This window comes from Phyllobates terribilis, unplaced genomic scaffold (genome assembly GCF_046119375.1).
Source record: "Phyllobates terribilis strain yellow unplaced genomic scaffold, ASM4611937v1 Scaffold_2__4_contigs__length_985480577, whole genome shotgun sequence".
NCBI classification, from domain to species: domain Eukaryota; kingdom Metazoa; phylum Chordata; class Amphibia; order Anura; family Dendrobatidae; genus Phyllobates; species Phyllobates terribilis.
In genome coordinates this window covers 749248701-749369824 of record NW_027362762.1, presented here as the reverse complement: position 1 = coordinate 749369824, position 121124 = coordinate 749248701, and the positions used below count along the sequence as shown (strand labels likewise).

General features: G+C 44.8%; 1 protein-coding gene across 1 annotated transcript; it reads left to right on the top strand.

Moving 5' to 3' along the window:
- Positions 1-45889: 45889 nt before the first annotated feature.
- Positions 45890-108509, top strand: NYX (nyctalopin). Its single transcript, XM_073669254.1, has 3 exons — positions 45890-46012; positions 48486-48648; positions 106259-108509. The coding sequence occupies exons 1-3, from the start codon at positions 45890-45892 to the stop codon at positions 107629-107631; spliced, it is 1659 nt and encodes a 552-aa protein (XP_073525355.1). The 3' UTR covers positions 107632-108509.
- Positions 108510-121124: the final 12615 nt, after the last annotated feature.

Below are 121124 nucleotides of genomic sequence, written 5' to 3'. Positions count from 1 at the left end.
CAGATTACCTCCAGTAAAATCAGTTCTAAATACAAGCTGCCTCTGTCATCTCTGGGGAAATATCTACATACCGGCTCATTTCATTTTTTTTTTTTTGCTTGTCACCACCATTGAACTGAACTTACTCTACTGTTTGATCTGATTTAAAGGAGAAAAACGCCCCGACAGTGTATCAATCATCCAGACAGATTCTGCTGTGTGTGTGGTTCTTTTACACCAAAAGGCCAAGTACATTCAATCATTCATGATATTAAAATGATGTACCAGATGTCCACTTGGTGACCAAGAAAAAAGCTGGGCCCCTCATGTGATATGCTCAAGTTGTTCAAATGGTCTTCGTGACTGGTTGAATATGAGGAAAGTGGCTATGCCATTTGCTGTTCCATTGATTTGGGGAGAACCCAAAAATCATAGTGATGACTGCTACTTTTTTTTTGTCAAACTGAAGGGCTTTTCTACAAAGAACAAACATAAGATTAATTCCCCTGAACTTGAATCTGCGATTAGGCCAGTTCCACATGATGATACCTTGCCAGTTCCTGTACCACCGTTGTCTGGATTGGATGAAATTGAAGTAGAATATGGAGCTGAAGCTACTAGCGAAGGCATGGAGACCTCAAGTCAAGATGAGTAAGTACCTGATGGAGCAGCCGAGCAGCTATAACGCTTTACTCAACATGAATTAAATGATCTCATCAGAGACCTGTCATTGTCAAAAGATAAAGCCGAACTTCTTGCATCTAGGTTGAAACAAGAATCTTCTTCATGATGATGTCAGTGTGTTATTACCAAAACAGAAATAACAGTGTAAAACAATTTTTCACAGTTGTTGGACCAATGTAACAATGTGAATGGCCTCTTTGAAGAACTGAATCAAGAGTATTTTGTTGCAGATTGGCAATTGTTTATTGACTCATCCCACAGAAGTTTAACCCCTTAACCCCCGAGGGTGGTTTGCACGTTAATGACCAGGACAATTTTTACAATTCTGACCACTGTCACTTTATGAGGTAATTACTAGTGTTGAGCCACCCCCGTAGTGTTCGAGTTCGGTTCGGTTCGTCGAACACCCGTGTGTTCGCCGAACTGTTCGTCGAACACCTTCGAACACCGTTAAAACCAATGGCAGGCAAACAAAAACACATAGAAACACATAGAAAACACCTTCAAAGGTGTCCAAAAGCTGACAAACTGCTCAGAAGACACAACTAACACATGGAAAAGTGACAAGTACATATAGTCATGCGAAAAGAAAAGAGGTGGAGGAGTAAAAGGAGGGGGAGACACAGATATAGGCATGTCATGCCCTTCTAAAATCCAAAAAGTGAGAAGCCGAGACGGCCAGTCCGCTCCTGCCCGTGCCACCTCCGTGTCGCCGGGTTTGTGCCAGAGCCGCGGTGAACCCTGACGGCCAGCCCCCCTCTCCCAATACTGGTGCCTGTCCGCTGGTGGGTCGAGAGAGCCCCCCTGTGGTGGAGGCAGCTCTAAGCTTTTTAATTTAAATTGTCCCTCTAATTTGAATGAATACACTTTAAATCCATTTACAAGGATCTATTGGAGGGCAAGTCTCATGCCAGCAGCCGCGTAATTCCAGCTCCAGTAGCGTCCACTAAAGCTGCTGCAGTTAAAAAGCTTTTATAAGGATCGAGCTCGGCTGTCCACCGCAAGGCATCCTAGTGCCAGTCCCAGCCCCTATGCCTTGGGGTGCCTCCTGATGCTCTTCACTAAGTATCCCGTGGTCCCGAAGCATTTCCTTTGAAAAAATTAAGTGTCCAAACTACAGGTGGTGTAGCTTGCTTAACAGCCAGGATAATCCGCTGACTAGCAGACACTGCTACTAGGCACAAAGTATTTCCTGGGCTAGATGCAGTTAAAAATTTGTAAGTAGATACTCTCGTTGGATGCTGAGAAAGCATTCCATAGAGTCTCCTGGCACGCCATATATGATTCTCTTAAAAAGCTTGGGGTAGGGGTCTAGGGGACCCTTTTATAGCCAAAATCACGGCCCTGTATCACAATACGTCACCTAGGCTGAAGATAAATGGAACTGTAGCACCGAGGGCTCGGTTGCTACAGACGTATTGCACCTCACCCAGAGGTGTGATATCTCACTCTCAGATAAGGATGGAGTGTGGATCAGGACCCGACACCTGCATGCATTACACCACATTGCCGTGGGGCAGGGCGACCAATATGCCCCTGAGATGGGCACGACAGTCCCTGTCCCTGGCTGGAGTGGGGGGAGGGAACACTGAGGAAGGGGAACCCTGCAGTGCAGGAGCAGGGAGGAAGCAGTTCCTGGGTGCATTGAGAAGGGAGTATAAAAGGTGGGCACCATCTTAGTTCAGTGCAGAGAAGTCTGAGCAGAAGTGGCAGGGAGCAGGGGCTCTGCATGAGCTCTGCTCCGGAGGCGGGCCTAGTAACAGAGGCCCAGGCCTGCAAGAGGGAGAAGGAAGGAAGAGGAGCGGAGAAGGCTCCAGGAACGAGGAATGAAGGGATCCCAGGGGTGCGGACGGGCGAGTCGCCACCGCACGCCCGAATCCACCTGCGTGGAGGGGTCAGGCCAAAGGGGGAGACCGGTCCCCGAACTAGTGGAGGCAGGAAACGACCCTCAGCTAGAAACCGGAGGCTCTGACATTTTATGTGGCGCAGCCCCTTGCTCCACCCGCTAGGAAGGCACCACATAGGGTCAGGGAAACTGGCGCCAAGTTTACCAAGAGGAGGCCCGAGGCAGCCGGACAGAAGTGTTGGTAAGAAAGGCCAGACAAAGGACACACAAAGGGGGTCCTGTGAAGCGCTCCAAAGTTATCTGGGAGTTGTCTGAGCCCCTCACCTGGTGAGCACAGTACGACGTGGGCAGCCGTTACCTGCAGACGTGGTCTGGATAATAAGAACTGTGAGTAAAGGCCCTGAACTGCATCACTGACTCCGTGTCGTTACTGCTGCTGCCCTGCACCATCACCCCCATCCTCCGCATACACTGCCCTGAGGCTATACTCCTCCCGTGGGGAGTTATGCTACGCTCTGCTGCACCCACAACACCAGCCTTAGCGGTCTGCCCTGTAGCGGCGGTTCACTCTGACCGCAATCCACGGGTGGCGTAGTCGGACATTTAAACATCAAAACCACATAAATAGTTCCGCCACTGGTTTGACCGCCCTGAGCCACGGAACCGGATCGCCGCCACGAAGACTACAACCACCAGCATCCACCAAAAAGGGTCCGGCTCCGGGTGTCCCAAGGCCCAGGGGGTGCGTCAGAACATTTTCATCACCTTTCACAATCACCAATGGGACAAGGCAGGGATGTCCTCTGTCCCCTCTCTTATACATCCTAGTGACGGAGCACCTGCTCTCATCAATTCGCCATAACCCCAATATTAGGTGGATTGAGGTGGGAGGCACCGAGTACAAGTGCTCTCTATTTGCTGATGATGTCCTAGTATATATCACTCAATCACATATATCCATCCCTGCTGTTATGGCTGAAATAGATCACTTTGTTACATGGTAAAATTTTAAAATCAATGCAGCGAAGTCTGAGGCCCTCGATGTCTCCCTCCCTAAATCCATATAGGATTCCATCCAGTCCAACTTTCCCTTTGCCTGGCCCTCACAGGGTATCAAATACTTAGGAATTCCTATTCATAGAGACCTCTCCCATCTATGTTATCTTAATTTTGGGCCCTTTATTGAACAATTCCATACAGACCACGGTTGGCAAGTTAGAACTGTAAGATTCACTACGTGAACCACTGGTGTTTTGTGGAAAAGCACATGTACACCGCGTTCCAAATTATTATGCAAAAAGTGTTTAGGAGTGATAAGGGAAGAATTTGTTTGTTTGTCAGTTAAACTCATTGATGGTGATGTGTGTCAGGGCTCTTTATATCACTGTAAGCAATTGCAGACACCTGTGCTAATTAGTTTGGCAGGTGTGTCCAATGAAAGGCAAGACTACTTAAGAAGGCTCTCTCACATTATTAAGCAGCCTACATTTTCTGCCAAAATGGGAAAGAAAAAGGATGTGTCGGCTGCTGAGAAGCAACAAATTGTGGAGTGTTTAGGTCAAGGCATGACTACAATCAACATTGTGCGATGATCAGGATGAAGTGTCTTGGCAATCAAGAAGTATGTAGCTGATTCACAGTACACACGTGTGCGTGCTGATAAGGGCAAATTGAGGACTCTTTCCTACAGGCAATTACGTCAGGTTGAAAGAGCAGCGGCAAAAAAGCCTTGTCATAGCAGCAGACAAGTTTTTGAAGCTGCTTGTGCCTCCAACGTCCCCCGAACAACAAGATGCAGGGTCCTTCAGAGGTTTGCAGCTGTGCATACGCCATCCTGTCGACCTCCTCTATCCACTTCACACAAGCAGAAACGGCTCCAGTGGGCCAAACATTACATGAAGACTGATTTCAAAACTGTTTTGTTCACGGATGAGTGCCATGCAGCGCTCGATGGTCCAGATGAATGGAGTGGAGGATGGCTGGTTGATGGACACCCCACGCAAACACGGCTACAGCGCCAACAAGGAGGAGGTGGAGTAATGTTTTGGGCTGGAATCATGGGGAGAGAGATTGTCGGCCCTTTTAGGATCCCTGAAGGCGCTAAAGATGAACTCCATAATGTATGTGGATTTTCTCAAACAGCACTTCCTGCCATGGTTCAAGAAGAAGAACCGTGTATTTCACAGCAAGATCATTTTTCTGCATGATAATGCACCATCTCATGCTGCACATAAAACATCTGCATCTCTGGCTGATATGGGCATAAAAGGGGACAAACTTATGGTGTGACCCCCATGCTCCCCTGACCTCTACCCCATTCAGAACCTTTGGAGCATCATTAAAAGGAGTGTCTATGATGGCGGGAGGCAGTTCACATCTAAGCAACAGCTCTGGGAGGGTATTCTGTCCTCATGCAAAACAATTGAAGCAGAAACCATCCAAAACCTGACAAATTCAATGGACGAGAGAGTTCAGAAGCTCCTTTCGAACAAGGGGTCCTATGTGAAAATGTAACATCACCTAGAATAAAGTTTTGAGTTGAAAACTGTTTGATTTCAGTTTCTAACAACCTGCTAATGCTTATAATTTCAAAAATGACCATTTTTTTGGTCTTTATTAAAATGAAAAGGTTGATCGAAAAGTTTGGGGGATCTAAGAGTGTGGCAACCCAGTAGTCATGATTACTTCGAATTCTGACAATATGAGGGTCATGCTGCAGGTAGTGCAGCAAGAAGGCACTTATGTGTCTTGCGCATCTCGGAGCCCCAAAATTATTTTCCGGGCTAGATGCAGCTAAAAATTATTTTTAATTTTAAATCTGGTGAAGCTTATTATAGATGGCCTAATAGGATCAGTGCTGCACACTACTACAAAGCCCAAATTATTTTCCAGTCAAGATACAGATAAACATGATTAGTAATTTGAAAGCTTAAAACGGTTGGTAGGGTGATTTTAACCAATCATCAAGCTTTTACTCTCCCCAGGATGACACAGGGGTAGAAAAGTCGTTTCGGATCCATGATTTGTTCATCTTTATGAACGTGAGTCTGTCTACATTATCAGTGGAGAGCCGCGTGCGCTTATCTGTCAGCACACCACCAGCAGCTCTGAACACACGTTCAGACAGAACGCTGGCTGCGGGGCATGACAAGATCTCCAAGGCGTAAGTGGCTAGCTCCGGCCATTTATCCAGATTGGAAGCCCAAAAAGAGCAAGGGTCCAGTGACACAGTCGTGGCTTCAATGTTTACTTGGAGATACTCCTGTACCATCGTCTCTAGGCGTTGACTATGTGTCAGACTTCTTGTCTCCTGTGGCCTGGCAAAGGATGGGCTAAAAAAGTGGTGAAATGATTCCGCAAAATTGATGTTACCAGCAGATACTGTGGTTCTGTTACGGTTTGAGTGCTGAACACTTGACGGTCCCACGGTTGGCAAGTTGGAACTGTGAGATTCACTACGTGCACCACTGGTATTTTGTGGAAAAGCACATGTAAGATTCTGCAACAGTCTCTGCTGATACTCCTGCATGCGTGCATCCCTTTCTATGGCAGGAATAATTTCTGCAAATTTACTTTTGTACCGGGGATCTAACAGTGTGGCAACCCAGTAGTCAGGATTATTTCTAATTCTCACAATTCGAGGGTCATGTTGCAGGTAGTGCAGCAAGAAGGCACTCATGTGTGTTGCGCATCCAGGAGCACCAAGTCCCTGTTGTGTTGGTGGCGAGGTAACAATCATGCTTCCTTCCTCTGTCCTCTCCCCCCAACCTCGCACAACAGAAATGTGATCAAGGTCTCCCTCATCTGGTGAGTCTTCCATCAGTTCGTCCTCCACTTCTTCCTGTGCTCCTGCACCTTCCTCACTAGTTTGGCTGCTACCATGCGCCCTGGTAAAATCATCTCCCCCACCCTCACATGCCTGCCGCCCTGGTGCTGCCGACCGTCTGGACCTTGCAGATGTTAGCCCTTCCGCATACAACTCCTCCTCCTCTACTTCCTCCACCTCCTCTGCTGACCTCATCTCTTGGCTGACTGTGGGTTGACAGTAAGTGGGATCTCCGACCTCATCATCATCACCCTGTGCGTTATCACACCCGTCGTCCTCAGAGCCAACCTGTTCCTGCCCTGACAAAAAACTAAAGTTGTCGCTCCAATCAGGTATTTGAGTCTTATCATCGTCTTCCTCATTGTCTCCACCAACAGGAGTTACAGTTTGGGAATGAGGGTCTACATTATGGTCAGAACCTTCTGCGTCTGGTCCTGGATCCGACTCATAAAGATTCTGGGCATCAGTGCAGATCATTTCCTCGTCTGGATTCACAGAAGCGCTGGAGTCGACCTCTGATTCCCAGGCTATAGTATGAGTAAACAGCTCTGCAGACTCAACCATCTGTTCTACCTCATACTCAGACGGGCAGCTGGAGATTTGGGAGCTGTGAGGAAGCAAGTGCGATTTGGGTGACACCTTTGAGGACTGGAGTATTTGTGATGTTGAAGTTGATGTGGAGGAGAGCCCACTTAAAGGAGCACTTGATATCCGTTGAAGCACCTGCTGTTTTTGTGCCTCATCTGGAATTTGTAGCGATTGGCGTGGCCGTAAGAAAGGGATCTTATCACATTGTCCGCTAAAAGAAGTAGACATTTTAGTTTGGCTGGAAGATGGTCTTTCTTCTGCACCTACCCCACGGACACAACCTTTTTTCCCCTTCCCAACACGCCTATTCCCCTTTCCACCAGCAGCAGGCCTTTTTCCACTCATTTTGGTGGTTAACTAATTCACAACTCTGGAGTTGTTTGCACAAAAAAACAATGGATGGTAACCGAGCAGAGCTGAGTGGCCAAACTGTGGTATTAGGCCAAAACTATTGGCTGGGTTAGATGCAGAAAAAAATTATTTTTAATTTGCAACCTGATGGAGGTCAGTATAGATGGACTAATAGACCAAGTCCCACACACCGCTAGAAGCCCAAATATTTTTTCAGAGCTAGATGCAGAAAAAAATTATATTCAATTTGCAACCTGCTGGAGGTCAGTATAGAAGGACTAATAGAACAAGTCCCACACACTGCTAGAAGCCCAAATATTTTTTCAGAGCTAAATGAAGAAAAAAAATATTTTTAATTTGCAACCTGATGGAGGTCAGTATAGATGGACTAATAGACCAAGTCCCACACACTGCTAGAAGCCCAAATATTTTTTCAGAGCTAGATGCAGAAAAAAATTATTTTTAATTTGCAACCTGATGGAGGTCAGTATAGATGGACTAATAGACCAAGTCCCACACACTGCTAGAAGCCCAAATATTTTTTCAGAGCTAGATGCAGAAAAAAATTATATTCAGTTTGCAACCTGATGGAGGTCAGTATAGATGGACTAATAGAATGATGCTATGCCCAAAAGATTTTACTTCACTAGGTGCAGTAAAAAAATTGGTATTCTATACACAGGTGGTATATCTTGCAACACAGATAGGCTACTCCACTGACTAACACACTCTGCAATAGGCCAAAAAGGATTAGCTTTGCTAGATTCAGCCAAATGCTGTGAAAAAAACTTGCACAGCACTGGCACAGACCTGCCTGGCAAAAACTGATAGGAACTGATGTAACCTAGTCCTGAAAAGGACTCCAATTACAATTAGTCTTTACTCCCACAATCTATCTATTTAAGAGCACAGACCTGCCTGATAAAAGTCGTAGGAAATGCTGTAACCTAGTCCTTAAAAGGACTGCAATCACAACTATTCCCTACTCCCAAGCTATCTGTATATTTGTGCGAAAATTGGCTTGAAATTAACAAGGTATAGCGCACACAGCAACAGCGGTGCCGTCTAACACGCAGCTGCAGCAGTGAGAAAATGGTGGCGACGGGGAAAATGGCTTGGTCTTATAGGGCAAGGACATGTGACATACACTGCCAATCACACATGCCCTTGCTTGTGTGAAAAAAAGCACTTCGCTCCGTGTGTGCGCTGCTGATAGGCTGATAGATTGCACCTCCCCACTGCAAATGCGGGAAAGAGAAAAAAAAATGGAGATCTTCATTGTTCCTGCAGAGATCCATCCCCTGCCCCTCCCCCCGCCCCGCTGTACACTCAAACTGCGTATTAACATTAATTTTCATCATTACTGAGAAAAAATCCAGTTATGATTTTGGTGCATGAACAGTTATCGAACATAACCTCGAACAGCCGAATTTTTCTCAAATTGTTCGTGTTCGCCGACCGGCTCGAACACCGCCCAAAACAGCTCGAATTTGAGATTGGCGAACAGTTCGAGTAGAACAACGCTCATCTCTAGTAATTACTCTGGAACGCTTCAACGGATCCCCCTGATTCTGAGATTGTTTTTTCGTGACATATTGTACTTCATGATTGTGGTAAAATTTCTTCGATATCACTTGCGTTTATTTGTGAAAAAAAACGGAAATTTGGCGAAAATTTTGAAAATTTTGCAATTTTCCAAATTTTAATTTTTATGCCCTTAAATCAGAGAGATATGTCACACAAAAGAGTTAATAAATAACATTTCCCACATGTCTACTTTACATCAGCACAATTTTGGAACCAAATTTTTTTTTTGTTCGGGAGCTATAAGGGTTAAAAGTTGACCAGCGATTTCTCATTTTTCCAACAAAATTTACAAAACCATTTTTTTAGGGACCACATCACATTTGAAGTCACTTTGAGAGGTTTTTATGACAGAAAATACCCAAAAGTGACACCATTCTAAAAACTGCACCCCTCAACGTGCTCAAAACCACATACAGAAACTTTATTAACCCTTCAGGTGCTTCACAGGAATTTTTGGAATGTGGAAGAAAAAAATTAACATTTAACTTTTTTCACAAAAATGTTACTTTAGACCCAATTTTTTTATTTTCACAGGGGTAACAAGAAAAAATGGACCCCAAAATTTGTTGTGAAATTTCCCCTCGGCACGCAGATACCCAATATGTGGGGAAAAAGCACTGTTTGGGCGCACGGCAGGGCTCGGAAGGGAAGGAGCGCCATTTGACTTTTTGATTGTAAAATTTGCTTGAATAATTAGCGGACGCCATGTTGCGTTTGGAGAGCCCCTGTGTGCCCAAACATTGGAGCTCCCCCACAAGTGACCCCATTTTGGAAACTAGACCCCCAAAGGCACCTATCTAGATGCATAGTGAGCACTTGGAACCCACAGGTGCTTCACAAATTGATTCGTAAAAATGAAAAAGTGTTTTTTTTTTCACTTTTGCATTTTTACGAATAAATTTGTGAAGCACCTAGGGGTTCCAAGTGCTCACTATGCATCTAGATAGGTGCCTTGGGGGGTCTAGTTTCCAAAATGGGGTCACTTGTGGGGGAGCTCCAATGTTTGGGCACACAGGTACTCTCCAAATGCAACATGGTATCCGCTAACAAATTGAATGGAAAATCGGCTCAAATTGTTAGCGGACATCATGTTGCGTTTGGAGAGCCCCTGTGTGCCCAAACATTGGAGCTCCCCCACAAGTGACCCCATTTTGGAAACTAGACCCCCCCAAGGCACCTATCTAGATGCATAGTGAGCACTTGGAACCCCTAGGTGCTTCACAAATTGATTCGTAAAAATGAAAAAGTGTTTTTTTTTTTTTTCATTTTTTAATTTTTATGAATCAATTTGTGAAGCACCTAGGGGTTCCAAGTGCTCACTATGCATCTAGATAGGTGCCTTGGGGGGTCTAGTTTCCAAAATGGGGTCGATTGTGGGGGAGCTCCAATGTTTGGGCTCACCGGGACTCTCCAAACGCAACATGGCGTCCGCTAACAATTTGAGCCGATTTTCCATTCAATTTGTTAGCGGACACCATGTCGCGTTTGGAGAGCCCGTGATGTGCCTAAACAGTGGAGCTCCCCCACAAGTGACCCCATTTTGGAAACTATACCCCTCAAGGATTTTATTAAGGTGTATAGTGAACATTTTGAACCAGAGGTACGACACAGAATTTGATAACATTAGGTCATCATATTGAATAAGTTGTCATTAGTCTTTAGCGCAAGTGCTCGCTACTTGAGTTTGCATCGGGTACTCAGGTATGCACCATGTACTGCGTGTGCTCGAGTGACATGCTCGAGTCCCTGCCCCGCATGTTTCACAGTTATTAGACACCCAAAAAAAACATGCGGGGATCGCTCGTGCATGGCAGGCAATCCCCGTAAAGTTTTTTTGGCCGCGAAGCATATGGGGCGGAGACTCGAGCATGTCACTCAAATACCCACGATACTCAATGCATACCAGAGCACCCAATGCAAACTCAAGAAGCGAGCACTTGCGCTCAACACTAGTCGCCATATCGTCATCTTTTTTTCTTACTTTTGAGAAAAATCCCAACCCCATCACAACCCTAACCCCAAACCCAGCCCTAACCCTAGCCCTAACCCTAGCCCAACCCTAACCTAAGAATTTATTTTTTACGCCGTTCCTCATGCGGTATAAGTGATTAGACGACCTTATTCTTCGGGTCGGTGAGACTACAGCGATACCAGAATCATATGAGGTTTTTATGACTGACAGCTGTCACACACTAAAAGACGCATTTTTTGTAAAATCTAGTTTTTGCATCGCCATATTTTGAGAGCTATAATTTTTCCAGATTTTGGCAGACAGTCATGTGATGGCTCGTTTTTTGCGTGATGAGTTGACGTTGTTATTGGTGCCATTTTCAGGCACGTGACATTTTTTGATCGCTTTCTATTCCAATTTTTTGGAGGCAAAATAAACAAAAACCAACAATTCAGGAATTGTTTTTTTTTGTTTTTTTTTTATTCTGTTCCGCGTGTGGTAAAATTGATAAGGTAGCTTTATTCTTCTGGTCAGTGCGTTTACAGCGGTACCACATTTATATCTTTTTTCTATGTCTTGCACTTTTACATAATAAAAGCAATTTTATAGAAAAAATTATTTTTTAGCATAGCTTTATTCTGAGAGCTATAACTTTTTTATTTTTCGGCTGATGGAGCTGTATGTCGGCTTGTTTTTTGCAGGACGAGATGACGTTTTCAGCGGTACCATTTTTATTTATAGTTGTCTTTTTGATCGCGTGTTAATCCATTTTTTGTTTGGCGGTATGGTGATAAAGCATTGTTTTTTGCTTCGTTTTTTTTTTTTTACCGTGTTCACTGAAGGGGTTAACTAGTGGGACAGTTTTATAGGTCAGGTTGTTCCGGACGCGGCGATACCAAATATGTGTACTTTTATTGTTTTTTTTTAATTTTTTTTATAATAATATTTATTGATGGGTACATTATATTTTTATTTTTGGTGGATTATTTTTTTTATTTTTTTTTAAATATTTTTGCAATTTTTTTTTTTTTTTTTTTTCACTTTCTGAAAGTTTATATACTTTATTACTTTGTCCCACTATGAGACTTTCACTTTTTTTTCTCTGATCGCCTGCATGGCACAGGAATGCAGCACCATCCCTGTGCCATGCAGGCTGTCAGCGCTGGACAGGGAGAGGATTGTTTGGAGATGCACTGCGCATGTCCAAATAATCTTCCTGCTGTCTGGTGACCCGGATGTTGTCATGACGACATCGGGTCGTCATGGCAACACCCGGGAAGCCGCTTCAGACAGCGCTGGAAGTCGGAAGAGGAGGTGAGTATCTGCGATCACCTCCCCTTGCCCCCGCAATGCTGCGATCGCAGCATCGCGGGGGTTAATGTGCTGGGAGCGGTGCAGGACCGCTCCCTGCACATAGTATCGGGTGTCAGCTGTGACAATCAGCTGACACCCGGCGGCGATCGCACCCTCACAGCCTGTGTGCGCGCGCGATCGCCATGACGTACTAATACGGGTCTGGCTCTTAAGTCCCAGGGCACAGACGCCTATTAGTACGTCAAATGTTGTTAAGGGGTTAAATCAGTGTTGCTTCACAATGGAAATATGAAACCATCACTCCCTATTGCTCACTCATGTCATCTAAAGGAAAGTTATGAAAATCTATCAGTTGTTTCGGATGCTATGCAATATAAGCATCATCAATGGAATATCAGTGGAGATTTGAATGTGATTGGTCTGCTAATGGGACTGCAAGGAGGTTTCTGTTTATGAGACAGTAGAAATACAGTAGAGCAGAGGTCCCCAACCGCCGGTCCGCAGACCAGGACCGGGCCGTTGGGTTTTTTCAGCCGGTCCGCGGGGAGAGGGGAGAGGGGGCCCCTCCAGCCTCCAGCAGGGCCGCCATCAGGGCATTACTGCCCTGACTCCAGTATGGGGCCCGGCCGGTAGGAGCCCCCTCGGAGCCCCCCTCTTGTGCGTCTCTCTCCTCATGGGGCCCCCGGCCCCATGCTAAGCGCCGGGTCCGGGACATCCTAGCGCTGCGCTGCTGCGGCAGCACCTTCATGATTCCCCTGACTTCCGGTCATGTGACGGCGCCGTCACATGGCCGGAAGTCAGGAGAACCTGGTGTCAGCGATTTGGACGAGCGCCAGGATTCTGCAGGGATCGCATGGGGGTAAGTATAACAAGTTTTATTTTTTTTTAAATACAATTAACTAGGAGTGGGGGGAATGGGAGATGCACATGGGGGGAGGGGAGAGATGAGAGATGCACATGGGGGAGGGGAGAGATGAGAGATCCACATGGGGGGAGGGGAGAGATGAGAGATGCACATGGGGGAGGGGAGAGATGAGAGATCCACATGGGGGGGAGGGGAGAGATGAGAGATGCACATGGGGGAGGGGAGAGATGAGAGATCCACATGGGGGGAGGGGAGAGATGAGAGATGCACATGGGGGAGGGGAGAGATGAGAGATGCACATGGGGGCAGGGGAGAGATGCACATGGGAGGGAGGGGAGAGATGAGAGATGCACGGGGGGGTGAGAGATGCACGGGGGGGTGAGAGATGCACGGGGGGGATGAGAGATGCACGGGGGGTGGATGAGAGATGCACGGGGGGGTGAGAGATGCACGGGGGGATGAGAGATGCACGGGGGGTGGATGAGAGATGCACGGGGGGGTGAGAGATGCACGGGGGGGATGAGAGATGCACGGAGGGGATGAGAGATGCACGGGGGGTGGATGAGAGATGCACGGAGGGGGATGAGAGATGCACGGAGGGGGATGAGAGATGCACGGGGGTGAGCTGCACATGGGGGGGTGAGAGATGCACATGGGGGGGTTATGTTTACATAACTTTGTTGCCTTATGAAGGGCGGGGGGGGGCCCCCAAAAATTTCTTGCACAGGGGCCCACTACAGTCTGTGTCCGCCCCTGGGATGAAGTAAATGCAGCTGAACAGCAGCTGTCAGGACAGCTGCCCTGTCCTGCTGCAGGGCGTGATGGGGCCTCAGTGATGCGGCTCCTGGCACAGCACATTATGTGGGGCTCCTGGCATAGCTCCTGGCGGGGACCTGGTCTACACTATATGATAAGTATGCACTAAACTCCAAATCCCTCCATTACCCCGCCCCCATATGACCAAAGCCCCGCCCACCCCACCCCCTCCTTGCTGGGCCATGGAAAAATGATCTTGCTTCAAGCCGGTCCCTGGTGCAAAAAAGGTTGGGGACCACTGCAGTAGAGCATTATGTTTGACGTGATTGGGGACAGAGAAACATCTATGCTCCAGGTAGACACAATGTACAGCATAATCCTTTAGTTGCTCCAACAAAAATCTTTCTTCCTCCACTACATATAAAGTTGGGATTGATTAAAAACTTTGTGAAAGCCATAGCAAAGACAAATTCACAAGGGTTCCAGTACATTTCACAGAAATTCTCCAGCATTTCACCAGCAAAACTGAAGGAAGGGGTATTTGTTGGTCCTCACATCAGAGAGCTTATGAGAGATGATGTGTTTGAAGGAACTCAAAGTGATAAGGAATTGAGAGCTTGGAAAAGCTTCAAGTGGATCTGTGAAAACGTCTTAGGAAAAAATAAATCTCCAGAATATGTTAAAGGTGTTGAGGAACTGCAAAATGCATACCAGTGTCTTGGATGTCACATGTCTCTGAAAATGCACTTTTTGCATTCACATTTAGATTTCTTCCCTCCAAATCTTGGGGATGTAAGTGATGAACAAGGCGAGCAGTTTCACCAGGAGATTAAAGTAATGGAACACCGCGACCAGGGTTTTTGGAATGACTTAATGATGGCAGATTACTGTTGGATGTTATATAGGGGCAACACTGAAAAATCGTATCAACGACAGTCTGTCAAACACTTTTTAATTTTTGCTCATATTTTGGTTTCTATTTTGCATGTGAAATTATTTTGGTTCAATAAAAACTGGTTTGTAAGGTCAAGCATTTTTCTCTGATATGTAGATTACTGTTTTCTTAATGTCGCCAGTATATTTCCTATACCTTATAATAATGATGCTGCTCTGTGGAAACTATACCTGCTACAGAAAAACTATATACATTTTTGAAATCAGAACAAAAAAAATATTCAGAAAGTACAAGGTCAACTGCGATGATTACAAAAAATTATTTTTTTTGTAGACCTGTGTAATCGGACCAAGATCGGGCATGTCTCTATGATCTTGTGCCGAGCAGTTGGTCCACAAAAATACATGAACACGCAAGCAGTCCCATAGACTATAATAGGTTCAAGTTTTATAGAACTCTTAAGAAAATCTGATGTTTGAATAAACCCTTACACATATAGTGGATATAAAGTCTACACATCACTTTTAAAATGCCATGTTTTTGTCATTGTATACCAAGAAGGACCATTTCAGAACTTTTTCCTCTTTAATGTCACATATCTGTACAGTTCAATTAAAAAAAACAAACTGAAATCTTTTCAGGTGGAAAAAGAAAAAATCTAAAATAAAATAATGTGATTGCATAAATATGTACACCCTTAAACTAATACTTCGTTGAAGAATCTTTTGAATTTATGACAGCATTCATTCTTTTTGGGTAGGGGGTCTACCATCATGGCACATCTGGAATTGGCTATCTTTCCCTACACTTCCTTGCAGTACCCTCACAATCTGACAGATTGGGAGTGCGATTTCCTGTGTACAGCGCCCTTTTCAGGTCAGCCCACAGATTTTCAGTAGGATTCAGGTCTGGGCTCTGGCTGGGTCATTCCAAAATCTTGATTTTCTACTGGCAGAGCCGTTTTTCTGGCAATACAAGGTATGCTTAGGGACGTTGTTGTGCAGAAAGGGGAAATTCCTCTCCATATTAAGTTTTTCAATGGAGGTCTGAAGATTTTGATGCAAATGGAATGATAATTGGAACTGTTCTTAATTCCCTCCACCTTAAATAAAGCCCCAGGTCCCAAAAACTGCTGCCTCCACCATGCTTCACTATTGGTATGGTGTTCTTTTGATGATGCGCAGTGTTGTCTTTGCACCAAGCATACCTTTTGGAATCATGGTCAAAAAGTTCAACCATGGTGTCATCAGACCATAACACTTTTTCCCACATGCCACATACTTTGGGCAGATTCGACTTAGGTTTTAGCAAAGCTTAGCCGGGCTTTGATTTTTTTTTTTTTTTTTACTTTGTAAGAAAAGGCTTTTGATTTGTCACCTTTCCCCACAGGCCAGATATATAAAGAATATAGAAGTGTTGTCATATGCAGTACACAACCAGTATTTTTCAGAAATTCCTGCAGCCCCCTGCTAATCAGTGGTGGGGGCAGGCTTACACAGATTTGCTGGACTGCCTGGCACATCTCACCTAGTCCTGAAGTGATGATCTCCTGCTGATAAAACACTGATTTTACTGAAACTACAACAAGCTGTTGAGCAAATGACCTATACCTGAACTTAGGCTCTGTGCCACTACGTTATGCTGCTCTCAGATTACATAAGAAAAACTTACTGACAGATTCCCTTTAACTCTTTGTCTTTTTCGGCAAAATGCAACTATGTCTGAAAACAGCCATTTTCTGTAATTTTATATACAGCCATGATTTGGCTTCCCTATAGGTGTATGCTTCCAGTTTGATTACATTTTTCTACACAGAAAAAAAAATATATCCTCCATTGTGTATGGGGGTATTCTACCCTCAAAGCATTGCTTCTAGCAAAGCACATCTCAGTACACACAGAGTGTACATTAGAAACTTTGTGATATTTTCTTAGAGATATAAGCTTCTTTCCCCACTTATCAGACACTTTTTTTTATCTCCTGCACCAATCATTCACTTTCAAAAACTGCTCAAATCTGTCTGCAGGAAGGGATCAAATTCCACCTGCTGCTATAAAACTATGGAGAGGGGAGGGGGAATGAAACAACAGCAGAATGGCTAAAGGAGAAACCACTGAATCTTCTAGTGCTTGTGGGAAACTGTTAAAATGTGGGTAAAAAATTCAAAATGGCCAGAAATAGTGCGATTTCTCAAGTACACATTGCACATTTAGGTGACTTGTCAGAATAGGCTGTTACACTTTAAAGGGATTATATGACGCCTCTTTATTTCATACAATCTAACATCAGGCGTGAAGAGATGTTACTGTAAACTTTCAGGATAGTTACTGCGGCAGCTATCTGATGCTCAGCTGGTCTCATCTACCTGGATGTTCTATTAATTAGAGAAGACCAGATGGGCATCAGATAGTTGCCTTCACAAATGTCTCACTCGCATACAGCAGCACCCATGCCTGATGTCAGATTTGCATAAGAGGAAGGCACAGGAACAACCTCTTGTGTATAATATATATATATATACAGTACAGACTAAAAGTTTGGACACACCTCATTTAAAGATTTTTCAGTATTTTCATGACTATGAAAATTGTACATTCACATTGAAGGCATCAAAACTATGAATTAACACATGTGGAATTATATACTTAACAAAAAAGTGTGAAACAACTTAAAATATGTCTTATATTCTAGGTTCTTCAAAGTAGCCACCTTTTGCTTTGATGACTGTTTTGCACACTCTTGGCATTTTCTTGATGAGCTTCAAGAGGTAGTCACCGGAAATGGTCTTCCAACAATCTTGAAGGGTTTCCCAGAGATGCTTAGCACTCGTTGACCCTTTTGCCTTCACTCTGCGGTCCAGCTCACCCCAAACCATCTCGATTGGGTTCAGGTCTGGTGACTGTGGAGGCCAGGTCATCTGGAGTAGCACCCCATCACTCTCACTCTTGGTCAAATAGCCCTTACACAGCCTGGAGGTATGTTTGGGGTCATTGGCCTGTTGAAAAATAAATGATGGTCCAACTAAACGCAAACCAGATGGAATAGCATGCCGCTGCAAGATGCTGTGGTAGCCATGCTGGTTCAGTATGCCTTCAGTTTTGAATAAATCCCCAACAGTGTCACCACGATGGCTTTATGTTATCGACAAAAATGTTGTGAAAGGAAATTTACGTTACTACATGGAGCATGCGGACATCTAGTATGATAGAGTGTTGTGAGCTCTATATTATGTCAATTTAAATTTGATGTATTATTGTGATAACTATATATATTATTCTCAATATTATGTCCTCATTGTTGGCTTCATTTGAATATGTACACTGAACTTTGGGGTTGTGGCCATATATGTGGTGGGTGTGGTACGGTGGATATGCCCGTTGTAAGACGATGCCCTGATGGGTGTGGATCCTGCAGATGGCCCGTGACGGCTTTGGGCCTGCGGTCTGTGGCTGGATCCGGGGCAATGCTTCATGTTGCCGGGATCCGGTCGTGGACTGTGGGTCCGTGGTGGCAGTGGGGGGTCTGTTGGGCCCATTCCCTTGGGAGCAACCATATTTGGTGTCCATGGCTCACCCGACTGGAAACAATATATGTTACTAGTGGATTGAGTTATCATATACTATATATTGTATTAGTAACCGTCACTGATAATTGATTCAGTGGCTAATAGCTATTACTAAAATTCTATCTATACTCTTTTCCATATGTGATTGCTCTTTTTTTGAGCAATGATTATTTTATTATTTTGAAAGACATAAATTAGCATTAATGCATTATGATTGTGTTATTATACCTTGACTTGATATAATATCATTGTATTAGGTCTACATAGCATAATTGATGTACTGATTGACACCTTTAGTTATCTATCTGATGTGACTGTCTTCCAGAAATCACACTCTACTATGTGAATTGAGAACATTATATGTATGGTGGTCTGGTTTATTTCCCCCTTATTGCCACACATGATTATTATATACTATACCAGTTGATGAGTATGCCAGCATTAAGTGTTAATATTGTGTTTAAATTATTAAAAAACGGAGCATGCTTGAATCATTGGTGTGTTGTGAGGCATGTAGGACCTGTATGCATGCGCACCACGGCCCTGAAGTGCGTCCTGTGACTTTCGGCGTCTCCCTGCAAGGACCTGCGTGGTTACATGGGCCCATGTGACCGTCACGTGATCCTTGCTTGACGCCGACGTCACGGGTCGACCCGGCAACCGTGACGCGACATACGTCATCACTGGCCCTCCCCCACATCTTGATTGGATGACACAACATTTAAAGAGACACACCTTTCTACATGATTCACGCCCACTGAAGAAGGCAGTTCCGAAACGCGCGTTGGGGTGGACGCATGACCTGTCTGTGAGCCCTGATATCCTGCGGTCCTGTGCTTAGGTATTTATATATACATAATCATGCATTGTTACTTGAGGATAAATAACTTATACCTTGTACTAGCATTTTTAGCCATACGGCTGACATATATGTCTTTTACTAATGATCGCAGGGCACACCTGTTGTTGTATACTTTGTGTCTAATATATATGGCTATATAGCCTTACTTGGGACTAATGATCGCAGGGCACACCTGTTGCTGTACACTTAGTATCCAATATATATATGACTATTTAGCCTTACTTGGGCTCTATAGCATGGGTCTTGCATGTCCCATATCGTGATGCATTTTTTATACATTGTATGTTGTCCGCACCATTTGTGCACCAATTATCTGTGTTTGAAACTTTTAATGGATTTAATAAAAATATTTTTATATTATGAAACGCGGGCTTTGGATCGTGGTTGTTTCGTTTGAATATGTAAATTTAGCGATTATGCCTCTATATTATCCATAGGTGCTACTAATTGTGTGCCACTACTTAAATATTATGGATTGGCACCAGTTGAAAACTGTAATGTTAACTATTGACACCAAGCTTACAAAACTTGGTGGTGTACTACCCCCCCCCCCCCCTCTCAGTCTTGTTTCTTGTTAGGAATGTCTTTGTTTAAAGACACAGAAATTAAACCTTATCTGATCACAGGCTTCTCTTTGTGAGCAAAGTACATAGACAAAACACACATACAGGCTCAAACTCCAGTCTGGTAAGCAAGAGATACACGTACAAAAATCAAAATGAAATCAGGATAGATAAAAATAACTCCTGCTCTCACAATTCCCTTCTCTTGTGGCAGTGGGTGGCTGTTCCAGCCGAAGTGCACATCTATGGAAGTACACCTCTACAGACTCCCCCAGATATGTTCTCCTCACCTAATAGAAGAAGCCGGCCTTCTTACACTGCTTCACCAGATTCTCTGCATCGGTCTGTCAGTCACACCATCGGATGGACACACACAAGCCACAACAAGCAAGGAAATTATACATGTGCCACATTCATGTTCTGGTCAGAGTTGGCATCCAACAGTTGGTCATAGTAAATATAATTTATCCAGTCCACATTATAATTCGCTGTAACAATGAGGAATAGCGATTCAAGTCCCGCTTCTACTTGATCTCTGGCTTTGAACTCTTCTGGTACTCCTCTTGGGACTCCAATGGCGTCGATGTACACGTGAGGGTTCAAAGAAGTAGGAATGCTGGTGTCACGCTTGTCCGTATTCGGAGTCACAATCTGGAGTGATATCAGGAATTTAACAATATCACATTTACCCTCCCATCCCACTGGCAGTACTGGATAAAAGTCACCATTTCCACACATATGCCACAAGTCAGCCCTATCTACCGTCTGATTCATGAGGGCATTGCCTCATACCAAGTTAGTGGTCGTGTTGGGACTGCAGTATGAGGAACCTAAAAGCTTTAGGTCAGTGGTTCATGTTAAACTCTGGAATCAAGTTTAATTCCCGGACCCTTTGACCTTTACGTTTTTAGAGTTTATAAGGGGATACAACTGCCGAAGCAGATTACAGTCTGAAGTATTTTCTCCTTCTGTAGGAGAAAATAGCTGAATTAGGAAGGAGAAAGCAATGGGGTTTGTCTGGCTGCTTATTGGGAAGGGCACCAGGAAAGAGTCTTTGGAAGTATTAGGTTGCGGGGTCTCAGTCTTATTTAGAATAGGTCGGTCCCTGATATCCTTAACATAAGTGTCCTAATCGGTCAGTGTGCCCTGGGATATTGATGCCTTTCACATTTAGTCATGCGTTTGTAACAGAGGGTTTCTCTATCGTCAAGTATAGGGGAAGACAGTTGTCAGACTTACATGTAAGACAGGACCCTATTGTACAACATATTGTTGGACACATATTCTGGTTGTAACAGAGTCATTCTGGTAAGGAGGCTTCTACCCTTACAGTCTATCTTTTCTCGGGCTACAGAAGGGTTGTAGACCCAGTCTTCCACCCCACCATACTCCAGGACTTACAATCAAACCCATAGTCAGTACTGTCAGTGGTGACACATGTATACTTTTTGGTGAGTCTATAGGTGTCACACACTGCCACTCCACCCTAGGGCAGGAGACCATGTTACACAGGTCAAATTTGTAACTTATTACTAGAGATGAGCGTTGTTCTACTCGAACTGTTCGCCAATCTCAAATTCGAGCTGTTTTGGGCGGTGTTCGAGCCGTTCGGCGAACACGAACAATTTGAGAAAAATTCGGCTGTTCGAGGTTATGTTCGATAACTGTTCGTGCACCAAAATCATAACTGGATTTTTTCTCAGTAATGATGAAAATTAATGTTAATACGCAGTTTGAGTGTACAGCGGGGCGGTGGGGGGAGGGGCAGGGGATGGATCTCTGCAGGAACAATGAAGATCTCCATTTTTTTTTCTCTTTCCCGCATTTGCAGTGGGGAGGTGCAATCTGTCAGCCTATCAGCAGCGCACACACGGAGCGAAGTGCTTTTTTTCACACAAGCAAGGGAATGTGTCATTGGCAGTGTATGTCACATGTCCTTGCCCTATAAGACCAAGCCATTTTCCCCGTCGCCACCATTTTCTCACTGCTGCAGCTGCGTGTTAGACGGCACCGCTGTTGCTGTGTGCGCTATACCTTGTTAATTTCAAGCCAATTTTCGCACAAATATACAGATAGCTTGGGAGTAGGGAATAGTTGTGATTGCAGTCCTTTTAAGGACTAGGTTACAGCATTTCCTACGACTTTTATCAGGGAGGTCTGTGCTCTTAAATAGATCGGTTGTGGGAGTAAAGACTAATTGTAATTGCAGTCCTTTTCAGGACTAGGTTACATGAGTTCCTATCAGTTTTTGCCAGGCAGGTCTGTGCCAGTGCTGTGCAAGTTTTTTTCACAGCATTTGGCTGAATCTAGCAAAGCTAATCCTTTTTGGCCTATTGCAGAGTGTGTTAGTCAGTGGAGTAGCCTATCTGTGTTGCAAGATATACCACCTGTGTATAGAATACCAATTTTTTTACTGCACCTAGTGAAGTAAGATCTTTTGGGCATAGCATCATTCTATTAGTCCATCTATACTGACCTCCATCAGGTTGCAAATTAAAACTAATTTTTATCTGCATCTACAGTACCTCTGAAAAAATATTTGGGCTTCTAGCAGTGTGTGGGACTTGTTCTATTAGTCCATCTATACTGACCTCCATCAGGTTGCAAACTGAATATATTTTTTTCTGCATCTACCTCTGAAAAAATATTGGGCTTCTAGCTGTGTGTGGGTCTTGTTCTATTAATCCATCTATACTGACCTCCATCAGGTTGCAAACTGAATATATTTTTTTCTGCATCTACCTCTGAAAAAATATTTGGCCTTCTAGTAGTGTGTCGGACTTTCTCTATTAGTCCATCTATACTGACCTCCATCAGGTTGCAAATTAAAACTAATTTTTATCTGCATCTACAGTACCTCTGAAAAAATATTTGGGCTTCTAGCAGTGTGTGGGACTTGTTCTATTAGTCCATCTATACTGACCTCCATCAGGTTGCAAACTGAATATAGTTTTTTCTGCATCTACCTCTGAAAAAATATTGGGCTTCTAGCTGTGTGTGGGTCTTGTTCTATTAATCCATCTATACTGACCTCCATCAGGTTGCAAACTGAATATATTTTTTTCTGCATCTACCTCTGAAAAAATATTTGGCCTTCTAGTAGTGTGTCGGACTTTCTCTATTAGTCCATCTATACTGACCTCCATCAGGTTGCAAACTGAATATAATTTTTTTCTGCATCTAACCCAGCCAATAGTTTTGGCCTAATACCACAGTTTGGCCACTCAGCTCTGCTCGGTTACCATCCATTGTTTTTTTGTGCAAACAACTCCAGAGTTGTGAATTAGTTAACCACCAAAATGAGTGGAAAAAGGCCTGCTGCTGGTGGAAAGGGGAATAGGCGTGTTGGGAAGGGGAAAAAAGGTTGTGTCCGTGGGGTAGGTGTTAAAGCAACAGTAACATCTGCAGAAGAAAGACCATCTTCCAGCCAAACTAAAATGTCTACTTCTTTTAGCGGACAATGTGATAAGATCCCTTTCTTACGGCCACGCCAATCGCTACAAATTCCAGATGAGGCACAAAAACAGCAGGTGCTTCAACGGATATCAAGTGCTCCTTTAAGTGGGCTCTCCTCCACATCAACTTCAACATCACAAATACTCCAGTCCTCAAAGGTGTCACCCAAATCGCACTTGCTTCCTCACAGCTCCCAAATCTCCAGCTGCCCGTCTGAGTATGAGGTAGAACAGATGGTTGAGTCTGCAGAGCTGTTTACTCATACTATAGCCTGGGAATCAGAGGTCGACTCCAGCGCTTCTGTGAATCCAGACGAGGAAATGATCTGCACTGATGCCCAGAATCTTTATGAGTCGGATCCAGGACCAGACGCAGAAGGTTCTGACCATAATGTAGACCCTCATTCCCAAACTGTAACTCCTGTTGGTGGAGACAATGAGGAAGACGATGATAAGACTCAAATACCTGATTGGAGCGACAACTTTAGTTTTTTGTCAGGGCAGGAACAGATTGGCTCTGAGGACGACGGGTGTGATAACGCACAGGGTGATGATGATGAGGTCGGAGATCCCACTTACTGTCAACCCACAGTCAGCCAAGAGATGAGGTCAGCAGAGGAGGTGGAGGAAGATGCTAGTGACGACGAGGTCAGGTTGCGCCTTCCTGGACAGAGACGTAGTACTGGAAGCACGTCAACAACTGCATCCTCAAACACAACTCTGCCTCTCACCACAAGTCGTGGTGGCTCTTCAGGTCGCATGGGTGCTAAGCCTTGCATAGCCTGGGCATTTTTTCAGATCGATAAAGATGACCCAACTCGTGTTATCTGTAACATTTGTCAGCAAAAGCTAAGTAGAGGCCAAAAAATACATAGTTTGAGTACTTCATGCATGAACCGGTACATGGACATGAAGCATAAGTTGCATTGGGAAGCTCAGTGTGCTACAATGCGGCCTAGCCGGCCGGGCCAACCACCGTCTGCCATATCTTGTGCATCCGTGGCCTCTTCATCCTCTGTGACTGGGGGGACAGCAGTCACACCTGTTTTGGGGCGCAGACCTGCCACCTCTTTACCCACAACAGCCAGCGTGATTGGCAGGTCATCATTTTCTTTGGAGGTGGTAACACCAGCTGGTGTTGAGCGCTGTCCGACATCGATAGCACCACCTTTGGATCAAGGCAACCTAACATGTCCGCCTGCATCTTCCTCACAGACCGGCAGTTTGCCGGGGACACCCTTATCAACCCCGTCTAAGCACAATAGCCAGCCCTCGGTCCCTCAGATGTGGACAAGTAAAAGACCATTTCCTCCTAGCCATGAGAAAGCTAAGAGGTTGAATTTCACCATCTGCAAGCTCTTGGCTACAGAAATGCTGCCTTTCCGCCTGGTGGACACTGAGGATTTTCGAGACCTTATGTCCGTCGCAGTGCCCCAGTACCAGATGCCCAGTCGGCACTACTTCTCAAAGAAAGGTGTGCCTGCGCTCCACCAGCATGTCGCACACAACATCACCGCTTCTTTGAGAAACTCTGTGTGTGACAGGGTGCATTTCACCACAGACACTTGGACGAGTAGGCATGGACAGGGGCGTTACATGTCGCTGACTGGGCACTGGGTAACTATGGTGACAGCAGGACAAGGGGCTGCTGTCCAAGTCTTGCCGTCCCGAGTTGTGCGTCAATCCTCTTTATGTCAAAGTTCCTCCACTGCTTCTGCCTCCTCAACCTCCTCTCGGTCTTCCACCTGCACCCAAAGCCTGTCTGGTCATGCCACAAGCTTTCTAACTGCGCAGAAGGGATCCTGCACACCTCCTTACTATGCTGGCAGTAGGGCTCAACGTCATCAGGCGGTTTTTACATTGAAATGTCTGGGAAATGTGAGTCACACAGCTGAGGAGTTGTGGTCAGCTCTGGAGAACCAATTTCATGAATGGTTGTCTCCACTGGACCTGAAACCAGGGAAGGCCGTGTGCGACAATGCTGCAAACCTGGGTGCGGCCCTTCGCCGGGGCAATGTCACACACGTGCCTTGTATGGCTCACGTGTTGAACCTGGTTGTCCAGCAATTTTTAGCCCACTATCCCAGACTAGATGGCCTTCTGCAGAGGGCACGGTCGCTGTGTGCTCACTTCCGCCGTTCGCATCCCGCAGCTCAGCGACTTACATCTCTACAGAAGTCGTTGGGCCTGCCACTTCACCGGCTAAAATGCGATGTGCCTACCCGGTGGAATTCAACTCTGCACATGTTGCAGCGACTGTGGCAGCACCGACAAGCCCTGGTGCAATACGTTCTGACGTATAGCCTGGGCCAACGAGATTCAGAGGTGGGGCAAATCACGCTGGAGGAGTGGTCTCAGATCAGGGACCTATGCACCCTTCTGCACAGTTTTGAAATGGCGACGAAGATGTTTAGTGCTGACGATGCCATTATCAGCATGACTATTCCGGTGATTTACATGCTGGAGCACATGTTAAACAGAATTCGGAGTCAGGTGGTGGCACAAGAGGAGGTGGAGGAAGTAGAGGAGGAGGAGTTGTATGCGGAAGGGCTAACATCTGCAAGGTCCAGAAGGTCGGCAGCACCAAGGCGGCAGGCATGTGAGGGTGGGGGAGATGGTTTTACCAGGGCGCATGGTAGCAGCCAAACTAGTGAGGAAGGTGCAGGAGCCCAGGAAGAAGTGGAGGACGAACTGATGGAAGACTCATCAGATGAGGGAGACCTTGATCACATTTCTGTTGTGCGAGGTTGGGGGGAGAGGACAGAGGAAGGATGCATGATTGTTACCTCGCCACCAACACAACAGGGACTTGGTGCTCCTGGATGCGCAACACACATGAGTGCCTTCTTGCTGCACTACCTGCAACATGACCCTCGAATTGTGAGAATTAGAAATAATCCTGACTACTGGGTTGCCACACTGTTAGATCCCCAGTACAAAAGTAAATTTGCAGAAATTATTCCTGCCATAGAAAGGGATGCACGCATGCAGGAGTATCAGCAGAGACTGTTGCAGAATCTTACATGTGCTTTTCCACAAAATACCAGTGGTGCATGTAGTGAATCTCACAGTTCCAACTTGCCAACCGTGGGACCGTCAAGTGTTCAGCACTCAAACCGTAACAGAACCACAGTATCTGCTGGTAACATCAATTTTGCGGAATCATTTCACCACTTTTTTAGCCCATCCTTTGCAAGGCCACAGGAGACAAGAAGTCTGACACATAGTCAACGCCTAGAGACGATGGTACAGGAGTATCTCCAAGTAAACATTGAAGCCACGACTGTGTCACTGGACCCTTGCTCTTTTTGGGCTTCCAATCTGGATAAATGGCCGGAGCTAGCCACTTACGCCTTGGAGATCTTGTCATGCCCCGCAGCCAGCGTTCTGTCTGAACGTGTGTTCAGCGCTGCTGGTGGTGTGCTGACAGATAAGCGCACGCGGCTCTCCACTGATAATGTAGACAGACTCACGTTCATAAAGATGAACAAATCATGGATCCGAAACGACTTTTCTACCCCTGTGTCATCCTGGGGAGAGTAAAAGCTTGATGATTGGTTAAAATCACCCTACCAAACGTTTTAAGCTTTCAAATTACTAATCATGTTTATCTGTATCTTGACTGGAAAATAATTTGGGCTTTGTAGCAGTGTGCAGCACTGATCCTATTAGGCCATCTATAATAAGCTCCACCAGATTTAAAATTAAAAATAATTTTTAGCTGCATCTAGCCCGGAAAATAATTTTGGGGCTCCGAGATGCGCAAGACACATAAGTGCCTTCTTGCTGCACTACCTGCAGCATGACCCTCATATTGTCAGAATTCGAAGTAATCATGACTACTGGGTTGCCACACTCTTAGATCCCCCAAACTTTTCGATCAACCTTTTCATTTTTATAAAGACCAAAAAAATGGTCATTTTTGAAATTATAAGCATTAGCAGGTTGTTAGAAACTGAAATCAAACAGTTTTCAACTCAAAACTTTATTCTAGGTGATGTTACATTTTCACATAGGACCCCTTGTTCGAAAGGAGCTTCTGAACTCTCTCGTCCATTGAATTTGTCAGGTTTTGGATGGTTTCTGCTTCAATTGTTTTGCATGAGGACAGAATACCCTCCCAGAGCTGTTGCTTAGATGTGAACTGCCTCCCGCCATCATAGACACTCCTTTTAATGATGCTCCAAAGGTTCTGAATGGGGTAGAGGTCAGGGGAGCATGGGGGTCACACCATAAGTTTGTCCCCTTTTATGCCCATATCAGCCAGAGATGCAGATGTTTTATGTGCAGCATGAGATGGTGCATTATCATGCAGAAAAATGATCTTGCTGTGAAATACACGGTTCTTCTTCTTGAACCATGGCAGGAAGTGCTGTTTGAGAAAATCCACATACATTATGGAGTTCATCTTTAGCGCCTTCAGGGATCCTAAAGGGGCCGACAATCTCTCTCCCCATGATTCCAGCCCAAAACATTACTCCACCTCCTCCTTGTTGGCGCTGTAGCCGTGTTTGCGTGGGGTGTCCATCAACCAGCCATCCTCCACTCCATCCATCTGGACCATCGAGCGCTGCACGGCACTCATCCGTGAACAAAACAGTTTTGAAATCAGTCTTCATGTAATGTATGGCCCACTGGAGCCGTTTCTGCTTGTGTGAAGTGGATAGAGGAGGTCGACAGGATGGCGTATGCACAGCTGCAAACCTCTGAAGGACCCTGCATCTTGTTGTTCGGGGGACGTTGGAGGCACAAGCAGCTTCAAAAACTTGTCTGCTGCTATGACAAGGCTTTTTTGCCGCTGCTCTTTCAACCTGACGTAATTGCCTGTAGGAAAGAGTCCTCAATTTGCCCTTATCAGCACGCACACGTGTGTACTGTGAATCAGTTCTTGATTGCCAAGACACTTCATCCTGATCATCGCACAATGTTGATTGTAGTCATGCCTTGACCTAAACACTCCACAATTTGTTGCTTCTCAGCAGCCGACACATCCTTTTTCTTTCCCATTTTGGCAGAAAATGTAGGCTGCTTAATAATGTGAGAGAGCCTTCTTAAGTAGTCTTGCCTTTCATTGGACACACCTGCCAAACTAATTAGCACAGGTGTCTGCAATTGCTTACAGTGATATAAAGAGCCCTGACACACATCACCATCAATGAGTTTAACTGACAAACAAACAAATTCTTCCCTTATCACTCCTAAACACTTTTTGCATAATAATTTGGAACGCGGTGTACATGTGCTTTTCCACAAAACACCAGCGGTTCACGTAGTGAATCTTACAGTTCTAACTTGCCAACCGTGGTCTGTATGGAATTGTTCAATAAAGGGCCCAAAATTAAGATAACATAGATGGGAGAGGTCTCTATGAATAGGAATTCCTAAGTATTTGATACCCTGTGAGAGCCAGGCAAAGGGAAAGTTGGACTGGATGGAATCCTATATGGATTTGGGGAGGGAGACATCGAGGGCCTCAGACTTCGCTGCATTGATTTTAAAATTTTACCATGTAACAAAGTGATCTATTTCAGCCATAACAGCATGGATGGATATATGTGATTGAGTGATATATACTAGGACATCATCAGCAAATAGAGAGCACTTGTACTCGGTGCCTCCCACCTCAATCCACCTAATATTGGGGTTATGGCGAATTGATGAGAGCAGGTGCTCCGTCACTAGGATGTATAAGAGAGGGGACAGAGGACATCCCTGCCTTGTCCCATTGGTGATTGTGAAAGGTGATGAAAATGTTCTGACGCACCCCCTGGGCCTTGGGACACCCGGAGCTGGACCCTTTTTGGTGGATGCTGGTGGTTGTAGTCTTCGTGGCGGCGACCCGGTTCCGTGGCTCAGGGCGGTCAAACCAGTGACGGAACTATTTATGTGGTTTTGATGTTTAAATGTCCGACTACGCCACCCGTGGATTGCGGTCAGAGTGAACCGCCGCTACAGGGCAGACCGCTGAGGCTGGTGTTGTGGGTGCAGCAGAGCGTAGCATAACTCCCCACGGGAGGAGTATAGCCTCAGGGCAGTGTATGCGGAGGATGGGGGTGATGGTGCAGGGCAGCAGCAGTAACGACACGGAGTCAGTGATGCAGTCCAGGGCCTTTACTCACAGTTCTTATTATCCAGACCACGTCTGCAGGTAACGGCTGCCCACGTCGTACTGTGCTCACCAGGTGAGGGGCTCAGACAACTCCCAGATAACTTTGGAGCACTTCACAGGACCCCCTTTGTGTGTCCTTTGTCTGGCCTTTCTTACCAACACTTCTGTCCGGCTGCCTCGGGCCTCCTCTTGGTAAACTTGGCGCCAGTTTCCCTGACCCTATGTGGTGCCTTCCTAGCGGGTGTAGCGAGGGGCTGCGCCACATAAAATGTCAGAGCCTCCGGTTTCTAGCTGGTCGTTTCCTGCCTCCACTAGTTCGGGGACCGGTCTCCCCCTTTGGCCTGACCCCTCCACGCAGGTGGATTCGGGCGTGCGGTGGCGACTCGCCCGTCCGCACCCCTGGGATCCCTTCATTCCTCGTTCCTGGAGCCTTCTCCGCTCCTCTTCCTTCCTTCTCCCTCTTCCAGGCCTGGGCCTCTGTTACTAGGCCCGCCTCCGGAGCAGAGCTCATGCAGAGCCCCTGCTCCCTGCCACTTCTGCTCAGACTTCTCTGCACTGAACTAAGATGGTGCCCACCTTTTATACTCCCTTCTCAATGCACCCAGGAACTGCTTCCTCCCTGCTCCTGCACTACAGGGTTCCCCTTCCTCAGTGTTCCCTCCCCCCACTCCAGCCAGGGACAGGGACTGTCGTGCCCATCTCAGGGGCATATTGGTCGCCCTGCCCCACGGCAATGTGGTGTAATGCATGCAGGTGTCGGGTCCTGATCCACACTCCATCCTTACCTGAGAGTGAGATATCACACCTCTGGGTGAGGTGCAATACGTCTGTAGCAACCGAGCCCTCAGGGTGCTACAGTTCCATTTATCTTCAGCCTAGGTGACGTATTGCGATACAGGGCCGTGATTTTGGCTATAAAAGGGTCCCCTAGACCCCTACCCCAAGCTTTTTAAGAGAATCATATATGGCGTGCCAGGAGACTCTATGGAATGCTTTCTCAGCATCCAACGAGAGTATCTAATTACAAATTTTTAACTGCATCTAGCCCAGGAAATACTTTGTGCCTAGTAGCAGTGTCTGCTAGTCAGCGGATTATCCCGGCTGTTAAGCAAGCTACACCACCTGTAGTTTAGACACTTAATTTTTTCAAAGGAAATGCTTCGGGACCATGGGATACTCAGTGAAGAGCATCAGGAGGCACCCCAAGGCATAGGGGCTGGGACTGGCAGTAGGATGCCTTGCGGTGGACAGCTGAGCTCGATCCTTATAAAAGCTTTTTAACTGCAGCAGCTTTAGTGGACGCTACTGGAGCTGGAATTACGCGGCTGCTGGCATGAGACTTGCCCTCCAATAGATCCTTGTAAATGGATTTAAAGTGTATTCATTCAAATTAGAGAGACAATTTAAATTAAAAAGCTTAGAGCTGCCTCCACCACAGGGGGGCTCGCTCGACCCACCAGCGGACAGGCACCAGTATTGGGAGAGGGGGGCTGGCCATCAGGGTTCACCGCGGCTCTTGCACAAACCCGGCGACACGGAGGTGGCACGGGCAGGAGCGGACTGGCCGTGTCGGCTTCTCACTTTTTGGATTTTAGAAGGGCATGACATGCCTATATCTGTGTCTCCCCCTCCTTTTACTCCTCCACCTCTTTTATTTTCGCATGACTATATGTACTTGTCACTTTTCCATGTGTTAGTTGTGTCTTCTGAGCAGTTTGTCAGCTTTTGGACACCTTTGAAGGTGTTTTCTATGTGTTTCTATGTGTTTTTGTTTGCCTGCCATTGGTTTTAACGGTGTTCGAAGGTGTTCGACGAACAGTTCGACGAACAGTTCGGCGAACACACGGGTGTTCGACGAACCGAACCGAACTCGAACACTACGGGGGTGGCTCAACACTACTTATTACATGGTCTGAGGTATTAAACCAGAAAGTGGTAACTAGTTTCCCATTCTTTTTCTCTTGGACATAGTTCTTGATGAGCCCCCATTTATCTAGGTAAAAGAATAAGGCATAGGGTGTGCGTCCACATCACTCGGTGGCTTTCTTGGGCTCAGCTGTCTTCCTGCAGTGTGAGACGTGGATCCAGTTGGGCTTTATCTCAAGCTTTTACGTCCGTCTCACTTGTCATCAGGACTTGGAAGGACTCATTCAATCGAGGCTCAAAGGCTCTTCTGATGTGTCTTTTGACCACCACCCAGTCTCCAGGCTGCAGGGAATGGCACCCTTCCACAGAATCTGGATCTAGAAAAGAAGAGTAAACTTGAGAGTATATTTTAGACAAGCGTTTTGTTACTGCAATAGCATAAGAAGACATCCTATCATGTTGCATCTGTAGTTGCTGTGGAAAAGACATCCCTAGCCTGGGGGCTGACCCAAATAACCCCTCATATGGACTGAGTCCTGTCTTTTTGTTGGGAGTATACCTGAAAAGAGTGCAAAGGGCAAGCATTCTGTCCATGGTCTGCCAGTTTTAGCCATGGCTTTCTGGATTTTCAGTTTCAGGGTCCCATTCAATCTCTCTAGTCTACCGCTAGGATGGTACACAGCATGAAAAGCCCGTTTCACTCCTAGGATGGACATTATTTCCTGCATTACTTCTCCGGTAAAGTGGGTGCTTCTGTCATTCTCTATAGTCTCAGGCATCCCGTATCTGCAGATGACTTCTGTGATTAGTTTCTTCGCTGTACCCTTGGTGGTGGCTTTACACACGGGGTACAGTTCTGACCATCCTGAGAAGAGGTCAACACACACAAGTACATACCCGTAGGTTCGCACCTTGGGAAGTTGAATGTAGTCTTTCTGAAGGCACTGGAACCGGGTACAGGCGCCTCGGTGTCTGTCTCATAGGCGTCTTGGTGGTGCATCCCACATTGGTGAGCGCACAGTACAGACAGGCTTGAACGTGTTTGGCTGCAGTGGCACTGAACCCAGGAGCATATCAATGATGGTGAACGAGGTCTATCATGGCAGTCTTTGATTGGTGGGTATTGCCATGGATGGCTTGAGCCATCATGGGATACAGAACTCAGGGAAGGCAAACTTTTTCCCCCACATGCCACAGTCCTTTTGGTGACTGCACAGTTCCCTTCTCTTGCCATCTGGCGAATTCGTCAACATCAGCCTGTTGTTAGCTTCTGGGAAGGTCGTAGGTCACAGGTGGTTCTATGGCGGAGGCCAGTTGTGCAGCTGCCACCTTGACAGGGTTGTCTCTTAGTTGCTAAGCTGCAGATTTTGCAGTCTGGTCGGCCAGGTGGTTGCCTTTAGCTGTAATTGAGTTGTCCTTTGCATGGCCTTTGACTTTCACAATGGCAATTTTCTCATGTAAAAGTAGGTCCTCCATCAGACGTTGGATGGATTTATCATTCTTGATAGGCTTATTGCCTCTGCAAGGAAAGATTGAGCTCTCCATATAGGTCCATAGTCATGAAAGCATAGCGGCTGTCAGTATAAATGGTGGCAGTCTGGTCTTTAGCATGTCTGCAGGCTTCTTCTATGGCACGGAGTTCAGTTTCCTGGGCAGATATGTGTGGGGGCATTGGTTCTGCTTTTATGGCTTCATGGAGGGAAACAATAGCATATCTAGTGTAAAACTGGCCATCCATGCCATACCGCGATCCATCCACAAAGAGCTCATGTTCTGGGTTATCTAGTGGGACATCGGTAACATGACTGAAACCCCCCGTGGGACATTTATGTGTATACAGTCATGTTCCTCTTCTGGCTCAACTAGCAGGTCACTCACGTTATCACTACCACCTCCTACCCCCTCCAAGATGGCTGGATTCAGAATAATGCAAAGGTGATTATGATGTCATCAGGCATGAGGAGGGCACATTAAATTCTGTGATGTCGAGCAGAATTTAAAAAGAATGGAAGTAACATCATGAGAGACATAAACAGTGAGGAAGAAAGTCAGAACAATTCAGCAGGAATAGCTGCACAGAATTTATGGCTTAGTGAGAACCCGACTTCCCCCGCTGGAGAAGGGGAAAGAAGGGGGGTTGTCAAGCTCTCCTCTCCCTTCTAGACTCAGACTACAATTTCTGTGTCCAGGCTTTTCACAATTATAACGTGGATTTATTTATTTACGCATTTATTTTTTTCAGGGGATTTGTTGCTTCCACACCCTTGGCTACGTGGAGTGTAACAGCTGGGGACATAGTCACTGTATTTTTGTAAAATTGTATAATACTCTGAGGGGTATTATTAGGGGTGATGTGGACTGCGTTCATTAAGGAGTTACCTGCTATCTGTGCTGAGGAGTGGTGACCTAGCCACTGTTAGGAGAAGCGCTTTTACTAGTATTCTGCAATTTTACAAAAATACAGTTAATATCTGATGAAGGTCCATTATTCACCGAAACATCATTAGCTGTTTTCACGGACTGTTCCTGTTTGTAAATAAAATCCACATTCTTTTGCAAAGCATCCTATTGAGTGCTGAGTTTTTCTACTACTATTGTTACAGATTGGAGCCCTAAGGCCCCGTCACACTAAGCGACGCTACAGCGATCCCGACAACGATACGACCTGTCAGGGATCGTTGCTGCGTCGCTATGTGGTCACTTGTGAGATGTCAAACAGTCAGATCTTCCCAACGATGTGGCGGCCCGTAGCGACCTGTATAACGATGCACGCCTATGTGTTTCTGTGTCTGAGTCGTCAACAAGGTCGTTGGTAAGGTGTCAAACACACTGATGCATGCTACCCAGCGGGGCCTCAACGATCAAAGAAATGTCCCGACCATTCCGACACGACCAGCGATCTCACAGCAGGGGCCTGGTCGCTGCTAAGTGTCAAACGTAGCGAGATCGCTACTGAGGTCGCTGTTGCGTCACAAAACTTGTGACTCAGCAGCCATCTCGCTAGCGATCTCGCTTAGTGTGACGGGGCCTCTACTCTGGCACCTCATCAACTTCTACTGGAGTTCCATATATTATTCATTTACAATGCAAGTCAATGTCATAGTTAATATGAATGTTTTTATAGGCAAACTGATGGTCTCTGTGTAAGAAATTGCAGCATATACTACTTTGATCCATATTCTGGATCAGACTCGGCCATTATAAGTCAATGGGTGCATTAAAAATAGATCACATACAGGTTACCATCCATATGTCATATGTTTTTCACAGATACATTGCAATTATTAATATGGGAAACTGTATTTGTCTTTAATTATTTATTACACAAATGGCATTACAATACAGATAAAAAAATTGTAATTTTTTCGGGGAAGTAAAAGGTACACACGCAATAGTCATGCTAAAGCTTATATCCACAGCAGCCCTGTGCTGCTGTTTCACCTGCAAGTAATTATGTAAGAAAAAAGGAAAACGACCAAAGTGACACAGGGTTGCTGCAGTTAAAACTGTAAAATGTCCATTGGAATATAGTGCTCTGAATAAAGTATCCCCACCAGATTAGGTTTCACCTTGCGAAAATGGCTTCTATGTGAAGCTGGTCTCAGAAGTACCCCGCTCCAAATTACCTCTCTTGGTTCGCCCCCCTTTTCCTCCCCTATTTCATCTTTCCCCTTAACTTCTTGGTCTGTTGTATGCTTCACTTAGCACGCCTTTATATGGTCTCTAGGCCTATTCTTAGGTTAAACACCTTTTTCGTACAAATATATGTGGTCAAGTGTTGTAAGCGATGCCTAGATTATCAGTTACCCATCAATGTTCAATAGTAATAATCAAAGCCATCTATTTCAAAGTATTGCAATACTTAACTATACATCAGACATTCTGTATTAAGTTTTTGTTTACTTCTTGTTAAAAACAAAAATTCTCTCTTTTAATAAACTTTAAATTTTAAAAAAAAACAACTGTAAAATGACTGCTGCATGTGAGCGTAGCATCAAGGTTGTGTTTGTAGCTTTCATTTATCCATGAGTATTCGTAGTGGCTCAAAACGCGTCAGATGAATATTCCTGTTTCACATTTTTAGCGGATTTATAATAAAGAGTATGGCTTCTTTATGCTGCTGGTCCTGGATCCTGTCTAGTTTTATATTATGGATTAATGGATGTTTCCATTTGAAGTCCTTCAAGCCTGGCCTGTGCACTGGACTAATGAATGTCCACAAGCCGCTCCAAGCGGTGGTGATGCACATCATAAAGGATAAGCCGTACCACAAACTTTTTTCCTTTGATTTAAATAATAATTATTTGAATTTAATTAATTAAACAATTCTGGCAACACTCAGGGGTAGAAACGCTCTATTATTGTTCTCCTGGTAGGATGTAAAGTAATAGTTTTTACTTACATGCAACTAGCCAGAACCTTGCAAACAAGAATAGAGAAAATCTTGGATAGCGGACATAAATTACTGTAATTGGTGCATTTTCTGAATTCTTCAATGAAGATTGTGAATACCAGTTATGTATTCAATTATTTTCCATCTAATTATTTTGTTTTGACTCTGACCTTTTTTGCTCTTTATAAGTGTAAAAACCTAATTAGAACAAATGTTGTTAAAAACATTACAATAAAGCATGACTAATAAGTGTGAGGATGAATAGTGAACACTTGCTTTCCTGTAATTTTGCTTTCCTAGAAAAAGAATTCCACACAATAGGGTTATATACTTTTCCACTATCCTTTCCTGCGATGATCACATCTATTTAAATTGTAGATAACCTACAATATTGGTGTAAAAATATAAAGAGACATTTTTGGATAGGTATTATGTGTTATGTTCAGGCTCAAGGGAAGCACTGGTAAACAACTCGGAAGTTTTTACTTCCTCCTCTGCAATACACAAGGAATTTAGGTACCAAATATAACAGTGGGGGATTTTATGTATTGAAAACTGCACTTAAATCACCAGTGCCAAAAGCTGCGCTCTTACAATTGATGTCAAGCTGATAATGTTTCTCAAGAGTGAAAGAAGTCCAATAAGTAGCCTTACACATGTCCAATATGGAGACTTGCACTCGCTCTGCCCAATATCCTAACTTCCAATATGTAGCGTAGATCAGGAAAGAACTATGGTAAAATGATTCCCTGTTGATATTACAAGATAAAGAAACACCAAGAAGATGTAGTCCTCAGTAGCACACCATCAAATACGAATATCAGGTAATATCTAGACAAGAGCACTTGGCGCTCTCAGTCTTTTATCGAAAGTGATCGCAATAAGGAACAATACTTTGTAAGATAACCACGTCAGGTGTGCCTGTAGAAAAGATTCAATGTAGACCCAGGAAGTTTAAGTGCAAATAGTCCCAAACAGGAATCAAATCTATTACTTTTGGACTTACACTCTATAATGCTTTGAATAATCTGGATGTTAAAAGATGAGTGAATTTGCCTTATATCATACTAATTATGGCAGTCATAAAAACCTTAAGGTTATTGGCATTCAAACCTGTCTGCAGAAACGACAGAATATAAGAAACATCAGTTTGAGAAAAATCAGATTCAGAAACCTAAGCAGAGAAGTTAGTGCAGATGCTTGTGACGCGCCCCTGGGCCTGTGTCGCGCTGCGTTGCGCACGCGGGAGCTTACCCGGAGTCGGATCTCTTGAGGGTTGTAGTCTCGTGGCGGTGACCCGGTCCGTGCCCAGGGAGTCAAACTGAGCGGCGATGTATTAGCGGTAGGTGTTGGACGACTACGCCACCCGTTGAATGCAGCGAAGGAGCTGCCGCTGCAGGGCAGACCGCTGAGGCCGGTGGTAGGATTGTGCAGCGTGATAGTATCACCCCCAACGGGAGGGGTATGGCCTCAGGGCAGCCGACGTGGATGATGGGGGAGCAGGAATCACTCAGAGACGATGCGGTGTAGTTCAGGGTCTTTACTGGTGATAAAGATAGACCCTCCCGGAGTACTGGCTAGCGATCGGGGCCTGGTCAGTCCTTGAGCAGATGGGATCTCCCCTGGCCAGGCGGAGTTGTAGGCCTCCCAAACTAACTGTACTCTTCTGGCTACCTTGCTAGAGGCGGGTATAAGTAGCCCACGTCCCTGAGTGTACCGTGTGGTGCTCACCCGTATGGCCGGTGACTCGGGGCCTTCTAGTAGCTTCCGCTCCACGACGGCGGTGCTGGTCCCATGCGTGTGACCGTGCCTTCGGGTTTCTTGGCCAGAGGACCTGGAATCCCCTGCCTGACGGATTCTGCTGCTGGGTAGGAGTTAGTCCCCACAGCCTCGGACTCCGGGTCCGGTAAGAAATCTTCTCAGTCAGGGCGAGCTCTGCAGCTGCCAGCCCCTGACTCCTTGTAACACTGCTCCCACAGAGCTCCTGATGTTCTGTTCCTATATCTGCTTCTTTTCTCTGTCTCTACTTCTTCTCTACTCACTCACCCTGCCTCAGCCCCAGTTTTATATAGGGGAAGTTCTTCCCCTCCCAGGACTGTGCAGGAGGTGTGGCATGCATAGGATTCCTGACCAAGAGACCTCCCACCTGCTCTCAGACGTAATATCTCTATCACTGTGGCAACCAGACCCCTGGGGTGTCACACTTGCATAGGATCTGTTAACAGAATGTTTAAGGGCACACAATAACATTTTAACAACCACCTCTGATAATTCTTCATCTCTTATGATACACATTAGATAGCTGTCAGCAAACAATGCTTCAGCTAACCTTCCAGACTCCTCCTTAAGGCCCCTATATACATAAGACTGTCGACTAAACCCACTGATATCTATGGGTTTGGATGACAATCTAGTGTGTATGAGCGAGCCGGCTGACTGATGGTCAGGAGAGATGTCGATTGTGTATGTCCGATTTCTTACTGAGATAAGCGGCTTGCCAACGTGTTAGTCAGTGGCTTTCTCATAGAGAACACAAGAGCACTTGGCCAAGCGAGCGCTCTTATGTATGGGAGCGTCGGCTGAGATGGCTGTCGGCCGAACGATTGGCTGAAGCATCGTTCAGCCAACAGCCATCTAATGTGTATGGCTGACCCTACACAAGAGCGCTAGGTCTGCTGAGCACTCCTTTATTCTCAGTGAGATAGCCGCAGGCAGACTCATAGTTTCTTCATCTCACCGAGAACAAAAGGATTGGCAGTCCAAAATTGGCCTTGCTAGTTCCTCCCCACCCCCCCCCACCTGACATCATCTATCAAGGAAGAGTTAGGAGGCCCTTATACACATTATCGATGGGTTTGGAGGTCTTTAGTCTACTTTTTTCACAATCCATCTGGTTAAATTGAACTGCTTTAGATTTTGATAATGAATCTTGATTGATTTGAGTTGCCAGCAAATTTAACTTTGGAACACAACTCTTGCTGGTAATTAATTAGTAGTGGTGTTGATTGAGTCCTCACTCTGAAGGGTGTATCGACTTAAGAAGAGCCTTTTGAGAATTACAACAACCTCTGATATGCAGTGATTTGTGCTTAGTGCTTAGTGCTTCCCAGATGAGGATCTACATTCTGTTAGGAGACAACTGTGTCTTGCACCCCCTTGATTGTTGAGGTAAAATACCGAATTGAGATAGTCTAAGGGTCCATTTACACAGACCAACTGGCGGCATGATATGACTGCCAATCAGTAAACTTTTACCGATCGGCATTCATTTAAATGCTCGTTTACACAGGCAGACTGCAGTAAGCGATGCGCACTGTAATAGATCACTCGGTGCTCATGGGATGCCATAACTTTCGGCAGTGTAAGTCCTGTCTACACAGGATGAAGCACTGCCGAGAACGATGATTTTGTGCACTGTGGAAAAGATCATGTACCCAATGAATGAGTGTTTTGCTTGTTCATCGGATGATCAGCAGCCTGTTTACAGTGAAAGATAGTCGTGAAATGAGCATTTTAAGACTACTCTTTCAAGGTTATCATTCAGTGTAAATGCGATTCAACTAAACAATCACAAGATCATGAAATTGTAATAAGGCTAATCTGATTGCCTTTACCTCTCAAAAATTTGACAAATGAGTTTCGTCTTCTTTGAATAAAACACACACAGAGGGTCCAGAGCAGGAAATCCCTCATGGCATAACACTTGTAATAGTTAAAAAACTCCCACATAATCTGCCCAACATGGTGGACATTATAGACGTATAATATGAGGACATTAAAAGCCACAGGTATTATTGGGCGTCTGGAGTTTATATATCAACATCTATTCATTTTTCCAGGTAGACAGTTTATAAATAGAAAATATCTATGTATGTGGTAAGTAATGAGCATTTGGTTGTATAGTCTTCCCTAAAAACACCATTCACATAAAAGCCCACAGACTGCCAGCAAACATAATGTTCTGTAACGAAAGTAATACATTGCAGATAACCGCAGATTTAATTACATAGTCTATTTTTTTTTTTCAACAGAAGTTCATTATATTCTGCATTTTTTGAAGCACAAGATACAAACTACATTCTACATTCTAACATATTATGAAGTTCTGCATCTGTTCTGTCTCTATTTAGGCGACTGAAATCCTACAAACACATGGCAGCTTTATTTTTTCCTGGCTGAAAGAGTTGCTCTCATTAACAGACTATTTGGCAGGGATCCATATAGCAAGTAGGCATTTTAATTGAGGATAAACATATACAAGATGATGTTTTACTATAGTTGGACTTATTATCCCTTAGTTTGCCTATCCAAGAAATCTAGTACTGCAGTAATTATTTGTCTCTTGTTCATAACATGATGTAATATCACAATAGATAAAAATATTGATTAATTGATTAGGACGTGCAGAAATTTCATTGTCTGTTCATGGGACGTATATTTAAGTTTTAAGGCGACACAACTTTTTTTTTCAATATAGTGTGGCCCATAAAAAATAATACAATGTGATTTTCTGGATTTTTTTTAATTTTGTCTCTCACAGGTGAAGTGTACCTACGATAAAAATTACAGATCTCTCCATTCTTTGTAGGTGGGAAAACTTGCAAAATCGACAGTGTATGAAATACTTATTTTCTCCACTGTGTATGTGTATATGTGGGTGTGCATGCATATGTGTGTATATGTATATACAGTTGAAACCAGAAGTTATATATATATATATATATATATATATATATAAATATAAAGACACATCTGCATGTTTTTCTCAATATCTGATTTGAAATCAGGATAAACATTTCCCGTTTTAGGTCAATTAGGATTACTATCATTTTTTATATTTGCCAAATGCCAGAATAATGAAGAGAGAGTGAATGTTTAAGGCATTTTTATTACTTATATATATATACAGTACAGACCAAAAGTTTGGACACACCTTCTCATTTAAAGATTTTTCTGTATTTTCATGACTTTGAAAATTGTACTTTCACACTGAAGGCATCAAAACTATGAATTAACACATGTGGAATTATATACTTAATAAAAAAGTGTGAAACAACTGAAAATATGTCTTATATTCTAGGTTCTTCAAAGTAGCCACCTTTTGCTTTGATGACTGCTTTGCACACTCTTGGCATTCTTTTGATGAGCTTCAAGAGGTAGTCACCGGAAATGGTTTTCACTTCACAGGTGTGCCCTGTCAGGTTCAATAAGTGGGATTTCTTGCCTTATAAATGGGGTTGGGACCATCAGTTGTGTTGTGCAGAAGTCTGGTGGATACACAGCTGATAGTCCTACTGAATAGACTGTTAGAATTTGTAGTATGACAAGAAAAAAGCAGCTAAGTAAAGAAAAATGAGTGGCCATAATTACTTTAAGAAATGAAAGTCAGTCAGTGCGAAAAATTGGGCAAACTTTGAATGTGTCCCCAAGTGCAGTTGCAAAAACCATCAAGCGCTACAAAGAAACTGGCTCACATGAGGACCGCCACAGGAAAGGAAGACCAAGAGTCACTTCTGCTTCTGAGGATAAGTTTATCCGAGTCACCAGCCTCAGAAATCACAGGTTAACAGCAGCTCAGATTAGAGACCAGGTCAATGCCACACAGAGTTCTAGCAGCAGACACATCTCTTCAACAACTGTTAAGAGGAGACTTTGTGCAGCAGGCCTTCATGGTAAAATAGCTGATAGGAAACCACTGCTAAGGACAGGCAACAAGCAGAAGAGACTTGTTTGGGCTAAAGAACACAAGGAATGGACATTAGACCAGTGGAAATCTGTGCTTTGGTCTGATGAGTCCAAATTTGAGATCTTTGGTTCCAACCACCGTGTCTTTGTGCGACGCAGAAAAGGTGAACGGATGGACTCTACATGCCTGGTTCCCACCGTGAAGCATGGAGGAGGAGGTGTGATGGTGTGGGGGTGCTTTGCTGGTGACACTGTTGGGGATTTATTCAAAATTGAAGGCATACTGAACCAGCATGGCTACCACAGCATCTTGCAGCGGCATGCTATTCCATCCGGTTTGCGTTTAGTTGGACCATCATTTATTTTTCAACAGGACAATGACCCCAAACACACCTCCAGGCTGTGTAAGGGCTATTTGACCAAGAAGGAGAGTGATGGGGTGCTACACCAGATGACCTGGCCTCCACAGTCACCAGACCTGAACCCAATCGAGATGGTTTGGGGTGAGCTAGACTGCAGAGTGAAGGCAAAAGGGCCAACAAGAGCTAAGCATCTCTGGGAACTCCTTCAAGATTGTTGGAAGACCAATTCCAGTGACTACCTCTTGAAGCTCATCAAGAGAATGCCAAGAGTGTGCAAAGCAGTCATCAAAGCAAAAGGTGGCTACTTTGAAGAACCTAGAATATAAGACATATTTTCAGTTGTTTCACACTTTTTTGTTAAGTATATAATTCCACATGTGTTAATTCATAGTTTTGATGCCTTCAGTGTGAATGTACAATTTTCAAAGTCATGAAAATACAGAAAAATCTTTAAATGAGAAGGTGTGTCCAAACTTTTGGTCTGTACTGTATGTATATTGTAAAAATCTATTTTTAACATTAAACCATTTTTATTAAACTTTTTCCATCATCAAAAAATCACTAAATATCAAATTCAGTTACATTATGCAACTTATGTTTTTTTGCCCTCATTCGTCTGGATTTATAGCATTACAGTACTGCATGGCTCAAAGCCAAAAAAGGCTGTGATATTATTTCAGGCATAGACCGGATTGATTTGTCGACAATCCGTGTCTTGCTGTTCAGGCAATCACATTCTTACATTTCCTACATAATCCTTATTTGATACTAAGGATTTCAGGGCCATTAAATGATCATTTTCAGAGAGGAACAAACCAAATGGATGGGCATGCAAGGGAGAGAAGGATCATTCTGAGACATGTAACGACAGGAGCACCCAGCCACAAAACTAGGTACGATGATTAATCAGTTCCATATAAAATGTTCAGTTTAACATTTAATTTTATAGGTAATGTTTCTGCTCAGTACCTTGTTATAGTTATGTGAATGTTAGAAAATATAGGGAAAAGAAACAAAAAACAACATTAAATGATTACATTTATTTTCCTTAATGTTGTTTTGTTTTATTTTTTTCTTCCTGTAGTTGTTAAGGAAAGATTTGTACTAGTGAGACTTCAGTTTAATTAATGTTTTTCTTTAGTTCTTATAAGACATTATTGCATACAGTACTATATGTTTAAGATGTAGAGATGATGCAAAGAGTAAATTTACACCAAAGATCCTGCATCGACATCAGGCAAACCTGGGCATATGCCAGCGACTGGTGGATTTGAGCAGCTAATACAGATCTGAGTAAACATGTTCTATGACTGACCAGTCAAACGGATTGGGAGTAAGAGACTGCAGAAAATATTAAATAATTAGTCCATTTATACAATATTGCACAAGATATATAAAGTATTGGAGGTGGTATTTTTATTTATAAAATTTTTTTCTTTTTGAGGGGTACAAAATCCAACCATCATCACTGAGCTATTCTAATAGTATAAGTCCATATCAATATATTAATCATTTAAATTGTCCATTATTACTATACAATCTTAAAACATTACTATACATATACGGTTTGAGCTACTAGATGCAAGAGAATATCACATCTATCAGATATACCAATACAAGCGCTGTCATTTCACACACATTTTCTATTCACTGTGTTACAGGTAAAGGTCCCTTGTCAAAATATTTCTGAAATGCCCTGGTCTAATGGAAGAAGAAATGTTTGCCAACATCTTCATTGGTAAGACTTTTATTCATTTTTATATTATCTGACGTATTCGCATTAAACAATTTATCATCTAGTTGGGTTTCCTGGGCAAGTAACAGCAGTCATGTCAATATATATTTCTAACTATATCGTCCTATAAGGAATTCACAATCATTAAGGACATTTTGGAATATCAATAATTATACCAAAATGTTGAGTTACATAAGAATTATAAAATGAATAACTAGATGGATACCAAATAGCTTTCTGAAGCTACATTTAAATATCTGCCATACATGACTATTTTTGCATCCTTTAAAAAAATAGTTTTTTTTATAAAAAGGTATAGTATCTTATCCTTGTGATGCTGTATCCCATTGTTTCTACTTGAGAAATGTGTTCTAAACTGTGTCAGTGTGGCATACTTCATTTATTCTAGGTAATAATGTTGAATTTCACAGTATTTTTATACTGAAAAACACTATACACAGTTTTTTTTATTATAATAGTCCATGGTGTCATAGTCATGGTATACACATTTTTGTACGTGCTGTATTTTTTTTAGATTTACAAGCCATTTTTTCCTTTGCGTGAGCATGTCCCATAAGTTTTCACAACTTTACAATATATACTTCAATATATATACCTAGAATAATTCCTCTGTCTGTGGGACCATCAGGCAATAGTCCATCGTATTGCTAATACTTAGCTGGCTGTTGGTGAACAGGATCTACATCCACCAAGAGATTGTCACATTGTATTCTAGACTTATGGCATCCATTTGTTTGCGGTAACAGGCTTGGACTGGCCCAATGGAGAACAGGAGAATCCTCAGTTGGGCCCCTGTGCAAGTGTGGACAATCACCCTCTTATATGAACAGTACTTGGCACAATATAATTGAATCACTAAGTACAGACAAAGGAGCATCTTATTATTATTATTTATTTATATAGCTCCATTGATTCCATGGTGCTGTACATAAGAAGGGGTTACATACCAAATACAGATATCACAGTAAACAAACTAACAATGATAGACTTGTAGAGGGGGAAGAGGACCCTGCTCTTGCAGGCTTACATTCTACAGGAATGGGGAAGGAGATAGTAGATTAGGGGGGTTGCAGTAGCTCCGGTGTTGTTGAGGTGGCAGCAAGCAAGGTCATGGCAGGCTGTAAGTTTGTTTGAAGAGATGGGTTTTCAGGTTCCGTCTGAAGGATCCAAATGTGGAGGCTACTCGGACGTGTTGAGGCACAGAATACCATAGGATGGGGGCTATTCGGGAGAAATCTTGGAGTCGATTGGGTGAGGAACGAATAAGTGTGGAGGAGAGAAGTAGGTCTTGGGAAGACCGGAGATTACGTAAGGGAATATATCGGGAGATTAGTTCAGAGTTGTACGGAGGAGAAAGGTTATGGATGGCTTTGTAGGTCAGTGTTAGTAGTTTGAACTGGATACGCTGGGAAATTGGGAGCCAGTGAAAGGATTTGCAAAGGGGGGGTAGTCGCGCAGCAGAATTAAGGATGGACTGGAGGGGTGCGAGAGTGTAAGCAGGTAGGCCACAGAGGAAGGTGTTACAATAGTCGAGGCGGGAGATGATGAGGGCATGCACAAGCAGTTTAGTAGATTGAGGGTTGAGGAAAGGACAGATTCTGGAAATATTTTTGAGCTGGAAGCTACAGGAGGTGGTGAGAGCTTGGATGTGGGGTTTGAAGGACAGGGCAGAGTCAAGGGTTACTCAGAGGCAGCGGATTGCCGGTACAGGGGAAAGTGTGATATAATTTATTGTGATAGAAAGATCAGGTGGGGAGGATATGCAAGATGGGGGAAAGATGAGGAGTTCAGTTTTGTCCACATTGAGTTTGAGGAAGCGAGAGGAGAAGAAGGCGGATATGGCTGATAGACATGCTGGGATTCTGGACAGCAGAGAGGTGACATCTGGGCCAGAGAGGTAGATCTGGGTGTCATCAGCGTACAGATGGTACTGGAAGCCATGGGATTTTATGAGCTGTCCCAAGCCAAGGGTATAGATTGAGAAGAGTAGGGGTGCTAGGACAGAGCCTTGAGGGACTGCAACAGAAAGGAGGTGGGATGAGGAGGTAGTGTGGGAGTGGGAGACGCTAAATGTCCAGCGAGAAAGGTATGAAGAGATCAAAGATAGGGCAAGGTCTTTGACGCCAAAGGGAGAGAGGATCTGTAGTATGAGGCAGTGATCAACAGTGGTCAAGGCAGAGGACAGGTCAAGAAGAAGGAGTACAGAGAATTGTCTGTTAGCTTTGGCTGTAGGTAAGTCATTAGTAATTTTGGTAAGGGCAGATTCGGTGGAATGGTGAGGGCTGAAGCCAGATTGTCGGTTGTCGAAGAGAGAGTTAGATGAGAAGTGAGAGGAGAGTTTAGCGTGAACGTGTTGCTCAAGGAGTTTGGAGGCAAATGGGAGCAGGTGTTGAAAATGTCCACCATTTGCATCCAAGCACACCTGCACGCCTGTATTCCACAGGACGTCTGGGGTCATTGCCTGAATTTCTCGGATTGTCCTCTCGGATTGCCTGTGACATGGCTTGTTACTGTACACCCGACCTTTCAAATGGCCCCAAAGGAAAGAATCCAGCGGGGTTAAATCAGTACAGTGACTTCGTATGGGCGAACAAACCTTTCTTGGCCAGTTGGTGACATTTGGAATACGACATGCCTGTCTCCTGGGAAGGGAAAGCCTGTACAACGATTTACGTGGAGACGCCAGAAGTTGCTGTTTCACATCTTGAATTGTTTCCTCAGACATTTTCGGATGTTCTCCATCATGCTTATCCAGTAATGTTCCAGCTTATTCACCAATGACAGAATACACAGTTTGGACGATGGATTTCAACCTCCAAACTTCTTTAGAAGCTAACTTTAGCACCTCTTTAAGGACTCAGTTTTCCAATAAGTTTTAACAATGAAAACACGCTCCTCCAAACTGTATCTGTACATTGTTAACAAATGTAGAAGAAATTCGGCAGGAGTGAAATGCAAGCACCACACAAACTACTGATGTGCAGAAAGGAGTGCAGCAAGTCTATCTCATGGTGGAGACGACCGGTGGGGCCATAAGTCGGCGAGACCACTCAGTGCGAGTATGTTTCTCAGCGCTGTCGATGAGGTTGATTGCACTCTCACTTCTCATGAACCAAAGTATATACAGTCCAAATGTCAGTACAGTCAACTGTCTCTTTTAGAAGCTGCAGCAATATTTCCAGGTAAAATAGAAAGAGAATCACCCTGTATCTTCTATCCTTCCCTTCTAGTCACTTTTTTAGACTCCATTCTTCTTACCCTTCTTATAGTCTATGGGTAATTTAAATGCCCATAAACTATATGGAGACATGTCCAAGTTCAGCCCAAGTCATTGACCAATCACATGTTTAAGTAAAATGGTCATTGATATATAGTAACTATGAACATGAATGCCAGATGTGAGAATTTGGCCTTTCACCGGAGCCTTGTTATGGTTTATCATACAGCAACAAGAAGGATCAGTGTGAGTGAAAGGATCTGTGAATGTACTGGTCACGATTCATATTTCTGCCCAAAAAAGCATAATGCAAATTAACATGAATTATAAAGTTGTATGGCTTGATTCCATAAATTCTTTCACATTAAGAACATAGCCATATGAGCCTCACATGTCATATGCCTACATTAGCTTAGAGGTTTTTGTATTTTACCATATTGGTTTTTAATCTCATGGAATAAAGGACACTGATTTTTTCTTTTGAAGACGAGTGCTGGAACATCATTTTTTTTTTCACTATATCTTTATTGTGTGTATCCATTAGCCGGCTGAGATTCATTGCCTTACACCCTCCACCAATTCACTATGTGCATTGACTATATTGGATGTTTATTTCTTAAATGGTAAAAAACTTTTTTTTGTGAAGCTCATTCAATACACATATAAATGGCTCTCAGTTCAATGCTATCGACATGAATCTAAAGCATCTGCTAGAGGTAAATGAATGCAGTCAAAATGGTCTCGTGTTATCAATTTGGAATAATACAGTCACTGTATATAGAAAGAATATGTAATTGTGAACATTACCCTAAGACATAATATTCAGTATTTGGCATACCTCTCAGTTCATAGTTTTGCTATGATTTTTGTGTATGCCCCTGCTGATTTATGTAAATGAATGTAAAAAAAAACCTCAATGTGAACATAACCAAAGACTGAATTATTCATCCATTTGGGTACCAGAAACAAAATTATAGTTGCCCTGACTATCAGCCTTCTGTACTATTTATTATGGAGAGGATATACAGTTGCTATCAAAATTATTCCACCACCATTACAGAAAACGTTTATCAGCAAAATTTACCAGCCTTATACTGTCTGCAGCAAACCAAACAAGAAAAATGTAAATAGCTGAACACAATAATATAACAAATAGAGTCTCCAAATTCCAAACAATGCCACTTTTGTGGACTACTGCAATAGTCTTAATTACTTAGTAAAGCATCCTTTGGCTTTTATGACCTGCTGCAAATGTGATGCATAGCCAGAGACCAGCTTCTGGCAGCGTTCCTGAGGAACCTTACTTGATTTCTCACTGACAATGACCTCCATGTAACCAATATTCTTTAGAAACAGAATTTTTTTTACCTATATTCTTTAGCTTGTATTCTGCAACAGCCTTCTTCAAAGATTTTCTTTGGGTTTCATGTCAAGTGACTGTGATGCCCACTCCAGAATGTTCTAGACTCTCTTCTGAAACAAAGCATTGGTTGACTTTGAGGTATAATTGGGATCATTGTCCAATGATGTCTAAGCTTCATTGGATGCTCATGCTACTATTCTAGTGAAGTCACAAAAAATAATTTTTTTGCCTTAAATTTGGTTTGCTGGATTGAAAAACCTTTATAATCACTTTTAACAAAGCTGCTTGATACCTCACAAGTCTTATCTGTGCACAGCGACATGGATTGCCCACAACCCAGATTGAACAACTTACATATACTGGATGGGGTGAGCTGTATCCACAAACTTTCTTATACTACTCCTCAGCTCTGATGTCTTTTATCTCAGCATGCATGATGTTTTCCTTAGGATTTCTTGATACTTGATTGTGTCCATCACTGTACACACTGCAGATTTCCAGTGCAAGAGGAAGCAAAGCAGCCCCAAAGCATCACCACCATGCTTTACTGTCGGCAGAGTATTTTATTTTTCTTCATTCTTCTTCCTCAAGATACACCAATGATTCAAAGGTCTGTAAAACTCCAGTTTTGTTTTATCTCCCCACAGAACAGAATCCCAAAACTTCTGTGGCTTTTTTATAACGATTTTTCTTGTGCTTTTGGATCAGTGCACATCATGGAGTTGGAGCATGGAGACTTTCCGTATTTAGTATTCACCTTACTATGTAAACGGAAGTCTCTGTGTCTGCTGCCACCAAATCTTGCTGCAGGTCTTTTGCAATCACTTAAGTGTTTTTCCCCACCTGCCTCCTCAGGAATTTGGTGACCGTGGATGAGACCGTGGAAGTAATTTAGCTAGTGTTGCCATAACTTTGAACTTGCAAATTACGGCCCGATTAAACAAGACCAGTGTTTTCACACCGGTCTTGAAACTGCATATCTGAAAAATGGCGTGCGCCTCACCACATTTCTGACTCCAGAAAGGGACTGGGGTCAGATTTGTGGCATAAGGAGTGCTGGTGCTCATCATGAATTTGTGGAGTGGGTGTTTCCATGCTCCTGTCCCACCCAAGCTCCAAACAATTTGTCACAGCTGGATAAAAAAGGCGTTGGAACACCAAAAGTCGCAAAATTTTAGCACAGTCTCAGGTTGCACAAAATTTTGCAAGTTTTCAAAGCTTTTAGGCTATGTGCCCACGATGCAGAAATGCTCAGGATTTTTTCCTGAGCGTTTCTGCATCACCCTGGCAGAAAAAAACGCATGCGGATTGTACATGCGGATTGTACATGCGGATTGTACATGCGTTTTCCTGCCAGGGACATGCGGAAATGGAGCGGTTACCCACTGACATTTCCGCATGTGGATTGATTAGCATCAATTGGAAAGTGCTTGTGACAACTAGGTCACACTATATAAATCCATGCAAACAGCATGGAATTATATAGTGTGATCCGAGAGAGTGGTAAAAATAAAAAAAATAAATATATACTTACCCTCCGATGGCCCCCAGTGTCCCGCTCACTCCGTTCTCCCTTGCCGGCAACAGTGAATTGAAAGACCTGCCGACGTCAGCGTCGCGTGACCCGTCACATGACTCTGACATCAGCTCAGGTCCTTCAATTCACTGCAAAGTTCCGGGAACCAAGCAGGAGCGGTGCGCGGGCCGACAGAAGGTAAGTATACATTTATTTTTTATTTTATTCTTTTTTTACAGATTTTTAATGGTACCTGAGTGTGGATGAGACTCTCCTCTCCTCTCCACCCGGGTACCATCCGCACATTAGAACGCTTGAATTACGCATCTACATATACAGTGATGCGTAATCCATGCGGTCTAATGCAAGTCAATGGCGGCGAAGACGCAGCACTTCCGCAAAATAATTGGTAGTGCTGCGTTTTTTCCCGCAATGATAATCTGCAGCGGAAATTTCCGCAGCATGTGCACAGCACATGCGGATTATCATTGGGGAACATTGCTGCCCTTCTACCATGCGTTTTTAATGCGTTTTTAATGCGTTTCCGCAGCTGCAAAAACGCTGCCGAAACGCATTAAAAATGCATCGTGGGCACACAGCCTTACACCAGAATTCTAGCGTAAAAGCGCTCATACATCAGGCCCTATGCGTCCAACTGTATCTCTGGGAACATTCAATGTCTTTGCTATCTTATTATATCCTTTTCCTTATTTATACCCACAGGAGACTACACAACAACAATATGATCAATTAAAAAATAGTTTATTGATTATATAATTAAAATCAAAAATCTTTAAAGATTTAGGTTTAGCAGGTATAATCGCCTTTTTTCTTCCTGACCGCAAGCAGCACTATGGAATACTAAACATCTGTCCCCTGCCTTGTTTTTTTTACCTGTTGCTTATAAATCCTTTTTTTGATTTTAATTATATAATCAATAAACTATTTTTTAATTGATCATATTGTTGTTGTGTAGTCTCCTGTAGGTATAGATTGTATCCATGACCACACAATAGTCCTTAATTATCTACGTGTATTTACTCCTTTTCCTTATTTGTTTAAGACAATGATCTTTTGTCTTAACTTTTTGGGCCACTTTCTGGACATATTTCTAACATAAAATCAAACGTCACAGTAAACAAACCTCTAGACAGTCCAGGTATTTGATGTTTTTTATCTCAAGCACATATGATGCTACTGGTGAAACCCTTGATTAGTGTTCTTAAAGGGAATCTGTCAGTAGGATCAGTCCTCCTAAGCTGTGTATATGGACATGTAGGTCATAGGAAGATGAATAAAATGATACTTTGATATCTGCGATCTGATGTCTTATTCCAGAGAAAGCCACGATTTTCTTATATGTAGGTGACCTCTTCCAGGCTATGGGGAGAATGTTTCCTGGAAGAAAACTCTGCCTCCAGAACTTATTTTAAATAAAAGGGGTCGATATCAGTGTGAGACCTAACACAGCACAGGAGAAATTAAATGTTTTCTTCCAAAATTTTTCGCAGCTCTCTGAGCTCTGCTGTATTGTAACAATATCGCCACCCTGTCTGCCTGTGAGATGGAGGCCGAGAGGAACCTGCAGATGTGTCAGGTATAATCACACACAGCTCTGCAGTGAGATCAGGAGAGCAGATAGCGGCCATCACACATCACACTGGGAACTCCTCCTTCATGTAAAATAGTCTCTGGAGGCAGAGTTATCTTCCAGGGGAACATGCGCCCCATAACCTGGAAGAGGTAATTTTCATAAAGTGATAAAAGATGATTTATCAACAGCAAGACATGATATGAGACATAGAGGGAGGACTATTCAGCAATCTATAACCCGTATGCTCATATTAATAGTTTAGATAGGTCACATGTGGTGACTGAATTCCTTTAAAGGGAACCTGTCACCAGAAAAAATACTATTAACCTTCAAATATGGGGTTAATCTGCAGGTTAATAGCGTTATTAACCTGACTGGTGCCCGCACTTACCCAAATGCTTCAGGGAGAAAATGAACTTTATTCCCCCCAGCAGCATTCCAGTTTCAGTCACAAGGGAGGCACCGGCATGGGTTCACTCACCGCTCTGACTATACAGTAGCGGCCGCAGTAACCGCGCCCCCACCATTGACTGACACTGACTTTGCATTGGGGCCGGCTATCAGTTAGGGCTGGAGGTGTGGTACTGAACCAGCACCGGCACTGCCCCGGTGACTTAAACTGGAACGCTAAGGTGGAAATAAAGTTAATTTACTCCCCGTAGTGTTCGGCTAAGTGCTGGTGCCAGGCAGGTTAATATCGCTATTAACCTGCAGATTAACCCCATATCGGCAGGTTATTAGCATTTTTTCCTGTGACAGGTTCCCTTTAAGACAAATGTGAGCTCTTATGAAAGATTCTATTCTGGGGGCTGAATAATTCTGAGACTGCAGTAGTCATTAAAAGTGGCATTTTGTGTTGTATTTGTAGAAACAACTTGTTAATTATATTAGTTGTGTTGAGTTATTTGGTTTACTGCAAACAGCAGAAAGTTTGTAAAGTTTGCTAATCAGCCTAATTTGCAATAGGAGTTGAGTAAATTTAATTGCAAAAGGTAATACAGAGTAATCTGTTTCCGCATTGCCTATTGTTTAGGAAACCTTTCATTTCATGTTGTCACAATTTCACAGTTAATCTGAATGTTTATTCACGTGATGAAAATCTCTTCTCTATGCACCTTGCTGTCAGAATAAGAATTCTATTATTGTAGATGCAACATGGATTTAATAAACAAAATATTCTACAAGAGGATTTTTAGCTGTAACAAGTACATAGAGTTCTGACCATGAACCTTTCAGAAAGCCTCTCTTGAATTTTCAGTTTGGATGTTTCATGAAAGCTTTTACTGCTGAGGAATGAAACATATACTTTCTATTTTTTCTAATCAGTTTGTTCCCTTTATATTTCTTCATACGCTTTTGTATTTCAGAACATGCACATTGTAAATGACCCTATTTGCTCGTGCTGTTTCCATGGAAATGACAGTTATGGATCATTCCGTCTTTCATAGATGTCAAAGTTTAAAACTTTACACTATCGATTTCTCCCAGAATCATCTTTTCAATATAAAATGATAAATTTTTAATATTCTATAGGGAAAGTTAACATTCTTTGATTTAGAAACCTAAATTGAACTATAAAAAAAATCACACTAAATAAATATACAATGATGTCTCAAATCACCTTGTTTTATACTTGCAATGGCCTTTCCCCGGCCATCATAAAAGAAAACCTTATTTAAAGGTAACTAAAGCCTGATGCACACAGAAGTCTTTTTTTCCCTGAAGAGGTTTTGAAAAAATCTTAAGAAGGGGGAAGGGAGGGGGGAGTGCCTGTCACTACATTGGAGAGGATTACTTTGGGATCTGCTTCAAAGTAGGCACTGTCCAATTAAAAGGCTGCAAAACAGCTGGTAGTTTTTTGTTTTTTTTCCTGAAGGACTTCCACCAGCGATTTTGCAATCATTTTTTGCAGTGGCTGTGTCGCCGGCATCTTTTCTCTTATATCTTCATTAAAAGCTTACGAGCTGAAGCCATTTGAAGAGTGAACTTGTTAATCGTTCCAGGGTTTCCGAACCCTGAAGCATTTAACCCCTTACCGACAAATGACGGTTAAAAGAAGTTATAATAATACCACATAAAAAGGGAGAAATACCAACACACCATGATTGGACTACATATTCAACCACATAGTGACCAAATAATACCACATACATGGGACAAATACCGCCACACCATGACCAGACCACATATTACCACCACATAGTGACCGAATAATACTACATACAAGGGAAAAATGCTACCACACCGTGACCAGACCACATATTACCACCACATAGTGACCAAATACTACAATACTGATCATGAATAAAAACCACAATACTAACAACACTATTATGAACCAGTGACATTATACACAGGAGTGTATAGTGTACAGTATAGTGTATAGTGTCAGTGTACAGGTAATACAGTGATCACCAGAGACATTATATATATAGAAGCCCTGTATATAGTGTCAGTGTACAGGTAATACAGGGATCACCAGTGACATTATACACAAGAGCTCTGTATATAGTGTATAGTGTACAGGTAATACAGGGATCACCAGTGATGTTGACGCGCCCCTGGGCCTGTGTCGCGCTGCGTTGCGCACGCGGGAGCTTACCCGGAGCCGGATCTGTTGAGGGTTGTAGTCTCGTGGCGGTGATCCGGTCCGTGCCCAGGGAGTCAGACTAAGTGGCGCTGTTTTAGCGGTAGATGTTGGACGACTACGCCACCCGTTGAGTGCAGCCAGGGAGCTGCTGCTGCAGGGCAGACCGCTGAGGCCGGTGGTAGGATTGTGCAGCGTGATAGTATAACCCCCAACGGGAGGGGTATGGCCTCAGGGCAGCCGACGTGGATGATGGGGGTAGCAGGAACCACTCGGAGACGGTACTGTGTAGTTCAGGGTCTTTACTGGTGACAAAGATAGACCCTCCCGGAGTACTGGCTAGCGATTGGGGCCTGGTCAGTCCTTGAGCAGATGGGATCTCCCCTGGCCAGGCGGAGTTGTAGGCCTCCCAAACTAACGATACTCTTCTGGCTACCTTGCTAGAGGCGGGTATAAGTAGCCCACGTCCCTGAGTGTACCGTGTGGTGCTCACCCGTATGGCCGGTGACTCGGGGCCTTCGGGTTTCTGGGCCAGAGGACCTGCAATCCCCTGCCGGTCGGTTTCTGCTGCTGGATAGGAGTTAGTCCCCACAGCCTCGGACTCCGGGTCCGGTGATAACTTCTCAGTCAGGGCGAGCTCTGCAGCTGCCAGCCCCTGACTCCTTGTAACACTGCTCCCACAGAGCTCCTGTTGTTTCTTCCTATATTTGCTTCTTTTCTCTGCTTCTTCTCTACTCACTCACCCTGCCTCAGCCCTAGGTTTATATAGGGGAAGTTCTTCCCCTCCCAGGACTGGGCAGGAGGTGTGGCATGCATAGGATCCCTGACCAAGAGACCTCCCACCTGCTCTCAGACATAACATTGCTGTTACTGTGGAAAACCAGACCCCTGGGGTGCCACAATATTATACACAGGAACTCTGTATATAGTGTCAGTGTACAGGTAAGACAGTGATCAGCAGTGACATTATACACAGGAGCTCTGTGTATAGCCTAAAGTGGGCGAGTACATGTGATACACTGACTCACCAGTGACGTCTCTAGGTGAAGTCCTTCATCTTCACTTTTCTTCTTCATCTGGCACAGACCACCATTATTTTTTCCTGCCAGGACTTGTCTCTGCAGGAAATAACAGTCATTTATAGCTGATCTCTTCCAAAGCACATTCCCAACTTTTTCCCCGACTTCTACACTATGCCAGATGAAGAAAAAAAGCGACATTGTGCCACACTGCACAGTATCAGGACCCTGCTTTTGTTCGCTCCCATGGAAAACAGTCTCCTAAAAAGTAGATTATATTACAGCAGTAATAATGTCCCCCACTTGCCACCATAAACTAATAACATATGTTCCTCATTTTTGCCCCCATACAGTAATTAAAGGGAACCTGTCAGGTCCCCCATGCCCTCCAACCCAGCAGCATTCACTTGTTCATGAGTAAATTCTCTGCCTAACCAGCCCAGTATAATGTTTTTCTGTAAAATGAGGTTTAAAAAAGCATTTATATTGTCCCCGTTTCCTATGCTAATGAGGGCTTTGACTAGTTGATGGGGTGTTTTTTGCCCCTGCCTTGTTAGCCCTCTTCCCATGTTATCACGCCCCTGTGGGCATGATAACATAATATGCAGAAGCTATCGTCATCGCCGGCCGAGGATGCACATACAGTTGAAACTAGTGGGCCTCCTCTACGTCCTGCTTGGGGGCCCACCAGAGATTTTTCCGGTGTCCCAATGGGCCAGTCCGACCCAGAGTAAAAACGTCAGCTCAGGGCGCAAAAAATAAGCCCTTGCACAACCTCATAAAATGTTAAAATGTTAAACGATATGGCCTTGGAAAAAGGCAACAAAACCAAAAATTTTTTTTTTTTTTACAAATTTCCGGATTTTTTTCACCACTTAAATAAAAAGTTTCTTTGAAATTTCAACACAATTGGAATTTTTTTCCAACTTTCCAGTGCATCACATGATAAAATTAATGATGTTCAAAAGTACAAATTGTCCTGCAAAAATAAGCCCTCATATATTTGGATGGAAAATAGCCCTATTCTTAGGCTCTTGGAATGGAAAAAAACAAAAATGAAAAAAAAAAGAAAATAGACCAGACAGGAAGGGGTCAAAAGAAGTAATAAAATACTAACATATGCACAGCAATGTTGTTTTTATATCCATTCTTTGCTGCATAAGGCGCCTTTTCAGATGGATTCCAGGTGACATCCACCTTAAAAAGACACATCCCAATTGGCGATCCTCTTTCCCCATTTGCCGCTCACCTTTTATCACTAACCTCCTCCTTCAGCCTTTCACAGCTTGCTAATTCTCTTACACATGAGGACGGGAACACATTGGACCTGATCTTCTCCCAGCTTTGCTCAGTACATGACTTTACTAACTCTCCCCTTCCACTGTCTGACCATAATCTTCTTTCATTCTCTGTCAAGAACTGTGACTCTACTCAAGACCCCCCCACTTTCCACACTTATAGAAATATACGTGCCATTAACACCCAGAAATTTATGAAAAAGTTGCAATCATCACTGGCTCCAATCTCCTCCCTCTCATGTCCCGACTCTGCATTGAAGCATTATAATGAAATAATGCTATGCGCCCTGGATGAAGCCGCACCTCCTACACAAAGAACAATTCGGCATAGACGGCGACAACCCTGGCACACACCACAAACACGTCTTCTCCAGCGGTGTTCCAGGTGTGCTGAAAGGCTGTGGAGAAAATCTAATCTGCCCGAAGATTTCCTCCATTATAAATTTATGCTGAAAACATATAACTCTGCGCTTCACCTCTCCAAACAAACCTACTTTAACAACCTCATAGTCTCACTTTCCAATAATCCTAAACGACTCTTTGACACTTTTCATTCTCTCCTCAATCAAACAGCACAGGCCCCGATCACCGACCTCAGCGCAGACGATCTGGCCACTTATTTCAAAGAAAAAATTGACCATATTCGACAGGAAATTTTCTCCCAATCTCCAAACGTTATGCATGCTCTCCCCCGCCACATTGTATCTTGCTCACTTTCTGATTTCGAACCAGTCACGGAAGATGAAGTGATCAGGCTCCTTGCATTGTCTCGCCCTACCACCTGCACCAGTGACCCTATTCCCTCACATCTCCTTCAGTCCCTTGCTCCAGCTGTCACCACTCACCTAACTAAAATTTTCAACCTCTCCCTCTCATCTGGTATCTTTCCCTCTTCTTTTTAACACGCCAGCATACATCCTTTACTTAAAAAACCATCCCTTGATCAGAACTGCACGGCCAACTACAGACCTGTTTCCAATCTTCCCTTTATCTCTAAACTCCTAGAACGCCTGGTCCATTCCCGTCTAATCCGCTATCTCTCAGACAACTCTCTTCTTGACCCTTTACAGTCTGGTTTCCGCTCTTTACATTCTGCTGAAACTGCCCTCACTAAAGTCTCTAATGATCTACTAGCAGCTAAATCCAATGCTCACTATTCCCTGCTGATTCTCCTGGATCTCTCTGCAGCATTCGACACTGTGGACCACCAGCTCCTCCTCTCTATGCTCCGCACTATTGGCCTCAAGGACACTGTTCTCTCCTGGTTCTCCTCCTATCTCTCTGTCCGCTCCTTCTCTGTATCTTTCGCCGGCTCCTCCTCCTCTCGCCTTCCCCTTACTGTCGGGGTTCCTCAAGGATCAGTCCTAGGCCCCCTTCTTTTCTCCTTATACACCGCTCCCATTGGACAAACAATCAGTAGATTCGGTTTTCAGTACCATCTCTATGCTGATGACACCCAATTATACACCTCTGCTCCGGACATCACCCCTGCATTACTACAAAAGACCAGTGATTGTCTTTCTGCTGTGTCTAACATTATGTCCTCCCGCTGTCTAAAACTGAATCTGTCAAAAACTGAACTACTCGTATTTCCTCCCTCCACTAACCTACTTGTGCCCGATATTGCCATTTCCGTTTGTGGCTCAACCATTACTCCCCAGCAACAAGCCCGCTGTCTTGGGGTAGTTTTTGACTCAGATCTTTCCTTCACTCCTCACATCAAATCACTCGCTCGTTCATGTCATCTACACCTCAAAAATATCTCAAGAATCAGGACTTTTCTCACCTTTGACTCGGCAAAAACTCTTACTGTAGCTCTTATTCATTCCCGTCTGGACTACTGCAACTCTCTACTTATTGGGCTCCCTCTTACTAAACTTTCCCCTCTCCAATCCGTCCTTAACGCAGCAGCCAGGATCATATTCCTCGCCAACCGCTACACTGATGCCTCTTCCCTGTGCCAGTCATTGCATTGGTTACCCATCCAATATAGAGTTCAATTTAAACTTATCACGCTTACCCACAAAGCGCTCCATGCTTCATTACCCCCTACATCTCCTCCCTTGTCTCAGTCTACCACCCTACACGTGCCCTCCGTTCTGCCAGTGACTTAAAACTAAAATCCTCCATAATCCGAAATTCCCACTCCCGTCTCCAAGATTTCTCGCGTGCTGCGCCAATTCTTTGGAATGCACTACCCAGGACAGTTTGATTAATTCCCAATACCCACAGTTTCAAGCGGACACTAAAAACCCATTTCTTTAGTCTGGCGTATCGCCTCCACACACTACCTGTCCATCCCAGTTGTCCGTCCCAGTTTTCCCCCATATTAAAATCTTCTTCAATTTCAGGTTCACACCAACCATGCACATAATAGCCTCGGTCAGGACTGCACACATACTGGCAGGCGACCAGTCCATGTATTATTTATCCTATTTAGTATATCAAGGCTGCATTATACAATATATGTACATTCTACCTTTTGTGTCTCCCCCATTTCCTCATAGACTGTAAGCTTGCGAGCAGGGCCCTCACTCCTTTTGATATGAGATATGTTTATTCTGTATTGTTTGTATAAGTCCCCCCTAAAATTTGTAAAGTGCTGCGGAATATGTTGGCGCTATAAAAATAAAAATTATTATTATTATTATTATGTGCACATATTCAAAAAACAGATGTCGAAAAGAAAAACTTCTCCGAATCCTCTTCCCCAAAAAAGAGTATTTTGAAGCAGTTTCTGTTGTTTATGAGCTCATGAAAAAAACTCAGTGTGACCATAGCCAGAGGATGTGATCAGAGTTATTTTGCTGAGCTTTTAGAGCACAAATGCTCCAAAAACCATGAGAAGCTCAAAAGCCACAAATTTGGAGACTTGGGCTATATTCACATGGAATTTTTGAAAGAATTTTTGGAGCAGAAACTGAACGCAATCTGAGCAAAAACTCTCCAAATTCTCCTTCAAAAATCAAGACTCTACAAAATACTGAAGTTTCTCCTCCAAAAAACGATCACCAGGTATGTTCACATGGCATCTTTTCAGGTGGATTCCACCTGGAATCCATCTGAAAAGGCGTCGTAATAGTGTCCCATAAAATGAACATAACAACAATGGCTAAAAGCGATTATAAGAAGTGACATGCTCATTATTTGAATGGCTTCCTCTCGAAAGCTGCCCCCTCTCTATACGTAACAGTATAGAGTGAGAGCCCCTGGCAGCACAGCCATCTCAAGAATGAAAGCTTTATGTGGGAAAACTCAGCGGCTGTGCCAGCGTCTCAATGACCCCTTGTGCACATACCCTATATCCTACTCAAAAATGCAAAACTCCTAAAAACCTTGGAGGTTTTTCCTCCGTTTCTGCTCTGTAAACACCTTAATAAGACTTTGTATGCACACAGACAGTTTTTGCTCCAAAAACTCAGTAAATAGGCTCATTGCGCACATACCTTGGTCTATGTGCACATGTAGCACCCCGAGGGCTCGGCTGCTACAGGGGTATTGCACCTCAAACCAGAGGTGTGATATTCCACTCCCGGGTAAGGATGGTGTGTGGACTAGGGCTCGTTAGGCTGCATGCACCACACACACCCCATTTCCGAGGGACAGCTCAACGGTGCTCCCACAGAAGTGCAAACACGACAGCTTCTGTCCCTGGCTGGAGTGGGGAGGGGGAGGAAAACCCAGTGGTGTAGGAGCAGATAGGGGTGGGTCTCTGGGCATAGGTAGGAGCCCATTGGTTGCTAGTCACCTGGGCTCGGGTGCTAGAGGGAGGTATATAAGGTGGGCACCATCTTAGAGTATTGAGTTCAGTTCAGTTCAGTTCAGTCCAGTCAGGAGAAAGAAGAAGAAGTTGAGTCTGAGAGAAGTGACAGGGAGCAGAGCTGCTGCATGGGCTCTGCTCCACGGGCAGGCCTTGTCAGGAGGCCGGGGCCTGAGAGAGAGAGAGAGGAGAAGGAACAGCAAAGGAAGTAAGAAAGGAAACAAGGAACTGGAACACAGAGAAAGGCCCAGAGACACGAAGGCAGAAGGAACCCCAAAGGCCCAGGAGATTGCGGGTGACGGGTTGGCAGAGCAGGGTACCGGGACCCAAATTGGTGGAGGCAACAGATTCCTCAGCCAAGGACCGGAGGTTGTGACCACATCTTGGTGCGACCCCTCACTACATCCACCAGGAAAGCATACCACGTAGGGTCAGGGAAACCGGAGATAGGTTTCGCCAAGAGAAGGCCTGAGGAAGCTGGACAAAGGTGGGTCACTGGTGAGGATGGCCAGAGAAGGGAAGAGAAGGGAGCCCTGTGCCACGCTCTGGAATTGTCTGGGAGTTGGTTGAGCCCCTTGCCTGGTGAACGCAGCACGGCTCAGGCGGTCCTTCATGTGCAAGTTTTTGAGGAGGAATTGTAGAGCTTTTGAGAAGTTTCTGCTCCAATAACTACTCAAAAAACACAGTGTGCACATACCCTTTTGGTCACACAACATCTTAAAAATGGTGGCATATCCATCGAGGTTTTCAAGGCAAAGATGCTTTGAGAAAATGGTCTTTTTCCTGAAGCATCCTATTCGGCTTCCTTAATCTCCGGCTAAGAATTCTGAGATTCTGTTGTATACATCATACAGTGGGGGAAATAAGTATTTGATCCCTTGCTGTTTTTGCAAGTTTGCCCACTGACAAAGACATGAGCAGTCTATAATTTTAAGGGTAGGTTAATTTTAACATTGAGAGATAGAATATCCAAGAAGAAATCAAAAAAATCACATTGTATAAATTAGATAATATTTTTTTGCATTTTGCAGTGAGAAATAAGTATTTGATCCCTCTGGCAAACAACACTTAATACTTGGTGGCAAAACCCTTGTTGGCAAGCACAGCAGTCAGTCATTTTTTGTAGCTGATGATGAGGTTTGTGCACATGTTGGGAGGAATTTTGGTCCCCTCCTCTTTGCAGATGATCTCTAAATCATTAAGATTTTGAGGCTGTCGCTTGGCAACTCAGAGCTTCAATTCCCTCCATTCGTTTTCTATGGGATTAAGGCCTGGAGACTGGCTAGGCCACTCAATGACCTTACTGTGCTTCTTTTTGAGCCACTTTGTTGCCTTGGCTGTATATGTTGGGTCATTGCCTTGCTGGAAGACCCAGCCACAACCCATCTTCAATGCTCTTACTGAGGGAAGGAGGTTGTTGGCCAAAATCTCGCAATAAAAGACCCCATCCATCTTCCCTTCAGTACGATGCAGTTGTCATATCCCTTTTGCAGAATAGCACCCCCAAAGTATAATGTTTCCCCCACCTCGCTTCACGGTTGGGACGATGTTCTTAGGGTTGTACGCATCCTTCTTCTTCCTCCAAACACGGCAAGTTGAGTTAATGCCAAAGAGCTCAATTGTTGTCTCATCTGACCACAGCACCTTCTCCCAATAACTCACAGAATCATCCAGGTGTTCATTGGAAAACTTCAGACAGGTCTTCACATGTGCCTTATTGAGCAGGGGGACCTTGCGGGCACTGCAGGATTTTAAACCTTTAAGGCGTAATGTGTTACCAATGGTTTTCTTGGTGACTGTGGTCCCAGCTGCCTGGAGATCATTAACAAGTTCCCCCCATGTAGTTTTAGGCTGATCTCTCACCTTCCTCATGATCAAGGATACCCCACTAGGTGGGATTTTGCATGCTGCCCCAGATCGATGTCGATTGACAGTCATTTTGTATTTCTTCCATTTTCTTACTATTGCACCAACAGTTGTCTCCTTCTCACCCAGCGTCTTACTTATGGTTTTGTAGCCCATTCCAGCTTTGTGTAGGTCTATGTTCTTGTCCCTGACATCCTTAGAAAGCTCTTTTGTCTTGCCCATGTTGTAGAGGTTAGAGTCTGACTGATTAATTGAGTTTGTGGACAGGAGTCTTTTATACAGGTGACTATGTAAGACAGCTGTCTTTAATGCAGGGAATGAGTTGATTCGGAGCATCTAACTGATCTGTAGGAGCCAGAACTCATAATGGTTTGTAGGGGATCAAATACTTATTAGTCACTGCAAAATGCAAAAAAAAGTTATCTAATTTATACAATGTGCTTTTCTTGATTTTTTGGGGGGATATTCTATCTCTCAATATTAAAATTTACCTACCCTTAGAATTATAGACTTTTAATGTCTTTGTCAGTGGGCAAACTTACAAAAAAAGCAAGGGATCAAATACTTATTTCCCCCACTGTATATGATACATTAAGACTGGGCTATGTGGCACCCCAGGGGTCTGGTCTCCACAATAATAGCAATATTATGTCTGAGAGCAGGTGGGAGGTCTCTTGGTCAGGGATCTTATGCATGCCACACCTCCTGCCCAGTCCTGGGAGGGGAAGAACTTCCCCTATATAAACCTGGGGCTGAGGCATGGTTAAGAGGGAGAGAGAGAACAAGAGTAGAGAAGAGAAGCAGCATAGGAAGAAACAACAGGAGCTCTGTGGGAGCAGTGCTACAAGGAGTCAGGGGCTGGCAGCTGCAGAGCTCGCCCTGACTGAGAAGTTATCACCGGACCCGGAGTCCGAGGCTGTGGGGACTAATCCTTACCCAGCAGCAGAAACCGACCGGCAGGGGATTGCAGGTCTTCTGGCCCAGAAACCCGAAGGCACGGTCACACGCGTGGGACCAGCACCGCCATCGTGGAGCGGAAGCCATTAGAAGGCCCCGAGTCACCGGCCATACGGGTGAGCACCACACGGTACACTCAGGGACGTGGGCTACTTTTACCCGCCTCTAGCAAGGTAGCCAGAAGAGTACAGTTAGCTGGGAAGGCCTACAACTCCGCCTGGCCAGGGGAGATCCCATCTGCTCAAGGACTGACCAGGCCCCGATCGCTAGCAAGTACTCCGGGAGGGTCTATCTTTGTCACCAGTAAAGACCCTGAGCTACACGCATCGTCTCTGAGTGGTTCCTGCTACCCCCATCATCCACGTCGGCTGCCCTGAGGCCATACCCCTCCCGTTGGGGGTTATACCATCCCCGCTGCACCATCCTTCCACCGGCCTCAGCGGTCTGCCCTGCAGCGGCAGCTCCAAAGCTGCATTCAATGGGTGGCGTAGTCATCCAACATCTACTGCTAATAGACTCGCCACTTAGTTTGACTCCCTGGGCACGGACCGGGTCACCGCCACGAGACTACTACCCCCATCTGATCCGGCTCCGGGTAAGCCCCCGTGCACGCGATGCCGCACGACACAGATGGCCCAGGGGCGCGTCAACTTTTGGCGTAGTCGGCAGGATTTCGTGCCCGCAACCACCGGGTACTGCGTGCCTGAAAAAGACTGTTCAAACTTACCAGTGGTGAAGATTCCCGCCATCCGGCGCCATCTTCAGCCTTCTTCCCGCCATCGGTGAAGATTCCCGCCATCCGGCGCCATTTTCAGCCTTCTTCCCGCCTTCCGTGGAGTTTTCCCGCCGTTGGACGCCATCTTGAAGACGCCGCGCGGGAAGAAGAGGGGCGTGGACTCCAAAAGCGCGTGAGAACTGAAGCCCCGCCTCACGTCCAGACGTCGCGTAAGGTCCTGGAAGGAGCCCAGCAGACGCTGACGTCACAGGAGCGCGACGGAAGGTCCTCAACCCTGACGATCCACTGCGGAGCCGCGGCCTACGGAAGAGGATCATCGCAAGGTAGGCCACGGTCCACTAGGGGGGAGAAAGATGTCGGATACGGAGGAGAGCTTCACTGCCTCAACCCCCGCCAGCGCCACCGCTGCTGCAGTCATGCCTTTCACCATGCCCTATATCCCGGGAGCAGCCTGGCTACCCCAGTACTCAGGGGAGTCACATACCCTGAATGACTTTAAAGAAAAGCTGGATAGCCTCTTCCAGGTGTACCCCCTCACAGAGGAGCAAAAAGTGAGCATCCTGGTGGCCCAACTAACCGGGGCAGCCCAAAGGGAGGTAAAGTCCTGGCCACCTGGGAGGAAGACTGTCGCGGCGATACTAACCCGGCTGAGGGACACCTTTGATACCCGCACCTCAGCCGAGATTAAGCTTAAATTCTATGGGTGCAAGCAGCGAGCACATGAGAGTATAAGGGACTATGCACTAAACCTACAAGAGGCCCTGAGAGCCATTAAGCAGACCGACCCCGACAGCGTGGGAAACGAGGACAGGCTGTTGACCGAACAATTTATAGAAGGACTATATTGCAATGTCCACCGAACCCAGTTGCGGGCCATAGCCTTACAGGATCCTCATCTGGACTTTGCACAGTTCAAGGACAGAGCCATCCGGGTGCTCCGAGAACCGGCACCGGGTGGCGTTGTGACCCACAGGCGCCCAGCTATCACTTACCACCAGGAGGCGGCGCCCTTGTCGGCAGGGCCTGTGGGGGCTGATGCGCAGGCTTTGAACAATGACCCGGCTCCAGACCTGCACCATCAGGTCCAAGAGCTAGCTAAAAGCGTTGCTGCGCTAACCCGAACTGTGCAGTCTTTACAGGTTTCCACTCCAGGGAAGATCCAGCTGGCATCCGGACCGGAGGACATCCCGTGGCGCCGACCAAGGAGGACCCCACCGGCCAGAGGAAGACCCAGCGACCGATACAACGAGGACGGACAACCCATCTGCCGCCGCTGCAATCAACCCGGACATATGGCAAGGTACTGTCCTTTAAACTGGCACAACCTGGGGTAGAGGGCCAACCCCCAGGAAAAAGATCACCAGGCCCATCGAACTGGCGCGACAGATATGTGGGAGGACGTCCAGTCTTGCCTGTGGTACTGGATGGCATTCCTATGAGTGCCCTACTTGACACCGGGTCACAGGTCACCACCATCCCGTACGTGCTCTTCAAGCAGTACTGGAATGACTCGGATATAACCCGCTACCCTGACGACGACTTGAGTATCATTGCCAGCAATGGTCAACCCGTGCCACAGATCGGATTCAAAGAGGTGACCATTAAAATCGGTAGAGTCGAACTGGCAGCACAGGGACTGATCATTGTGGACATTGACAAGCGCGAGAGTCACCCAAAGATAACTCTAGGAACTAATGTGATTGAAAATTGTCTTGCAGAGGTGATTTTCATTTTACAGCAGGTTGCCAAGAACGCCAGCTCCGGCCAGCAGCGAGTGCTCCAGAAAGAGATCCGGGCACTGATGCGACGGCAACAGGTGGAACTCTCCGGCGGTGAGATTGGTAGCGTAAGAATGTGTGACCCTTTCCCTATTGCCATACCCCCGAAAAGTGAAATGATGATTTGGTGCCGGGCAGCTATTGGTCTGAGAGGTAGAGATTACCAGGCCATGGTAGAGCCAGTCTACTCAGACAGTAGGCCCACCATTTTGACAGCCCGGGGGGTAGTTGATGTACGCCATGGGAGGGTACCCGTTCGCATAATAAATATCGGGAAAAGGGAAGTATACCTGCCCCGGTATGCTACGCTAGCCAAATTATATACTATCAACCAAAATTCTATACAGTCTGTGGAACCCTTGCCTCCATCTCACCCGGAGGAAGGTAACGGCTCTACGAAAATAATGGAGGATTGGTGTCAGCAACTACATTTGGGTACTGACTCCACTCCCTCCCACCAGAAACAGGGAGTCTACCGGGTGGTTCAAGAGTACGAGAGAGTGTTTAGTAAACACCCGTTAGACTTCGGGCGAGTCAAGGGGGTAGAACACCACATCCCCACGGGAGACCATCCTCCCATAAAAGAGAGGTATCGACCCGTACCCCCTGCACACTACCAACACGCCAAGTGGATGCTTAGAGACATGAAGGAGGCTGGGGTAATCAGGGATAGCTGTAGCCCCTGGGCAGCTCCACTAGTCTTAGTCAAAAAGAAAGACAACACCATGAGAATGTGTGTAGATTACCGGAAAATTAACCGTATCACACACAAAGATGCGTACCCCTTACCAAGAATAGAGGAGTCTTTGGCTGCTTTAAAATCTGCTAACTTCTTCTCCACCTTGGATCTCACTAGCGGGTACTGGCAGGTTCCTGTAGCAGAGGCGGACCGGGAGAAGACCGCATTCACCACCCCGATGGGACTTAGCGAGTTTACCTGCATGCCGTTTGGACTCTGCAACGCACCAGGAACCTTCCAGCGACTGATGGAGTGCTGTCTGGGACACCGGAACTTTGAGACGGTCCTGTTATACCTGGACGATGTCATCGTCTACTCCAAGACCTACGAGGACCACCTGAAACACCTGGCGGAAGTGTTCGAAGCTCTGGCAAGTTACGGCCTAAAGGTGAAACCCTCCAAGTGTCACCTCCTGAAGCCAAAGGTGCAGTACCTGGGACACGTGGTGAGTGCTGACGGAGTGGCTCCCGACCCTGATAAGATCACCGCAATTAAGGAATGGCCAAGCCCCTCCAGCGTAAAGGAAGTGAGGCAGTTCCTCGGGTTGGTAGGCTACTACCGAAGGTTCATACCCGGTTTCACCAAGAAGGCAGCTCCTATGCAGGACCTCCTGATAGGCCAGTCCAGGAAGGCCAAGAACCAGAAGCCACCCTTCAGATGGGAGAAGCTGGAAGAAGAGTCCTTCCGCCAGCTGAAGATGGCCCTCACGGGGGATGAAATCCTGGCGTACCCGGATTATAGCCAGCCCTTTATCCTCTACACCGACGCCAGTAACATCGGGCTAGGAGCCGTACTGTCCCAGATCCAGCAGGGGAAAGAACGGGTAATTGCTTACGCCAGCCGAAAACTGCGACCCACCGAAAGAAACCCTGAGAATTACAGCTCATTTAAGCTAGAGTTCCTGGCAGTGGTGTGGGCAGTCACCGAACGCTTTAAGCACTACCTTGCTGCTTCCCGGTTCACCGTGTACACGGATAACAACCCGTTGACACACCTGGACACTGCAAGACTCGGTGCCCTAGAGCAGAGATGGATGGCCCGCTTGTCCAACTATGAGTTTACAATCAAATACCGGGCAGGACGCTCCAATACCAACGCGGACGCCCTGTCCAGGATGCCGAACCTACCAGACGTAGGGGAAGATTCAGAGGAACTGGAAGAAGTTGAACTCCCCGCATTCCACCGTCATGGGACTATCCAGTATTCCCACCGTGTAAGGAGTAAATCCGCTACGTTCAACCCTTTACCTCATTACAACTGGGCGGAGACGCAAGACAGTGACCCTGCCGTCCGACTGGTAAAGGAGATGCTGACTCGGCCAGATGCACGCCTTGACCCAGACGCTCCGGAGGAAGCCAAGCAACTGTGGGCTGAGAAGAGTCGACTGTTCCTTTACAAGGGGAAGTTGTGCCGCAGAATGGTTAACTCCCGGACGCATGAATTAATCTGGCAAGTAGTGGTGCCAAGAAGAGACGCAGCTATGGTGATGGAGGCATACCACGACGGAGCTGGGCACTTCGGATGGAAGAAGCTGGAGTTCTTGCTGCGCGGGCGGTTCCATTGGGTGGGCATGAGAGGAACCATCGAGAGGTGGTGCAGAGACTGTGGCCCGTGCAACCTAAGAAGGAAGGACCGTGCCAGCCAGAAGACTCCCCTGCAGTCCATCGTCACCCGGCAGCCGTTGGAACTGGTAGCCTTGGATCATGTAAAACTGACCCCAAGCAGAAGTGGCTACATCTACGCACTAACCATCGTGGATCACTACTCCCGGTTCTTGGTTGTCGTCAACGTCAAGGACTTAACAGCTCGAACAGCAGCTAGAGCCTTCCAGCAGCATTTCTGCCGTCCACACGGGTACCCGGACCAAGTGTTGACGGATCAGGGACCTGCCTTTGAAGCGGAGGTCTTCCAAGAATTCTGCACTCTGTATGGCTGCCGGAAGATAAGGACGACACCCTATCATCCGCAAACTAATGGACTTTGTGAGAAAATGAACCAGGTGGTGATAGATCTTCTAAAAACATTGCCCCTGGAAGAACGCAGTCTGTGGCCCGAGAGGTTGCCCGACCTAGTGGACCTATACAACCACATCCCGGTAGGTTCCACTAACTGTACCCCGGCTTACCTGATGAGGGCAAGACCTGGTAAGCTACCTGTTGACCTGGAGATGGGAGTCCTGACACCCGAGGACACTTCACCAGAAGCAGACTGGGACACAGAGAGGCAGCAGCAGTACCGGAAAGTACAGGAGAGCGTGGAGCGTAGTCTCTGTCAAGCTAGGGAAAGACAAGAGAAAACTTACAACCAGTATGCTCCCGCTGTTCCCCTGGTGCCCGGAGAGCAGGTCTTGAAGAGGAAAAGACGGCTCCATAAGTTGGACGACCAGTGGGAGAAGGACCCGTACACCGTACTGCCCTCAAGCCACGACAACCCGAAGGTCTGTACCATCAGCAAAGACGGAGGGGAAACCACAACCATTGTATCCCGGGATCACCTGAAGAAGTGTCCCGAACAGCTACGGAACCCTGAAGAGGAACAAGAAGACCCTCGACCCGTAGAGGAAGGGAAAGATATGGTTAGTACTGTGCTCGGAGACTTTCCTCGGTCCTGGACTCAAGTCAATGGTGCAGTTGTGGTACCCGTCCTCACGTTCCTCCAACCAGAATCCCAAGTACTTACAGAGCAACCGGTAGAGCTGGAAGAACAGCCGGTCCAGGAGGCAGAAGACTCCACACAAGCAGACCAGGAGGATCAACCCTCTGCTTATAGTGAGCCTGCCATACCCCTAGTGAGCCAAAGGGTCCGTAGACGGCTGCCCAGTTTACCCTTGACAGCTCCTATACCCTGTAGCTCAGGACCAGTCAACCAGCTTCGTAGGTCCACTAGGGTCACTAGAGGCCAGCTGCCCGCACGGTGGAGGATCTAAGTGTTTAAGTTGTTTTATTAATGTTTATCTGTTATTGTTGCTTGTGTATAATTTTGTGTTTCTAGTTATTTACAGGAGTCTTTGGTGGATTTACCGGGAATCCTTTGTGTATAGTTGGAGCGTAACCCAGGACGGACTAAAGACTGTTAAGGACTCGGGGCAGGACAGACCCCTACCTGGTTACGTCTCCCTGTTTTGGTGAAATGGACATCTTTGTTTTCTTCAAAGACTGCACCCGGTTGCGGACACACCGTGACCATCTTTATGTGTTTCCTTATTGTATTTTATTGTTGTTGTTATACCCTGTTATGTTTTTGTAAAATATGTTTAGTCCCGGAGTACTAAATTTCACTAGGGGGGAATGTGGCACCCCAGGGGTCTGGTCTCCACAATAATAGCAATATTATGTCTGAGAGCAGGTGGGAGGTCTCTTGGTCAGGGATCTTATGCATGCCACACCTCCTGCCCAGTCCTGGGAGGGGAAGAACTTCCCCTATATAAACCTAGGGCTGAGGCATGGTTAAGAGGGAGAGAGAGAACAAGAGTAGAGAAGAGAAGCAGCATAGGAAGAAACAACAGGAGCTCTGTGGGAGCAGTGCTACAAGGAGTCAGGGGCTGGCAGCTGCAGAGCTCGCCCTGACTGAGAAGTTATCACCGGACCCGGAGTCCGAGGCTGTGGGGACTAATCCTTACCCAGCAGCAGAAACCGACCGGCAGGGGATTGCAGGTCCTCTGGCCCAGAAACCCGAAGGCACAGTCACACGCGTGGGACCAGCACCGCCATCGTGGAGCGGAAGCCATTAGAAGGCCCCGAGTCACCGGCCATACGGGTGAGCACCACACGGTACACTCAGGGACATGGGCTACTTTTACCCGCCTCTAGCAAGGTAGCCAGAAGAGTACAGTTAGCTGGGAAGGCCTACAACTCCGCCTGGCCAGGGGAGATCCCATCTGCTCAAGGACTGACCAGGCCCCGATCGCTAGCAAGTACTCCGGGAGGGTCTATCTTTGTCACCAGTAAAGACCCTGAACTACACGCATCGTCTCTGAGTGGTTCCTGCTACCCCCATCATCCACGTCGGCTGCCCTGAGGCCATACCCCTCCCGTTGGGGGTTATACCATCCCCGCTGCACCATCCTTCCACCGGCCTCAGCGGTCTGCCCTGCAGCGGCAGCTCCAAAGCTGCATTCAACGGGTGGCGTAGTCATCCAACATCTACTGCTAATAGACTCGCCACTTAGTTTGACTCCCTGGGCACGGACCGGGTCACCGCCACGAGACTACTACCCCCATCTGATCCGGCTCCGGGTAAGCCCCCGTGCACGCGATGCCGCACGACACAGAAGGCCCAGGGGCGCGTCAGGCTACATACACCAAGACTGTGATGCTGAATGCATCACATTGTAAACACTGAGATTCTGCTTTATGCATCATATGGGATACACCAACACTGCTATATATATACATATTGTACATATGTATATATATCATATAGGGCACACAGATTCTGTTTTATACATTGCATAGGATACACTGATACTTTGCTGTATACATCACATTGGATACATCAATACGCTGCTGTAAACATCACATTGGATACACTGAGACTCTGCTTAATACATCGCATAGGATACACCAAGAATCTACTGAATAAATCACAAAAGATGTACCAAGACTCTGCTGTATACATCAAAAAGGATGCACTGCAACTGCTGTACACATCACATAGGATTATGTAAGACTCTGCAGTACACATCATATAAGATGCACGGAGACTGTGCTGTATACATCACATAGGATAGACCAAAACTCTGCTAAATGCATTACATTGGACACACTGAGACGCTGCTGTTTAAATCGCATAGGATACACTGAAACTCTGCTGTATACATCACATAGGATACACCGAGATGCTGCTGTACACATCACATAGGATACTCTGAGACTCTGCTGAGTACATCATATAAGATGCACCAAGACTCTGTTGAATACATCACATAGGATATATCGAGTCTCTGCTGTATACATCATATGCAGTAGGTACAGAAAGTGTTCAGACCCCTTTAAATTTTTCACTCTTTGTTTCACTGCAGCCATTTGGTAAATTCTAAAAAGTTCATTTTTTTCTCTGTACCCTCTGCACCCCATCTTGACTGAAAACCCCCCCAGAAATGTAGAAATTTTTGCAAATGTATTAAAAAAGAAAAACTGAAATATCACATGGTCATAAGTCATAAAGGGTCATTCAGACCCTTTGTTCAGACGCTCATATTTAAGTCACATGCTGTCCATTTCCTTGTGATCCTCATTGAGATGGTTCTACTCCTTCATTGGAGTCCAGCTGTGTTTAATTAAACTGATAGGACTTGATTTGGAAAGGCAAACACCTGTCTATATAAGACCTCACAGCTCACAGTGCATGTCAGACCAAATGAGAATCATGAGCTCAAAGGAACGGCCCAAGGAGCTCAGAGACAGTATTGTGGCTAGGCACAGATCTGGCCAAGGTTACAAAAGAATTTCTGCATTACTCAAGGTTCCTAAAAGCACAGTGGCCTCCATAATCCTTAAATGGAAGAAGTTTGGGAGCACCAGAAGCCTTTCTAGACCTGGCCGTCCAGCCAAACTGAGCAATCGTGGGAGAATAGCCTTGGTGAGAGAAGTAAAGAAGAACCCCAAGATCACTGTGGCTGAGCTCCAGAGATCCATTAGGGAGATGGGAGAAAGTTCCACAAAGTCAACTATCACTGCAGCCCTCCATCAGTCGGGCCTTTATGGCGGAGTGGCCCGACTGAAGCCTCTCCTCAGTGCAAGACATATGAAAGCCCGCATAGAGTTTGCTCAAAAACACATGAAAGACTCCCAGACTATGAGAAATAAGATTCTCTGGTCTGATGAGACGAAGATAGAACTTTTTGGTGATAATTCTAAGCGGTATGTGTGGAGAAAACCAGGCACTGCTCATCACCTGCCCAATAGAATCCCAACAGTGAAACGTGATGGTGGCAGCATCATGCTATGGGGGTGTTTTTCAGCTGCAGGGACAGGACGACTGGTTGCAATTGAAGGAAACATGAATGCGGCCAAGTACAGAGATATCCTGGATGAAAATCTCTTCTAGAGGGCTCTGGACCTCAGATTTGGCCGAAGGTTCACCTTCCAACAAGAAAATGACCTAAACCCAATTGAGCATCTCTGGAGAGACCTGAAAATGTCTGTCCACCAACGTTTACCGTCCAACCTGACTGAACTGGAGAGGATCTGCAAGGAAGAATGGCAGAGGATCCCCAAATCCAGGTGTGAAAAACTTGTTGCATCATTCCCAAGAAGACTCATGGCTGTACTAGCTCAAAAGGGTGCTTCTACTCAATACTGAGCAAAGGGTCTAAATACTTATGACCATTATTTCAGTTTTTCTTTTTTAATAAATTTGCAAAAATTTCTACATTTCTGTTTTTTTTCAGGCAAGATGGGGTGCAGAGTGTACTTTAATAAGAAAAAAATGAACTTTTTAGAATTTACCAAATGGCTGCAATGAAACAAAGAGTGAAAAATTTAAAGGGGTCTGAACACTTTCTGTACCCACTGTAGGATATACTGAGACTCTCCTGTGTACATCACATAGGATACACCGAGACTCTGCTATACATATCAAATATAATACACTGAAATTCTGCTGTGCACATTACATAGGATACACTGAGACTCTGCTGAGTACATCACATAGGATATACCGTGTCTCTGCTGTATACATCACATAGGATGCACCAAGACTCTATTGTACACATCACGTAGGTTACACCAATATGCTGCTGTACACATAGGATACACTGAGACTCTGCTGAATACATCACATAGGATACACCAAAATGCTGCTGTACACATTACATAGGATATACTAAGACTCTGCTGAATATTCCATATAGGATACACTAAAACTGCTGTGTACATCACATAGGATACACCAAGACTCTGCTAAATACATTGGATACACTGAGACTCTGCTGTATAAATAATGTAATAATTTCCCTACACTTTGATTGACAGCCAGTTCTGCAGCCTCACTGGAAAGATGCAGTACAATGTGCGGTCACACGACACATAATACACTTACAATGAAGGCTTCAAACCTAGACTAATTCCTTTCTATAACCCTAATTATTTAATTCTATACATAATTAAGGTGTTTTCATGATCTATCTTGTACTGATATATGTGGAAGGTAACAGCTGCTCCACTGTGAAATTTTTCATAAATCTTCTCTTGGGGATTTTGTCTGTATTTCTAAAGCTCTGGTATATTCTAATCCTCCTCACTATATATTAACACAGCCAGTTCATTTAATTCAGTAAATACCAGGCATATTAATTCCAGGCATAATGTAATGAAACAGCGCTTACCATGTATGACATTCTCAATATCAGTTAAGCACTGATGACTCTAATCAATGTCACTTTACGAATTATATTTATTATGAAATGTTATAGTTTATTACAGATTTAACCTGCTGCTGTAGACTGACTTTATAACAATTAGAAGATTTTCCAGCTGATTCTTACATTTAATCATGGATTTTATCCATGATTAAGGACTTTTTTAGTCTGAAATGCGTAGGAAACTATATTATGCTTGAATTTATTGTGAGTGCCAACTGTTACAATAGAGTAAAAGTTTTTGAAATATTTTAATCAAGAATCAGCTGGAAAATCTATTTGCTATGCAGTCTTTGGCCACAAGGGGCAGAAGTGGCATTTCTGTCTGGAGAATCATTGAAAGCCTCAACCAAGGTGAGCTGGACTATACCTTTTTGCATTTAGAAAGCCTTTACAGGATTAGAAAAACATGATTTTTTTTTTTTTACTAGCGCCACACCTGTCCACAGGTTGTGTGCGGTATTACAGCTCATCTTTGTGCTCACTTTTGTAGGCTCAGCAGCAGGGAAGCGCTGTGCATAAAATAGATACATTTAGGCTAAGTGCCCACGATGCAGAAATGCTGCAGATTTTTTCTGTATCTCCCTGGCAGGAAAAACGCATGCGGATTTTACATGTGTTTTTGCCTGCCAGGTAGAAGCGTTTGTCAAGCGTTTTTGCATGCATTTCTGCATGCGGGTTCTCAAGCGCTGGAAAAGTGCTTGACAAACTGGTCACACTATATAAATCCATGCAACCGGCATGGATTTATATAGCGTGACCAAGTTAATAGTTTAAAAAAAGAATAAAAATGGTAAAAAATAAAAAAAACAAACATTATACTCACCTTCTGATGGCCCACGGTCTTCTCTCCGGTGCGTCCGGTCTCTTGTACAGCTCGCGGTGGTGTAAAAGGGCCTTCCATGACGTAATTTAGTCATGTGACAGGTCACGCGACCGCTGACGTCAGCGGTCGCGTGACCTGGCATGGAAGGTCCTTTTACACCATTGCGAGCCACCGGGTAGCCAGGACGCACCATAGAGGAGACTGCGGGACATTGGAAGGTGAGTATAATGTATATTTTTTATTTAAATTTTTTTTTTTTCAGTAGGTACTATGGTACCCGGGTGTGGGGCTTCGCCGGACACAACAATATAGGGAAGCCCTTTTTTTTTATTATTTCATGAATTTCATGAAATAATTTAAAAAAAAAATACGTGGGGCTTCGCCCTATTTTTGTGTCCTGCCAGGTACAACTAGGCAGCTGGGGGCTGGAATCTGCAGCGCAGGGAGGCCCAAGCTTTCTGCCGCCCCCCCCCCCCCCCGCTGCAAATTGCAGTCCGCAGCCACCCCAGAAAATGGCGCGTTCATAGAAGCGCCATCTTCTGGCGCTGTACCCAACTCATCCAGGTCCCTGGTGCGGTGGCTCACTGGGTTATAAAGGGGTTAGGGCCAGCTTGGTATTATCAGCTGGCCCTAAGCCCGAAATTCATGGGGTCACGCCAATATTAGACATGACCGCCATGAATTTCTAGTAAAGTATTTAAAAAAAACACAACACCCAGAATAAAGTCCTTTAATTGAAATAAACACACAATTTTTTAATGTTCTAAATTAAACCATACTTACCATCACGCCCATTCCAGCTGAAGCCAATGTCTTCTGCAATAAAAGTAAAATAATAAACCTCATGCACGTCACTGACAGCGTGGGAGAATTCTCCTGCGCTCAGCGCTTGAGCAGGAGAATTCTCCCACGCTGGGATGGCATTGAGATGACAGGCTGGATCACAGCTGAGCGCTGCCATCCAGCATGCCATCCTTCATAGACACTGCAGAGCGCAAGCATGCTTGCGCTCTGCAGGGTCTCTAAAGGATGACAAGCTGGACAAGCTGGATGGCAGCGCTCAGCTGCGATCCAGCCTGTCATCAGAATGCTATCCCAGCTAATCCCAACTTTGACTATGGGGTTAGTAATGGGGGTGTCTTATACACGCCTCTCCATTACTAACCTGGGCTTGATGTCAGCTGGCATTATAAGCTGACATCAACCCCAGCCCTATTACCCCACTGCCACCGCTACAGGGCAGTGGGAAGAGCGAGGCTAAGTGCCAGAATTGGCGCATCCTATGGATGGGGCGGCTGACGGCTGGTGTTTCTAGCCTGGGAGGAGGCCAATATTCATGACACCCTTCCTGGGCTATTAATATCAGCCCCCAGCTGTCTGCCTAGCCTTTGCTAGCTATTAAAATAGGGGGGACCCCACATCATTTTTGGGCGGGGTCCCCCATTTTAATAGCTGGTAAAGGCTAGGTATTCAGCTGGGGGCTTATATTAGTAGCCTGGGAAGCTCCGTGGGTATTACCCCCTTCCCAGGCTTCAAACATCTACCCCAGCCGTCTGCTTAACCTACGCTAGAGACTAAAATTACGGGGAGCCCTACGCCAATTTTTTTTTAAATAAATTCTTTATTTTAACACTAAATGACAAGTACAGTAACCAACACTAACACTGTGCTTATTATATATGTGACTGACATGTTTCTATCTATCTAATCTATGTGTGATGCTCTATTCTTTCTGTTCTAAATTGTCGGACACCGATGTATGCCGCTGATGAATTGCCGACCGGCTTTTTAAAAGAGACGGGTGCATGAAAATACTATTATTATTTTTTTTAATAAATCCTTTATTTTAACACTAAATAACAAGTACAGTAACCAACACTGTCACTGTACTTATTATATATGTGACTGACATGTTTCTATCTATCTAATCTATGTGTAATGCTCTATTCTTTCTGTTCTAAATTGTCGGGTACCGGTGTATGCCGCTGCTGAATTGCCGGCTTTTCATGTTTCACTGTGAGCACTGTTCCCATCGATTTGGGCAATCACTGTAATGCCATAACCACCGTGGCTGTGACATTACAGTGAGTGGCAGACAATCCCTGCATGATTGGTGCTCTAAATAGCGCCAAACATGCAGGACGGGGACCCGAGCTCCCGCCGGAGCATCTTGAAAGTACTCGGCGAGCTCCGAGCATCTCGAATACTGAGATGCTCGGGCGAGTACCGAGCAGTAGCGAGCATGCTCGCTCATCACTAGCTGTGACCCAAAAGTTTTTTCGGAGACCCCTTAAAATATGACAATGGCATTGTCAGGCAAAAAAAAAGTTTGCTCAACCCTGTTCTAAAATATATTGTTTTGTGTAGCTGCATAGAAAAATACTAAATATTGTGAATATCTACTTTCTATACTAGTAAATGCCACCATTTTTACTTTGGGTGATTAGAAAACATGTTCTACTCCTAAGGAATACTGTTCTTGAGTTCTGTCAAATTTGTGGGCAGCTGATGTATACTTATTATTTGCTTATTATTATACCGTATTTTTACTTTTGTTATCTGATTTTTTTTATTTCAAGTAATTATGATTACATTATTCTATTATTTTATCTTCAGGTGAAGTCATTTTATTATTGATTTGGGGGTTTGCTTAGGGTTGTTGTTGTGCTGAAAGGTGAAATTCATCTTCAGCTTTTTAGCAAAGGCCTGAAGGTGTAAAATTGGCTGATATTTGGAACTGTTCATAATTCCCTTCACCTTGGCTAAAGCCTCAGTTTCAGCTGCCAAAAAACAGCCTCAAACCATAATGCTGCCTCCTCCATGCTTCACTGTGGATATAGCATTCTTTTCGTGATGCACAGTGTTGACTTTGCCCAAACATACCTTTTGGAATTATGGCCAAAAGGTTCAACCTTGGTCTCATCAGATTATAACACGTTTTTTCCACATACTTTTGACTGACTTGCTTTTGGCAAAACATAGCTGGCCTTAGATGTTTTTATTTATAAGAAAAGGCTTCAATTTTGCCATCCTAGCCCACAGTCCAGACACATGAAGAATGCAAGAGATTGTTTTCACATTCAGTACATACCCAGTACTTTCCAGATATTTTTGCAGCTCCTGTAATGTTGCTGGAGGCCTCTTGACAGCTTCCCCTTCAATTTTTTTTCTTGTCTTTTTATCGATTTTTGAGGGACACCCAGTTCTAGGTAATGTCACTGTTGTACCAAATTTAAGCCACGTCTTGATCACAATCTTCACCGTGTTCTATGACATGTCTAATACTTTGGAAAAAAATGTGTACCCTTCTCCTGACCGATAGATTTCAACACTTAGATCCCTTTTCTATGTTGTAAGCTGTTTATGAACCATGGCTTTTGCCATGCAAACTAAAATGCAACTAAGAAAATGTCAAGAAAATCCTGCTAGAACAGCTTGATTTTCTATGTGGTTAACCCCTTCACACCAAGCCTGTTTTCACCTTGCTGACCAGGCCACATTTTACAATTCTGACCTCACTTCAACTTATCCCAGTGATTCTGAGTTTGTTTTTTCGTGACACATTCTTCTTCTTGTTAGTGGTAAATTTTAGTCGATATGATTTGCGTTTATGATAATATCAAAACTTTTACAAAAATTAGAAAATTTAGCAATTTTCAACCTTTGAATTTTTATGCTCTTAAACCAGATAGTTATATCACACAGTATGGATGATAAATAACATTTAACACATGTCTACTTTACATCAGCATAATTTTTGAAGCAATTCTTTTTGTTAGGAAGTTAAATGGGTGAAAAGTTAAAAAGCTATTTTTCATTTTTCCAACAAAATTTACAAAACCAGTTTCTTTAGGGACCACAGCACATTTGAAGTGACTTTGACGGGCTTTTGTGACAGAAAATACCCAAAAGTGACATCATTTTAAAAACTGCTCCCTTCAAAGTGCTCAAAACCAACATTCAAGACGTTTATTATCCATTTAGTTGCTTCACAGGATTTGAAGCAATGTGGAAGGAAAAAATGAAAATTTAAATTTTTCGTATAAAAATGTTGCTTTAGCCCCAAATTTTTTGAGACGCAGAATGATTAACAAAAACCAGCAATTCAGGAATTGTTTTTTTATGCCGCTCACCGTGTGGTAAAACTGACAAGGCAGCTTTATTCTTCAGATCAGTATGACATCTCTGTCTAGCTATTGCCCCATATCACTTCTACCCTATGCCTCAAAATTACTGGAACAACACGTCCATCTTGAGCTGTCCTCCCACCTCTCCTCCTGCTCCCTCTTTGACCGCCTCCAATCTTCCGACCTCACCATTCTACTGAAACTGCCCTGACTAAAGTCACCAATGACCTACTGACCGCCAAATCCAAGCGACACTATTCTGTCCTTCTCCTTCTGGACCTGTCATCTGCCTTTGACACAGTAGACCATTCCCTCCTACTACAGACTCTCTCATCTCTCGGCATCACAGACTTGACCCTATCTTGGATCTTCTCATACCTAATAGACCAGACATTCAGCGTCTCCAACTCACACACCACCTCCCCACCTCGCCCCCATCTGTCGTGCTCCCCAAGGCTCAGTTCTAGGACCCCTGCTCTTCTCCATCTACACCTTCGGCTTAGGACAGCTCACAGAGTCTCACGGCTTTCAGTATCACCTCTATGCTGAGGGTACACAGATCTACCTCTCTGGACCTGATATCACCTCCTTACTAACCAGAATCCCACACTGCCTGTCCGCTATTTCATCTTTCTTCTCTGCTAGATTCCTAAAACTTAATATGGATAAAACAGAATTCATCATCTTTCCACCATCTCGCTCAACCCCCCCATCTGACCTATCTATCAAAGTTAATGGCTGTCCACTCTCCCCTGTCCCGCAAGCTCGCTGCCTCGGGGTAACCCTTGACTCTGATCTCTCCTTCAAACCTCATATCCAAGCCCTTTCCACTTCCTGCCGACTCCAGCTCAAAAATATTTCCCGGATCCGTACATTCCTCAACCACGAATCTGCAAAAACACTAGTGCATGCCCTCATCATCTCCCGCCTTGACTGCTGCAACCTCCTGCTCTGTGGCCTCCATTCTACCACTCTCGCACCCCTTCAATCTATCCTAAGCTCTGCTGCCCGACTAATCCACCTGTCCCCCGCTGTGGCCTAATCTCCCAGTACTTACCTGCACGCAACCTCCGATCCGCACAAGATCTCCTTCTCTACTCCCCTCTTATCTCCTCTTCCCACAATCGCATACAAGATTTCTCCCGTGCATTCCCCCTACTCTGGAACTCTCTACCCCAACACATCAGACTCTCGCCTACAGTGGAAAACTCAAAAGGAACCTGAAGACCCACCTCTTCCGACAAGCCTACAACCTGCAGTAACCCTTGCTCCACCATACTGCTTCACGACCAGCTCTACCCTCACCTACTGTATCCTCACCCATCCCTTGTAGATTGTGAGCCCTCGCGGACAGGGTCCTCTCTCCTCCTGCATCAGTCGTTTTTGTTCAAATTATTGTACTTGTTGTTTGATATGTATACCCCTTTTAAACATGTAAAGCACCATGGAATTAATGGCGCCATAATAAATAATAATAATAATAACAATAATAATACAGTGATAGGGCAATCTGTCACAAAGACAGGGATCGTCGAACAGTGTGCTGCCTACCTGGCGCTCGAGTCCGGCACATCGCTGATCGGGTTGACAGATTACTGGGAGGGGCTGGTGAGGACCCAGCGGTCATGGTGCACATTGGCACAAATGACAAAGTTAGAGGTAGGTGGAAGGTCCTTAAAAATGATTTCAGGGAATTAGGCTGCAAGCTGAAAGCAAGGACCTCCAAGGTGGTATTCTCTGAAATACGCCAGAGAGGCAACGGGAGATTAGGGAGATAAATAAGTGGCTCAAGAACTGGTGTAGGAAGGAGGGATTTGGGTTCCTGGAGAACTGGGCCGACTTCTCAGTTGGCTACAGACTCTACGCTAGGGACCGGCTGCACCTTAATGGGGAGGGTGCAGCTGTGCTGGGGGAGAAAATTGCTAGAAGGTTGGAGGAGTGTTTAAACTAGGGATTGGGGGGGAGGGTATTCATTTTATAGGTGGGGAAGATAGTGCAGATAGTGACCTGGGCACAAATAAAGAAATTGGGGGTGGGGTTAGAACAGTCAATAAAGTAAGAAGGAATAGAGGTACAGAGAGATACATAAAATGCATGTACACTAATGCCAGAAGCCTCACCAACAAAATGGAGGAATTAGAATTAATTTTCTTGGAAAATAATTATGACATGGTAGGGATATCTGAGACGTGGCTGGACGAGACCCATGACTGGGCAGTTAATTTACAGGGCTATAGTCTGTTCAGAAATGACCGTACAAACAAGCGAGGGGGGGTGTTTATATGTAAAATCATCCTTAAAACCTGTCTTGCGGGAGGATATATGTGAATCTAATGAAAATGTAGAGTCCCTGTGGGTGGAGATAAGGGGAGGAGGAAAAAATAATAAATTACTGATAGGGGTTTGTTATAAGTCTCCAAAAATAATGGAAGTAGCGGAGAATATCCCCGTAAAGCAAATAGATGAAGCAGCGACTCAAGGAGAAGTCATTATTATTGGAGACTTCAACTACCCTGAAATACATTGGGGGACAGAAACATGTAGTTCAAGCAAAGGTAATAGGTTTTTGACAACTATGAGAGACAATTACCTTTCACAACTGGTTCAGGACCCAACAAGAAGGGGGGCACTGCTAGACCTAGTATTAACCAATAGGCCAGACCGCATATCAAATATACGAGTTGGGGGTCACTTGGGTAATAGTGATCACAAAATAATACGTTTTCATGTAACCTTTAATAAGATGTGTAGTAGAGGGGTTACAAGGACACTAAACTTCAGGAAGGCAAATTTCCAACGGTTAAGAGATGATCTTAGTGCAATAAACTGGGACGATATCCTGAGACATAAAGCTACACAAAGCAAATGGGAGACATTTATTAACATCCTGAATAGGACCTGTGCACAATATATACCCTTTGGGAATAAACATGCTAGAAATAGGAGGAAACCACTATGGCTAAATAGAGCTGTAAGGGGCGCAATAAGTGACAAAAAGAAAGCATTTAGAGAACTAAAGCAAGTAGGTAGTGATGAGGCATTAAATAAATATAGAAAATTAAATAAATTATGTAAAAAACAAATCAAGGCAGCAAAGATTGAGGCAGAGAAAATCATTGCCAGAGAAAGTAAAAATAACCCCAAAATATTCTTTAACTACATAAATAGTAAAAAACTAAAAAATTATAGTGTTGGCCCCCTTAAAAATAGTCTGGGTGAAATGGTGGATGAGGATGAGGAAAAAGCCAATATGCTAAATGATTTTTTTTTCAACTGTATTTACACAAGAAAATCGCATGACAGAAAACATGATTAGTGATAACAAAAATTCTCCATTAAATGTCACTTGCTTAACCCAGCAGGAAGTACGGCGGCGTCTAAAAATTACTAAAGTTGACAAATCCCCGGGCCTGGATGGGATACACCCGCGAGTACTGCAGGAATTAAGTAATGTCATAGATAGACCATTATTTTTAATCTTTAAAGATTCCATAATAACAGGGTCTGTACCACAGGACTGGCGTATAGCAAATGTGGTGCCAATATTCAAAAAGGGGACAAAAACTGAACTTGGAAATTATAGGCCGGTAAGCTTAACTTCTACTGTGGGTAAAATCCTGGAGGGTTTCCTAAGAGATGCTATAATAGAGTATCTGAAGAAGAATAACCTCATGACCCAATATCAACATGGGTTTACGAGGGACCGTTCCTGTCAAACTAATCTGATCAGTTTTTATGAGGAGGCAAGTTCTGGACTGGACCAAGGAAATGCAGTGGATGTTGTGTATATGGACTTTTCAAAAGCTTTTGATACGGTTCCACACAAAAGGTTGATACATAAAATGAGAACAATGGGGATAGGGGAAAATATATGTATGTGGGTTAAGAATTGGCTCAGTGATAGGAAACAAAGGGTGGTTATTAATGGAAAACACTCAGACTGGGTCTCAGTTAACAGTGGGGTACCACAGGGGTCAGTATTGGGCCCCCTTCTTTTTAACATATTTATTAATGACCTTGTAGGGGGCATGCAGAGTATTATTTCAATATTTTCAGATGACACTAAACTCTGCAGGGCAATCAATACAGAGGAGGACAATTTTATATTACAGGAGGATCTATGTAAACTAGAAGCTTGGGCTGATAAATGGCAAATGAGCTTTAATGGGGATAAATGTAAGGTAATGCACTTGGGCAGAGGAAATAAAATGTATAATTATATGCTTAATTGTAAAACACTGGGCAAAACTGTAACTGAAAAAGACCTGGGTGTATTGGTGGACGACAAGCTCACGTTTAGTGGCCAGTGTCAGGCTGCTGCTACAAAGGCAAATAAAATAATGGGATGCATTAAAAGAGGCATTGATGCTCATGAGGAGAACATAATTTTACCTCTATACAAGTCATTAATGCGACCACACTTAGAATACTGTGTACAGTTCTGGTCTCCGGTGTATAAGAAAGACATAGCTGAACTAGAGCGGGTGCAGAGAAGAGCGACCAAGGTTATTAGGGGACTGGGGGGTCTGCAATACCAAGACAGGTTATTACACTTGGGGTTATTTACTGTGGAAAAACAAAGGCTTAGGGGTGATCTTATTACTATGTACAAGTATATGAGGGAACAGTACAAAGACCTTTCTACTGATCTTTTTACCCTGAGGCCTGAGACGGGGACAAGGGGGCATCTTCTACGACTGGAGGAAAGAAGGTTTAACCATAATCACAGACGGGGATTCTTTACTGTAAGAGCAGTGAGACTATGGAACTCTCTGCCGCATGATGTTGTAATGAGTGATTCACTGTTAAAATTTAAGAAGGGCATGGATGCCTTTCTTGAAAAGTATAACATTACAGGTTATAAATACTAGATTCCTTGATAGGGCGTTGATCCAGGGAACTAGTCTGATTGTCGTATGGAGTCGGGAAGGAATTTTTTTCCCCAATGTGGAGCTTAGTGTTTACCACATGTTTTTTTTTTGCCTTCCTCTGGATCAACATGTTAGGCTATGGGTTGAACTAGATGGACTTAGTCTTCCTTCAACCTTAAAAACTATGTTACCACATTTATATAATTCTGTTTTACTACTTTTGCCACTTTTACACAATAAAAACTATTTTATAGAAAAAAGAATTGCTTATGAATTGCTATATTCTGAGAGCTAACCCTTTTTTTATTTCTACACTGACGGAGCTGTATGGTGGCTTGTTTTTTGCAGGACAAGATGTAGTTTTCAGCAATAATATTTTATTTACTTACAATTTGTTTATTATGTTTTAGTCCACTTTTTTTTTTTTACCACGTTTTTTAAATTTCTTTATTTTTACGGTATTCACTGAAGGGGTTAACTAGTGTGACAGTTTTATAGATCAGGTCGTTCCAGACACGTCGATACCTTATATGTTTACTTTTTTTGATTATTTTTATTTTTAGATAAATCTACATCTTTATTGATGTAATATTTTTTTCATATTTTAAATTTATTTTGTGATTTATATGAAAAAATATTTTTACTATTTTTTACTTATTTCTTGTATGGGACCTTAACTGTTATTTCTCTGATCACTGGTATAATGCATTGCAATGCAGAACGCCTATTAGACCATGCTCCTATCATGGCCTGACAGGCCACTGTAGCTAGCAGGCCCAGAAGTCATCATTTGACCTGTGGTTGTCATGACTACCATCGACAGCCCCCAATTATATTGTGGGGGTGCGGATCGGGTGGGAGAGGGAGCCCCTTCTCCTCATCTTCTAAATGCTGCGATCGCTATTGATCGTGGCATTTAGGGGGTTAAACAGCCGGAAACTATGTGGGCCCCTGGCTGTGACAGCTAGAGCTTGGCTATCACTTAAGCAGAGTTCACGGTGGCAATCATGCAGGCACAGCTGCCCCACACAATCGCCATGACGTAACTGTACGTCATTAGGCGGAAACCTCTTTCCGATCTTGATGTATACACTGTGTGCAGAATTATTAGGCAAATGAGTATTTTGATCACATGATATTTTTTATACATGTTGTCCTACTCCAAGCTGCATAGGCTTGAGAGCCGGCTACCAATTAAGTAAATCTGGTGATGTGCATCTCTATAATGAGGAGGGGTGATGACTAATGACATCAACACCCTATATAAGGTGTGCTTAATTATTAGGCAACTTCCTTTCCTTTGGCAAAATGGGTCAGAAGAGAGATTTGACGGGCTCTGAAAAGTCCAAAATTGTGAGATGTCTTGCAGAGGGATGCAGCAGTCTTGAAATTTCCAAGCTTTTGAAGCGTGATCACTGAACAATCAAGCGTTTCATGGTAAATAGCCAACAGGGTCGCAAGAAGCGTGTTGGCCAAAAAAGGCGCAAAATAACTGCCCATGAATTGAGGAAAATCAAGCGTGAAGCTGCCAAGATGCCATTCGCCACCAGTTTTGCCATATTTCAGAGCTGCAACGTTACTGGAGTATCAAAAAGCACAAGGTGTGCGATACTCAGGGACATGGCCAAGGTATGGAAGGCTGAAAAACGACCACCTTTGAACAAGAAACATAAGATAAAACGTCAAGAATGGGCCAAGAAATATCTTAAGACTGATTTTTCAAAGGTTTTATGGACTGATGAAATGAGAGTGACTCTTGATGGGCCAGATGGATGGGCCAGAGGCTGGATCAGTAAAAGGCAGAGAGCTCCACTCCGACTCAGACGCCAGCAAGGTGGAGGTGGGGTACTGGTATGGGCTGGTATCATCAAAGATGAACTTGTGGGACCGTTTTGGGTTGAGGATGGAGTGAAGCTCAACTCCCAGACCTACTGCCAGTTTCTGGAACTCAACTTCCTCAGTCAGTGATACTGGAAGAAGTCGATATCGTTCAAGAAAAACATGATTTTCATGCAGGACAATGCTCCATCACATGCATCCAATTACTCCACAGCGTGGCTGACCAGTAAAGGTCTAAAAGAAGAAAAAATAATGACATGGCCCCCTTGTTCACCTGATCTGAACCCCATAGAGAACCTGTGGTCCATCATAAAATGTGAGATCTACAGGGAGGGAAAACAGTACACCTCTCAGAACAGTGTCTGGGAGGCTGTGGTGGCAGCTGCACGCAATGTTGATCGAAAACAGATCAAGCAACTGACAGAATCTATGGATGGAAGGCCGTTGAGTGTCATCATAAAGAAAGGTGGCTATAGTGATCACTAATTTTTTTGGTTTTTGTTTTTGCAAGTCAGAAATGTTTATTTCTAAATTTTGTGCACTGATATTGGTTTACCTGGTGAAAATAAACAAGTGAGATGGGATTATATTTGGTTTTTATTAAGTTGCATAATAATTCTGCACAGTAATAGTTACCTGCACAAACAGATATCCTCCTAAGATCGCCAAATCTAAAAAAAAACCACTCCAACTTCCAAAAATATTAAGCTTGGATATTTATGAGTCTTTTGGGTTGATTGAGAACATAGTTGTTAATCAATAATAAAAATAATCCTCTAATATACAACTTGCCTAATAATTCTGCACACAGTGTAGATAGTGAAGGGGTTAATCAGAATCACTGTAAATGATTGCAGCTGTGCACTGACTACTATGTAACATGAGTTTAAATGTGATTGGCTAATTCTGAATACAACCACATCCCCAATTATAAGAGGTGATCACACTTATGCAACCACATTATTATAGTTTTGCTGTTTTTATTTTCCTGCTGAAAATTATTTCTGTTTGTTTCTCAATAGATTTGTACAAATTATGGATTACATTAGGTGAAAAAAGTTATGAAATTATTCCTCTTGTTATGAACTTTTTTACATTACTGTCACGGGTGTGTCAGAAATGACAAGACAGTCGCTGTGCATTTGGTTGCAGGAGAACTCTACATTTGGCATTACAGACATCTTCTTAGAGACTGTCTCTCTAGGACCCAGCAGCTACCTTGTTCTGGCTAATTAACACCCTGGCCTGGGTGTATAAATACCTGCTGTCTGCTGGAGGGAGGTGCCGGCGATACTCACATTAGCCTTTGTGAAGGTTCGGAGCAAGTGCATTACTTCATCCTCTCTGGAGCTATAAGGACGGGTGTTCATCTCTCTGAAGTCGACTAAAAGCTAAGCTGTCTTCCCTTGTTTGTTCCCCCTTGTTGTCTTTAGTGGTCAGTGGGGACCGACAAGCACTCATCCCCCTCCCTTCCCTAGCCAGGGCCAAACGCCAGGGAAAGACAGGGCGATTGGTGAAGAGCCAACATAGGGACGTTAGTGGAGTCAGGGTGATATTAGATCAGCCTAGGAGGTCTTCACTCCCCCCTTTCCCTAGAGTCTGAGCCCTCTTTTCCCCCTTCCCTTTGTGTTGCACTTAGTCTTTCCTACACCTTGCGTGACATTGGGATACTATCGGTGGTTTATCCTGAATTTCACCATGATAGCTGCACCCCTGACTGACCTTCTTAAGGGCACGAAGACGTCGATTGCCAAACAGTCTCTTGAATCAGGGATGGCGTTTCAAGAGTTGAAGCTCAGGGCTACAAGACTTCACTTTCATGTGGAACACAGGCCTGGGAAGCCTCATGGTAAAGCAGATACCCTGTCTAGACTTTCCTGTTTGAGTGACTGAAGGTGCCAAAACCGTTGGCTATGGGCAGAGGGGGGGTGATATGTGACAAAGTCACTGGCAAAGTACTGGATGGGAGATATGTATCACTGAGGTTGTTAGCTTCAGTAATATGAAATTTTCCAGCACACTAAGTGCTGAGAGGGGTTCATCGGCCATGTTTCGGGCTAGGTTGACTGAACAGTGGGTGGAGTCCAGAGGATAAATACTCAGCCTTCTGGAGAATTCGCTGTTGGGTGGGCCTGGAGGTGCAAGCTCCAAGACTGTGTTTTCATGTTAAGGAAAGCTGAAACTTTTGTTGTTTGTTCCTGAGGGGGCTAATCCTCACAGCAACATGGACTGTGCCATACGTTATGTTTTTTGTTTTCCTGTTAGGCCGGAAGGCCGTGTTTGTTTTGGTAATGTTGCACTGGTTTATGCAGTACCTTTAATAAACCAGTGGAAGATTTAAAGAGACAGAGTTCTTCTGCCTAACTTTATGAGTTGAGCTTTATGAGCTGAGTGAGCCGATCTACCACAATGTATATACATATGTACCAAAAAACTGACCTGCACCTCCAAACAGGATAAAGCAAGTGTGAGCAGGTGCAAGCTGTTAAAGCTACATAACATCCTAACAAAAGCGTACCTTTCTTTGTTGGGACCCTAACCTTCATTTTTATAAGTATATTCTATATAGCAGTAATGCAGTTCAAATTTAATATATTCAATGTTTGCATACATCTTAGCACTTACAGTGCACTGCTGTATTCTCTTGTGTGTATATATACATATATATGTAGCACCCTGAGGATTCGGCTGCTACAGGGGTATTGCACCTCAACCCAGAGGTGTGGTATTCCACTCCCGGGTAAGGATGGAGTGTGGAACTGAGCTCAGATAGCTGCATGCACTACACACATCCCATTTCCGAGGAACAGACCAACGGTACTCCCACTTAGAAATGTGCAGGTACGACCGAGTCTGTTCCTGGCTGGAGTGGGAGGGGGGTGGTACATCCCAGTAGTGTAGGGGCAGATAGGGGGAGCAGCCTGGGTAAAGTTAGGAGCTCATTGGGTGCTGGTCACCTGAGCTCACACATAGAGGGAGTATATAAGGTGGGCACCATCTAAGATCAGGGTCAGTCAGTCAGCCAGTCTTTGCAGAGAAGTCAGAGGAAGAGAGCAGAGAGCAGAGAAGCCCCAGAGAGAGTGAGAGTGGAGCAAGAAAGACCCAGAGGGGGAAACAAAAAGGAACTCTGAGAACCCATATACGAACCTAGGGTGAAGAGTTGGCAAAAGGGTACCGGATCCCAAACTGGTGGGGGCTAAAGCACACCTCAGCCAGAGACCGGAGGCCGTGGGCAGGATCTGCCACGGCCACCCACCACATCCACCCTGAAGGCAAACCACGTGTAGGGTCAGGGAACCCAAGGCCAAGGGTCGCCCAACAGAAGGCCCGAGGGAGCTGGACTTAGGTGGATCCCTGGTGGGGACGGCCAGAAGAAAGGACAAGAAGGAGGGCTCAGGGACACGCTCCGGACTTGCTTGGGGGTTGGCTGAATCCAGGACCTGGTGGACGCAGCACGGCTCGGGTGGTCACTCAAGGCCGGAGTGACCGGAACATCTGCAGTAAGTAAACACCCTGAACTGCACAACCCGACTCTGTCTTTACTTATCACCTACGCTGCACCACCACAACCCCCATCCTCTGCACCTGACCCCCTGAGGCCATACCCCTCCCGTTGGGGGTTATACCATCTAAAGCTGCACCAACACCATCAGCCTCAGCGGACCCTGCTGCAGCGGCGGCCGTAGTGACCGCAATCCAACGGGTGGCGTAGTCGACATAACGAACTTTGTAACATCTGTAGGACTGCCACATACTCTGAGCTTGACACCCTGGGCACGGACCGGGTCACAGCCACTCGGAGACTACAACCCCCATCTGATCCGGCTCCGGGTATTCCCCTAAAGAATATGGCCCAGGGGGCGCGTCATATACATTGCTCAAAAAAATAAAGGGAACATTTAAACAACAGAATATAACTCCAAGTGAATCAAACTTCTGTGAAATCAAACTGTCCACTTAGGAAGCAGCACTGATTGACAATCAATTTCACATGCTGTTGTGCAAATGGAATAGACAATAGATGGAAATTATTGGCAATTATCAAGACACATTCAGTAAAGGAGTGGTTCTGCAGGTGGGGACCACAGACCACATCTCAGTACCAATGCTTTCTGGCTGATGTTTTGGTCACTTTTGAATGTTGGTTGTGCTTTCACACTCATGGTAGCATGAGATGGACTCTACAACCCACAGAATTTGCTCAGGTAGTGCAGCTCATCCAGGATGGCACATCAATGCGAGCTGTGGCAAGAAGGTTTGCTGTGTCTGTCAGTGTAGTGTCCAGAGGCTGGAGGCGCTACCAGGAGACAGGCCAGTACACCAGGAGACGTGGAGGGGGCCGTAGGAGGACAACAACCCAGCAGCAGGACCGCTACCTCCACTTTTGTGCAAGGAGGAAGAGGAGGAGTACTGCCAGAGCCCTGCAAAATGACCTCCAGCAGGCCACAAATGTTGATGTGTCTGCACAAACGGTTAGAAACCGACTCCATGAGGGTGGTATGAGGGCCCGACGTCCACAGATGGGGGTTGTGCTCACAGCCCAACACCGTGCAGGACGCTTGGCACTTGCCACAGAATACCAGGATTGGCAAAGTCACCACTGGCGCCCTGTGCTCTTCACAGATGAAAGCAGGTTCACACTGAGCACATGTGACAGACGTGGAGTCTGAGAAGCCGTGGAGAGCGATCTGCTGCCTGCAACATTCTTCAGCATGACCGGTTTGGCAGTGGGTCAGTAATGGTGTGGGGTGGCATTTCTTTGGAGAACCGCACAGCCCTCCATGTGCTCGCCAGAGGTAGCCTGACTGCCATTAAGTACCGAGATGAGATCCTCAGACCCCTTGTGAGACCATGTGCTGGTGTGGTTGACCCTGGGCTCCTCCTAATGCAGGACAATGACAGACCTCATGTGGCTGGAGTGTGTCAGCAATTCCTGCAAGATGAAGGCATTGAAGCTATGGACTGGCCCGCCTGTTCCCCAGACCTGAATCCGATTGAGCACATCTGGGACATACACTGTATGTATATATACCATTAAAGTTGTAATCCCATCTTAGAGTGGTTGATATATATGTATATCTGACCTTGTTTGATCTCTGCGATGCCCGTCAATTATAAAAACTAAGGGACTAGGGTACATTGGCATTTTTCTAGGACAGTACTAGTCCCAGCTTCCACTGTTCAAGAAACTGTAACACAACCCCATTAAAAGTAAATGCTTCTGTGCCACAGTTCCCTAAACAGCAGGTATACAATAGTGCAACAGTGAAGATCCTGTAGCTTGGAACTATCGTTTTGGCACATAAATTTTGAATATCGGGATTCTAGCAATCAGACCCGGACTGATGAGGATTTGCAATAATACCTTATTTACCCTTTTGGAACAGATTCCAGATTCCATATTGTAATGCAGCGACTTGCTGGCATTACGGTAATGGTCCAGGATGTGTTTTACCTGACCATGTACCTTCCCCCTCAGGTGACTGGTCACATGACTGTGACATAGCACAGGTCCTGTGCGCACAGAATGTCTGTCTGATCACATGACTGTGACATCAGCAAGGTCCTGTCAGTATGTGTGTGTGTGCACGGGATGCATATATAAACCCTGCTTGATGGGAGACAGGTGTGTTCTGTGAGAGGCATGAGGCCTGTTCCCCATGTGTGTGGGACACCGTTCGGTGTGAGGCGTAAGGCCTGTGCTCCGTGTGTGTGGGACACCGTTTGTGAGAGGCCTAGTGAGGCCGAGTGAAGCCTGGCAGCCTGAAAGGCAAAGACTGGATCCTGTGTGGATGCTAGTGGCCTTGGAAGGCAGAGGCTTGAGGAAGAGTCCTGAAAGGCAGAGCCTGGATCTTGTGTGGATGTCAGTGGCCTTTGAGGGAACGACGGCTGGAGACCCCCACCTGGGAAGCCGCAAAGCCACAGTGGTGGCGGAGTAATGGACTGAGACAGCTAAACCCGGCAAAGGTAATACCCTGTGTTATAAGGACATTAATATGGACATTGCTATTTTATTACCTTGCTGAAGGCTGTTACTTGGGCCACTTGGGCCTGTCTGCTACTTGAGAGACTCCCGGATGTTAAGTGTGTAAACATGCCGGTGGCGGACTAAGATGGACTGTGTGAACTGTGGTTTATGAAGTGTAATAAACTGCAGCATTAAGAAATACCGGAAGGACATTGCTGGTGTGCTTTGATTTACCCGGTGCAGCGAGTATTCCCCATTATGATGACTAGTGCTGCCTTACAATATATAGTCACGGAGTTGCAGAAAACTTGACATAATTCTGTTTGAACAATCTTCTTTAATAAAGTCTCCCTGGTGGAAAACTTCACAATTACTTGATAGCGCAGACAGAACGTTGTGGCAATCACATTACTATTATATATCACACAATAGACAGACACAAAAAAAAACCATTAAAATCAACCTGTCAGCAGGGTTTTGCCAAGTAAACTACAGACAATGTCATGTTGGGCTGTTGCACTGATTAAAATAATACCTGGGGTGAAGAAATCCATCTTGTGGTTCTTGTGTAAGCAGTGTTTGCAGTTTTGAGTTAATGATATGCCCGTGTTCCGGGACGGGACTGTAGGCAGGGTCTTATCCTGGTACTCTAGGCCAGATCAGCAAGAAAAGACCTGCGCACAGGCCCACCCCGAAGCACGAGTAAGTTCTTCATCATAGAGACAGACAGAGAGAGACAGACAGACAGCCAGAGAAGGAGAGAGACAGCTAGACAAGTAGACAGAGAGAGAGACAGCCAGAGTGGGAGAGAGACAGACAGAAAGCCAGGGAAGCGCGTCGTAGGCCTCGCCCATCGGCGACCTCGTCACATGATCGCTGGTCGCCTATGGGTCAGCATGACAACACAGGGTCTGCCGGAGACCCCTGTGGTTGTCACTGCCAGATTGCTATTGCTATAAGCGCCAACTAGCGGTCGGCGCTCATAGCAAGTGAGCAAATCTGCTACACACAGACAATCTGATCATCGCCTGTGTGTAGCAGAGGGGATCAGATAACTGCTCCTATGAAGACTATTGAAGCATGCAAAAAGAGTGAAAAAAAATGTTTTTAAATATAAAAAAATATATAAAAGTTTAAATCACCCCCCTTTTGCCCCATTCAATGTAAAACAGTTAAAAAAAAACCACACACACATATTTAATATCGCCGCTTTCAGAATCGCCCGATCTATCAATATAAAAAAAGAATTAATCCGATTGGTAAACTGCGTAACGAGAAAAAGATTCTAAACGCCAGAATTATGTTTTTTTTTGTCGCCACAACATTGCAATAAAATGCAATAACAGGTGATTAAAACATCGTATCTAACTCAAAATGGTATCGATGAAAACATCAGCTCGGCGCACAAAAAATAATCCCTCACCCGACCCCAGATGACGAAAAATGGAGACGCTATGGGTCTCAGAAAATGGCGCCATTTTTTTGTTTTAGCAAACTTTGGATTTTTTTTTTCACCACTTAAATAAAAACGAAGCTATACATGTTTGGTATCTACGAACTTGTAATGACCTGAATAATAATAATGGCAGGTCAATTTTAGCATTCAGTGAACGTGGTAAAAAAAAAAAAACAACTGTGGAATTGCACTTTTTTTTGCAATTTCACCACATTTGGAAAAATGCAAAAAAATAAAAAAGTTATGGCTCTGGGAAGAAGGGGAGCAAAAATCGAAAACGCAAAAACGGAAAATACTCCGTTCATGAAGGGTTTAAACATAGACAGTTTATTGTACTGATTGTTGGAGGTATCATACACCATTAAAGGGAACCAGTCATCTGAAAAAATGTTATTAACCTACAGATATGGGATTAATCAGTATGTTAACAGCATTCTGAATCTGGATGAAAGCCAAGATGAAATTAACTATTTCTCCTGGTAGCGTTCCAATTTCACTCACGGGGGCAGTGCCGATGCATATTCAGTCACCATTCTTTGTATAGAGAGCGGCGGCTGTAACCACGTCCTCGGCAATGACTGAATGGATTTCATGAATATAATAAAATCTAATAAATGCCAGTCAATTATCAGCCTTGTGAAAGGTCTGCAAGGAAGTACAGCGCTCTACATTTGTGCCTAATGACCTTTCCTAGTATTTACTTGTACATCTCGCAGTAGACATTCAGAGATGCCTTGTAATCTACAAATCACCAAGAAATTGATAATATCCTGCTGGGTCCCCAAAAGAAAGAAAAACTTCTTTAGACCTAACATGACTTTACTGCTGAAAGGACATTTGTTGTAACTTTCTGCAGAACAGACTTTAAATTGAAGGGGAAGGTAGGACTTCCAGAGATCTATGTCCTGCTCCTCTTTCCACATTTGTAATTTACTGTGTCCAGAGCAAGTGCTGCGGATGACCCCCAACATAGACACTACGCTACGCCCCATATGCGAGAATATGAAAATGGTAGCATGATGCATTGGATGTGTGGCACCCCAGGGGTCTGGTTGCCACAGTGGCATTGCCTCCCTCACAGGGGGTGATGCCATGCCTGGAAGCAAAGAGGGGTCCCCTAATCAGGTATACCAGAATCCAACACTTTCCTGGCTCCAGACCAGAAAGGGGAGCTCCTCCCCTTAACAACTGGAATCTGGAGGCGGGGTTAGTAAGAGTGAGTTGAAGGGAGTTGGAGACAGGAGAGCGACGAGGAAGGACCTGGGGAAGGGAGATATGATCAAGCTCGCTCCAGAGGCAATCGGACACCGGAGTCCGAGGTTGTGGGGCACTGAAGGCCCGGCAGCTAAATCCGGAGGGCAGGAGACTGCAGATCTCCTGGCCCCACCAGACGCCCGGCGGCTCAGCAGCATCATAGGGCCCAGCACCGCCACGTGGGAGCGACACTTGAGGAAGGTCCGAGCTGCCTGCCATACGGGTGAGGAAAAAGACGTTTTACTCAGGGACGAGGGCCGCAGCATAACTTCAAGCAGCAGGGCCAAAGAGAATAGCGCACAGGGAAGGCCTACAACTCTACCTGGCAAGGTGGATCCCCAACTTGCTTCCAGACCGCCCGGGCCTCCACTACTAGCTAATACCCGTGCCCCGGTCTGCTTGATAAACCGCAAGTAAAGATAGAGGAACCGCCATTAAGTTGTTGTCTGGTCATTACCTGTGCCCTCAGCCCTGTATTACACCGCACCAAAAACATCAACTTCCACAATTCTTCATATACTACCCTGGAGCTTAGCTCTGCCTGTGGAGAGCTGAACCAACTCTGCTATGTCACCATCAGCTCCAGTGGATCTGCACCGCACCCCATATAGCCGCATACCACAGGTGGCGCCACGAACATTATCTCTAAGAACTTTATTCCTCTTTTACTTTCCCTTTAATTGACTGCCCTGGGTCACGGACCGGGCCACTGCCACCGTAACATCCCCCGCACCGATCGGCCCGGCTACCGAGTACCCCACGGCCCCAAGGGGTGCGTCAACTTGGCGTCACAAACAGGATTCAAAGCCCGGTATAACCGGGTACTGTGTGCCATAGACTTTGCTGAACTCTGTAATCACGTCATTTGCCATCAGTGGAGGGGAAGGAGGAGGCCCCGATCCGGAACCGCCGGGTAAGCGATCCCTCTCGCCTGCAGAGCAGCATACTGGTACGCCAGCAGAAACCCAGGACCTGGCTGAGGTTCACTGGGGGGGAGCGGGGAGATGCCCAACCTGGGAGAGGATCTAGCTGCGGGCACGGCCGCCACTGTAATGCCTTTATCCATGCTGTATATACCAGGGGTGGCGTGGTTGCCTCAGTACTCAGGGGAGTCGCACACCCTGAGCGAATTTGAGGAGAGACTGCGCAGTTTGTTCTAAGTGTACCCCCTGTCTGAGGAGCAAAAAGTCAGCATCCTCATAGGCCAGCTAATCGGTTAAGCCCAGAGAGAGGTGAAGTCCTGGCCGGGCATTGACAAAAACACTGTTAAGGAAATACTGGCCCGGTTGAAGCATAACTTTGACACCCGCACAGCAGCAGAGATTAAAATGAAGTTCTATGGGTGCAAACAAAGGGTGCAGGACAGTGTAGGGGACTATGCTCTAAACCTGCAGAAGGCGCCGTGGGCCATTAAACAGTTATATAAAGGTTTCCCAAGATCATATTAGACTAGGGCACATCAGCATGCATAAGTAAGAGTGTGCCCATGTAACTCCAAAAACATGAAAAAAAACAGAGAAACTAGGAGTTTCTTGTACAAAAATATAACAAAATCTTTATTAAATACACATGTATACACATTAGCAAGAAGACAATATGGGTAAAAGCAGTGTGCATAAAGAGCAGTGTCAGGAAAAAAAAAACCCAGAACAAAAAAACTGGTCAGAGGTTATCTATGATTGTATACTAGGTATGGGCCGGGAAAAGCGGAATATTTAAGGCTGATCATAACAGGTTAATCCAGGTAGTGTATATAAAGCAAGTAATAGGAGTATAAGCACACAGTGTGCCTGCTAAAATGCAAACTCCCAGGGCCACCATCAACACATATATAAGTACCAGAGTATTGTACCACAAAGCCTAAGACCGCTTACCCTAATTGTAGTGTCCCAAAGACCCTCAGACCGATAGCTGGGGTGGATTGGCGTCTTCCCAACGCACATTTCGCGTTGCCTGTGCTTTTCTTTCTCAAGGGAAGTGAGCCATTAAACAGGTAGACCCCGACAGTGTGCGAGACGAGGACAGATTGCTAACTGAGCAGTTTATTGAGGGGCTTCTGTCTAACACTCACCGGACACAGCTGCCCATTATGGCTCTGCAAAACCCTGATCTGGACTTTGCGCAATTTAAAGACCGAGCCATCCAGGTGCTGCGAGAACCAACCCCAAGTGGCACTGCACCCCTCCGGCGCCCAGGTATCACATACCACCAGGAGGTGGCGTCCTTTTCCCTGGCACCTGTGGAGGCTGACGCGCAGACCCTAGATAATGACCCCTCTGCAGACCTACGCCTTCAGGTCCAGGAGCTGACCAAAAATGTGGCTACGTTAACCAAAACCGTGCAGGCCATGCAAGTGTCTCCAAAGGAAAGAATCCAGCTGGCTTCTAGTTCAGATGACGTCCCGTGGCGACGAATGAGAAGAATTCCTCCGACCAGAGGGAGAAACAGCGATCGCTACGACCAGAACGGACAACCCGTCTGCCGCAGCTGTCAAAAGGCGGGGCACTTCGCAAGATTCTGCGCTTTAAATGATCAACCCCTGAGGCAGAGGGCCAACCCCCAGGAGTAAGATGACCAGGCCCACAAAGTTGGCGAGACAAGTACGTGGGAGGACGACCGGTCCTACCTGTGGTGCTTGATGGCATCCCAATGAACGCGTTACTGGACATTGGTTCCCAACGATGCCATATATCCTTTTCAAACGATACTGGACTGATTCAGACATTACCCGCAGTCCAGATGAACATATTAACATCTTTGCCAGCAATGGTCAGCCCTTGCCTCAGGTGGGGTATAAAGAGGTGACCATAAAAGTTGGCCGAGTAGAATTGCTATCACAAGGGAAGATTATTGTAGATATTGATCGCCGAGAAAGCCATCCTATGATAACCTTAGGCACCAATGTGATAGAGAATTGTCTTGGGGAAATTATTGTTTTGTTGCAACAGGTCGCAGAGACTGCTAGTTCTAGTCAGCAGCGAGTTCTGCAGAAGGAGATTAAAGCCCTGATGCAGAGAAAACAGGTAGAGCTGTCTGGTGGAGAAGTAGGCAGTGTCAGAGTGAGTAATCCATTCCCCATTGCAATGCCCCCTAGGAGTGAAATGTTAATATGGTGTCAGGCAGCAATAGGTCTCAGGGGTCAAGATTATCAGGCCCTGGTAGAACCCGTGTACTCTGATAGTAGGCCCACCATCTTGACGGCCAGGGGGGTGGTCGATGTCCGCAAGGAGAGAGTACCGATATGCATCCTGAATTGTGGGGAGAAAGAGGTCCATATACCCCGGTATGCCACCCTTGCTAAGCTGTTCACTGTCAGTAACAATGCAATAAAGGCAGTGGAACCCTTGCCTCCATGCAAACAGGCGGAGGATAATGGCTCCAAGGGGCAGGTGGAGTATTGGTGTTAGAAGCTACAAGTAGGTACCGACTCCACCCCTTTGCACTAAAAGCATGGGGTGTATTGGGTGGTCCAAGAATATGAGCAAGTCTTTAGCAAACACCCACTAGACTTTGGGCAGGTAAAAGGGGTCCAACATCATATCCTCACAGGAGATCATCGGCCCATTAAAGAGAGGTACCGGCCTGTACCCCCAGCTCACTATCAATGTGCTAAAGGAATGTTACGGGAGATGAAGGAGGCTGGGGTGATCAGAGATAGTTGTTGCCCCTGGGCAGCTCCATTAGTCCTTGTTAGAAAGAAAGATGGTACAATGAGGATGTGTGTTGATTATAGGCAGATTAACCGCATTACACATAAGGACGCCTACCTATTACCCAGAATTGAGGAATCATTAGCTGCACTAAGATCCGCTAACTATTTCTCCACTTTGGATCTCACCAATGGGTATTGGCAGGTTCCCGTGGCAGAGGCGGACAGAGAGAAAAACGCGTTTACGACACCAATGGGCCTCTGCGAGTTCAACTGCATGCCATTCGGGCTCTGCAACGCCCCAGGAACTTTCCAGCAGTTAATGGAGTGTTGCCTAGGACACAAAAACTTCGAAACCGTCCTGCTGTACCTAGACGACGTAATCGTCTACTCAAAGACATATGAAGACCACCTGGAACACCTGGCCGAGGTGTTCGAAGCCCTATCTGCTTTTGGCCTGAAGGTAAAGCCGTCCAAGTGCCACCTGTTGAAGCCTAAGGTGCAGTACCTAGGTCATGTGGTAAGTGCCGAAGGTGTAGCACCAGACCCTGAAAAAGTCACCGTGATCAAGGACTGGCCAAGACCCTCCACTATCAAGGAAGTGCGGTAGTTCCTTGGGCTGGTGGGCTACTACAGGAGATTAATCAAGGGTTTCACCAAGATAGCGGCACCCATGCAGGACCTCTTAGTAGGCCAGTCCAAGAAGGCCAAGAGCCAGAATCCTCCATTCAAGTGGAGTAAAACAGAAGAAGAATCCTTCACTCGACTGAAAATGGCTCTTACGGGAGACGAAGTCCTGGCCTACCCCGGCTATGGCCAACCCTTCATACTCTATACGGATGCCAGCAACGTGTGATTTGGAGCGGTGCTGTCCCAGGTACAGCAGGGCAGAGAGAGAGTGATTACCTACGCCAGCAAGAAGCTCCGTCCCATGGAAAGGAACCCCAACATCTATAGTTCTTTTAAGTTGGAGTTTTTAGCCATAGTCTTGGCTGTAACAGAGCGCTTCAAACACTGCCTGGCTTCAGCGAAGTTTACAATTTTCACAGACAATAATCCGCTGACCCACCTTGAAACGGCGAAGCTAGGTGCGCTGGAGCAGCGATGGATGGCCCGGCTGTCCAACTACAAGTTTACCATCAAGTATCCGGCGGGGCATAGAAATGCTAATGCTGATGTACTGTCCAGGATGCCCATCTTGCCAGATGGGGGAGAAGACCCAGAAGAGCTGGAGGAGATAGAGCTACCGGCTTTCCATCGTCACGGGGTGACCCAGTGCTCCCACTGTGTGAGGAACAAGCGCTCCGTCAACAGAGAGGCCACGTTTAACCCATTGCCCCACCATGGATGGGCAGAAACACAGAATAGCGACCCAGCTGTCCACCTAGTAAAGGAGTTGCTGACACAAGCTGACTCGCACCCTGGTCCAGATGCTCCACAGGAGACCCAACAGTTGTGGAAGGAGAAGTGCAAGCTGTTCATCTACGAGGGAAAGCTGTGTCGGAGAAGCATCAACTCCCGGACACACAAACTGGTCTGGCAGGTGGTAGTCCCGAGGCGGGATGCGCCAATGGTCTTGGAGGCGTACCACGATGGAGCAGGACACTTCGGGTGGAAGAAGTTGGAAGTCCTGCTACGTGAGCGATTCTACTGAGCTGGCATGAGGAAAGCAATCGAGAGATGGTGTCGAGAATGTGGTCCATGCAACCTGAGACGGAAAGACCGTGCTAGCCAGAGGGCTCCCCTGCAGCCCATAATCATCAAACAACCACTTGAACTGGTAGCCTTGGGCCACGTAAAGCTAGCCCCAAGCCGGTCAGGCTATGTCTACGCTCTCACCATAGTAGACCACTACTCCCGATTCCTGGTAGTAGTGCCAGTGAAGGATCAGATGGCTAAGACGGCAGCCAAAGCATTTCAACAACACTTTTGTCGCCCGCACGGTTACCCTGAACGAGTGCTTACCGACCAAGGCCCAGCCTTTGAAGCAGAAGTGTTTCAGCAATTCTGTAACTTGTACGGCTGCCAGAAAATAAGGACGCCGCCGTATCATCTCCAGACCAATGGGTTGTGCGAGAAAATGAACCAGGTGGTAATAGACCTGTTGAAGACGTTGCCCCTTGAAGAGTGTAGCATGTGGCCAGAGAAGTTACCAGATTTGGTGGACCTATATAACCACATCCCGGGGAACTCCAACTGTACACCCGCCTACCTGATGAGGGCAAGACCTGGCAAGTTACCCATTGACTTAGACATGGGAGTTTTAACACCTGAGATGACATCACCAGATGCAGAGTGGGATATGGAGCGGCAGCAACAATACCGCAAGGTGCAAGAATTTGTGGAGAGAAGTTTGTCCCGGGCGAGACAGAGGCAGGAGAAAACTTATAATCAACACGCACCTGCAGTTCCCTTATCACCTAGAGAACAGGTACTCAAAAGGAAGAGACGAGTTCACAAATTAGATGATCAGTGGGAGGTTGAGCCATACACCATCTTATCTTCAAATTTCGACAACACCAAGGTATGCCTCATCAGTAAAGATGGAGGAGAGACTTCGGCAGCAGTCTCAAGAGACCACCTGAAGATATGTCCTGATCAATTGAGACACAAAGAGGAAGACCAAAACAGCCCCCAGCACACAGAAAAGGTGGAAGAAACAGTTCAAACCATCCATGGAGAATTTCCCCGGTTTTGGACGCAGGTGAACCAAGCAATTGTGGTACCTGTCCTGACCTTTCCCCAAGTAGCCTCACCGGAAGCCGTAGAGACTCTAGAACAGTCAGCCCCAGAAACAGATGCTCCATCAGCAATGGATCAGGAGAATCCACCACCTGCTAGCGGTGTATTTGTTATACCCATGGTGAGTCAAAGAAGTCATAGAAGACTACCAAGCCTACCAGTATTACCTCAGACTAACCATAGTGTAGTTCACACTGAGCCCACCACACCAGTGGTAGACACCAGAGACCCGGGTAGGTCATTGGCAACAACTGGACTGCGTAGATCAACCCGTAGTACCATAGGTCAGCTCCCTGCCCGTTATAGGGACTAAAGTAGTAAAATAATAGTATATGTTATATAGTTGCAACCGTTAAATATGAGAGCCTACAGAGACTTCCTTTAAGAACTTTTAAGTAATCGTGAGTGTATATAGTTATTAAATTCATGGACAAATGGACCACAGGACTAGGTGTGGTCAGGACAATGTTAAATAAAGTTAATTGTTGGCCTTGAAAATAAACCGCAGGCGTGGCCAAAAACCAGGCCCACCGACAGAGTGTCCTGAAGCCACGCCCAGGGACGATACACGAAGTGGGTTGAGGCAGTTCCCACCAACCAACCTTCAAGTGCCCGGAAAAAGACAATTCCTGGGTAGTGGCGTAAAGACTAAGCACCGCAATGTCTGCTCCCGGTTCTAGTTTGGTTTTTGTTATTCTGCAATTTTTGCCCTTTTGAGACTTTGTAAACTATTTGTAATATGAATCGTTATTGTTGTTAATTGTTTAATTCTAAAGGAGTCCTCAGTCCGGGAGTACTGAATTTAACTAGGGGGAATGTGGCACCCCAGGGGTCCAGTTGCCACAGTGGTATAGACTCCCTCACAGGGGGTGATGCCATGCCTGGAAGCAAGGAGGGGTCCCCTAATCAGGTATACCAGCATCCAACACTTTCCTGGCTCCAGACCAGAAAGGGGAGCTCCTCCCCTCGCAACTGGAATCTGGAAGCGGGGTTAGTAAGAGTGAGTTGAAGGGAGTTGGAGACAGGAGAGTGATGAGGAAGGACGTGGGGAAGGGAGCTGTGAACAAGCTCGCCCCAGAGAGAAGCGCAAGGGAATCGGACACCGGAGTCCGTGGTTGTGTGGGCACTGAAGGCCCGGCAGCTAAATCCGGAGGGCAGGAGACTGCAGATCTCCTGGCCCCACCAGACGCCCGGCGGCTCAGCAGCATCATAGGACCCAGCACCGCCACGTGGGAGCGACACTGGAGGAAGGTCCGAGCTGCCTGCCATACGGGTGAGGAAAAAGACGTTTTACTCAGGGACGAGGGCCGCAGCATAGCTTCAAGCAGAAGGGCCAAAGAGAATAGCGCACAGGGAAGGCCTACAACTCTACCTGGCAAGGTGGATCCGCAACTTGCTTCCAGGCCGCCCGGGCCTCCACTACTAGCTAGTACCCGTGCCCCGGTCTGCTTGATAAAGATAGAGGAAACCACCATTAAGTTGTTGTCTGGTCATTAGCTGCGCCCTCAGCCCTGCATTACACCGCACCAACAACATCAACTTCCACAATTCTTCATATACTGCCCTTGAGCTTAGCTCTGCCTGTGGAGAGCTGAACCAACTCTGCTGCATCACCATCAGCTCCAGTGGATCTGCACAGCAGCGGCGGCCCCATATATATACCACAGGTGGCGTCACGAACATTATCTCTAAAAACTTTATTCCCCTTTTACTTTCCCTTTAATTGACTGCCCTGGGTCATGGACCGGGTCACTGCCACCGTGACATCCCCAGCAGCGACCGGCCCGGCTACTGAGTACCCCAAAGCCCCAAGGGGCATGTCAACTGCTGTATCACAAAAGTAATCTCCAGTAATGGCATTGTTTCCAGAGAAAGATATCTCCATAGCACAGTAACATACAGAAGGCCTATACAGCAGCATATATACATTGAGCATGAAGCTATACAGTAGTCCTAGGAGTCCTAAAAACCCTTAGGAACTGAGAGCTAAAACCTGACACTTTGGCTTGATATGTATTTTTTTTACCATTAGGTGATTAATAAATAGGGGGAGAATCTAACAATTTATAGTCCACATTTATTAATATTGGTTTGCACCAATGAAAGTGAAGAGAATAGTTGTTTTATAAAGTTCCGAATTTACTTAGAGTGATCCCTATGAAGCGCATTTGCGATACAGGAGCGCGGAAGCACTGATTGAAATACTGAATTATCAAGTACCCGGTGCGACTCAGGCCATAAGGGCCTTCTAATGTATTGTTGCCAAACCTATCCCCCGATGAACCCCTAAAATAAGAGGGCGAAACGCATTAGAAATTGGGGTTTATGTATCAAGAAAAATAACAGATACACGATAAGTATCAATTATGTTTATATGTGGACATTCCATATCCATGCTATCCTAGGTAGTCCCTGTAAATTTATAAATGTCTGTATTCACTGGTTACTGTCCGTGCCTTTGACATGTATAGATTTTTGCATTCGTGTCTATTTGCCTAGATTTACATATCTGAATTATTTGAATATTGAATAAATAGTGATCAGATATTGAAATTGATGTTCTATCTGAGAGGTGGGATTATACATTGGATTAAGAAACACATGATAAACATTTTCTATGGCTATATATAAACATTATGCATCTATGATATTCAAGGAAGTTTTTAATCTGTAAGAACTACCATATATGTCTGAATTATCTGGCTATTCATGAAGTGCAGGTTTCCTGCTCGTATTGAGGGATTGATGTATCATTGCATATACTTAATGTACCTGGCTTATTTAATATACCTTGAAATACACTGCTCAAAAAAAATAAAGGGAACACTTAAACAACAGAATATAACTCCAAGTAAACCAAACTTCTGTGAAATCAAACTGTCCCCTTAGGAAGCAACACTGATTGACAATCAATTTCACATGCTGTTGTGCAACATGGAATAGACAATAGATGGAAATTATTGGCAATTATCAAGACACCCTCAATAAAGGAGTGGTTCTGCAGGTGGGGACCACAGACCACATCTCAGTACCAATGCTTTCTGGCTGATGTTTTGCTCAGTTTTGAATATTGGTTGTGCTTTCACACTCGTGGTAGCATGAGATGGACTCTACAACCCACAGAAGTTGCTCAGGTAGTGCAGCTCATCCAGGATGGCTCATCAATGCGAGCTGTGGCAAGAAGATTTGCTATGTCTGTCAGCATAGTGTCCAGAGGCTGGAGGCGCTACCAGGAGACAGGCCAGTACATCAGGAAACTTGGAGGGGGCCGTAGGAGTGCAACAACCCAGCAGCAGAACCGCTACCTCTGCCTTTGTGCAAGGAGGAACAGGAGGAGCACTGCCAGAGCCCTGCAAAATTACCTCTAGCAGGCCACAAATGTGCATGTGTCTGCACAAACGGTTAGAAATCGACTCCATGAGGGTGGTATGAGGGCCCGACGTCCACAGATGGGGGTTGTGCTCATAGCCCAACACCGTGCAGGACGCTTGGCATTTGCCACAGAACACCAGGATTGGCAAAGTCGCCCTGTGCTCTTCACAGATGAAAGCAAGTTCACACTGAGCACATGTGACAGACGTGACAGAGTCTAGAGACACCATGGAGAGTGATCTGCTGCCTGCAACATCCTTCAGCATGACCGGTTTGGCAGTGGGTCAGTAATGGTGTGGGGTGGCATTTCTTTGGAGGGCCACACAGCCCTCCGTGAGCTCGCACGGGTAGCCTGACTGCCATTAGGTACCGAGATGAGATCCTCAGACCCTTTATGAGACCATATGCTGGTGCGGTTGGCCCTGGGTTCCTCCTAATGCAGGACAATGCCAGACCTCATGTGGCTGGAGTGTGTCAGCAGTTCCTGCAAGATGAAGGCATTGAAGCTATGGACTGGCCCGCCCATTACCCAGAGCTGAATCCGATTGAGCATATCTGGGACATCATGTCTCGCTCCATCCACCAACGTCATGTTGCACCACAGACTGTCTAGGAGTTGGCGGATGCTTTAGCCCAGGTCTGGGAGGAGATCCCACAGGAGACCATTTGCAACCTCATCAGGAGCATGCCCAGGCATTGTAGGGAGGTCATAAAGGCACGTGGAGGCCACACACAATACTGAGCCTCATTTTGACTTGTTTTAAGGACATTACATCAAAGTTGGATCAGCCTGTAATGTGTTTTTCCACTTTAATTTTGGGGGTGACTCCAAATCCAGGCCTCCATTGGTTAATAAATGTGATTTCCATTGATGATTTTTGTGTGATTTTGTTATCAGCACATTCAACTTTGTACAGAACAAAGTATTCAATGAGAATATTTCATTCATTCAGATCTAGGATGTGTTATTTGAGTGTTCCCTTTATTTTTTTGAGCAGAGTATATACCAGTGATCAGATGTCTTTCATTGGTGCTCAATTTAACAACAGCCTTTGCTATGTGAATCTTTTTTTATATATTTTTTGAGTATTTATCTTTGTTTTTACAAACACTATTATGTTATCACATATCTTTTGGTATTAAAATCTAAGGCATAATAGGATCAGTGAGGGAGAGCAGACGAGCAGCGGGGGTGCCATATCGCAATATTAGGGTGCCAACCTCCGCGCCAAGGTAGTGGAAGCTTATTAGGCCTGGATAGGGACAACTCCCTCTACCCCCCTCAGTGGAACTCTAAAAGTATAAGGCCCTCCTTTGTAACAATATATTTAATAAAAATGTTGTAAATAGTAGGAGGGCCTTTTCTAAGTTGGCGTGGAACTATTGATTTATGAAATAAAAATTAAAACAATGGTTATGTTTTAAGTACACACATATCTTAATAAATATGTGCCTTTCATATTGTTCCATTTTCTTCTTGATATGAGCAGCCGAACATTTGCACCACTAATTTGCATCTTTTTTGCTTTTTGTTTGTAAATATGACTAAAACTACACTTACATGACAAAATGCAATTCTCATCTATGTTAAAAACATTGCACAGTTTTAGATGTGACTTTTTAAGGTGTGCAATTTCTGCCTCGTTCAGGCATGAACTAAGTAATAAATATGAGCCTATGTATTGTCACTGGTATATGGTGAGCCCTATTCATTCAGGATGGACAGATATTAATTATGGATGGTCTTATAAAGATGAAGAGGTAGCCTTAGTCAAGTAATTATGCAGCTTTCAACCTGTTAATACACAAGGATAAGAAGGAAAATAGTACTTTGGGTAGGAAAAGACTAAGGCTACGATCCCACAATGAACTTTTGATGCTTTTTTGATGTTGCAGAATTTCTGCACCTATTACTTAAATTAGTTTACTTGCATTTTTCATTGAGTTTTTGTGTGCTTTTTTTAACATACGTTTCTTTCTCTATTTGGTCTTTAATTCTTTAAATACAGCTGCTTTGTTTTTGATACTTCATGGTTTTTTGCTTTGACAAAACTTTATTGCTATACTTATGTGTGGATTACACGGCTTTTTGATGCGCTTCCGTGGCGGAAAAGCACTAAAAACATGTTCCTTTTTAAGCTGCTGGTATTCCGCATCTAATATAAGTCTATGGGGAAAATCTGCACAGAAAACTCAGCGTACCCACAACAGAAATTGACATGCTGCAGATTCGAAAAATTTATCGCAGGCAAGTTTATACAAAGGTAAAAAGTAGCACAGTGGGCAGGAGATTTCTATAAATCTCATCCACTTTTCTGGAATTGTAAGATGCTGCATTTTTGACGTAGCAAAAACACGCAGCGTCAAAAACTCGCCAAAGGCTCATCGTGGGAACGTAGCCTAAGAATTGTCTTTTCTTTCAGTGCTACATTGTGATCCATATAGTCACATGGAATATTAACTAAAGGGACCTGTCATGTTGAAAATTGTATTTGATCTGCAGCAGGATGTTATAGAGTAGAAGGAGCTGATCAGAGTCATATACATTTTTTGTGAGAAGTTTCAGTAAAGCTTGCATTTTATTCATTGCAATCCCTGCTGTTGCATGAGTCCAGTGGGTTACCCCTGCATGATTGTGCATGCAGATATAACTGCCAATCACTGATTAGGACCACCCCCTGGACTCGTATTTCATTAATTGAAATCCTTGGTGATTGTATGCATATGGGTCCAGTGGGTGGTCCTCGTCTGTGTTTAGCAGTTATTTCTGCATGTGCGGTCACACAGGGCCCACCCACTGGATTCCTATGCTTACAAAAACCAGGGATTTCAATGAATAAATTACAAGTTATACTGATTTTTTTTCCACAAGCCTTTATATCATTCTGCTCGGCTTTTCTTTGTATATACAATGTTGTCCACAGTTCGGACTGCATGCACAATGTGACAGGTACTCTACAACTTTGCTCTGGAACAAGCACAATATATTTCAATTACTATTACTATAATTCAGAAAAGTACAGCAATTTCACTAGTCATGTAATAAATGAGGAATGTGTTTTCTTTTACATGACATCTAACACAGATTTTTTTTCTTTTCTTTTAGCTGTTCTTTTTATTCAGCCACTTTATGCCATATGGGCTTGTTACCGCTCCTGTCCATCAAGCTGTGCTTGTACTCATGAACGAAACTGCTCTGTTTTATGTGATCGAATAGGACTCCTGGAGATCCCTAATGAATTTCCATGTGAAGCTTCCTTTATTAACCTAGATAAAAACAATATCAAATTTCTCTCAGAACGGGCTTTTGGGACTTTGCCTTCATTAAAATTTCTTTCACTGAGTCACAACAACATATCATTTATTACTCCTGGTGCTTTCAAAGGATTGCCCAATCTGATTGAGCTCAAAATGGCCCATAATGAGTACATTCGATATTTGCACACTCGAACTTTTTCTGCATCAAAGAAGCTAATAAAATTAGATTTAGCAGACTGCAATTTATTCAACATTCCTGACAGGCTTTTTGTTGATCTTCCATTACTACGAGAACTTATGTTTTTTCAAAACAACTTTCGGAGGATTCCAGGAGCCATTCGAGGAATGAAGAGTTTGACTCACGTATATCTGGAAAGTAACAGGATTGAGGCTGTAGCTTATAATTCTCTACAAGATATACCTAATCTAACCTATCTTAACCTCCAAGACAACAAAATATATGTGATCCATGATAAATCTTTTCAAGATTGTCAGAAAATGGAGTATCTTTTTCTTAATGACAACTTACTGAATGAGCTTCCAGACAACTCATTCAAAGGATTAAAGAAACTGAAGATGCTAAACTTAGGTGGGAACTATATACGAAATGTCTCAGGTGCTTGGTTTCAAGATTTAGTTGAACTGGAAGTTCTTTATCTAGACCGAAATAAGATAAGCTTCATTGAAGAAGAAGCTTTTGAAAACCTCACCACCTTAGTATCTTTGCATCTAAATAGCAACAACTTGACCACTTTACCCTTTGAAGTCTTTAGACCAGTGTATTTTATAGGAAGGCTATATCTTTTCAAGAATCCATGGGAGTGCGACTGTAGGATTGAATGGTTAAGAGAGTGGATGGAAAGTTACAAGCTTGTACGAGATATTCCATGTTCATCACCATCATCATTGGCCGGCATTGACCTCAGCAGTGTTTTCTTTCAAAAGTCCACCGAAGGAGTCTGCCTGGACCCAACAGAGCAAAATTTTACTTACTATATTCCCCTTCCTACAGAACGGCTTCTGTCTACAATGGAATCCAAACTTAGTAGCTTGATCTCCAAACTACTTTTTCCTAAAAGAATGAATGAAGATTTTGGAAACACAACTGAAAGTTTTGATAACAGCACATATAGTGAAACTAGCAAGGCCACCACATCTCTATCATCACAGAATATAACATTTATGTTGTTTCTAGTTTATATGGCAATAAATATATTTTAAGCTGTCCGTAAGGATCTCATGAATGGAACTAAAAAAATTGACGTCTTGACAGCTGTTCACTAACTTATACAAATTTTTATATTTATATTTTTATGTCTAGTGATTAAAGAGAATCTGTAACCAGATTTATACTGCACCAAACGGGGCAACAAAAAGTAGGACCCAACAGTATATTACTAATTGGACTTCTTGTAGTTTTCTTTTTAAAAAACATTGCTGCAGCGCTGCTTGTTCTTTGTTTTTTTTAGTGATGAGCTAGTGCTGTGTTGTCCTGGTAATCATGAGCTCTGCTATCCTTGTTTCTGCTCTTGATTGTATTTTAACCTATTTTGTTACTAGAACTTTGACCTCCGGATAGTAATGCTGAGATGGAGATAATTGTAGCAATCCAATATAATGCATATAGAACATTTCGGTCTTACAATATAGAACTTCAGACATAAGGATTGCATGTCAATGAACAGAAACCAAGTAGAGAGGATATGCCAAGCCCGAAGTGACAATTTGCCTGACTGGGCAAATTCCTGGTGGGCTGCACTTATTGTTGCAAAGAGGACCTGCCAGCTTGCACTACATTTAGGCTGTAGGGGGTACCAGACCATTCATCTCTGCAACATACATCAGCTTTGGTCTTTTCATTGTTCTTTCTAAGGCTGTTCTGTGTGGAGCTCAGTGCTGGCTTCTCCACTCTTCCTCCTTACCTTGTGCTTCCTCCTGCTCCTGATGTTCAAGATAGCACCTAAATCCAGACCCGTCAATGGCAAATTTATTGTAAGATGTAAATAGTGTGTGTTAGATTGTGTACTGTGATTGGCTAAAAAAGGAAATGCTGCACTGTATACTGATGGTGGCATGATACACTGTGTTTGGATAGAGACTGTGTTGTTAGAGACTGTAGGGTATGTTACACTGTGCCGTTATATGCTGCAGGGTATGTTACACTGTGCCGTTATATGCTGCAGGGTATGCTAAACTGTGGCGTTACATGCTGCAGGATATTTTACACTGTTGCGCTAGATGCTGCAGGGAATGTTACACTGCAGCATACAATGGCACAGTGTAACATACCCTGCAGCATATAACAGCAGTGTATGTTACACTGTGCCGTTACAGACTGCAGGGTATGTTACACTGTGGCGCTAGAGACTGCAGGGTATGTTACACTGTGATGCTAGAGACTGCAGGGTATGTTACACTGTGCCGCTAGAGGCTTCTGGGTATGTTACATTGTGGCGCTAGAGGCTGCAGGGTATGTTACATTGTGGCGCTAGAGGCTGCAGTGTATGTTACACTGTTGTGCTAGAGGCTGCAGGGTATGTTACACTGTGCCCTTACAGACTGCAGGGTATATTACACTGTGGCGCTAGTGGCTGCAGGGTATGTTACACTGTGGCGCTAGTGGCTGCAGGGTATGCTACACTGTGGCGCTAGGGACTGCAGGGTATGTTACACTGTGGCGCTAGAGGCTGCAGGGTATGTTACACTGTGGCGCTAGAGGCTGCAGGGTATGTTACACTGTGGCGCTAGAAGCTGCAGGGTATGTTACACTGTGGCGCTAGAGGCTGCAGGATATGTGACACTGTGGCACTAGAGGCTGCAGGGTATGTTACACTGTGGCGCTAGAAGCTGCAGGGTATGTTACACTGTGGCACTAGAGGCTGCAGGGTATGTTACACTGTGGCGCTAGAGGCTGCAGGGTATGTTACACTGTGGCGCTAGAAGCTGCAGGGTATGTTACACTGTGGCGCTAGAGGCTGCAGGGTATGTTACACTGTGGCACTAGAGACTGCAGGGTATGTTACACTGTGCCGCTATAGACTGTTTGGGTATGTTACCTTCTGCCGCTAGAGATTGCAGGGTATGTTACACTGTGCCGCTAGAGATTGCAGGGTATGTTACACTGTGCCGCTAGAGATTGCAGGGTATGTTACACTGTGCCGCTAGAGATTGCAGGGTATGTTACACTGTGCCGCTAGAGATTGCAGGGTATGCTTGAAATATTACTCTTTATACTACAAGAAGCTGGGGATATGTTACAGTGTATACTGTAAGGGGCTGAATGGTATTTAATGCTGTATTCTTTAAAGGGAACTTATCAATAAAAAAATGGTATGTACCTGCAGCCACAGTTTTAAATTGCAGGTAAATATTGTACAGTTTTGAAGGCAACCTGTCGCAGATCCCAAAAAATATATTTTATTATACTTACAAATGGGGCTGCCCAGTCCGATGGGCGTTGTTGGCCTTGATCCAGTTCCTCTTCTTGCGATGGCTGTCCTCCTTCCCTGCTTCATGTGGATGACGCGTCCTACATCATACACACAGTGTCCTACATCACGCTCCTGCACAGGCGTACTTCTCTCTGCCCTGATGAGCACAGTACTGTAATGAGCATGCGCCGGGTGAGGCCAAAGAGCGCCGATCACCTAGAAGTAAATCCAGCGCATGCGCACTATAGTACTTTGCTCTGTGCCCAGCAGGGTGGATATAAGTGCGCCTGCACAGAAGCGAGATGGGGGACACTGTGTGGATGATGTAGGATGCGTCCTCCACACGATGCAAGGAAGGAGGACAGGGATTGTAAGAAGAGAGGAGGAGCTGGATCAAGACCAGAAACGCTCATCAGATCGGACAGCCCCGTTTGTAAGTATAATAAAAGCTATGTTTTTGGATTCGCAGACTGAATTGCAGACTATTTTTTTTTTGATCTTGTTACTCACTGATCGCTGCTCAGAGCGGCTCATTTCCCCCCCCACTTCTTGGCTACGGTCAGAGGATTACAGCGGGGGGCATCTCCGGACAAGGATTTTATTATTTTATTCTTATTTTTACACAGGGACACTGCGGGAGCAGACACTACTACCCTCATCATTGTCTCTGCTGGTGCTGATCGCAGTGCTGGCAGGAAACCATGATGAGGGCAGTGTTCAGCACCCGGCGCTTGGGAACAGAGCTAATTGTAGCACTAACATTGGGACATTTTGCGGACTGTGCATCCACAAAAAAACAGACATGTCAGTATGTGGAGCACACAGACACACGGTCCGTGGAAACACACTGACATGTGAGTGTGTCAGTGACTCCAGTACGTGTGGAAACTGTCACAACACGTACTGGAAACACGGACGTGTGAAAGAGCCCTAAGATGCATTCACCCGTGGTAAGTTTGTTGAAGAAATTAGTGTGACTGAAAACCGGTTGGTCTAAATGTGTTTGCTTGGGCAGGAAATATATTAATTTCTACAAACTGCATTCAATTGAATAGGACTGTCACAGATGCTGCAGATGTAACTTTCTAGCTTTTGTTTAGGTACTGTATGCCTGGAATGACAAAACCTGTATAGAATTGGTAGTTAGGGAATCAAGCACTTTAATTAGTGATGAGTGAGCATGCTTGTTACTCGAGATTTACATGCTTGGGTGTTTTCCGAGTATCTTCAGCGTGCTCGGGCGTTTTGTTTGAGTCACGCTGTGCACATGATTTGTGACTGTTTGACAGCTTTAATACAGGAATGCCTGTTTATTAGAAATTCCTCACATGTATTAAAGCTGTCAAACAGTTGCAAATCATGTGCACGGCGTGACTCAAACAAAACACCCGAGCACGCTGAAGATACTCGGAAAACACCCGAGCATGCTCGCCGAAAGGGTTAACAGAACATACTCGCTCATCACTAACTTTAATGTTTAAAGGGAATTTGTCACCAGTTTTTTGCTATGTAATCTGAAAGCACCATGATATAGGGGCAGAGAGCCTGATTCCAGTGATGTATCACTTACTGGGATGTGTTTTGCTGTTGCACTACAAATCAGTGTTTTATCAGCAGGAGATTATTAGTACAGGACAACTGGCCATGTGCATCCTAGTCCAACCCTGCCTTCACCACTGATTAGCAGCTCTCTGTGACTATACATTGTACACAGAAAGTTGTGGTGTGGGTGAGGTTATACACACAGTTTAACAACTGAGCACTGCTGGATCTGCAGCAGAGAAAACGGTGATTCTATCATACGGCTGCATCCAGTAAACTAAGTGATACAGTGCTGGTCTCTGTCCCTACATTGTGCTGCTGTCATATTACATAGCACAAACCTGCTGACAGATTCCATTTAAATGCAGACTGTTTTATCCACATCAAAATCACATATACAGTGAGAAAAATAAGTATTTGATACACTGCTGATTTTGCAAGTTTTCCCACCTACAAAGAATGGAGAGGTCTGTAATTTTTATCATAGGTACACTTCAACTGTGAGAGGCAGAATCTAAAATTAAAAAAACAGAAAATCAAATCACATTGTATGATTTTTACATAAATAATTTGCATTTTATTGCATGAAATAAGTATTTCATACAATAGCAAAACAGAACTTATAATTGTTTGCAATTATAGAGGTCAGACGTTTCCTGTAGTTCTTGACCAAGTTTGCACACTGCAGCAGGGATTTTGGCCCACTCCTCCATATAGATCTTCTACGTTTCGGTGCTGTCGCTGGGCAACATTGAGTTTCAGGTCCCTCCAAAGATTTTCTATTAGGTTCAGGTCTGGAGACTAGCTAGGCCACTCTAGGACCTTAAAATGCTTCTTACAGAGCCAGTCCATAGTTGCCCTGGCTGTGTGTTTATGGTCATTGTCATGCTGGAAGACCCAGCCACGACAAATCTTCAATGCTCTTACTGAGGGAAAGAGGTTGTTGGCCAAAGTCTCACGATATATGACCCTATCCATCCTCCGTTAAAGGGGTTGTCCACTACTTTCACATTGATGCCCTATTTGTAGGATAGGGCATCAATGTATGATCAGCCGGGGTCCCGCACGCCGCACCCCCGCCGATCAGCTGTTATCGGAGCCGGCGGCCGCTGGCCGGAAGTCCTTCCTTGCGGTGCTTGGTCGTCAAGTTGTAGTGGGTACTGCACATCCGCCTCTCATTCAATTGTATGGGAGGCGGATGTGTAGTAACAAGTGCCGGCCACTAAAACTTGATGACCAAGCACCGCACGTAAGGACTTCCGGCCGGCGGCCGCTGCCACCGGCACCGATAACAGCTGATCGACGGGGGTGCCATGTGCGGGACCCAGGCCGATCATACATTGATGCTCTATCCTATGGATAGGGCATCAATGTGAAAGTAGTGGACAACTCCTTTAAATACGGTGTACTCATTCTGTCCTCTCTGCAGAAAAGCACCCCAAAGTATGATGTTTCCCACAAAATACTTCATGGTTAGGATGGTGTTCTTGGGGCTATATCATCCTTCTTTTTCCTCCAAACACGGTGAGTTGAGTTGATACCAAAAAGTTCTATTTTGGTCTCATCTGACCACATGACCTCCCATGCCACCTCTGGATCATCCAGATGGTCATTGGCAAACTTCAAACTGGCCTGGACATGAGCTGGCGTGTGCAGGGTGACCTTGCGTGCCCTGCAGGATTTTAATCCATGACGGCGTAGTGTGTTAATAACAGTAATGTTTGAGACTGTGGTCCCAGCTCTCTTCGGGTCATTGACCAGGTCCTCCCGTGTAGTTCTGGGCTGATTCCTGACCTTTCTCACAATCATCCTTACCCCACGAGGTGAGATTTTGCAAGGAGCCCCAGACCGAGGAAGATTGACAGTCATCTTGTGTTTCTTCCCTTTTCTAATAATTGCACCAACAGTTGTTGCCTTCTCAACAAGTTTTTTGCCTATTGTCCTGTAGCCCATCCCAGCCTTGTGCAGATCTATAATTTTGTCCCAGTGTCCTTAGACAGCTCTTTGGTCTTGGCCATGGTGGAGAGGTTGGAGTGTGTTTGATTGAGTGTGTGGACAGGTGTCTTTTATACAGGTAACGAGTTCAAACAGATGCAATTTATACAGGTAATGAGTGCAGAGTAAGAGGACTTCTTAAAGAAAAACTAACAAGTCTGTGAGAGCCAAATTCTTGCTGGTTGGTAGGTGATCAAATACTTACTTCATGCAATAAAATGCAATTTAATTATGTTAAAATCATACAATGTGACTTTTTGGTTTTTATTTTTAGATTCCGTCTTTCACAGGTGAACTGTACCTACAATAAAAATTACAGACGTCTCTATTCTTTGTAAGTGGGAAAACTCGGCAGTGTATCAAATACTTATTTTCCCCACTGTAATTCAACACAAACCACATATGACAAATGCATAGTGACAACTTAAGATTTTGAAATATAGCTTTTATTTTTGGTATATTTTGTTGTCAATTTGGTGATACCGTCCTTACTGCTTTTCTAAGTTATTGGTTACTTTGTTTTTCACTTGTTATATTGCTTTAAAAAATTATGTGCAGTCTAATTAGTGTTTGGTTGATAGACAATGCTCATGTCACTTGTCAGACTGTTTATGTTTGGGTTTCATTTTTTCTTTCTTTTTTGAGTTCTTTTTTGAGTGTTTTTATTGATGAAGTAATTCTTAATATAAGATCATAGAAAAGAAGCATATTTAAAATGTGGGTGTTTATATTTTCATATCTGCCCTTTTTTCTCTAATATATTACATGCATAATATTTTTGGTCACTTTTTTGCTTTATTAGCTGCGTTGGAGGGAAGTGAATTATGCTTGAGAAAGGGGTCCGCCCCAAAAGGTCGCAGATATGTCTACACGACAGCTTGTCTAGATGATGTGTCCATAAGCTCAACCCGTGCATGCAGCTAGTTTGTTCACCCCCATGGACTGAATTTATGGAATCACCTACGGATCAACGAAGATATCCATTGAAGACTAAGTGCACTTCAGGGGCGGACATACAGCCGGTGCGGCTGCACTGGAGCCCGGAGGGTCAGGAGGGCCCTTGCTGGGCGTCTAATATTGAAGGCAATCTTGGAGCCCAAAGCTCCGGGGGGGCCCATGGCCCGATTGCCTTCTCATGTGCGGCGGGCAGGGAGCAATGCGATCCTTCCAGATCCACTGCCTACAGGAGGAAAACAGCAGCGGAGCTGAGGGATCCGTCCTATGCTTCCTGCTTGGTGCTTCCTCCCTGACACAGACGCGCGCAGCTTGATGACGTCATCATGCAGCGCGTGCCTGGGTCAGGAGAAAGTTACAGGCAACGGGCTGAGAGGTAAGTTGTTTTTTCTGTTTGTTTTTTTTACTGAAACGCTGGGGAGAGGAACAGGAGATTGAGGGGATGTGGGGGAAAGCAGTGATGGGGAGAGCAATGATGGGGATGGTGGCAATGGGGAGAGAAATGACAGGGATGGGGAGAGCAATGATGGAGATGGTTGCGATGGGGAGAGCAATGATGGGGATGGGGAGAGCAATGATGGGGATGGTGAAAATGGGGAGAGCAATGATGGGCATGGGGGGAGATCAATGATGGGGATGGTGGCGATGGGGAGAGCAATGATGGGGATTGTGGCAATGGGGAAAGCAATGGAGAGAGTAATGATGGGGATGGTGGCGATGGGGAGAGCAATGATGAGGATGGTGGGGATGGGGAGATCAATGATGGGACTAGGGAGAGCAATGATGAGGATGGTGGTGATGGGAAGAGCAATGGTGGGGATGGTGGCAAAGGGGAGAGCAATGATGAGGATGGTGGGGATAGGGAGATCAATGATGGGGCTGGGGAGAGCAATGATGAGGATGGGGAGAGCAATGACTGGTTGCTGAGAGAGAAATAGCGGGGGTGCTGGGAGAGAGCAATGATGAGGATGCTGGGAGAGAGCAATGACGGGGGTTGCTGGGAGAGAGAAATGATGGGGGTGCTGGGAGAAAGCAATGATGGGGGTTGCTGGGAGAGAGCAATGATGAGGGTGCTGGGAGAAAGCAATGATGGGGGTTGCTGGGAGAGAGCAATGACGGGGGTTACTGGGAGAGAGCAATGATGGGGTTGCTGGGAGAGAGCAATGATGGAGGTCGCTGGGAGAGAGGAATGATGAGGGTGCTGGGAGAGAGCAATGATGGGGTGCTGGGAGAGAGAAATAATGGGGGTGGTGGGAGAGAGCAATGATGGGGGTGCTGGGATAGAGCAATGATGGGGGTTTCACTTTGCTTGTACTGTTAAGCCTTGTATATTTTCCGTGTGCACATAGCCTTACAGTTAATTGGGGAGAGTCACAGAGACTGAATAATTTATATTATTGGCCGGTGGAGATTATAGTTAATGGGGGGCACAGTGCTGCTTATCACTTTATATTTTGATTGGTGCGTGGCTAATAGATTATTAATGGGGGGTACATATCTGTAGTCAGGGTGAAACGCATGTATATATACAATATATGTGACCTTGGTTTTTTTTAGTTCATGACAAGATGAGTCGAGGCTGGGAGATGTCGACATGAAGGTCTGACTGGATGGAAAAGAAATATCAGAAACCGACTCTGATCAGATAAGACCTCAGCGGTAAGTGCCTGGATGTAAATATTATTCTCATCCCTTAGGCTGTATTCTCACATTTGTGTGAAATGTCCATGTGCTGCCAGATTTTTTTATCGGATGGTCCACGGACTCAGAGTTTTATAGATCCATTCACACATCCATGAAAATCACGGATCTGAGAATGAGATCCGTGAGGGTCAGAGTCCTGTTCTGATCCGATTTTGAGGATTAGAATAGGACTTGCTCAATGCATCTGTAAAACAGTGCAGCACACCGACATTGCACACAGACGCAGGAATGTAGCCTTATTATGTATAGCACAGTCCCTTAGTATATAGTGTACTCACTTATTATGTGTAGCGCCACCCTTAGTTATATAGTTTCATCTTTTATTATGTATAACACCCTCCTTTATTACGCACCATCCTCTCTAGCTATTGTAAGGTTGCAGCCGGACAGGTCGTGGACGGGAGGTATGTGTCCTCAAGGTGCCAAGCCTTGGTGATGTAGGACTCGGAAAAGCAGGTTCCAGCACACATAGTGCTGAGAGGCGTTTAATGGGCCCGGATTATAGGGCCGGGTTTTACGAGCAGCTGAAAAAGCTGGGGGGGGGGGGAATAGCTGCTCACTTACCTCTAGTCCAGGTCTTGAAAGGTCTGATTTAAGACAGCTGCGCCTGTCTCAGTCTGTCTGGGTGTGTGTTTTGCAAGGTGAGCAGACCTTGCATGGGCTGCTCACTCCTGCTGAAGTGCAGGAAAAGCACTACATTTAAACGGCTGAGGCCGTGCGGTATATGGACTTGTTATTTTGAGTTTGATTCTGTTATAACTTTTTGTGCTGGAAAAGGCTGTTTTTGTTTGCTGACTGAGCGGTTTATGCTGTGAAAATAAACCAGCTTGGATTCTCTGACGAAAATGCTTCATGTGCCTACCTCAACCGCAGCCGAGTGAGTACAAAACCCTACAATATATATGGTGCTGTCTCTTACATATTCTTGTTATTCATGTCTGTCACAGCGCCCTCTTTTTATTACATAGTCGTCTCTTGTAGATATAAAATGACTGCTGATGGAGAAGCTGGTGACCAGAAGACCAGTCCGTCAGCTCCTCCATCAGAAAAGAAGCTTTCCCATGCTCCATCATCCGTTACTGCATTATATATCTAACAAGAATATCGAGGTCTTCTTTTTCTTTGCCGGCGCTCGGCTGAGATAAGATATGTCAATAAAGTCTTATTTTCTTCAAATAATATTGTAGTCTATTTCATAAAGGCATTTCGATATCATGTGGATGATGAAGAGGTTGGTACAACCTAGATACGTGTTGATGAAATAAAGAATACAATATTCTTTGCAGAAAAAGGCTTTCTTGAAATACCTTATCTTAAGGCTATGTGCCCACGTTGCATTTATGAAGCAGAAAATTTCTGCTGCATAAATGCAAGTCCTCTCCCGGAAAAACGCATGCGGAATTCCGCACGCGTTTATCGTGCATTTTTCACGCGTTTATCACGCGTTTTCCACATGCGGAATTGCCTTGCGTTTTTTATGCATTGGACAAAGGCAATTCCGCTTGCGGAAACGCAAAATTAAATGACATGCTGTGGATTTTTGAACGCGGCATAAACGCTGCGGAAAAATCCGCAGCATGTGCATAGAACTTGCGGAATCCCATTGGGGACCATGGGGTGCGGATATACATGCGTTTTTCAAGCGTTTACGCTGCGGAAATTCCGCAGCATATACGCTTCAAAAATGCAACGTGGGCACATAGCCTCAAGTGCAGTATTAGGCTATGTGCCCACGTTGCATTTTTGAAGCAGAAAATTTCTGCTTCATTTCTGCAAGTCCTCTCCCGGAAAATCGCATGCGGAATTCCGCACGCGTTTATCGCGCGTTTATCACGCGTTTTCCACATGCGGAATTGCCTTGCGTTTTTTATGCATTGGACAAAGGCAATTCTGCTTGCGGAAACGCAAAATTAAATGACATGCTGCGGATTTTTGAACGCCGCATAAACGCTGCGGAAAAATCCGCAGCATGTGCATAGAACTTGCGGAATCCCATTGGGGACCATGGGGTGCGGGTTACAAAGCATTTTACAAGCGTTTCCGCTGCGGAAATTCCGCATCAAAAACGCTTGAAAAACGCTACGTGGGCACACAGCCTAACACACGATTCTTTTTATCATTTGCCAAACTTTAAAAGTTTATTTCCCTAGAAAATCAAGCTATACCCCATCTACAATATAGGGAATAACTTGCTAATTTCTGGGGGTCTCACTGTTGAGACCTCAAGTGATCCTCAGATCAGGGCTTTGAAGCCCCAAGAATGGAGCTCTGCAGCCCCATCTTGAATGGAGAGGAGGTGTGTATCCTCCCATTGATTGGCTATGGGACGGGCAGAAAAAGCTGAATGCTGTACCTAGTAGTCTCAGACCATGAATGGAAAGTAGGCTGAGTATGTGCACCTCCTCCGCAGTGCCCCATTTTTGGATTTCCAGAGCTCCAATCTCAAAACCACTGGTATTTCTAGTGATCAGATACCCAGCAATCAGCAAGTTATAACAATTTTATTTTTTTTTACAAGAACCCTTTAATCAGGGCCCCGAGTGTTTTGGAAACACAGGCTGCAGCTTAGTATTCAAGAACTTGATGAAAGGTAAACCAATGTTTACCCTTCATCATGGTTTATGCTTTCAGTATAACACAATAAGGTGGTCATATCCATCCTTGGGGGACACTTACAGGCACCATGTTTATTCTCAAAAAGAAATGCTGTTTGTGGTTCTTGTTTTTTTTCATTCGTTTTCTCAAGATCTTATTTTTAACCCTTAAGTGTGCATATGAAGGTATGCAGCACAGGACAAACGTAAGCAATGGGTGCTGTATTATAGACACCCCAGACTACTACTGTTGAATGCCTTTGTCCAAGCTCTGGCATGCAAGTAGGGCAGGGCCGGACTGGGTCAAAATAGCAGCCCTGCCACACAAACCCCACCAGCCCACATACTATTAGGGTATGTGCACACGGTCGGTATTTGCAGCGCTTTGAATGCAGTATACTTTATGCTGCGTCCAAAGTCCAAAGCCCTGCACGCAGGTGAATCAGCATGTGTTCATTGAACCATTCACCGCATCCTATACCTTGCACTGATAGAATTTCTCTTGTGGAGTCTCCGCAAGAGAAATTGACATGCTGCAGTCTGGAAAGACGTGCCACATGTCCGTGGGTGATCCACAGGAGCACGGAGACACATAGTGGGCATGAGATTACTACAAATCCCATCCACTATGCTGTAACATCTGGCTGCTGCATATTGCACGCAGCGCAAGTGCACTGCGTGCAATTACTGATCGTGTGCACGCACCCTACTACTCATTACCCCCGATCAGTGAATTATGCTTTACTTTGTCGTGCCCCTCACTCTCCTAAAAGGAGTTATTTGAAGAGCCACATGTGAATGGCGCCACAGTGCATATGATTGGCCAGAGCTCCATTTACATGGTGCTCTACAGAGCTCCAATTCTCGGGATCATGGGGGTCCCAACAGTTGGATCTCCAGCGATTGGACAGTTATCCCCTATCCAGAGGAGAGGGGTTTACTTGGGATAAGCAATTTAAACAGGTTTTCCAATATTTATTTTTATTTGGCCATAGTAATATTGAAAATGCTAAACCAATATTGATGCCTCTCCAACAACTGGACAGGGGGAGTGGTCCTGTGCAGTGCGTGTATACAGGACCTTAGATTTGCACGGTCTCAGCCCGGCACCTTCTGGAATCCTTGCCGCCTTAACATAGCCCAGCTCTGCTTCATGAACACTGTCATTTCGTAACCACATTAGTATTTTCCCAGTGAATACTGGAGGAATGGTATCTGTGTGAATGACTTTTCTGACAATGACAAACTCTTCAGAGCAAACTGTGCAGTTAGAGGCATTAGACGCTATTAATTAGTGCACAATATACAAGACCAGCTTTTAAAAGTCAAGGATTGCCCATCCTAAACTCTTAGAACTCTGACTTGTCCAGTCATTTGTTTATTTGCCTACCATAAAGATAAGTAGATAAGCAGATAACCTCAGACTCCACACAGAATGCATGGTACACTGACAACAGTAGCCAGGCAGCCCATTTTATGACCTAACAGACCAGCCCACTGGGCATCTGCCCAATAAGGCAGATTAGCAGTCCGAGCCTGAAGTAGGGTAATATTTAGGTCCTGTAGATAGGACAGAAAAAAAATTAAATCAGTTACTAAAAAAAAACATATTCTACCCAAATTAAGTTTGAAAAATGTAAAGGAAAATGCACAAATAAATTACATTGTGCATGGAGCCTTTAACTCTGAAATACATTTCTAATTATAGCTTTCCTTTTTGTCATAGCAGCATGTAAAATATTTGGGTTGTTACCGAACAGTGAAGGAATGAGACTTTGCTAACTGTATGTACTAACATATCCTAATACATATACACTCCCTGACAGAAGTTATGTCGCTTATCCATGTTATGTAAATAAAAGCTTATAACCTGCCGTTAAATTCATCCATTGGTTTTATAAATTACTCTTGAAAGCTGAAACCCTCCCAAATTTGGTTTAGGTTAAGAAAATAAATTGGTATCAATGCTGAAATATTGATCATTTAATGAACACAGAATGGTCAGATTTTGGCAAGACAAAAGTTTTGTCGCCTGGTCATACAATGCACCCGATCCTAGTTTACATCCTCACCAGTGCTCAGTAAATGATCGGTTAATTAGTGGGTGTGTATAAAAAGAAACCCAGCACCCCAGACCTTCACAGCCAAATATATGTTCGGACTATAAGACGCACCCCCCTCTTTCCTCCAAACTTTTGGAGGAAAAAAAGTGCGTCTTATAGTCCGAAAAATACGGTATCTACTAAATTGTGCACATTATTTTAAATAATTGTTTGAGCCCTCCTCATTGCTCTAATAGTTTAATATTAGATGTGTACAAGCATGCCACCTGAATACAGCAGACAGTTTTTTGTAATTGCTTATAGGAAGTGATTCTAGTTAAATTTTCTGCTTCCATACCATTTCGTAAAGGCACGTGGCCTTTTATAATTTTCACCCTCAATATAAAAGGTGTCTTTTTTTTATTAATACCCTTTTTAATAGTTACTCATAA

Bases quoted from the DNA above. Each gene is read 5' to 3' on its own strand.
- NYX (XM_073669254.1), top strand. From the start codon at position 45,890: ATGCCTGTCTCCTGGGAAGGGAAAGCCTGTACAACGATTTACGTGGAG. The intron at 46,013-48,485 runs GTAATGTTCCAG...ATCTCCCCACAG, and splicing joins TTCTCCATCATGCTTATCCA to AACAGAATCCCAAAACTTCT. The intron at 48,649-106,258 runs GTCTTTTGCAAT...CTTTTCTTTTAG, and splicing joins GCCACCAAATCTTGCTGCAG to CTGTTCTTTTTATTCAGCCA.